Source organism: Pipra filicauda, unplaced genomic scaffold (assembly GCF_003945595.2).
Source record: "Pipra filicauda isolate LSUMZ 115617 unplaced genomic scaffold, ASM394559v2 scaffold19_size4547281_pilon, whole genome shotgun sequence".
In the NCBI taxonomy this organism is placed as follows: domain Eukaryota; kingdom Metazoa; phylum Chordata; class Aves; order Passeriformes; family Pipridae; genus Pipra; species Pipra filicauda.
This window is the reverse complement of record NW_024104309.1, coordinates 900,304-1,042,996: the sequence shown is the minus strand read 5'-3', so window position 1 is coordinate 1,042,996 and position 142,693 is coordinate 900,304. Positions and strand designations below refer to the sequence as shown.

Sequence of the window (142,693 nt, the reverse complement as noted above, 5' to 3'; positions counted from 1 at the left end):
AAAAGTGTCACCATCTGCAAAAAAATGGTGTAATTTTGTCAAAACTGCTCACAGAGATGCTACTATGTTATAAATAGGTGATTGGAGTATGTCTGTTGAGTATGTTCATCTTTGATGGACACTAGGTAATAATAGGGCTATAAATTGTGATTGGATTTTACCACTGGGTTAAAAGCTCTAAACTGTGGTACTCTTCTTGGACTAATTTCTTGCCATTTTTTTATTAACTGCATAAAAGTTGATCACATGGGGACATTTTAAGTTAAATGTTGCTCTATCGCAGTCCCTTATTTAAATTTTTTATCCACACCTCTTCAGTAAGATATTTTCTTAAGTTGCTGTTTTCTTAGAAGTGTAGGTAAAGAGTAAAGCCTAGACATTCACAAGTGCACAAGGAAATATGCATGGGCTCCAGGCTGACATTGCCAATAAATGCACCTTTTTTGGATGCTTCATTGCAGGCAGTTTCTCCAAAGCTGAATGCTCTAAATTAATGGCTTTTAGGAAGCAATTCCTTTTGCAGACTTTCCTTCTGTAGTGCTAGTGGGAAGGGGGGCATCTGGCCATGCCTGTGCTTTAATAATATGTGTACATGCATCAGTAGTTTAGTGAGGGCAGTGAGGTGCACAGGCTCTGACAAAAACTGAGCTTAAGCAACTTCTTCAAAACCATCCGTGTGAAAGTTTAAAAAAAAAAAAAAGTGGGAGTTTTGAATCTGTGTAGCCTTCAGGCACAGATCATGTCTCCCATATGTGCTCTCAGATTTTGCCTCTTGCTGTTCTACTGCATGCTGTATCTGGATTTATTGTCCTGAAATTTAAAGGTCACTATTGCTACTTCCAGCTGCTGTTGGACTGGGAGCAGGATTTTTGGGTTGTCTAGAAGTCAGCTCATCACTGCAGAGTAGCAGTTGGATGTTGTCTCAGTACCAGTCATGCTCCATTTAGAGTGTTTTGAGCTATTCCTTGTTACTTTTCATGAGCTGGTAATCTTGGTTGAGAAGGTTTAAAGAGAAATATTGAAGCAGAATTGTATGTCAGGATTATGAAAAAAAGTGAATTTTCATTGTTCTTTTTCCTTCCTTTTATTGTGATACTGTGCTGGTGTAAACATTATACCTTGTTTTATTTGAAATGCAGAATTATCCTTTGAAGCAGTACTTGGAATGAAAAACAGAAGAAGTAACAGAGCTAAACTGCTGGTGGCCTCAGGTTGCTGGTGGTCTGAATTCTGAGCACAGTTTGAGTCCTAATGTGCAAGATTTTCTGTTTATTTAATAGCAACCATTGCGCTGTGCTTGTGCATAACAACTTCTCTCCACCCTCCTGTCTGAGTTCTGCATTACAGATTCTTTCCACAGACTAGTGAGCAAGGAGTTTCCATGTGTTTCTGTTTTCCTCGTGAGATGGAAGCCCATGATATCTCAGCATATGGTATAAAATATTTATTAATGTTTTTAAAGGTTGACTTCAGGAGACAGTCTGTGATTTGACTGCATTTAGTAACATAAATCAAAGTCCTTTTCTTTTTGCATATATTTAAGAAGCTATGAGGAGTTAGTCATGGTGAGTTCTAAATATCAGGGAGACGACCACTGTGAGAACATTTCAAAGGGAAGTAGCTTGAAGCTGTATAATGGTGTTTAGAAAAGGCCAATTTAAACTAAATAAAAATGTTATCCCTGTTATACATAATAAATGAAGAAGAGATCTCTAAAATTGTGTAAAAGAATTAAAAGAAAAATATGTCTGGGATTCAGATTCCTGAGTAAAATGTGTTCAAATCAGGAAGGAACTTCACAACTGTAGGATGAGTTCTTACCTTTTCATAGCCTAGTAACAATTCTGCATCAGATTCTCCTTCACTTGGATTCTTTTCATTCATCTCCTATGGTATTGGTTTGGAAAAAGTGGTATCTTTTTTTCCAAAGAGTGTAAAGCAGCTGCCACTGGAAGCTGTTGTGTAACGTATGTTCCAGAAGGAGTGCTTGTGTCCCTGTCTGCTCATCAAATATTTTGAGAACTGATGTTTCTGGCTTTCAATACACATTTTCTCTCCTGAGCCAAATGAAAAATTTTCGTAGTTCAAACCCACATATGTGCTGACTTACTTCCTCTGTGTTGTAATTACTTAACCACTTTCCCAAACTTTAGAGATCTTCAGAGTTCCAAACTGGCTGAGAATGGGGAGGTTTGAAAGGGGAGGGAGGAACAGCAGCATGCAGGCCTCGAGTGTGATGATTCAGTGCACAGTGATGGCAGCCATGGGTGACACATGTCAGCACACACAACACATGGATGCACAAATCTGCCTTTTGAAAGACAATTACTACACCTGGAGCTCCAGCATATCATGAACTGTGTAGGTGTTGTCAGCAGAAACCATATTATGAACTGGACGTGGACAACAGAGAGTCTGGACAGACCAAGTCCTGTTGTTCTGATGATTGAAAGTCAGCAAGACCATGTCATGTGCTCTTCTTGAACTGGCTCACAAATTTCCATCTGATTTTCTGTATAACCTGGATTGTTGAGACTGGGCACTATTTCATAAAGGTGCTGGAATGTGGATGCTGGGGTAACTTGTAGGCTGGTCTTAGTCTTTTCTGTGGCCTCACAGTGTTACCTTTATTGAAAAGTCCAATGTAACCTGAAGTTAATACATTTGAATGTTGTTGTGAGCACACTTCTCCAGACACAGTCAATCAGGATGTTGGGGTTATTAAACATTAGGAAAAGAGTATTTTATTTTGATGATTTCACATGACTACTCTTGTTTTGGTTTGTGGTTTTTATTTGGTTTGTGGTTTTTAACCCAGCAGAATGAAGCACTCTGAAAGTATCCAGACATTTGTCATACTTCCAATTGCTTTTTAGGGGGTGTGTAAGAGATTATTTCCTTCACATTCTGAAGGTTATATTGGCTCAGCTCAGCTTTTGTATTAACTCCAGCTTGGGATCATGAAAAATGTGTGTTGCTCCAGGACTGGACTGTAATTGTGACACGGATCAAAATCTCTGCCAGGCTATCCCTTCCCTCTCCTCAAAGCAGATTAGCAGCCTGGCATCTGTTTTCTTTGGGGCAGATGGCACAGATGCCCACGGAGCAGAGGAGCTGACTCACAGAGGCAGAGCTGACCTTTCTGTGAGGCACAGGATGATTAGTGGAAGGTGTGCCTGTGCTTGCCATTCATCCCATATCCCTCATGTCACCAGACAGGGATGGTGGCTTCTTGCTACTCTTGTCTTTGGTGTGAAGCAGGGCTGGGTAGGTGCTTTGAGTCCTAAGGCAAAGCTCCTACAGTCTGCTAGAGCCTTTCCCCTCGAGCTCCTCTTGCGTTCGCTCCTGCAATTGGCAGGTGGAAAAAACCCACATAAAGACAACTCTATCTCATTGTCAGAGAAGGTTTTGGAAAGGTTACACTGCGAGTGCAGTTATTTAAAGTTCTGACATCAGACTCCCTCAAGTCTTAGGTGGCTGCATAGGAAATTATAGCTGACCTGCATAGGAAATGAGGTGTACTTTAAACTTGAGTGTCATAAAAAATCACTTTATCTAGACCAAGTGCAATCTTACCTACTATGCAGGTGACAGGACTTTACTTCTTTTAGTGATGCTGGGTTGGAAAGAAAGTCTTCATTTTCACGGTGGTTTAAAAGGTTAAACGGAGCACAGTACAGAACCTGCTGTAGAAGATCTGCAGGCTAAGCCTGAAGTCCCTGACTGCTACAAGAACACCCAATTCAGCTCTGAGAGCTCTGTGTGCTGATTGTGCTGCTGTTAGTTTTGGACAAAATCAGACAGGCTGATAATAGAACATAATGCATCAAGATGAAAAAATAAATAAATCTGTGTTAACATGTTAGGGAAAACAAGAGTTGTCTCACTTTTCAGTGTTTCTTGATTGAATCATGACCTTGTTAATAAGATACTGTGTGCGTTAATAAGCTACTATGTGTATTTTGTGATATGTGGTTTGACTTAAAGGTTACAAAAATGTAGTTGACAACGTAATTAGAGGCCATGTTAAACAAGTTGAAGAACAGGTGGCTGAGAGGTGGTAAAAGACATGGGCAGCTGCTGTAAAGTGAAAAGGTTGTGAACAATCAACACAGACAAGGGGTTGTGAACAATCTTACAATGCTCACGTGGTTATAGAGTTGAAAAATACACTTTATTAGAAGGATATTTGATTTATTGGAGAGAGGGTTGAGAGTTGCCTTTATCAATTTACACCTGTCTCCTTGGAGAATAGTTTTTATCACACGGTTGTTTCTTTAGCTGAGTCAGTGTGATCCAGTGAACAGAAGCCAAAACTAGATAAGAGAACTAGAGATAAGATACAGCTCTTAACAGTAGTGGCAAATAAACAGGTGAACTTCTTGTCTAGATATCTTTGCCAATTAAAGTCTTTAAATCAAAATAGATACCTGTCTTAGATATGCTATTGTTTAAATGCAGTGTGGATGTAGAAAGACAGCTTTTTGCTGTGCAATAGTTCCTTTAGTGGTCCTGTAGCTTTTAAACATGGGGAGTTCTCTCAGCTGGTGCAAACAGACATGAGTGAAGCTGCACAGTTTATAAGTAAAGTCATTTGCTCAGCTGCTGCAAGTCACAGTAAGCTCTGACACTGGGAGGTTCTCCTTCTTGGGTATCTGGATCACTGGGAAGGAATTTTCAGTACAAAAATAGTATTTCCTGGTTAAGGAAACTCCGTGGGTCAGGGAGTGCCACTCTTCCTCATCCTCCCCAAACATGGATCAGTATTTGAAGATGACAGAATCACAGAATTATTAGGGTTGGATGGGACCTTTGGAGATCATCCAGTCCAACCTGCCAAGGCAGGTGACACAGAACACACTGAGGGTGGCTTTGGAATTTCTCCAGAGGAGGGAGACCCTATGACCTCCCTGGGCAGCCTGTTCCCATGCTCAGCCACCCTCGGTGTAAAGTAGTTCTTCAAAATGTCTCAAAAGACAGTCATAGGTATCACAAACCCTTTTTTTTCTGTTCTGTGATCTTTGGAGATCTGTCTTTCCTTAACAAATGGAAATCAGGAGAAATCTCTGAGAGGTGACATGTCACATGGATGGAAAACATAATTTTGCACAGTGTAGTAGCTCACCACCTGATGGGTGATTGATGGCAGAGTTTTCATGGGGTTAATTATGCTTTACTGAGCAGAAGTTATCTAATATATCTCTATGAACACTATCATATATATTGTCTATATCTTATATATATACTTTTTTCACTCTGATGTGCACAGAACATCCGCAGAGGTAGTGAGACGCTGGGTTTGAGCTGGAGGAAGGTGTTTGCTGCTGGTGGTGTGTTTTGCTGCTGTGACCTGTTTGAAGTGGGTTTGCAGCCTTTCAGGATCGGGCCACTGGGAAGTGACAGCCACAGTTAAATCAGGCTCTGTTGTCTGAGCAAGCTCTGCCTCGTTTGCTGCTGATCAAAAGCACTTGGTGAAAGGTGCAGCTTGGATTCTTAAAAGCATCTCATTATAGGTTATATTTAGAAGTGGGAAGAATATATTATTAATTACAAGGATGCTCCAAAGCGAAGAAACTGTTTAATCTGTGCCCTTGATGAACAGAAAAGTTCCTGTACTGAAGGAAGGTTATGCAATTAGCAGTATGTTCATTAGGAGTTCATCAGATAGCAAACTATGCTTATCTTCAGGATAGTACTGCAATATCTGATGATTTCCTAGTTATTGCCTAAGTGATAAGAGTGAGAGACAGGAACTGTCACAAGAAAACTTGTATAATACAGTTTACATATCTATTATCTGCTAGTTTATATGTGTATAAATAGATATATAAATTTTACATCCCAATTTACAGGCTAAGTACTCTCTTGTTGCCTTACTGTGAACTGGAGTTAGAAGTTGCCCCCACATATTTCTTGGCTTATGTAGTTGCTAAATGAGCACAGTGTGTGGACACTGTGAGGATCATTACAGAAGATCCATCCCAGTATCCTTCTGGATGTTTGCTTCGACCTGTCTGGTACTCTCAAATCCAGTCTGTGTACTGGCCCTGTAAAACAGAGCCACCTTTGCAGAAGCATTTCTCTAACCAAAGTGATTTTTGTAATTACTTTCAGTACTTTCAAAATACTGTGTTCTTTCCAGTCTTCACGTTCAGACTTCTATCTGGTAATTGATTTTTGTTAATGGTGTGATATATTCAGGTGAATTTTTTTTAAACTGTGCTTAAAAACCTAGTTTTGAGTTGAGCATTAATTTACTTCCAAAGAAGTAGAGAAGTCAAGAGCATAAATATGCCAGAATATGTATGAAATAAGCTGCCATCTGGAATTTGTTTCTGGATTTGCTGTAATAGAAATGGAGCACTCTGGTATGCCTATTTTGGGGAATTCTAGAAATTAATATATGGGAAGAAAAATAGATAAATCTGTCCTGGTGCTCTGCTCAGCTGCTTGTATAAGAATTTGACAAGCGACCAAGGTGATTATTTCTGTGAGGCTTGTACTAAGTGAAATACTGCTAGTGAAAAGAATGAATTATTTTTAGAAACTAATGTTTAACAGTTCAGGGTCACAGTGCCACAGATTTGAAGAGACTCTAGAAAACTCCATCATTTTTATCTATAAATCAAAACCACTCAAATAACGTTTGATTCAATAAAAAGTAAATTTGTCTCTTATCTAAAAGTATCTCTGCAGAAATCGTTCCAAGATGCTTTCAAACTGCTGAGTTACGAATCCACACAGGGAGGGATGATTGATTTATTGTGTGCTGCAATCTGGAGTATTTTATCACTGAATCTTTAGTGCAGAAAGTTGATGTTGTTAAAGCTGCAACATATTTAGACCAAGAGCCTGGGAATAAAGAAGGAGGCATTACTGCATCAGTACAGATCAGGAGAATAATGTTATTTACCTGTGTTTCTGTAGAGATCAGCTCTTGCCACAGTCTCTTCTAAGTCAGACCATGAGGGATAGGCTTTGTAAGTCAAGGCTTGAGAGTGTGCTCTGGTGTGCCCATGGGATGCCCAGGTAATGGATTTAGGCTGTGCTTAGGCACGTGGCTGATACCTGAACAGATGACAAAAGGCTTGTAATAGTTCACACTTGGGTAGTGGAGGGCTGGGGCTGTTCCCAGCTGTGCACTTTGGCTCACAAGGCCAGCGTGGGCCCCGAGGCTTCATTCAGAGCTAAACACTTCAATTTGTCAGCTGTGGGGCTGCGTGAGAAAGTTGGAAAGTTGTTCAAAAATCTGTTTGCCCACAAGGCTCGGGAATCACTGATCTGGGGCAGGGAACAAGTTTTCCTTTCATAAGTTGCATTTCCCGGGGTTAATTAGCTGACTTCCATTCATGCCCAGCTTGTACCGCCTTAACCTCCCGACTCTCATTTCTTCCTTGACACTCTTCTTTCTTCCCAGAGCATGTCTGTGTTTGAACTTCGCTGATTCCCAGCTAAACTGTACCAGTCTGTGCTGGGTCAGCTGTTACCCTTCAGTGTTTTATTCTCCTAAGGCTTGCCTGAATCAGAACTGCCTTGAAAGCATCACGCATCACTAATCAGGGGGGAACGCTGTGGGTCAGGGTAGATTTTTAAAGGCTGTCTGTAGCCAGAGTTAGTTTTTCCCAGTAGGCATCCCTAGATTCAAGCAGAGGTGGAAGATCTCTGTTGAGGAACAGAGCTCTGCTCTGAACCATGCCAGAGGTTGAGTTCTGTTTGATTTCTGGGCTATAGGAAAGACAAAACCCTTTTGTTTTGTTTTGTTTTCCTTTTTCATTTTTTCCCCCTGACCTCCCCCATTACTGTTAATGCAGAAGGGAGGGGAGACTGAACTGCATTACAGCTGGCAATGTGTACACAGACTGACAGGGTAATTGCTGTAGACAGTGGTGGGATGGGAGGTTTGACAGGACAACGTTGCACATCACTCACTTTCAAACTAGCTCTAAAAACAATAGAGTTTAAAGAAGATGTGTTCAGGGTAGAAAAAAGGGGAATATTTTATCTGACCTTCTTAAACAAAGCCATGTCATTGCTGGAATTTTTTTAAAGCTTTGCTTTTGATTGAGAATGAAAAATGCCTCTTACAAAAGGGAATAATTAATAGCTTTACTATTAGAAAACTATCTCTAAAGAAAATTTTGAGTCCTGGGTTTTGCTGGCAGGCCTGTGTATTTGCTAACTAGCAAAGTCAACTGTCAGTTTATTATTAAATTGTTTGAGATCAGCAGTGCACATTGCTGCTTTAGTTAAGCCAAGATCAGGATCTTCAGCTGTTCTCATTTCTTACTTTGATATCTAAGTTTTTCCCTGTGTTTATTACCAGTATCTTCTCTCCTTTCCTCTGTGGCAAGCTAAGGGTCTGAGATCGGTGAAGCTCATTGGTGAAGAGAAAATAAAGTTTTAAGTAGTACTTAGAGTAGAACTCTAATGTGGAGACTCAGGTTTTCAGTAGCCAGAATAATGTCTTAAGTGTCACAACTCCTCTTGAAGACAAAGGTCTGCCCTGGCTTAGAGGTGGAGCAGAGAGAGGTTTGGTGATTTCATGAGGAGGGACTATGTTAGGGGTTTGAACACTTCTCCATATTAAGTCCAGGGTAAACAACAGATTTTCCTCTTCTATCGAGGAGTTTCTGTTGTTTGCCTTTTCTGCCTTGTCCTGGGGAGTCTTGCCCTTCAGCTCTGCAACAAGCAGGGTGCTGGTCATAGTTGTTGGGTATGTTAGCATTGTCCAGAATCTCTATAAAATGCTAGTAAAGATTGGAATCCCAGGGTTATGTCTCATTCACGTTTATTAAAGGATTCATTCATCGCTGGCCAAATCAATGCTTAGGGGCATTTAACTGAGATATCCAAGAGATATCAGAGTACTACTGATCACACAAAGGTGGGCTGGGGGGAGTAGAAAGCCAAGACAGTCCAAGGACTGACCTTGTTGAGGAATTGCCAACCCTCTGTGTGGACATGGCAAGTGTCCTCTGGGAAGGAAACTTTGGTCTCAAGGTGTTTGGGCATGTAGGGAATAAACCTTTACAATGTTTTCTTGAATTCTCATGTGTGCAATGGCAGGTATATGAAATGTAGTTTGTTTGGGAGCATAAAACCCTTCTGTATCATGTACATCTTTCTCGTGCCTAATAACCTGTCATGATCTCTTAGAAACTGGTCTCTCTGTGCACAACCAGACGTGACAGTGTGGGAATGTCACCATGTATTCTACAAACACCAGTAAAACACTGTTGTTTTACAAGTGCTAGACAGTTACTAAATTGAAATTTAATGAGGCTCTGCTGACTGCTGTTAAACATCTGGTCTTAGTTTGTAAACTCTGAAACTTCAGAAGTATGACCATGAGGATGGGTTAAAGGCAGTTAAAAAGCTTCCTGATTCCTGCTGAAAGCATCACAATTTTCCTATAGTTTGAGACCAAGGAGAATCATGTAATCATCTAGTTTGACCTCCCATTTACCAAGGACCATTAACACAGACTTGGATTTACCCAAAATGAACCAAGTCACTTGAGTTTAAGGACTTTATTTCACAGCAGCAGGGCCTATTGGGCATATCAGGAAGAGAACAGAAGTGCCATCAAAACTGTATCTCCCAAAGCTCTGAAATGAATTAGGTGAGACGTGCTCAGATGATTGCAGCAAGTGAGCATTTGCTATGTTTACAGGAAGACAAAATCAGCTGAAGTCCTGCCAGTCAGACTGAGGGAAGGAAATGCTTTGCATAGCCAAGTTTGATGGTAGTTTTGATTTTTGAAGTGGATGAGTAAGAGATAGCAGTCAGAAATCTAAGGAAAAGTGATGCACTGAAAGCCCAGGAGTACTAGTCCTTTCTGTCCAGCGTGCTGTCTTGGGCTGTGCCAATATTCAGTATTCTGGGAGAAGTTTACAAATAAACTGTAAGTGTGTCAGGATAGCTTTGAACTTGGGTAAAGAATCGCTTCCTGACCCATGTAGATGATTCAAGTCATGAGATATGAAGCTTAGTTATTCATTAATATAAAACCTGATGCCATTTGTCTTTCCTCTTGCCCTGTACTCAAATAGAGTTTATACTACTTGTTAAACCTATTGGCCTTATACCTGAGAATCATTTTCTTTATTCAGGTTGTTTGTAGTGTCTGTGTTTGAAACACAGCTTTTCCTGTGAAAGCTACCTCACTGTTACTCTGTCAGAAAGTCTATATTTCAGTAATTACAATTAATCCTGGGATTTTGAATTCCTGATGATTTCACTCTGATGTCAGAGGTGATAATCACCAACGTGATAATCTGCTCAAAAGCAGGGTGCATGCTATCTCTTTTAGACATGCTGAATCCTTTGTACACTAAGCTTATTTTCTCCCTCCAGTTTCTAGGTAGAGGAATTGGAGGCTCATCAAAGACTCCCAAGCCATGCTGTTGTAAAGAAGCCTTTCTTAGAAGCACACAAGAACTGAGATAATAAGGGCTGTACTATGCAGTGCAATGGGGTGAAATCTGTGTAAATCCTTTTCTGTTCCCCTGGGAACTTCTGGACATGAGTCACCATCAAACAAATCACACTATAGGAGATAACTATTTATCAGGTTTATCAACTGTTAATACAGTCCTTGACTTTTTACAGTACAGATTCTTAGTAGCCTTTTCTAGTCTGTCTTTTGAGTTGTTTATAGTAATTTTTGCTGAAAGTTTAAAGGTGGTGCCTATAGGTTAATTATCTTTTTGTGCAGTAAGACTAGATTTTCATGATTTCTCTATCTTTACATGCTCCCACAAGGGGTTATGGCAAGTGTGTACTTACACACTCAAAAATGTAGAGTCAGGTAGTAGCAATCCAAGCTCCCATGTCCTGGGAATCAGGGTTGCCAGCATGCCCCAGTTCTGACCAGCACAGACCATCCTGTGCTCAGCAGAAGGTCACTGCCTTTGTCAACAAAGGCACTGTTTGTGGGGGTTTGATCTCATTCCAAGTCCAACTGCTGTAATCTTAATTCACTTAAACCTCTAATCATGACATTTTTTTTGGCCTGGGCTGGCTTCAGCTGGAAATGTAAAGTTGCCTTTACTTTCTCTATGATGTCAAGTGTATGTGTCACGCAGATGTGGTGAGCAAACCAAATGCATGCAGTGGCACTGGCTTTAGTTGAAGCTGCAAGTTCACCGAAGTCTTGCCATCCCAGCAGGCTGATGCTTTAGTGTGTTGGTCCACATGACAGAAGGGAGAGCTCCCTGCAGCTGCAGACCTTTGTGGGAACAATTCTTTGGTTGGCATTCCCCATAACATGTTTGGCCTGTCTGTGTTGCTAGATCTGATGTATCTTGAAGGGCTAAGGGCAGTAAACCAAAGCAACAGCAACCTGTCCTGAGCTGCAGAGTGAACTGGTGGGTGAACAGCGTAGCAGCCAGTGTTCCCAGCACCCACCCTGAGGTGGGAGAGGAGGCAGGGGAAGGAAAATACCAGTGCAGACACACCTTCTGCTGTGATAGCAATTCACATCACAGGATGGATTTTAAAGTGTTTCTTATGCACCTTAAATACTTCAATGGGAAAGTTTGAGATGTAAGTCAGCAGTGAGTGTAGACTGGGATGTACATTCATACACACATACATATATGGAGAACTATATATTCAGACTTGTGACTGAGATGTTTTTCTGAGTCAAAAATCTTCAGTAATTAGGAGCTCTGTGTTCTGAATTCCCCTAAGCAATCTCTGCCTGTCAGCTCCCTCCCTTTTAACAGTTTTGCTTGTTTTGTCTGGAAACATAGAGAGTCTAGTCCTGTACTTGGACAGGTATGAACACTTATTTTGTTCTTGGTACATGTCTGAAATAGGACTGCCAGCTATGACAGGGCAATATTTGAGGAGGGGAGGTCCTTGTTAAAAAACATTCCTTTAAAAGAAGGCCGACTGCTGCAGGAAAGAGGGAGGTAGGAATTTTAAGTTCCATAGTAAAGGTGGAAATTTTGCAGGAACGGTTTATTGGCATGGCAGGAATTAATGAAACCATTTTATTATGGCATTTTCTATGTTGTAGAAAAAAGTTTTGGGTTGGAATTTTTCTTCTGAAGAACCTGGGAAAAACACAAGGGGCAGTCTGGAGAGGATGGGGAGTTATTTCACCAGAGATAGAGAAGCTGTTCAGACCTGTAAGATGATGTATTTCCACAAAGGGCATTCTTTTCAGTCTGCTGATGAAAAGTCTTGTGGGTTTCCCACCAGTAGAAGCTGCTTAATTGCATTTTGTGTATGCTCTTAGAGTACCTGTTTGGTGAGAACCTGACAAATGGTCTTCTGAAAGTAAATCAATTTTGTTTTCTTGGGCTTTCTTGAATATACATGATGTCCGGAGCCTGAAAAGCACAGCAGTGGCACAAGAGGAAGCAAACAGTGGGGCGCCAGTTAGGCTCTATGGTTCTCTGAAAGACTTTGTAGCCTCCTATAAAGAAAAAGAAGAATGTGCTATTGGTGGTAGTGAGTAAATGGAACCTTCTTGTCTTCTTTGCTCTTGTCTCCTTATAAATAAACCATTGTTGTCCATCCTTGGCATTTGCAGTTCATTGTGATAAATTGGTCTTGATGTGTCTGACATTTCAACCAAGTTGTTTAATGGTGCTTTTCTGAAAAGGCAGATCTTGCTATAACATTGGTCCAGAATATATCCAGGGGAAGAGCACTCACCATCACACGTAGCACTAACCCTTTCCTTCCTGGGAGGATGAAGAGGGAAGTAGGAAGTAAACATTTTGGTCACGTCAGCACAAAAGGCCTGGGTTTGTGTAAGCAGAGCACAGAAACAGGAATGTTGAGTCTGGATTGCAGTTGCTAAAAGCCTGTTTCGTAGTGTGGACAGCAGCATTGACTTCACTTGCATTGCTGCAGCATCTCGGGTGAAAGGGGAGGAAAAAACCCCAACTTGCTGAAAAATAGATGTATTTTTACCAAAATTATGTTTTGAGTTTTATGCAAGATGCTTTATCTGTTACCTGCCTGTGCTTACAAGTCATTGACTTCCATGCAACAATTGCTTGGGTACAGAAACCACTGGAATGCAAAGATTTGATGAACTGTGACCAACAGCAGCTTCTGTTGCTGCATCCCTGAAAGTTCAGGCTTTGATTTACAGATCTTAAATGTCTATAATTACTCTGTCAGGGAGATGATTAACAGAGAGATTGCTTTCCATAAAAAAGGAGTCTTGTGCCTATACCTTTCCAACCTTTGAGCTTCCCAAAGTTATTAAGCATCTGCCCAAAGCAACCAAGCAAAAGTAATGCCCATATTTATGTGACCAATAAATAACCTTTTTCCTGGTTAATGATCCCACTGTGTGATAATACCATTTTATAATTATATTTCACCTTCTTCAAAATCAGATGTGTAGAATGTGTTCTCACCTGTCTTGACCCACTTAGTTCTGAATGGAGATTTATTATGAGGATGAAAAAACTGATCCTACTTGGCATCGAAACAAACTTTCCTTTCCTTCACCACAGCCTGAGCAAGAAGAACTAGAACAATTTTTTTGAGATGTGAACCAATAACCTATTTAACAAATGTCTCCGTGACTTTTTTGGTCTCCCAGCTTTCCCGGTATGCCAGTCCAATCCAGACCTTGTCCCTGAATGCAGTCAGGGGACAAACGTTTTGGAGACTTTAGAAATGGTGTCCCTCTGTATGATATTTGTGGCAAAAAGCCCTTTTTTCCACCAATGCTGCCTCAGAAAACCGAGGCAGCCCCTGCTGATGGGGTTGGATTCCCCTCCCCACAGCAAGGCAGTGTGCCTTTCATCTCCCCAGGCCTCCTGTGCTGCCTCATACACATGACAGCACATATATATCCTGGTCCCTTTCCAGACATTGCCCCCTTTCTCCTCAGAGTTGCCCCCTTTCTCCTCAGAGGGGCTGATGGCAGCAAGGTGAGTCCTCCAGCCCCTCCCTCCCTGGCCTCATTCTGCTGGAGTGCCGTCTGTTGTGTGTCTCTCTATGGAGGCTTAGAAGAAATAAAATTATAGTGATTTGGCTGCAGATTTATGTTTTCCAGCACAACATTCTGCAGGCTCACAGCTGTGCGTGTGAGGGCCGGGTAAGGCCGGCAGAAGCGGTATTTTTGGGGTGATCCCATCATGCTGAGGGGCTGTGGGATGCCTAGGCCAAGTGGACCATTTTAGCTCCATTTTTTTCACGTTTAAGGGGGCTACTGGTTGCCAGTCAGCTGCCAGAGAATTTTTTGTTTCTTATCCATGAATTGCTTGGCCCTATTCAAGGATGGCTCACCCTGGCACACAGCTCTGGGGAGAGCTCTGCTGCTGTGAGGCCTCACCGGCCTCCTCGAGGGTGAGGGCAAACACCTCGTTTTACACCATTTGGCACAGCTGGCAGGTGACCTGGTTTTCAGAGGTGCTGTCTGACTTCTGTGGAAGGACACAGAGCTCAGTGTCACCAAGTGTCCCTGCAGCTGTGCACTATAAACCTGCAGCTTAAAGGGACTGGGGCTGAGGGGAAAATGTGGGATGTGGGTCCTGGCCTGTAGCAGGGCAGTGATCTGAGCTGGCAGATACACTGATCCTGGTGAGATGGGTTTTTTTTCTCACCTGCTGGAAAAATAATCAGAAAGCCTAAGCAAGGATCCCTTTTTTTCCTCCCCCCTGTAATCATGCAACATTCATAAATGTTATTTAGGCATGCACCAAGCAAATTTCAACAGAAATGCTGTCATGCCTCAGGATTGTAAAACTTCATTACATCTGTTATTAACTGTCTGTCTATGGCAGGACCTAATTTGTCTTGAAGTACTGGTTGCCCACAGCTTCTCAAAACAGCTTCTTACAGAGAAATCCTGGGATTAAATGGCACTGCTCTCCAAGTGGCTGATTGATGCTTTGGGGCTGTAAGATGCCCTTTCACAACCTTCTTGTGCAGGTGGAAAGGGAGAGGTATAATTTTCCTCCTCTCTCACTCAGCACTTGGGAAGCTGATTCTCTTTGCATAAATACCTTTAGCAGGGTAATGTGAAAATTTTAATTTAGAATTTAGGTTCATCCCCTTTCAGTAGGCCTGCAGCATTATCATAATTAATACCAATGGAAGAACTATTTGAAAACATGTAATTTTTTAAGAGAAAAATTGTTGTTTAATAAGCAAATCCTACCAATCTGGATGATGATTCCAGAATGCTAAGCAATTGTTTAAACTGTGAAATATTTTTCATTTCAGCAGCCTTGTCACAATAAATGTAGATCTGTTGCTCTTTACACTAGTATGAAGGGGGGGAAAAAAGGAATTTTAGCAATGCAAACTAGTTATAAGAGAATGAGCTTCACAGCTTAGTTGGTTCCAGATAAATCTGGCAGATTTTTTTTTTCATAGTTGTGTTCTTACATGTGCTGGGGTTTTTGCTTCTGCAGGTCTTCCCATGTCTCCATGTCTTAGATCAGAGTCGTCTTTAATTTACACACTTTCAGCTAAGTTTGTTTAACATGTGGGTTCATACTTGTGCTTTCCACTTTTTCCTCAGGTTTAGTGACCATAATCTGCCCAGATCATTGAATTTGCATTACCAAACATATAAGTACACCCTTATACTAAAATTAGGCAATTCCTTTTTCCTGTCTTAATTTGAGGTGATATTTTCAGAGTCATTTATCCAATACTGCTGCTGCTGTGTGCAGGGTGCTGGTGTGTTCATACGATGTTAGCAATGTTTAGAATTGTGTTTAACTTGTGGTTTTTTCTTTTTTCCTTTTTTTTCTTAATCCTTCCAGCCAAGCAAGTATGTCCATCTGAAAAAATTAGCTGTGGAGACTTAAGCAACAAATGTATCCCATCGTCCTGGAGATGTGATGGGCAGAAGGATTGTGAAAGTGGTATTGATGAGGCTGGCTGCACTCCTGGTGAGTTAGAGGAATACTTTAATACATATGCAGCTTCTCCATTTAGGACCATAAAAGTTCTATAGTGACTGTTACAAATTGAATGTAAAGGGATGACTTTTCCTGCCAACAGTTTTTTTTCTCTCTACACTTGCAGTGCTAAGTAGTGAATTTTAGAAAAAAAGCAGAAAGAAGGATTCTCCGGTTGGAGTTGGCTGGAGAATGAGTGAACTCTGTGGAGAATAAAGTATTCAGTATATTGAGAATTAAGTATTCTTTCACTACAGTAGCAGAATATGTTTAGTCAGTTTGGAACATGATTATCAGGGTTAATACCCAGAAGATGTGGAAAGGACTTAAATACAGTGTTCAAACCTTCCTCTGGGGTAGCCCAGCAGCTTAACACCGTGTCCTTCTCCCTGCAGAGTGTGGCCCTACAGGCTGAGGCCTCTGCTGGAATAGAATAGACAGGCCTGGACATTCCTTTATTGATGGCTTGTTGGTTCCGCTGGACAGAGAGAATGACACACTATGCACCGTAACTGTTTGAAATTCAGTCCTTAAATGGCCACTGCCTTTTATTAGGCCTTTCTCTGCTGCATGAAAGAGCTCTTTAACAGTGCTTGCACTCTGTGAAAACTCCTACACTGTAATCAAGCCATTTCTCAAACTGTCTTTTTGATAGACTAAACATATTTAGTTCTTTATGCTTCTTGTTGTCAAATATTTTCTTTTGAATGAATGCTTGACTCATTTTTGTGGCTTCCTTTGATATTCCAGTTGATTTTCAAACTTTCTTTTTATACAGACCTCCAGAATTTAGGGAATATCAGTCTTACCAGTCTGTGCAGAAGTAAAATCACCTCTCTAATACTGTTCCTAACTCTGTTCTTACTAAATTCCTTGTATGCAAACGATCCCAGGTTGTTAAGAAGCTCTCTAATTTTCTGTGTATTTATCCATCCATCAATATTTCTGGTGTTCTCCAGATTACTGGAGAAAGGGTTGAATGGTTACATGCAAACACATTCATGTTTCTTCATTTGAAAACTGAATTTTGGGCTCTAATACCTAACCAGTTCATAATCCACATTATATCTTTTTGTTGAAGTTGTATAACAAAATATGTTTTACATGAACATTTTGTGTTCTGAGTAAAATGCTCTGGATAAATTTATTTCTTTGCAGACAGCTTTATCAAAAAAAATCTTACCAAAGCTTTTAATTTTTTACTCTTTTACTTTCTGTTCCACAGTTTAGCACTCATTGTAAAAATATTTTTCTTTGTCCTTGTTTTACTTTTTCCTTTTTACTTGTTTTCTGTGTGAAACTCTTTAAGTGTTCTCTCTATAGCATGTGATTTTTTTTTCTTTGAACGGGAGGCTTGAATTAGAGGCAAGTTCAGAAGATAATTGTAACTGTTATTGAAAAAATTATTTTTTTCCCAATATGAGTTAGTGAAATTAGAACAATTTTTAGACTGGTGGCTGCCTCCTCTAATTTAATGCTGCTGCTGCTCACACCAGTAGGAGTTGTCTTATGGAGTCTTTCATTTATAACAAAAATCTACTAGAAATTCCTTTGAATTTTTTTTCAAGGCTTTAGGTAACTCCCCAAATGAATGTAAATGTGTTCTGAACACCACATAATTTCAGCGTAATGATGCTGTTAATGGATTTGGAAATCCATGAGTGTTTCTGTTCTTGATGTTTCAGCATCTCTGGTCTTATCTTCCACAGTTTTAGTGCCTGTGCAGGTTCTTAAAATGGAAATTTAATCCAAGGACAAATTAGCATCTTCTGATGGTTGTTGGGTAACTCGAGAGAAATGAATTAGTAGCTTTCATTAGTTCCTAATAACTGTTGTACCCTCATAGGGCACCACCGTGGTGGGAGCACACTGGGAATCTGCTGAGTCTCAGTGTGGGATGGGCTGTTCTCTGGCAAGAGGACCAGGCAGAAAGGCGCTGACAGGCAAATGTGGAGCATCCTGGGTGGGTGCAAACATCAAAGCTTTCAGCCCTAAGATCTCGGCTCAGCACCCTCAGGGACATTAAACTCTGAGAAGGAAGCAGGAGGTGCTGCTGAACTGCTGTAGTGGGAGCATTTCAGGGAGGTTGCTTGTCAAATTAAGGTCTTTTCCTCATGGATGAGAACAAATGTGTTAGCAGTTTAAACTCGGAGAGCTTGTGGAGGATTGATAGCTATCCTCTCTTTTATCCAAAGCTGATAAACCTCACTAAGCCTACCCACTGATACTCTGTTAACATTCCCATTTCTTCTCTGTTTAGAATCCTCCTTTCTCTGTTTTCTCTTATCTCAGCAGCACACAGTATCCTGACCAGTTCAGACATCTTCTTTTGCTTTGTTTTGTTGTTTTAATCTCTGCATTCATGTTTTTGTTCTCATTTTAAAAGAAGCCTCAGCCCTGTCACCCACGGCCCCTTGGAGCAGAGCACCCTGTCTTAGCTGAGGCTTCACTCTCACAGAGCTGACCAACTTGTCTATAAATAACACATCTTGCTGGATAAATGTTTGGAAGGGAATTTATTTGTGCTCAGAATAATTTCAGTGGTGAGAGCCTGCATGTGCAATAATCAAGTGGATGATGACTTGAAGATATTGTGAGTGAGGGCACCCAGAAGAAAACCCCTAAGCTCTTTCTAAATCCATGGTAATAAGGCTATTACTTTAACCTTGTGTGACATTTGAAACATACTTTATCTATGGATACTCCTTTTTATTGATAGGAATGACTGACTCTTAGAATTATAACTCTTCAGAAGGACTCAGTACAGAGTTTATGAATCTACTCGAGCCTGCATTTCTGCACTGGTAATTTGTACCACTAAAAATATTATATCCAGATACAGGAGCAAGGCTTGGTTGTGCTGAGGATATGCACTTGCCTGTCCCTGTGTCAGAATGTTCACAGTCCATGTTAAGGGAGGATCTACTTCAGGAGAGGAAAATTATTATTGTAGTAGAATCATCCAAAATATAGAACAGTGCAAGTGCATCATGGTTCTTCCTCCTCCAGCAGTTTGCTTTTCAGATACTGTTCTGGATTTGATAATTTTTGGTGGATTTTTCTTCTCAGAATGATGTAATTGCTTTTTGAATCAGTGTGAAATTTATCCAGTGTAAACACTGGCACAGCCAGCTGGAGGGAGAAGGCAGCTGTTCAGAAATTCGGGGATAGAAGTGTAGAATTTGAATAAGAGAATGCTCTGTTTGGGTTGGGTTCTCCTTTGTGCTTTGTATCAGCCACGTTTTTGGTGCATTGTCTTGCATAAATGGAAACAATGTGGTGCTCTGCATCCCTCTCCTTTGCTTTTAATCACTGTTGAAGACTTGCTGTTTCCATTAGCACCCTGTGATCTGAAAAGGGTTTGTCACAGCAGTGCTCAGAATATCTTTCTTCACAGGAGGAGAGATTTTGCAATCTTTATGCTGTCCTGTAACCCCCTTTAGGCAAAGGGTTCAGCTGCAGTTAGGAAGCTTTGGCCTTACTTGAGCTCAGGTATGCTGGAAAAAAATGCATCATCTCAAACAACAAATGAGTCAAATGTTTCTTTTGAGTTGCTCGTGTCCCCCTGTACAATCCATCCCTATAAAAAGCTGGTTTAGGAGTAAGCCAAGCAGACTGAATTCATCTGAAATAGGAGTCCTGTTTGCCATGAACAACAATTGAATAGATGAAATCTATTAAAATGAAAACCTCCACAGAGGTGTGTAAAACAGCCTTTGATGGCCTCTTAGGCCTGGTCTGGTACCAGGACTAGGAAAGCAACTATTTTCATCAGTAGTCTGGGCTCTGGCCCCATCCTAGTGCTGGGAAGCCACTGCCAATGGACAGTAAGGCACTTTATAGGTGGTGTTCATCCATAACAAGGAGAAAAAATGGTGTGATTTTCCCCCTGTGGGAGAACTTTCCAAGGAAGCAATGGCAACTGCAAGTTCTTGAACCTGCAGTGGATGAAGCAGCAGTGATTAGGGATCCAGATTTGTCTGTGATTGCACTAGGGATTAATTGCAGGTATTAATCCTTGCACGTAGGTAGGTAAGTGCCTGTCTGCCTAAATAATTTCCTGCCAGCAGGTAGGCTTTAAGAGCACTGCTAACTTCCAGTGCACAAACAACTTCTGAAAATGCGAATACCTGCCCTTTTTAAAGTAAGAGTATATAAAAAGAAGAAAAAAACTTAATTTTCAGTTTTTGGAGCAGAAGTAATTTGTGTCTTTACAATACTAAGTGTGTTGTAGTCATAGGTGAGGTTTAGTCCTCTGGCATAGACATCAACAGTTAATAATGTAAGAGCAGTCTTGAATTTGCTGGCTTGGAAGTGCTGGCATCCTCTTTCTTACTTCTCTGGTTAAGGTTTTCTGCTCATAGTGCACCTCACCTTTGTCAGGATTGGACAAGCTTAAGAGCCTAAAAGAGAAATTAAATGTGAGAGACTGTAATTAAAGCATCACAACAGAAAACATCACACAGTCTGGACTTTGCTAAGAGAGATAGTAACCAGTGTTTTGTCAGCTGCTCAGGAATGCAGAGAGCATTTGGGTGTGACTTGAGAACAGAAGAGCTGCCATCCTGTAACAGCTGCAATGGGCACTGAACCTCTTTAATGCACATATTGCTTGTTCCCCCTCACAGGACTCTGGGGTGATCAACAGAGAACACAAGGCTCTGGTCCCATCTCTTCTGATTGTGTTACTGGTTCTCACCCGGGCCACTTCTTGCACCCAATATGGAAATTGTGTCTTGCAGATGAGGAGGTGGAAGTACACCATTTTCCCCTTCCTCAATAGTCAGATACAGGGAAATGATGTATCCATTGATATATTGGTGGCATAATAAGTTATTAACCCACACTGTGGTTTATTCTGTTTAGCAACAGTACAGAGGCAGTGATCCAGGGGAACTTGTGCAGGTGGCCTGGATAGCTGGCCAAGGATGAGAGCCAGGAATTCCTGCAGGGGTCTTGTGACAGTGACAGGCTCATTACTGAGGGCATCTTCTTTTGGGCTCTGGTCTTCTGGCTTTTCATTGCTGACCACATGTCTCAGAATTAGTTCTAGATTTTTAGCCTTTTCATATGATGCCAGAAAAGGGGACAAACTGGATAAAGTTTTTATAAATTAATAAGGGAAACAACAGTAAGCACAGTCATGCTCAGCTGTAAGCTGTTGTGGCAGCTCACAGCCTTCACATGTCCATGTGTGTGTGTGTGTATATATATATATATATATATAATATATATATATATATATATAATATATATATATATATATATAATATATATATATATATATATATATATATATGTCACTTACAAAATCCTCAGGTGATGAGCTTTCCACTTTTTCCTGGTAAAGCTCCAGGCACATCTGTTACTCTCCATATAAAGCAGCAGGACCTCCAAGTGAGGAGTCCTTTTCTTGGAAAGTCCAAGTGCAGAAAACTTTGTTAGCTCTTTGCATGCCCTGCTCAATACCCTCACCTGAGGGTCACCTGAGAGCCATTGGCAGAAGGCAGAGTTTAGAGCAGCTAAAGCTGTTCTGATCCCTCCAGCAGATCCACCTGGTGATGAACTGCTGAAGTGGGGAAATCACAAAGCTGATTTAAAGCCACCTTCCTCTACTCTGCACCTACACTCCCGTGAAGGGACCTTTCTGTTGACCTTTCTGTATTTAAATTGTTTTCTCATGGTCCTGTAACAATAAGGAGTATCACGTCGTCTCAGCATCGTTCTCTTCCTGCAGTAACAGGCAGCTGTGTTTTGCATCTGAGTCAATTCCAGTGCTACCAGTGGGGATCTGACCATGCTGATTCTGTTCATTCCACATCTCCACTGATCCTACTGAAAGCTTTTAACTTGCTGATAATGTAGCACTAATTTTACCTTCCATTGCAGTGTGATGAATATGTGCTTTTGTCAAAGTTAGGAATTCTGTTCATTCCCTTCATTAAGTAGGTGCACAGTCAGATCAGAGGGAAATCAAGCCCAAAGGATCAGATTTTGCCATATATTCTCCCTGAGGAACCCACCAAGTTAAAGGGGTTCAAGCCCATAGTATTGCATTCATGCTTGTAGAGGAAATATTCATCTACTATCACTATTCATGACTATTTTAGTATCTGATGAAAAGAAAGATGGCTAGCCTGAAATTCCTGCCATTTTACAGGAGGTAGCTGTAACTTGAGTGCACTTGCCATGCTAGGGGAATCTACAGTTATTTCCAAGAAGGAAAAAAGAATTACTAGATTTAACAAATGAAAGTCCTTCATAAATAAGGTAGCAGAGCAATGATATCCTCTGGGCTTTACATGATGTTTAATTGCTGGACAGCTGGAGGGATTAATGTTTGTGCATTATGCCCTGGCTCTCAGAAATTAAACATGTACAGCTGCCACTTTATCACTGCTTAAAGTATTAGAGCTCCTTCGAAAGCAGGAGTAATTTGCAGAAAAATCCCCATTGTTATTTAGGAAAAATCTCAGCCTCAATCATATTTGTCCTGAGTTCCTTCAGAACAAAACAGCAAGAAAAATGAGATTGGTAGTGACTTTTAATTGCATGCTGACAGGAAAAGTGAAGGCAGTTGCATTTTTAATATGCTGGATGCTCATTGTAATTAAATGTAAAATAATGCATGAACTTAGGTTAAAGGTAAAATAGTAATTGTGTAAATCAAGAATTAAACCCTAAAGCCACGGCTCTACCTGCAGAAGGTGAAAACAAAATGGCTTTACTTTCCCTGCTGCTGTCTCCTGAGCTGAGGTTTGAAAAAGGCAGACGTGTGGAACGTTCTGCACATGGAGTTACCCAGCACTGCCAGGACCTCGCTCACCCTTGGTGTGACCTCTGTGCTGATCCCTCCCTTACAGATAAATTGTCTGTATCAGAATGTTCCATGAATAATTGATTACTGAAAGCACAGTAGATGAAAACACAGTATGAAAACAAGACACTTCAGGATGAAAACAAGACTCTTCAGAATGTGGTACTTTTGCAGTGTCTCTCTGAAGGAACACTGGGGAAAAAAAGAGTGGATGCAAAGAGCACAGTTCAAGCACACTCACACCCCCCCACACATACAAGTCCTTCACACTCTGTAATAGTTTTTCACAGAGTTGTGGAAAAGTGGTATGAAAAAGCTGGTTTTATACAAAGATTTGTGGATAATTAAAGCAAAAGCTTAATACTGCTGGACTGCATGATGCCTGTGCACACCCACAAAAGCTTTGTCCTGCTGCTCTTTAGCTGCACTTTATCTGGAGACATTGCCTCTGGTTCTTCTTTCCAATCTCGCATCATGGTGTCAGAGGAGCAGAAATTAGCCTGTAATTATGTTTATCTCTTGGGCAGTCTGTCAAACAGAAAAGTTTGAGTTGAAATAGTCCAGAAATTACATCTCTTACTGCCAAATATGATTGTATTTCATGTCCCTGAAGTGTTTCCTTCATCAGAATAGAGCTATAATTTTGAGCCTGTTCATCCAAAAAGCAAGAATCTGTTTAACTTTATTAAGGGAAATCTCCTGTATTGACAGTGCCAGTGATCATGTTCCAATGGCAGATCCGTGGGAAGGAGTCCCATCCTGCAGTGGCCACCAGGACATATGTGTTACACTAATTAACGAGCGCTTGACAGCTCTGCTTCCTGAACATATGATCTGCAGACTAAATCAAACTCACTGAGCTTGAACTTGTACAGTCCCACGCAGGAAGGGACCATGTCATGTTTGATGCAAAAGGAAAAAAAAGTTGGCTTATGAGTCATATTAATGGATAAAACAACATCTTAGTGGCTGAAATACAGTATTTTCCTATAGAGGAAGATAAAATTTTTGGATTAACTTTGCTTATATTTTGCAAGGAAATTTATTTAATTGATAAAATGTAACGGGAAAGGTTTAGCTCGCAATAGAAACCACTTCATTACACCACTTCTATCCAACCAGTTTAAAATAATTGCTGACATTGTACTACTGAGTCTTCATCTCAACCCAAATCCAGGAAAGTGCTGCCTTCTATTTCAAAGCCATAGGAACTGAAAGGCAAATCCTAATGCCATGGAAATCTCACTGCTATTAATCTGAGCGCAGTCAGCACACAACCCTTACAGTTTTAATTGCAGTGAGTGTCACTCAGTGATTAAATTTTCCATTTGAGTAGAAAATCTAATACTTTTTTTCAAAAAATGCTTGCTATTCTTTTCTGAAATTGTGGGTACGTAGGCAGGTATGTTGATTACATCACAAAATAGCTGTGCCCCCTAATATCACAGAACTGAAAATACTTGGGGGCTGGTTGTTTCCAGAAAAGTCTGTCAGGCTCTCCCCCTCCCACAATCACCACAGGGGTCTGTGTTTGTCATTACAGTGTGTGCTTATATTCATAACTTTGAATCTGGCTACACCAGCTTCTGCCAATTGCCTCCTTGTGTCCTCGGTGCTTCTTTTTAAGGTACTTCTTTCAGATCAGTTGCCTTGCAAACTGTTCTATTTTTAAAGCATCTTTTTAATTGTTATTGAACCTCCATTCAAACTCACTTTGGATCACTGTTCCTAGAGAAATGTGAGACGCAGTTGGGTAAAACTGGGGGGGTGAGATGTGACAGCTCTAAATGTTCCCTTGTTTGTCTTTGCTCCAGAACAGTTAATAGTGCCATGTTCTAAATGCAATGAATAATTAAGTCTAAAAGTGAAGCAAACTGCAATAAAAAGAAGTATCTCCTCTTACAGAGAATTCCCATCAAGCAAAGTAACTTAGTGGAAGTGGAAATTTTATGGGGCACTGCTTTGTCCCTCACTGCTCAGCCGAGTCCAGACCTGTGAGCTCGGCTGCTGTAGCTCCCAGATCAGCACGGTAAAGCCGGGCTCTTCTCTCTGTCTTACCTGTCCAGCCCACTGGGACAGAAAGGTTTCCTGAGGGTGGCCCATGTGGCTTTTCTTTGCTCTGTTTTTCACAGATGGGCCTGTGTGGTGATTCCATCAATGACAAGTTCTAGCTGAAGACTAAGATTATTTTGTTTCTGTGGAGGTGCTTTTGAGCTGTGCACAGCTGTCACAATGTGAGAGGGGCTGCACAACCAGTAGCAGTGCTCGTAGCTCTGTAGTGTCAGTCACTGCTCCCTGGCTCAGTAAATATAATATTGTAGATTGGTACAAACCTTCAGGATTCCCGTCTTATGGCAATATGAAAGTGGTTCTGGTGGAATGGCTCAGCTTTCCAACTGGTTCAACTGTATTTAGGAATGTGTGGGTAAGAAGGAAGTGGCAGGCCAGTGACCTGAAGCTGTGAACCAACAGACATGGGCTTGAGTTCCTTGCTTTTCCCACATTCTCTGAGAATAAAACAAGTTTTGCTGTCATTTGCCAACGGGACTGGGGTGTAGCTTTTAGGGGTCTGATGAAGTCTTTCCTGACATGGACATAAGGAACCAGAAAGCAATGGAGGAAACAGGCAGGTCTAAGAAGGCAGGTCGTGTGTCTGTATTAGCAGATGAGCACAGGGTGGGAGTCTGCCCAGTGGATGGGAGTAGGCTTTTCCTGGCAAAGTGTGATTTGAACTCTGAAATGGCTCAACTAGCTCCTGGTCATGCAGAAGATTCATACCCATGGGGAGTCCTGCTGGATGCCAGAGGTCTGTGAAGGCAGTAGTGTGGGGTTTGTGTGCCCTGTCCCAGGATGGAGGCCCTGTTCAGTAATGCCCTGCTCTGCTTGCTGAACGTTTATGTATCCCTCAGAAGTACAGAATTTTGTGTGATAATATTAGAGCAGCTGTTAGTTTAGTGGATATTATCAGATGTTTCTGAGGGATTTGCCAAATTGGTGCAATTTGTAAAATTGCCCTTTTAATAAGCAAGTCATGTCTAAGGGAATAGCAGTGAGCTTGTCCTGTACAGGTTCCAATTTCCAAAGTCAGAAAAGAAACTCACTAAACACATCGCAGCATATTTTTTTTCCATTTAATTTTTGGCTAGTACCAAACATCTCCAATCTGATTCATCTGATTATATTCCAATCAGAATATGGAAGAGTAATAATAATGTCTTTATCCCGTGAGATCCCCATGGGGTGTCTTGGATTTTTGCAAAAACCAGCACACTATTAAACTTAGGTGTTCTGACCATCCTTTTTGTCTTCCAAGCTGCTTTATTTTACCATGAAACCCTCTACACTGGATCACTTGTTCATATTTTGAGGTCATTTTCAGTCATTTAGCCAGAAGAACCTCTGATAAACTTTCTAACCCTTTCCTGGTTTGAAGTAAAATTGAAGAGACCATGAGTTAGCAGTCTTACTGCAGTAAGATTAAAGGCAGGAAAGTGCAGAGTGTGCATACCTTTGTACATAAACTGCTTCTCTCTGTAAATTGTGGGGTCATAATTAATTCTATTTTCAGAAAATTAAACCACTTGGAATGAATATATGATGATTCTGAATCAGTAAATACATTTTTGAACCAACTATTATTTATCAGCAGGGGCTTTGGCATCTGGTTGCTCCATTATAATTAACTAATACTATGCAAATACTGCTGCAGAGAATGGAAAAATAACTGATTTGTGTTGGAGGGGAGCAGTGTGACAAAGGCAGGAGAGCACATGCAAATATTAATTTGTGAGAGCATGTGAGATGGCTCCTGAGCCACATTAGTGATTTGAACAATATCAGGAATTACAATTCCTCCTGCAGTCGTGTCTATATGGGCTTTTCGGTATCAATCACCATGGCAACAACCACTGCTCCGAGTGAGGCTGCAATTCAGCTGCATTATTCCCTCCATGGGAGGCCTGTCATTTTTTCAGAGCAATGTGCTTCAAGGTCATCTTCATTTACCTCCATCTCTTTTGCTGTCCTTCCTGGAGGGCAGCTTTCCACAGGAAACTTGTCCTTCTAGGCAGGAATCCGTGCTTTAAGGCCTGGCATCTGACCGAAGATCTGTACGAAACGCTCAGGTATTTGGTGAGCAATTGTCTGCAGGCAGAGTAAATCATTTAGATACAATTGAGGCTGGAAGTTATTACTAGTTAAGTAAAACTAACGTGATGACGGTGTTGGCCACTGACCTTGGGAGTTCCAACAGTGTTGACCCCACCTTATCCACGTCCAGCTCGGGGGTTAGTTTATGTGGGCTGTGTGTTTGGGTTTGCACTTGGAGCAGCACACCCGGGCAGGGGGGCTCAGCCTTTCCCCTCCTGCAGCACACGGAGCTCACACCCTCAGCCTCAGAGCTCAGCAGAGTTCCTGAAGTCCACCAGCTTCTCCTGCCAGAGCTGGAGCAGCAATGAGTCAAGAGCACGTCCCTCCCTCCCCAGTGCAAATGCTGGAATGTGAAAATCATCCTTTGCCTCCTTTAGAAGATCCATTATCAGATTTCAGCAAACGTACATTTTGAGACACATTTTTAAAGTTACTTTGGGGACAGTGTCAGAAAAATACAGTGTAATAATTCATCTTATTTCCTCGTCTTCAGCATCAGTGGATAATTACTGTTACCCACTTTACCACAAATTTTACCAAATAATTATCTTTCTTTAAGCCATTTATGTAATTTCAAGTGGAAATAACTCTTTTGGAGGAGAGAGATGAAGTAAATACCTGACTCTTACTGAAAACCTATAAAATCTTTAATTAAAGATTAGCAATGAAAGCAGCTATAGTCCATTGTACATAATCCCCAGCTCCTGTTAATGATGGATATACGATGTATTTATTTTTTTTCAATTTTAGCCATTTTTGAGGATCCATACTTGGTCCATTGTAGAAATGTTATGTACAAATATATATTTTTTTTTAATGACAGTTTTCAATGAACACCCTGTACCTTTAGAGAATTCTACATTTTTAGAGCATTCTGCTTTTCTCCTATAAGCACTTAAAAAGCATGTGGTAGAATTATCTTAATTTTTTGGTACCACACCTGAGCTCAGATTGCCCCTGCTGCACCAGATTTCTTGCTAAAGCCTCACTTAGCTCCTGGCTCTGGGCAAAAGAGAACCAACCAGTACTGAAACGTTAACTTCACAACTACAATCTCTCTGGTCATCTTTTATTTTATCATTTTGCACTTCCTCTGTCCAAATCCTGCTTCTGCTCCACTCTCCTCCAGAGGTGTGACGAGACTGCAGCTGTGAGGCAAAAACCGAGACAATTGTGCTCTATATGTTGGCATAAAACAGAAATTAATGCAGAATACCTCTGGTATACATTGTCCATAGGTCAAATCACATCTGCACAATTATTTACATGTGATATTTTGCTTCCTAAAACTGTGAAGAACTTTTAACACATTCCAGTGCTCTACAAAACTGGTTTTGTAGTTCCACTTGTTTACTGCTTTGAAGCCTGTTGGTTAAGCACTTCTTGCAAACATTTCCAAGATTTCTACTGGGATCCCTCATATTTGAAGGAGGTTTTACATCTTGGAGTACATTTATTAATTTCCCTGGTGCTCAAGAAAGCAAACTAATACTTGTTTCCTTTGTTTTGCGGGAATAAGCCTCCAATAGGACAGGGAGCAAATTCAGGGAATGCAAACAAATTGCTCAAGTGAAAGAAAAAAATACCCCAGTGACCATTTAATTACTATTTGCACATTTTCTACTGAAATGCTCTGGAGGCAGTGAAATACTGTAGTGATGGTGCTGTGCAGGTACCCTGGCAGATTTATGAACGGAGATGGGAAGTGAACTGTCCCTGGGACTTGACTTCCCCATCCTCGTCTCTCCAGGTGCTGTTTAAGATAATTTGTAGCACTGCTTTTTATTGGGCTCTTCCAGCCAGCTCCAATCTGGGCAGCAGGAACACGGGAGCATGTGGTGGCTCCTGCCCAGGTGCAGGGGGATCAAAAGCAGCTTTTCTCCTCTTGCCTGTGTGTGCCAGAGAAGTCCCCCAGTGGCTGGGAGCTGCAGACTCGGCTTTATCCTGGCATGCCCTGTGGATTTTAGCTGTCAGAGAGGATAATGGAAGGGTGAGAGGAACTGGGACGTTATCTGCCTTCCTGTGGCAGCAGCAGAGCCAGCTGCACACAGAGATGGAGGGCTCTGCTGGAGCCACGTGTGACCCAGAAGGAACTGTCCCATTTGAGCTGGCAGAGGTTGATCCCCACCTAAGGACTGTGATGGAAAGGGGAGTTATCAACAGCCAAAGTGCTGTGCTTGTTCAGTGGAGAGAGAACTTGTAGTCTCTAGTGCTGTCATCACACTAAATTTAAATTTTAAGAAGAAATAAAATAATCATGACCATGCAATTTTCCTAGCTAGTAATTCTCAAGCTCCACTGAGAAAGTCCTCAGGAGAGGTTACAAAAGCTGAACTGCTTCTATTTTCTGGCTGTGATTATCAGTAATTTTATCTCTGTACTGGGATTTGTAGGTGCAGAGGAGGAGCTTTTGTGCAAACTTCCATTGTTTGTGTCCCAGTGCAGCAGATTCCTGAAGGGAAATGTGTACAGACAGGAGGGGTGGAGGTGGGACCAGGAAAACAACGAGGGGAAAAAGAGGGGCTCATTACAGTTGGTGGAAAGGAAATTTATGCACGTTTGGAGTGTGCAAATCATTACAACCTTGCCCAAACATTAGGGATCAAAGGACTATGCAGGATTTTGCTCTCTGATCTGTTTCTGAGATTCATCAAAGTAATGCCAGAAAAGCAATTTCTTCTTCTCAGCCTTGATCTGTTACAGAAGCTGTACATAGCCTTAGAAATATTCCTGTTTTCCCACTGCCTTTTTAGAAGAGATTGGTAAGATTGTAACTTTTACCTTAGGTTTCCACTTTATGGAGTAAAGTTCCAGATGCAGTTCTATATCGTGCATTACCTGAAGACAGTGTTAGGTTATACAGCTGTGCACCGATCAGTAGGACTGACAGATTATTTCTAGTTATGGCATAAGGATAGAAAAGTTTGTTCAATGAAGGAAAAGAGCAGAATTCGGGTGAAAATCAGAGCATTTTAATGGTCTCAATTCTGCCATGCAAAAGGGGGGGCGGGTTTAGATGCTTCTCCACCAGACTGCGCTTGTATTTCGGGTCCTGATATTAGTTGTCTGATCTCAGTTCTTTCTCTTTAAAGAGAAATACTGCCTTCTCCAAGGGACAAGTGCCTGTTGGGGGCATCTCTATACCCGAAATACCAAGTACAGAAGGAGCCTGAGCATCCCACCTGGAGCAGCTGATGCTGTGGAGTGTAACAGAGTGTTCCTTTGGTGACCTCTCTGCTGCATTTCATTACTGGTGTCAGGTTGGGCAGCTGAGAGTCTCCCTGTTGGGGGGAGCCTGGGTCCTGGCCAGTGCATGGTGGTATTGCACCAAGGAAGGCAATCCTCCTTCTCTTCTAATTAGGCAGATTGTTGTTCTGTAACATCTGGAAAAACTGGGAGTAAATGGGACAGAGCACAGGGCAGGAGGGGAGAGGTGTCTCTATATTGTCATGCTCTGGTGTAAATGACAGGCTGCTTAGGTTAACAGAGCCCAGCACGTTTGCAAGCTACAATGGAAATAAGCATCTGTGCAAGTGAACATGTTCTTAATTATTAGATAAATAGAGCTATAAAACAGAGATAATACTTCAGTTGAATACCACTGGGTTCCTGTCATTGGATATGACAGCTTTACAGGGATTCTGCTGCTTTCCAGGTGCACTTGACATTGCAGTGATTGGTACCATCTAAACTGTGGTTCATTGTAGGGGCTCTGCAGGTACAGCAGTAAATGGTTCTGCTTCTGAAGACAAAAAGATTCCCAGTGTAAAAAAAAAAAGTCCTCAGTGCAATGTAGAAAAAAAGCTTATTGTAATTTATATGTATGTATTTATTGTACTTTAATTTATCAAAACCTTAATTCCTGTAGGTGACTGAAACTGCAAAGGCAGAATTCTTTTGGAAGTAACTACCTCAAAGTACTAATGGAGAATCTCTTCCAGGGTTTTGGTTCCCCCACACTTTGATGAATTCAAGTGACTACAATGCAGGTTGTTGGAGTACCTGAAAGTTTAATTTGCACAGGCTTCTCTGGTTCAGCTGTCCATTAGGCTTGCAGGGGAGAGTTCTCCACTCAGCTTCTATCTGACAAGCGCCTCATTTGTATGTTAATGTTGAGTTGTGATTTCCAGGGAAGGCATTCAGCGTGTTGTAAAGGGCCTTACTGGCAGATTGCAGCTAAATTGATGCTCGACTCACTAAATATTTACCCTACACATCCCACTTAATATGTCCAAAACCAGGCATACTGTGAAATCCTGAAACCTGATTGTGAATGATGAAAGTCAGGAAGCTGGTAATGTCAGCACGGAGCAAAGCACAGCCCAGCCTCTCCCCTGCCATGTCCCACTCTTCCCGTGCTGTTATCCCGTGGAAGGGGCTCACCTGGCTGCTCCTGCCCCAACCCCAGGGCAGTGCTGCCCCCACTTCTCCCACCTGCAGTTCCCACAGCCCCGCTGCCCCTTTTCCTTCAGGGCTGCCCAAGGCCAGTAGAGGATCATCCTGTGGCGCAGCTGGGGAGATGAGTGTTGGCTCTTCACCTGCTCCTTGCCATGTATTTTACCATTGGGAAAAATGCTTTGGATTAGGACAGCCACGGGAATGCCTTCACCCTCCCTCTCTCAGATACTCCTAATGTGCCAAGGCTGGAGCAGTGGTGAGGGGTGTTTGGAAACCTCACATCTCACCCGTTTGTTTTTATTCCCAAGCCTGTTCTCCCAACGAGTTCCAGTGCAGTAACAAGTCGTGCATCTCCATCATCTTCGTGTGTGACGGTGACAACGACTGCGGGGATGGCAGCGACGAAAGGAAATGCTCCCCCCTGACGTGCAACCCCAACGAGTTCCAGTGCAACAACAGCGTGTGCATCCCGGAGCTGTGGGTGTGCGACAACCAGTCCGACTGCGAGGACATGTCGGACGAGTCCGTGGAGAAGTGTGGCCACGACGCCAAGGCCCTCAACACGTGCGCGGCCCACGAGTTCCAGTGCGGCAACGGGGAGTGCATCCACCTCAACTGGAAGTGCGACGGGGACGAGGACTGCAAGGACAAGTCTGACGAGCAGGACTGCCGTGAGTGTCCACAGGCTGGGTGGGGGCTCCCCGGGGGGACAAGGGCCAGGAGCTGCCCTGGGCTGTGTGTTGAGGCAGGTCCTTGATGTCGGGGTGCCTGACAAGGAGCGCTGGTGTCCCAGATGGCGTGGCTGGGTGCCCAGCCCAGCAAGGGCAGGTGTGTTCCAGACTCCTTTATGCTTTTCCCTTGAGGATTCAGAGCGGAGGTGTAGGAGCTGTTGCACGGTACCATGCCTCAGAAGAGATCTTTTTTACTAGAAAGACAAGGAATGAAAAATGGGAAAAATGTTCAAAGCCCTCAGGCTGCACGGTGGGGTCACAGCCTGGAGGTGAGAAGCTGCTATGCTAAAGGGAATATATGATCAGCAGAAAAAAATAATTCATTTTCTGCCTCTGAAGTTGGAGTACACCGAACAAGGCAGTCAAGAGCAATACCTCTGAAGAATCCAGTTTGAAATGCACTTTGAGCTTGGCTTGATAAAGGCACAGAGCTAATAAATAATGGATTTTTTTTCAGCTGGCTCTATGCATTTCACATGCTGGTGTTGGTATGTGCGGTATTTTGAATGTTTCATCCATTTTTAGCCACTAAACTGTTCAAGCTGGTCACTTACCTGAGGAGGGAGAGAGAAAGAGAGAGAAGAAAATAAGAGCAAAATGCTTTCCTAAAATATTTATTACGACAAGATTGAAATAAAACATTTACATAGCTGTATATATTTAGCAGCTCTGACATTGGGCCACCTCTGGGGAGGAAGGCAGGAACCAGCTTGAGAAATCAGGGATTTTTGCAAAGGTATCACTTTTGCCATCACCATCTTTTCATACCCAAGACAACACCGAGTCCAGGCTGGTGGGCTCAGAGCAGCTGTGTGGGAGAGCCCTTCAAGGAGCTGGGGATCAGACTCCCCCCAGCACAGTGAGGCAGATGTAAATTCAGTGCCTTCTTTAAAAAGAGGAGTATGTAGGAAGTCCTGGGCACAACTTATTTACTCTGCAGGAGAGCAAGGGATACGCCACAGGTAACCATGGAGCCGTTATGCCTTTAAAATAGCCAAGGAGAGCAGAATAGGAGAAGCCAAATATGTTTTGTTAGGAAGAGAGCAGCTTTGACTGCTGGGTACAAGGATGTCATCACTGTCAGCCCTTTCCAAGTAGGGATGGATTAGTAGGATGTCTTTTCCTTCATCTCCAAGAAGGTGATACAGGAGATGAGAGAGCTCTTGGGCAGTAGGTGCCCAGGCAGCACTGCCAGGGTCTGCAGGGTCACAGGGACAGGGGAATCAGGAGACAAAGTTGGTTCCTGGCACCCATGTCAGTATGACAGGACTGTAAGAAAGCCATGCAGGAGTAGGTCTGGTGCAGATGTGCACTGCTGGGACAGCCTGGGGTGTTTGGTGCCTGTTTTCATTCTGAGACCTCCTGTGGGCAGTCCTGTACTTGTATCCCCTCCAAATCAGGAGGCAGTGGCGGGGCCACGTTACAAACACAGGGGAAGAACTGGTGTCTGGTGCAGGGGACTCCAGCAGAACTGATCCCTGTCCCACAGGATGCATCCCCTGCAGTGACAGCAGCCTGACAGGATGGCTGAGTTTAGACAGCTCAGGACAGGGAAAGGTGAGTTCCCTCTTATTTCCAAGTGGAGAAAGTGGAGCAGCTTACAGATGGCACTTTCCCATGGAATGCCTCTTAAATTTCAATCCCTGTTGTTCCACTTGAATTAAGGGTGCATTTACTTGGACATTCTGCTGAGTGAGAGTGGGACTGTGCCCACAGACCTTCCTGAGGCAGAGGGAGCTCTCTGTTCCCCAACTCCTTCCCCTAATCTGACAGGCACCAGCAAAGTCCAGCTGAGCTCAAACTGCTGAAGGGAGCACGGCTCTGACACCCTCCTTCAACTGCAGAGCAGCTTCACCAGGCAGCACTTCCAGATACTCCAGAGGCAGCTCCCGTGGGCAGAGGACACAGCTGGACACCGCTGCAGCACAGCACGGTGCTGACAACCAGTGGAGAAAGGGGGAAATGTGGCACAAGTGACTTGAGACAATTCTGTCTCTGAGCAGCAGAGATTTAGCACATGGGGGTTTTTTTCCAGATAGTCCCAGTACAGCACAATGTGCAGCTGATCTACCCAGGAGAAATGAGCATGAGGTGATTCTGCTCCTGTGGACGAGCAAACAGTGGGATTCAAAGCCCCCTGTTGTAGCTGCTGCACAGAGTCCCTGGTTCTGCCCTTTATATCCCAGTGCCACAGAGGTGCTGAGCCTGCTCACCCTGCACGGAGGGGGCTCTCTGAGGTAACAGCCAGGACAGGACTTGAAGCACTGAGTGCTCATGTAGGTGATGGATTGACTGGGTCAGAGCCAAAACTGATGTTGCTTCCCCATCCCAAATGCAGCTGTTGCTGGGGTGCACCTGCCTGCAGTAAGCAAGTGACATCCGAGAGCTCTGGAAACTCAGTGTCACTGCTCCTCTGTTGGACCGAAGAGTTTAGGGACCTTTATGATTCTTTTCCTCTCCAGCAATTCTGTGTTTGAGATCACTATCATGTGGCACACAGGGAGTTAGAGGTGTGTGACACTGCTCCATCCCCTTAGCAACAGGGATGGCACAGGTACCCCTAGGCTGGACTTGACTGAAACTGCAGATCCCATCACTACATCTTCTGCAAAAAAAGTCATGAGGCCATCACCAGTCATTTGTTACAAACATTTTGGGGTGGTAAATGAGTAGAGCAGAAATGAAGGGTGACAATTGGTGAACAGGTTTTGGCAGCGAGACAGCAAATAAATAGGAGGGAATGAGTCATTTCAGGAAGGCTGTGTGAGAACATTGAGTGGCTGGGTTTCTTTCCATAGCATATATATTCAAATATGTATGTATATTTATAAAATGAACATTAAGTTAGATTTATTAGTCTCCAAATCTGGAATAGTTACATTTTAAAATGTCCTTTGCAACTTGCATTAAGGGCATCCGGGAGGGGGAATTAAATAATGCTTACAGCTGACAGAGAGAAAACAGATCCCTTGAGACTGGACCTCACATTTTCCTGCCTCTGTCTCCCCATCCATAAAAGGGGATTGATTTTGCAGATGCTGGGATGTTATTTTTGTTGGGAGAAAACAAAAAACCTGAAAAACAGAAGACACTCAGGCTGAGATCTGGAATCTGGAATATACCTGCTGAATTTGAGTGGTACAGCTTTGTGCCCAGGATTTGTTAATGGGAACTGTGTCTCTTTGAGGGTGTCTGTTAAATTAGCAGGGCTTTGGCAATTTGTTTTGAATTTGATTTGCAGAGGAGATGGCTGTAAAACTACTGAGATTTCACCAGTTTAAACCTTCCAAAATAGCACAGCAATTTTCTAAAGATCTCGTGTAAATAAACAGCACAGCTCTTCCCTATTGCTTTGGGAATGGGCATTTGGGAATGGCCCTGATGGGAACCTGCGGGCAGCTCTGCCAGTGGGGCTGGGATGGATCAGTGTCTCAGCTTCAGGATAACAAAGTTCCTGGCCCTCTCCCTTCAAACCTGTGCTCTCCAGACCAGGTGTAAACATGGCATTCTCTCTCCTCAAAAAGGCACCAAAATGCTATCCCTACATTTTAATATCTTTGTGATCAGTGAGAGTTGTTGCTGTATCTGCTCTTTTCAGAGGTCTGTTAAGAGACTCTGGGGCTGAGCCTCAGAGGTCTGAACTTCCACAGGTCTGGTGGAGTGAGAAGTGAGCCAGGACACCACGCCTGTCTCCAGCCTTTCATCTGTTCTTGAAGCAAAGCTTTGTGCAGTGGTGCTGTACAGCCCCACATCTATGTTCTGCAGTCCCGAAGCAATCAAGTTAAGAGCTGTGCTGTCGTTTTTCTCAGTCTCATGGTGCTTGTGCAACATTGTCTTTGCAATTCCTACAAAATTCTCCTTCATTTTAATTTGTTTTAGGATTAGAAACCTTTCAGTTCTTACTATCTAGCTATAACTGCTTTTTAGAAGAGTTTTGAAGATTACAATTGAGGACAATTATGAGTTTTATAACAGCTGCCTTCCAAATCTGTGGCTGTTGTCATGCAGATTTACTTGACAAACTGGAGACCTGTTCCTGCTCCAGACAAGACAAGACTCCCATTGGCTTTAATTACATGTTACACTTTTGTGGGGAGTTAACATTTATATCCTTTCTTGCCTCCACATATAGAAGTTGCTAGAAAAAGGGTGAAGCAAACTGGTTTGCTGGGGGTGAAGACAAGAAATAATTGTGGTAATGGAATTTTCAGTGAGACAGTAGGAAAAGCCTTGCAGGGGCCAAGGTTTAGCTTGCCAGAAATCAGGGTTTCCTGTCGGGAAAGGCGGTCTCTCCATCACTGGGGCTTCTCCAGGCAGGTGGCTGTACATGGAGGAACAGTTCAAGCAGAAGTGGCTCTGCCTCCCTGCAGGAACTGCTGGTGCCAGTTCCAGACCTGTGGTCGGTGACTCTCCCAGACCACAGCTTTGTTTCCTTGTCTCCTTCATTTTCTCCATTTGGAGCAGCAGATCCCACATGCTTAGTTTGGAGCTGCTGTCCCAGATGTCCCACTGAGGTTTCCCATCTCTGTGCCTGGGTTTATTAGCTGAAAGGTGGTGACACAGCTGGTCCCATAACTGGGCTTACTGCTTGGGATATTTTTCTCATGTTGCAACTTTTTTATGAATATAGTGCATATGGCTTTCCTCTCCAAGGAGCAGTGCTATTTCCAAACTTTCCTCATGGGAATACTGTGTATTTCTAAAGGCAGGATTTCTCCCTTCCCCCACCAGCCTTGAGGTTGTGACTTTTCCTGTCTCTGGTGCCCTTTGCTGGCTGAAGGTGCACTAGAACCAAGTCCAGTGAAGCAGTCATGAACCTGGATCCTGCACCCTGTGAGATGCAATCCCCAATAACGTGGAGTCTTTGTGCAACTAATACTTTGTGGTATCGATGCTGGCTCGCTGCATGTCTTTGCCTCTCCCTGGGTTATCTGAAAGTAGTAATTTTTGTATTAGAACCAGTTTGTCAAATTGTCCAGGGGAGTCCACACAGCTCTCACCTCCCATGTGGTGACACCACTGTGACCTCCCCTCGCTGCTCAGAGGCAGCGATTTTCTGTCAGAGGATACCAGGACACAATCACACGATGGAAGGGCTGGAATCAGGAGCTCTCCAGGGTGCACTGCCTTGATAGGATTTTAAGAACACATCTGTAAGACAGAGGGAAGCTGCATAACATGTCCCAGGAATGAGGAGCCTGTTCTGCCAGGGAGCTACAGGCTGCAGCCCTTTACTAGAGAGCACCTGTGCCCTGTGTGAGCACAGGTCTGGTCCCAGCCAGGGAGGTCTCTCAGTGTAACTTAGGGAGAGAAGTGTCACTGCTTTATATGGTCAGTGCAGCTGTCTAGTTTATATTTTTCCCCAGCTTCACTGTTCATCAGATGTGTTTTGGGTCTGTAATAATCTCACCTGGGCAAATGAACTTCAGGCTTGAAACCTGGCCTGACAGGTGGAGGTGTTTTGGACTGGAAACCCCACGAAACACCACGCCCAGTGAAGTGGAGCTCTTCTGCCTTCCAGTGGTCTGTCGGCTCATGGGCATTCAGTAACCTGATGATCCTGTCTCATTGCTGGCTTCGTCCCCAGTGTGACCACACTGGCTCTGGCAGAGAATCAATATGTGTCTCTTGCCTGGGCCCTCAGCCTGAACATGTTTTGTAATATATCTTAAACATGATGTTTTCTGAAGGAAGGAGAGCTGAGGAGCAGTTGTCTTTCCCTACCCAGTGCCACTGGAAGGCAGCCTGGCCCCCCCACCAACTGCAGACTCCAGAGCTGCTCCAGTGCTGAGAGCTCTGCTTGCTTTCTTCTGTCTCACCTGGGAGGCTTCACTGCCTGCACAGGTTCTGCCTTGACTAGATCAGCTCATACAGCCTTTGGAACTCTTTTCACAAGGATGCAGAGGGGCACAGGAGAACAGTGTCTGAGGCAGCTGCTGCTTCTGTTGCTCTGGTGGAAGCAGCCAGTGTTCTGACATTTGCTGACAGAGGGTGCAAAGCTCCAGCAGTGTCAGAGGTACGTGGCTATACAGGTACCACACAAACGATTCAGTTCTGTGTGGGTAACGCTTGATGTGTTTCTTAAAGCTCTGGTGACGTGCCGGCCCGATGAATTCCAGTGTGGGGACGGGACCTGTATCCACGGAGCGAAGCAGTGTGACAAGGTGCGCGACTGTCTCGACAACAGCGACGAGGCCGGCTGTGTCCAAGGTGGGTGCCCGCGGCTCTGCGCTCCTCATGCTCCATGGTCCGGGCCTGCCAGGGCTGCGTGGCCATGGAAAGGGAAGAGGCCATGGCAGGCTGCTTCCTGTACAGAGTTCTAAGCCGTTCTGGCAGTGGGGTTGCTTGGGAGAGATGACTGTGCTGACCAGGCAGACTGCATGGCTTGAAAAGTTCTTTGCATGATGCTCAGGCTCAATGTTCATTTACTTAATCCCATCCTGTTTCTGCTAATGACCCCCTCTCGAGCTTTGTGTCAGCCTGTTTGTTGTCATGGGCCTCGTCTAACTTAGTTGCTTTCCTCTCTTGCCCAACCTGACAGAGTCAGCATGTGAAAGTCCCAGCAAGTTTCAGTGTAAGAGTGGAGAGTGCATTGACGGAGGCAAAGTGTGCGATTCACATAGAGACTGCAGGGACTGGTCTGACGAGCCTCTGAAAGAATGTGGTACAGTACTTGCCTTCTACGTGTTGCTCCTGTTGTAACTGCTTCCCCTCTTCTCCATCTGGTGCTCACAGCTTTGAGTGTAACCACATGTAGCTGCTAATGCTATTTCTCACTCTGCTCCTCTTTCCTTGCCTTTATTCTTTCATCACCCTTCATGTGAATATAATTAGTAGCCTAGTCTGATCATCTGTAAGTTTGAACTGTGCCCTTCTCCACTCAGTTTTTATTCTTGGAGGGATATATGAACTGAGCACGGGACTAGGAACCAGGAATTCCCCCTTTCCCCAAATACTAGTGTCCCCCACAACACAGACCAGTTCATTTAGACTCATTGCCCATATTGTCTTTGAATTGTAAGATGATAACACCATAAAAACATAGCGTTGGGAACATGCTTTGAAGGTGAAAACACACAGGGTGGCAGCAATCACTGAGAGGTGCCTTCAGCCATTTCTGGGTTGTACATGTTGTTGCTGCTCCCCTCAGCAATGACAGCTGGTTGCTCCTGCAGTGTCCTGCCAGCCCTGGACTGGGGCTGTCAGAGCCAGGGGACAGCAAGCCCAGGCCACAGGGCTGTGCCCCTCTCTAGAGGACAGCCCCTCTCTCCCTTTCTAACCAGGCATTGTTGGCACTCAAACACATTTGGTTTTTTACCCAGTGCAGAGATATCTCTGACAGGCATCCCTTTCCATGACATCATGGAGCTCAGTGCCTGCCGCCTAAATAACTCAGGAAGAAGTGTCAGTCTCTCCCTTGTCCCTTGTATCAGAGAAGGAAGTGTGTGTGCATGCCCAGTGAGGATGCTCTTACCTCCTGCTTTCAGTGTGCCCTTGCTTTCTTCCTCACTAACCCACATCTCCCTGTTTCTCTGAGTGGGTGTTGCACCTTGTCTGTCCGTGGAGGTCTCCCAACAAAGCTGGCAGCCCAGCTTGTCTGAGGAAACTGGGCAGTGGCACAGCTGGGCTCGGTGCTCATGGCTGCCTTGGGGCAGTCCCAGACTGGCTGTGAGCTGTTGAGTCAGGAAGCAGGGAGCCCCCAAAGGAACGTATTCCCTGAAGAGAGCAGAGTGGTGTGGGTTGCTGAGAATGTAACACCCACACACAGCTGATCCACACAGAAGGCAGGAGGTGCAGGACACACTCCCCACCTTAGTGTGTCTGTCTGGCTGTGCTGGACTCTGCAGTGCCCTCCAAGGTTCCCCCAGAAAGCACTGCAGGAGACAGGACAGCACTTATCTTAGGCAGGCAGGGATTGTACTGCTGGAGTTTGGGTCAAGAGCAGCAGCTGCCCAGCAGAAAGAGAACAGGCTCTGCCTGGCTCCTCCTCAGCTCCTCTTGAGAAGTGCAGCACTTGATTTAGAACCTCTAAATCCATTCCACAAAGCACCTCTGAAACCACAGGAATCATCTGAGGGAGGGTTTGCTTGTTAGCCAAAACAGCCTCTGTAGTATTTTGCAGAGAGCAGTTGAGCATGTTTATGACCCAATTTGCTGAAGGCCCGTGCCAGTGTAGGGATAGGTGGTTTCTGTCCATAAATGTCGCTGAAGTGACAACACACAGTGTGGCTGTGGACACCTGCTCGGAGCCTACTGAATTGCTCCATTAATTATGTATTGATATCTATATGTGTGTGCCCGATAGGAAGGTGGAAGAATCCCAGAGCTGAGATGGGCTTCCTTCTGACATAGTATTTTCCTAATCTTACTGACTTAATTGGCTTGTGGTTGTTTCCCTTTTGTTCCAAGAGCAGTGGTTTAATGGCTCTGCTGTGCTGCTCACCTGCAGTGTGCAAGGAAGCAAGAAGTAAAATGAAAAATTTGCCTTTAAATTGCATTATAGATGGGAGCAAATCAGTTTGGCTTGTTTTAGTGAGCTCACTATCCCTGAAATCCCACAGCTCCTGTTCAGCAGTCTTCTGTAGGGACAGGACTTTCTCTTCACCTTGTGTAGGTCAATTATAACAAGAAGAAATGTTATTTCTGACAGAAAACCAGCTTTCCTCAACCTCTCATTCAGTTCTAGTTACAAGGATCCATTTAGCTTGTTTTTCATTTGAGCACTTGAAAGCAGGATCAGAGAGGTGGCCTTAGATTAGACAGGGCCCCAGGAGAGGATGGGGGCTGTTGTTTCATAAATTGCACACTTGGGCTGCCAGCAGAGCCTGTTGTGTGGGACGGGTTTGTGGGAGGACGGTGTCTCGGTGCTAATGGCGTATCTCTGACAGACTGTACTTGGTATTTTCTGGAATTGTTCACACAGATCATTCCTTGGAACTAGAAGGGGAAATAGTACAGTATTTCAAAATAGCTGGCCCCTGGGAGATGAGAGTCCCCCAGCATGAATTATTAAAGCTCAGAGAGACTGTTCAGAAAAGTCAACATGAACCAGCACATGGGAAAGGAGGAGTATCCTGGAGAGAGCCCTTAGGTCCCCTGGAAGTTTCTCACATGTGGCAGAACATGCTCAAAGCAGCAGCTCTCTGATGGGATGAGATGCAGACTCACATATGCTGTATCCCCAGGGCTCCCTGTTCATTCAGCCACTAGCTTTGAGTCCATAGGATCCCACAGCTCTGCTTTGGAATAATAAAGAGCAAGAAAGTGATGCAGTGGAGGCTTCCTATCTGTGAAGTCACTCAAGTGCTCTGTGGGGCCAGCTCCTGGCTACCAGAACTGATAGATGGGGAAAAATTTCTGAGGACGTCTCTTAATTTTATTCACTCTCACAACTCAGAGCCCTCGTTTGTCACAGATAATCTGTGCATCCCTTGCAGGTACTAACGAATGCTCCATGAACAACGGTGGCTGCTCACACATATGCAAGGACTTGAAGATCGGCTACGAGTGCGAGTGCCCGCCCGGATACAAGCTCCTGGATAAGAAAACGTGTGGAGGTAATTTACATGCAAACAGCAGTCCCTTGTGTTTCACCAGAGAGAGACGTGATTATATTCACTTGAGCACTGCTCCATCACAGATGGTTTGATTTCAAGTTATTGATGGGTTTCAAACACTCCTTTCAGACATAGATGAATGTGAGAATCCAGACGCTTGTAGCCAGATCTGCATTAATTACAAGGGAGACTACAAATGTGAGTGCTACGAAGGATACGAGATGGACACCCTGTCCAAGAACTGCAAAGCTGTAGGTAAGACAACGCCACAGGCACTTCAACTCTGCTTGCTCAACAACACAGCTCCGATAAGAAAACACGCTCGCAGGGCTGAGGGGAACAGAAACAAAAGGAAAGAAGCAAAGCAAGCAAAACCATCTCGTTCTGAGCAGCACAGAGCTGCTGCAGCGATGGCAGATGCGTCTCTAGGCAAGAACTACTGATCGTGCAGATCAGAATATTTTAACAGTGTACAGAGCAAGATTGCAGTCGCTGCTTGGCTGTTTGAAGCTGAAACCAGAAAAGAAAGTCTCTTGACAGGTGTTATTGAAAACAGTGCAGCAAAAACATTTAGTGGTAGTGGAAAGACAGAAAACATCCCAGTTACAGCAGGGTAGCTTAGCCACCCCTCCACCCTCCCAGCTGTAAGTCACCAAATCTGGCCCTTGATTTTGTATCTAAAATGTGTAATTGAAAGTGAGGACACTCCCCTGAGTTTTGCAAGAGCCAGGGACCAGAGAGGTCCCACTGCCCTCTGTGTCCACACGACAGCCCTGCCTCTGGCAGCCGTTTGCTTCCTGTGTGGTGTAACCCTTCCATAGAAAGCAGAACTATCACTGACTGACAGTTCCATTGTTGTTTGTGAAAAGAAAGCTGAACCCAGCCCTCGGGACAGCTGCTCAAGTGACAATGTGCTGATTTCCTGTGGTAGGCAAGAGCCCATACCTGATCTTCACCAACCGCCACGAGGTCCGTAAGATAGACCTGGTGAAAAGGGACTATTCCCGCATCATTCCCATGCTGAAGAACGTCGTGGCGCTGGACGTGGAAGTGTCAACAAACAGGATATACTGGTGTGATTTGTTCTACCGAAAAATCTACAGGTAAGGGCAAGAGAGGATGTGTGTGTGTGTGTTGGTCCCTTCCCAAAGCTGCAGTTCAGGCTGTACCCCTGAAATCTGCAGAGAACAATGCAGGGAACAGGAAACTTGAGGGCTTTCCTGCCCTTACAGGATTACCTGTTGTGGCTCAGACTTTGTAAGATTTTTAAGGAATTGATAAAGAAATCAGGGGCTTGTGCAGTTATCTGGTTTGATAATACAGGGTGACTTTTTGTCAATGCAAAATCCTGCTGCGCTTGTGCAATTAAACACAGAGTCTTGTTTCCTGAATATGACACTGCAGAGCAGGGCTGAGCTGGGAGCCTGTTGTACGGGAAGCCTCAAAGGACCTGGCATCTGGAAGCACAAAGGGGGCAAATGGTGGGAGCAAGGAGGCAGCACCACGGACACAAGCTGCTGCCCACGGTAGCCTCTGGTAGCCTGGATTTAAATTCACAGCATTTGACCACAGTACACATTCTGTAATTCTCATTCTCACTTCTCCTTCAGCTGCTTTTGTGGCATCCGTCACAGTATTCTGTGCTGGGGCTTGTGAGTGTGCCTAAGTCACCAATGCATTTCATTGGTGTGCTGAAAATCCCCCAGGTGTGTTCTGATTTGCACAGCCATTGCACCCTGCTGCAGTGATTTGTTCTGGGTTTTAGCTAATGATCAGGCAGAGGCTTCATTCAGCATGCAGAAGGCAGGCCAGGGTTCCTGTAGGCTGTGGCAGCTCCCATGCCACTGGCAGGGGAATTTTTCCAGGCTGTGCTGAGTATGGAGCACTTGGGTAGCTGGGCAGGTACCCTGAGGAGCCTGTGGGGCTCTGAAAGTGGGGAGGCTTCCAGAAGAAAGCTGTCTGCTCTCACTGGGTCTGACTGTTGTCCCATCTTTTTGCAAAGCAAGCTGTGCAATTATAACTTCTTAAAAATCAGCATCCCGTTTTGCTGCTGTCACTAATATCAAACATTTCTAAACTTTCTACTGTTCTATAAGGTTTCTAAGATTACAGAGTTATTCTGAGAGCCAGACTAAGCTTTTACAAACACTGATGCAAACTCAGAATAACTCAATTTCTGTTCACTCAGCACAATTGATACTGAGAGCAGAATCAGCCTTTGTGTTTGTAGGAGCAACATTGAGTTATTCATGAAACATCCATGTGGAGTCTGCTGCCTTTCATTAGTGTTTTGAAAGATTTTGAGGCTGCCACTAATATTTTGTGAACATTTTCTTTGTACCTAATGAAATCACTTGCCAAATTAATACAGCTTCATGAATTCCTTTGATGAATCATAATTAGCTACACAGGTCCTAATTCTGCAGTACATTTAAGCACATTTATTGCATGGTAAGTGTAACTGTATTCAGCAGAGCTCAAGGGGTTACATTTCTAGTGTCCATAAATCCCATGAATCAGAAGTTAATGTGCCTGAAGTCAATGTTTTCCTGAATGGTGCAGTTATAGCAGGAAAATGAAATGACAGTTCCCTGCTATGGAGATGATGGCATACACACAAAGGGAAACAAGCAGCAGCTGTAGGAGAAAGTGGAAGTTTGTAGCCAGAAGAGTTCCTGTGTCAGCTGTGCTGCCTCGTGAGGCCCAGGCACCTGAGCTGTGCCAGCCCCGTGACCCTCCTGTCCTTGCAGTGCCTACATAGACAAAGCGAGCGACACGGCCGAGCAGGTGATCCTGATCGACAGCCAGCTGAACTCCCCCGAGGGACTGGCCATCGACTGGGTCCATAAAAACATCTACTGGACCGATTCCGGAAACAAGACCATCTCAGTGGCCACCGCAGATGGAAGCAGGAGGAGGACACTTTTCAACACTGACCTCAGTGAGCCAAGGGCCATTGCTGTTGATCCCACACAGAGGTAGGTGTACTCACCACAAACACCCCTTTGCCAACAGACACATTCCAGTTGTCTTTCTGCCTCTGACAAACCTGGGGATGGTTCTCATCTCATTAAGACTTCAGGTGCCCTTTAAGATACATCAGTGGGACTGCTGAGACAGTTCAACTCACTCTTGGCAAGGCCTTGGTGTTAAAGAAAGTTCTGAAATTCATGGTCATGTGTTTGATGGGCCTGAGCTGGTCTGGGCACATCAGTTGTGCTGAAAAATGAAGTCTGACCTGTGTTTGGGCTGCTTGGATGAGGGAACACCACGTACCTAACAGGCACATCAAGAGATAGTTTGCAGGGCTTAGTTACTAAGGTGAGATTTTGCATTCTGGTGCAAGTTTTGTGGCAGGATGCCCAGTGGGAGAACAGCATGTGGCTCCACCAGGTGCACGTCAGAATTAACTGAAGTGGCCGAAGGCTTTGCTATAATAAGGAGAGAACTGCGAACTGCAGCTTTCCTAACTAGAGTCCAATTAACTGTTTTCTTACATCTTTCAGGTTCATGTACTGGTCTGACTGGGGAGACAAAGCCAAGATTGAGAAAGCTGGTCTGAATGGTGTGGGGCGGCAGGTGCTGGTGATGGACAACATCGAGTGGCCAAACGGCATCACCCTTGGTAAGTGCCCGGTTAGAGCTGCAGCACCCACTGTGCCTGAAGGAAACTGGTTTTATTGCTAAATAGGAAAACAAAACTGTACATGTGCAAAGGCACCTGCACACACACAAATCCTTAAACACTATCACTACTGCAGGAGTGGAAAGGAGGTTTCATGGAGCAGCAGGAAACGTCCTGCTCTGGAGTTAGAGCCGTGCGTTTAACACCCATCCAGGTGTGAGGTTCTCTGCTCGGTTTTATATTTGAAAATTCTGGCCATGACAAGGATGTAGGAGAAAATGCTGCTGCCATTGCATAGTACTGAAGTGCTACTGCTGTGAACAAATAATGCTATCATTTTAGTAATTAAGAAATTAATTAATGACTTGTTTAATTACATAACTTGTTTTGTGTTGGCTCTCATCCACTTGCATTCTGTTCAGTGAATCTCATCCAAAATGAGTGAATTTGCTCCAGAAAAAGAAATGCAGTGCTTAGCATTCCAAATAACATTGGATCCTTCCCTCTCACTCTTACCCGCACCCTCCCCAAAACCTGGCTGGTTGTGGCAGGAGCAGCATTCCCCACCAGCAGCATTCCCCAGCCTGCAGCACGAGGGTTTCTGGACCCAGGGTGGTTCTTCACAGAAAACACAGGGAATCTCACAGCTCCTTCAGAGAGGCGTTTCCCTGGAATCACGGTAGTTGTTCTCCAGCAAGAGGCCAAGGCCTGAACAGCCTTGGGAGGGATGGAGCTCCTCTCTCAGGCACTGAGGGAGTGAGTCTGGGAAGCCCAAAGTGCTGCTGCCCTGCTGCTCCTGGTAACAAAAGAACCTCATTGTATAAGGCTGTCAGTCAGGCATTCCCCACACACACATACAGCAGAATGTTCCTCCTTTTTAATCTTATTTATAGGGTCTTATCCCAGCATATCTGGGCACTGGTTCAAAATCAGAACTAGTGTTAAAAAAAAAAGAGACCCAATAATAAAGAGATTAGTCATGCTACCAGCAGGAAAAACATGCTGGGCAAGAGAAAAAGAGTTGCAAGAGCTGTGTGTAATTTTGCTTCATTGTGTTTTACTTTTCAGATTTGCTGAATCAGCGTCTCTACTGGGTAGACTCCAAATTGCATTCTCTGTCCTGCATTGATTTCAATGGCAGCAACAGAAAAGTTCTGATCTCATCTGTGGATGATCTGAGCCATCCTTTTGGCTTGGCAGTGTTTGAGGTAAGACTCGACAGCGGATGCAGAACAGCCTGGAGACTGGGAGAGGTCTCAGAGCTGTTCTTGATTAAAGCTCTGCCTATTGCACAGCACAGATAGCTCACAAGGGCGGTCGCTGCTATAGAAACCAATTTATCTGGTGTGGGTTCAGCAGGGAAAACTGGGGTTTAAAGTCCTTAGTCAGGGGCAATGTGTTGTCTCATGCTTTTACCTAATGCAGCACCAGTGCATTAAATGATCAGAGGAACCAAGGCTCCAGCTTTGGCACTCCCTGTAGGTAAGCTATAGCAGAGAAAGGTGTCTGGTTGGCTTTTGACTCAGCAAAACCCTCTTCCTTAAATCCCTAATTCTTCCCATGCACTGTGTGTGAAATCTGGACATCTAACTCTGGGCACAAGTTTCCCCAAGGCATTGCTGGTCTTCAGCAGTGTTTGGAAGGATCTCTTGGGTTATTCCCCTCTTTACACCCTTCCTGGGTAGAGTAACAGACAACCCTCTTGTTTTTGCTAAGTTTTCCTTGTTCTCCAGCAGTGTGTCTTTCCTTATGGAAATACACATGGTTTTTAACAGGCAGCAGCAAACACAGCCAACTGAGTAACTAAATACAGTTTGAGAACTGCAGTTCCTGGCTACCTCCTGGACCAGTAATTTTGCATCTTCAATTGTAGTATGCCAAGATAGTAATAAAAAAGAGAAATAGACACTCAGCTTCCAGCTGTGCTCCAGGCACTGGCCTCTTCATAGATACCTGTTTAATGCAGGTCTTTTCTTTGGAAAGGAGAAAAAAAGTCAGCAGAGATAACAAATGTTTCTAGTATGGAGTATGGCCCTTTGCTCGTGATCCACCCCAACTCCAAAAAAAAACATTTCAGAAGCAGCACGGATGCAACTTGTCTGTACCCACCCAAATTTCTGCTCCCTCCCCTCAGCCTCAGAGCTCCTTAGAATTACTGAGCACTTCATAAACACACCCGAGTGCTGGGCTTTGAGCACTGTCCAAGAATAAAAAGAAAAAAGCTGCAGGTAGCAGTAGCATGAACCAAAGGTGCCCCAAGGTAGGAGCATGGTGCCCTGACTCTGTGCCTGCTGGAGTTTAATACAGCTCGAGATGGATTTGAGCAGGCCAGGTCAGGAATCCTGTGCATTCCCTGCAGGACAGAGTGTTCTGGACTGACCTGGAGAACGAAGCAATCTTCAGTGCAAACAGGCTCAATGGCTTGAACATTTCCATTTTGGCAGAGAATCTCAACAACCCTCATGACATCGTGGTGTTCCATGAATTAAAGCAGCCCAAAGGTAAGATGTGTCCTCGGGGTGTCATGGCCCTGAATCATGCTTATTTGAGCTGGCAAATGAAATGCTTCCTGATGGTTCTTGATGAGAGAGAAAGCATAGGTAATAATGGGAAATCAATGCTTAATGTTTGAAGTTCCTGCATAATTAATTCAGCAGCAGCACTTATTGGAAAGTCTGCAATTTGTTAATAGCTATTTAATTAGCATCTTTGATAACAGCGAGTTACTCTTGTCACTGTGATGCTTCCCATTCATTATGTATTTGGGCAGTTTTTATAGTGCTGTGTAAGGTTCCACTCCACTGTACAAACTGTAAAGGTGCTTAAGCAGCCCAATTAATTGATGTAGGAAGTGGAAGAAGGTCTTTTTAGAGGGCAAGAAATAAATAATTAGAAAAATAACTTGTCTTGTCTTCCATCCTTGAACAGCTCCAGACTCCTGTGAGCTCAGCCCCCAGCCAAACGGAGGCTGTGACTACTTGTGTCTCCCTGCACCTCAGATCTCTCCCCACTCTCCCAAGTACACCTGTGCCTGTCCTGACAACATGTGGCTGGGTCCTGACATGAAGAAATGCTACAAAGGTAAATACAATCACATCTCCTTCACTATTCCTGAGAAATGGAATTGGAATTTGGTTTCTGCTTCTAGTCATTAAACATAACAGTCCTCCTCAGATTTATTCGTTATTTGCTTTGTGTACTTGCTTTAACCAAACTTTATTGTTGCTCTGGATTTTCAGATCTTCCAACAACTTCAGCTCCTGTTCTGGTTTCTACAACCACAGCACCCCATTCTGCTGGTACCACGACCATCACAGCTATACCTGGCAGTGCCAGGAACACCACTGAGGGCATCCCCAAAGCTGTACCAGAGGCTACAATTACCACCCCAAGTCTTCATTTACCTTCCACCACATCCATCCTGATAGATTCCGAGATGACCACTGGAAACAGCAATTTATCCCAGCACTGTAAGAGAAGGAGATTCCTCTTTCCCTTTTCCATACACACCATATCACACCACCCCGTGCACTGGTGGGAGACCCGACCTCACATGCCAGTTCCAGTTGGATCAGGTGCAGACACACCCTGGTGCACAGCAGGACACACCAGGTGCTCTTTCTGCAGACACCTGGGTTACAAGGGCTGATGTGATTCCAGCCACCAAGGAGGTTAAGGAACTTACATCAGGTATCCATCACATGAATGGTGCCCTAAGAGTTCACCCTAGTCCTTGTGCACAATACTGTTTCATCCCAGCACTGTTTGCAGTGCTGCAGACAGTAGAATGGATGATTCTGGAGGCACTTCATCTATTTCAGTTGTTTAATTATTATTGTGATCCAGCACAGGCTGTGGGTGAAAAATGCCCCGTGTGCAGCTTTAGCGCTGCTGGACATGTGGAACCACTGCAGCCCAAGACAAGCTGCCTCTGGTTTGTGTGGCTGTGCTTGGCATGTTAATGTGGCCTCGGCGTGGCACAGCTTTGAAGGTTTGCATTATTTATCAGAAAAGCATCCCAGTGGAGAGCACTAACAGGCTCTCCTCCAGCTCACCCTCCATAATGAGCGAGCAATGGAACACCAGCCTACATCTCGGAGAACAGGTAATCCCTCCAGATCCTGCTGCCAAGGCAAACTGGACAGGCTGAATTGCTTCTCAAAAGTCCATAAAATTCTAGTCAGAGAGAGAAGACTTTGCTCTACAGGACCTCAAACAGACCCACATTGCTTTACAAACAGTAAAATACTTCTTTGCCCCAAATGTTTCACTGTTTCCATTGCACCTGGAAAGCAGCAATAACCATCCCTGTCTGTAGGACAGCAGTGCAGCGTGGGGAAAGCACAGCCCAATGTCTAAAATGCATTCAGTTAAGTTCTCTTCGTGCAAGTTTCTTTCAAATGTAATAATTACCTTTTTAACAAGCCATGGAAACAAGGTGCTTTTATTGTCCACGCTGGAAGCAGTGTGCCACAGGGAAGTATTGAAGAGGAGAAATTACCTTTTAAGTTCCATGAATTGGAAAAGCTACAGTTAGTTTCTCCTCTCTCAGTTCCTGATGTTTTAGCAAAAGTAAATTTTCTATGCTGATCCCCTACATAAGAGCTCAGAACAAACATTTTAACGTATACAGCTCTAAAGGTATATTTCTTTTTTAAAGTATTTTTCTGTAATAGTTTTTTTCTCTTCTAAGTACAGTATTGAGTTTTGGGGCCATTCCTGCATGCTGGGGCAGGCTGCAGCAATGAGGGATGGGTGTACAGACTGACTCCTTAGCTGTAAATAATAAAAGAAGGAAAAAATTAAACAGAGAAGCTGTGCAGATGGCTTTGAACTACACTCTTTTTCTGACAGCTCAATAAATCATTAATTTTGTGTTCTGCTGTGGATTTTTAAGAGCACTATTCACCATCCCCTGATCCGTGCATGGTATTTCTATTACACGTCATGTTTTTAAAACTGGCCTCGTTTTCTGTGCTTGAAAATCAGAGACACAAGCCGTGACAATTTTATTGTGAAACTTTTGGTAAACTCTGTGACAACAAAAGCTTTCTGCCATCAGGACAACATGAGCACTACATAAAACATTCTTTAAAACCAGCAAATGAGTTAAATGATCAGAACAACTTCTGTAATTCCAGATGCAAATGATGACGAAGGCTTCGGTTCAACTGTGACAGCGGCTGTGATTGGAATTGTCATTCCTGTGGGTAAGCTGGTTGGATTTAACCTTCGAGGATCACACCCAAGCACCAGTTTTTAGGAGTGGGGTGGGAAAGAGTACAGGAACTTCTGAAATGGGGATAAGTAGCCCAGCTCTGAGAAAATTCTACAAGGATGGCTCCCAACATGGGAACATCCCAGCAGATCCGTGCCTGGCTAACAGCCCTGTCTCCCCTCTCTCCTCAGTGGTCATTGGCCTGCTGTGCATGGGGGGATACCTCATCTGGAGAAACTGGAAACGGAAGAACACTAAAAGCATGAATTTTGATAATCCAGTCTATAGGAAGACAACAGAAGAGGAAGATGAAGACGAGATCCACATTGGGCGGACGGCCCAAATCGGACACGTGTACCCAGCAGTGAGTGTCTGAGGGACAAGGGGAATTTTGTTGAGAGTTTGGATACAGAATTTCAATTATTGTGGGTTATTTGCCATATAATAACAAAAACAGAACTTCTTTATTATCATTGATCAGGCAGAAGCCTAAACTTCCAGGCAGCTCATGCAGTTGTCTTAGAATACAGTGCTCTGTATAAGATACTCTGCTCAAATGAAGAATAATTGTCCTAATCAAGGTACTAAGCTGACAAGTATAAAGGTACCTCAGTGTGGGACAGTTGATTACTTATCCTCTACTGGATTGTTATATCTGTGCTTAGACTGCTACCAAGTGTCTAAACTATCTTAAGGATAAATTGAGTTTCTCTACAAACCAGGGAGACTGCTTTCTCTGCACTAACAGTGTAAAAAAGAGTCTCATTCCTCCCAAGGAGGAGTGTGGGAGTTCTGTAAGAAGTTAAGGAAAAGGAGGCTCCCTCCCAGTGGCAGCCCTGGGGAGATGAGCACTGGCAGGTATAACTGCACTGTGTGTTCAGAAGAGAGCAGAAAGATCCACAAGTAAGGAGTGAAGGCAGTACAGCTCCTATAGGCAGGCAGGTGTGTAGGTAATGCCCCATATCATCTAAAGGTCCTGCACCAGATCACACTAGAGAAGGTGTCATCTCTTACAGGGAACCTGATCCCTTACACAGGGCAGTAAACTTTCCAACACCTCGTTAGTAACACTGGGGCAAGTGACCCCATTGGGGGGAAAAAATCACTCCCTAAAATAGCTTTGTCACCGATACACTTGGGACAACAATGAGAGATTCAACAAGAAATACAAGTTAGCAACAGTATCACCATTCCCAGACTTTCTCAAGTGTGTTTCTTCTCCTCCCCAGCGTGTAGCACTGAGCTTAGAAGATGATGGGTTGCCATGAGGATGAAGTTGCTGCTCCAAAACCACACCGAACAAACCTGCTTTGGATCACAGAACCTGCTTCTTCTTTTTGATCGTTATTTATGTTGCAGAAGGGTAACCACAAAGTTATAATGAACTGCAAACATCCAAAGGATGTGAGAGTTTTGTATGTATAATCTTTTATACACATTTTAACTTGTTGCACTACCCATTTGTGATAGTGAATAAGCGACAGCTGAGCTACTAACTCAATGTACATAACCAGCCAGGCTGAAGGCTCAGTAGCTATTGCTTTATTTTAAGACTATATTTATAGATATTTTGTAAATATGTTGAATATGCTTTGTGGCTATCCATCAACATAAGTAAAATAAATTCTGTACAGGCAGTTTAGAAATATTTATTAACAAAATCTGGATTATAAGATCTGTTCTGTAAATATAGTAGAGGGGTGAGAGTATTTATTTTTTGTATGTTTGGCTTGCTGTGCATAGATTATCTGTGTATATATCTATCTGGACAAGATAGATATATAGGCATATAAATATATACATATATATAAGAATATATACATATATTTTAAAACTACTAGCCTACCTTTATGAAAATTAGGGATAATTGAATTTTTAAAGGATGTTTGAGAAGTTTGCTTTGAAATCTAAAGACACTAAGTAAGAAAGAGCTGCAGGGTAAGACAGCTGACCAGTGAAGCACTCCATTAGAAACAGCTCCTGATTTCCATCCTGGCTATTAAGGGTTGCTTTTACATTTTCCAGTCTATCCATGAAGAATCCTCTGCAGTGCTTTTAAATATTTCCTACAGCATTCCAGTCAGGAGAAGCTCCTACAGCACCCAGGGGGTTTGTGTTGTATTGTTGCTTTTTAAACAGCTGGGTACAAATCTGATTTAGGTTTTTTATTTATTTCTAAATGTATATCTAAATGCTTTTCCACACTGGGAATCTTGCACCTCTCAAATCAGCTCAGAATTAGCAGAAACCAAGATGTAGCCATATCCTTCCACACAGCTGAAGTGAGCACTCCCCTTGGATCGTCAGGAAAAAACTCAACACAATACCTGAAGTCCCTTCCTTCCCTCCTTGCCCTTGTCCCCTGCTCGTACTGACTGAGTCCAGCTCTAGGAGGTGCTGTGGGCAGATGTGGAATTCCTTCCAGTGCACCAATTACTGCCCATGGAACATCCTGCACACGGCAGGAATCCCAGACTGCAGAGCACTGGGCAAGGAGGCCAGAGCAGGTTAAAAACCCACAGCCTTCCCAGTATCTTTGGCTGGGTCATCCTGCACCTTGTAGAAAAAACACTTGTTTTTTCTCATCTCATTCCATAAGATTCCCAGGGAATTCTGTGGGAAGTGAATACACTTACTATCATTGCATAATGAACTGTAACAAATCCTAGAGCAATCTTCCTCATGTTTTTATGTCAGTCCAAGCTTTCATATTCAAGTGAGTAGAAGAAACTCATCCTGAAGGGGTTTGAGGGGTTTTTTTTCCTTTTTAGAATAAATTCACAGTGTAATTTGAGCTGGAAGCTGATTCTTGACTAAGAACAGGAAGAAAGTGTCTAAAGCCCTTACAAACATAATACATACTCTCAAAATGCTTCATGGCCTGCATAGACAATACAGAAGTAATCAAGCATCCTTCTATTCAAAATTTTAGATTTTAAGGCAGTGAAAAAATGAGTGAGGTATCCCATTATTGTTTTAAGGTATGAAGCTCTCTTTCTACAAATCCATGCACTGTGTGCACGAAGAAAAAAGCTGAGCAAAGGCTGTATGTGATAACACTGTAACTAACAGAAGAATGTAAATATATTTGAAAGTTCTACAGTTTTGATACTTTTTTAAGAACATGTACTCACAAACCTGTACAAACCACGTGCAAAAGGCTGCAGGTTTTTTCAAACCCTTGTAAATGAACTCAAGGTGCAGTGCTGATTTCAACCTTTACAGATTTATAACTACTGAGAAGTCAAACACCAAATTTGTTTTTTAAGAAATTAATTATTTTAAATAATGGTTCAGATTGTTAGGGTGATATTTAACATTGTAATCATTTCTGATCTGTCTTGTCATACTGAAGTTCTGTTAGAGTAAGTTCTTGCTTGGTGCCTTTTGTGTTTCAGTTCTTAAGTTGCAGACAAAAGGCCCAGGAGGGGCGGGGGGGGCTCTGTGTAACACTTGCTGTACTGGAAACCAAATGAACACGTTTGTAAAACAGTGCACTGTTTCTAGAGAAAGATTAAATTTTTTTATCTGGGACTACTGAACTAATTACTTCATGGTGTCTAAAATGGGACCATATCATAGTTTGGTCTGAGTTTTCCTTAACTGTGCAAAGCCAGAGTGGGACTCGGGAGCACTGCTGTGAAACAAGGATATTGTGCACAAGGAGGGACAACTGGAGGCATTTTCTGAAATGGCTGGGTGGTTTGGGTATGACATTCACCTGTGCAGAGAAGCTTGAGCAGGCAGTCAAATGCTCAAAAGACTTTTCCCCTTTCAGGGATTGCTGGATGTCCCCTTTGGTCCGTGTTTGTGGGACATCAGCTGTGTAACTTAAAACTGAAGTTACCAGCCAGGGGAATAAAGGAGCCATAAATACCTGGATCCATTAACATGGACCTCCTGAAAACCAGGACAACCAAACTGTGCATCAAATGACCATTTTCTTCCTCCCCCAGGCAATCTGCAGGATGTACCCAAAGCAGCATTAGATATCAGAGCACTGAACACAGTACAACCTTTCCCCATCACGTGTTGCTACAAAGTCCCTTTCAGTCAATTGTTGGCCCTAAAGGAAGCTGCCAAGCAGATATCCCTTTTCAGACACATGGGATATTACCAAACTAATATGGACTTGTGTACTGGTAAATATTGGTGGTTTAGTTTTCTATTTAACTGAAAACAGGTTTTTCTTAGTTTAAAATATTTCTCAATTCCGGTTAAATATTTTAGCAGAGTAATACGGTAGCAAATAGAAAAACTGAAAACAACAACAAAAGAAACAGCTCCAGGTCTAAACAGAAAGGACAGAACAAATGAAAAGTGAAAGAGCCTCATAAGAGGGTCCCAGGTAGGTTTGGGATTGCCTAAACAACTTTTTTTTTTTTTACTTTATGCTCTATTAGCAATAAAATTCCGGTGGTTTGTTTCACTTTTTTACACACAGTAGCTGTACAGTCTGAGCTAATCCACACCAATCCTGTGCTGCCTACTTCCCTTACGACACTGTACAACTACATGGACTCATACTCACACTGTTTGTTCACCATCCAATCAGCCCTTTAACTTTGAGAACCAGTTTTAAATCTGCCTTCCTAATTTACATCCTTGCCTGGAAGCAGGGGCTGTAGTGTAGCCATGGGCTGTAGCAAACTCTTTCACTGCTCCATTTGGAGAGTTGTGCCAATTCCAGTTGTCTCCTAAATGCAGTGTCAACACTGGAAGGGTTCAAACAGAAAAAAGATATACAGAATGGGATACAGAAGCCACCTTTTGGATTCCAGCCACAGTCCATTTGCACATTAATATGCTGGGTGCTCAGTGGCCAGCTCAAAACCCCAATTAACAAAATAGCCACACACTCCCTCCTCCTTCCTCTGACGGTCCTGGGGCTCTCTACTCCAACAGGAATGCTCTGTAAGGGTTTGCACCGATCAAGGATTCCCTAGAAATGGCACTCTGGATGATGAAGGCATTGGTACAGTCCCAGGTGGGGACAACAGAGTTGTTCCAGTCACTGTTTGAGGGTTGTTATGGATTGTCCTGATGACAAAATGGGGCTGCAGAGACCAAACTGGCTCTTCTCAGCTAGACAAATGTGCCTGGCCAACCTTTGCCAAGCTCATTACAGCTCGACCAGCAGGGAATGAACTGAGCCAGCACAGCTTGTTTTAACTGTACAGCTGCAAGCATGGACTCCCCAGCCAAGACACAAACCTCACAGAATGAAATTTTACACAGGTAAAGATGAACTTGTGGCTTTTGCTATCACAGCAGCAGACACAGTGACACAAACCATCAGCTTCACAGCAGATTACCTCCCCTCAGAGGCACCCCATCTCCCTCAGGGTGCTCAGCGTGGATTTGCCATCCCAGCAGCAGGACCAGAGGAAGCCACCAAGCACCATTAGGGCTGAGCTCTCAGCTCTCACAGGAGGGAAGCAATGCTGACTTGTATCTGTACCTCTGCATCAGCAAGCACAATGTGAATTAACATGCTTTAACAAACAATACTCTTTTTCAGATTATTTGCAGCAATCAAATTTCCCTGTGTACCTCAGTGGGAGAACATTTCCTCGCAGGATTAGCTGCTGCTGCCTGCCACGCTCTCCACACTATTAAGGCAACCACTGTAATCTTGTCAGTCACGATAAGGCAGAGCCTTAGCAGGGAGCTGGAGTTCTGACAGGGAGACGAGCAAATCTCCCTGATAGCCGGATAGGCCCAGCCTGGTTCCATGGATGGTGTACACAGGATTACTGGAGACTGAACTGATAATTTTTTTTTGTCTTCACATCAGTTCTGTTCTTCAGCCCTTGCCTACAGACCACCAAGTCAGGGGAAGAGTAGAGCTTGTATCTGTGGTTCCTGGCCAGGTACAACTGAGGCCAAATAACAGAGACATTCCACATCACCCTATTCAGGATTTCATCTGCTGAGTCTGCCAATCAAGGAATTAATTATTTCCAACTGTAGTAAATTATTTTCATGCATATATTCCCCCACTGGGGCTTAGCTAAAAGCACATACATTAATTTAATTAATTAGCATTATGTGTAAAGGATGATGGAAAGCCTTATGACTAAACATTCAAGAAAAATCCCTGGATCTATATATTTTACCTAAATAAGATTTAAGCAAAGATAACACCTTGAAATGATGCTTAGAAGATAAACAATACTTGGAAAGAAATGTTTAGGTCTGAATTTTATTTACAGGAACCTTCTTACAAAGGCTAAGTTGACTTTTAGACTTCCTGTAAAAAACCAACATGAAATTACTGGAACTTTGCATTAATAGCAGCAATATCTGAAATAAAAAGCCTGACCTCATGACCTGACTTCCTATTACTTTGATGCTCAGGGCATCAGCAGCAATAAAATTCATGAAGAAGCCTGTAATAAAAACTTTTTCAATCACATCAGCAGGTGAGGTGAACATGTAATTTTAATTTTGCATACAACCTCGATCTTCTCATCTTAAAACAGACCTATTGCAGCTGGAGGAGACACTGAGGAGGTCAAAGATAACTGAGGAAGATTTTACATTTTTCAAAGCTGCAACTCAGAAAGACACAACTGAGAGGATGTACAGTACCTGTAAATAAAATCAGCAATGGTGCAGAGAAAGCACTAGGATGCAATTATTTCTCTAAGTATCCATTATAGCTACTAGGAGACAGGAGATGGGGTAAATGGAATGAGCCTGATCCAATATGAGAGAATCCTGATGATCAGATGAGTAATTTCTCTTAATTGCTTTTCCTTCCTTTTCAATCATCAAGTTATTTACTACAGAACATGGAATTTCTTTTAGACAATACAATAACAGTAGCTTATCAGACATATTGTCCATGTGAACAAAGCAGTTCATGGACCTCACACAGTTCCATGCTGGAGCCACATCAGACCCAGATGAATTAATTAAGAAGCCATGACAGAAGCATCTGATGATGATGCATTTGTTTGTAGCTCATTACTCTGGACTTTCAGCCACACTGTGCCAGGAATTAGCTGCAGTTATGGTTTCCCATAGCAACAAGGTATATGGGACTAATTGCTCAGGAAAAAACAGCTGACTGGGAGCTGTACCTCCCACAGGGAGCTGAGCCAGGTGTTCCCTAGGTATTTAGGAAAGTAAAACAAGGCTGCTCCATGTGCATCTGCAATACAGCTTGAACTTGGTCCACTCGTGTTCACAGCAGCAGCTCTTGTACCACACCCACACTGCTTCAGAGAGGCCTGATCACGCCAAGGAAGGAGGGACTAAACCCACTAAACCTCCCCCCAGATTCCCCTGTTCTCATTAATTTAGAAAGAAATGAGCACGGGTAAAGCTAGGTCTCTTCAGTAGGGTAAGATAGGAGATTAACTTTCACAGGCACTTACAGTTTATAATAAAAATGTAACAAGTATACATGTCATCATGTCTTAATATTAACCACTGATTTTTTGAAGTACCAAGCACTGAACAGTATGTAAATGCAGGCTATACACATGGTAAGAGGCACTCCAGATTTGTTAGGAACGAGCACAACTCAGCAAACACATTCTCCTAAATGCTTCGCCCCAGCCCAAAGCAAACAAACAAATCCAGCCTGGATAGACTTCAACATTAAATGCTCAGTAAGCTATCATTCAGAATTTCTGTTTCCCCACCGTGCCTTCAAAGTAGAAAGCAAATGGTTTCATTTGGGATCTACTGCGTGGGTGGGTTCAGTTAATTGAAGGGGGGAAAAAGCTTCAACTGGCAGGAAAGATGAGGTGACAAAACCAAGATTGCAGCGGCTGGCAAATGAAAAAGCCAGAAATACATATCCAAAATAATCATGCACACAACAATATAAACTGTACTTTCATCAGAGTTTAGTAAGTCTTGTGCTTACAAAGTCCCTGTCACTCAGTTCACTGTCCCTCCACAGACCAGCTCTGCATTGACTGTGCCTTAAATGTGACTGCAGAGCCAAGTGCTGCGGGTAACACCAACCACTGCAGGTCTCTAGTCCCTGCCCTGACAACGTGCTGTCACACCAGAGACGGCATCTGTTGTTTTCACCTCACAGGGCAGAGGTGTATTTGGCAAACTCACCACCCAGACACCAGACAGGGCAGGGAATTGGAGCTTTCTGAGGAGCTCAAACAGCAAAGCATCAAACCCCTGCTCGCGTCCTGGCCCAACATCATAACACACATCAGCACGTGTACCTGTGGATTTCTGGGATGCACAGTTACCTCCCTCTTTCCTGAGGAACCCGAGTGCCATTGTGTGACCTACACAGGCAGGCTACAAAAGGCTCCATTTAATGCTAAATACTGCAGCAGTGCCTTCTCATGTGCAGGTACAGAAGCCTTTTAATTTCAGTGAGTGGCTTCAAGGCAAAAACCCTAATGAAGACAACATAATTTGCAGTGTCAGTAGCTATTAATGCTACGAGGGCTACAGAACACACTGAGCTTTGATTTAATATCTCCCTCTTAGAGCATATTCTGCCTTCATAATAAGAACAAGGCCAAGGAGGAATAACCTCCAGCTGCTCCTGCAGATCAGGAGCCTACTGCCATACATTATTTTGATTGACAGTTTCTGCTTTGAGAAAAATCAACACACAGTGCTATCAGAATACTGGTCATCAGATCCAAAGAATATCCAAAAAAATATCAGATTAGACTCATAAAGCATTATTTACTATCATTTTGAGACTTGAGAGAGCATCTCTTGCTCCTTTGGGCTCCAGGGGAGCTCTGATCCCAGTTAGCTATCCTTTCCAAATTAAGCAGAAACTTGGCTGGTTGACTCTGATTTTATGCAATGTCTACTTTTGTCTGCTTACCCCCACCTCTGCAGCAGCCTCTTCTTCTCCACCAACATTTTGGAAGTGTAAATGGTGATAAAAGCATAAATAAAGCTTGCTTCCAGAGAGGGTGAGAGGAACTGATAAGGAAAGTGCACAAAATGTGAGTGACTGAGAGCAATGGCAATAAGAAAGAACCAAAGGGCAGCTGGGCTGGGACTCTGGGAGGGCAATGGCCTCAGCTGACACTTATTCAGATTTGATAATCCGTTAACAAGGAATTTGAACCTCCAAGTGCAGACACACAGGTGTTACTGACAAGAAACTCGAGCAACCAGAAGGAAAAAATACAGAGGGTAACTTTTTAGATGTGAATTCCTGTCAGCCTTTGGCACCTGATCATTAGTGCTGGTACTTAGTATAAAGCAAAAATTTTTGGCAGTTTGAAAATTGTGCCCACATATAATTATTGTGCTGGCAGTCACTATATTCAACAAGATCATGCAAAGAAGTGCATGGTAATTTCTGATAAAAAGAAAGGCAACTCCTCCAGCCACTTCTTTATGCTACTGTGACAACACAGGAACACAAAGGTGATTGCTTTCTTTTCTGCCACTACCCTAAAATTAAGCCTTTCCCCACTGACACTCACTTGGCTTAACACCTCTGAGTTGATGAGCACATGAGGTAAACCTTTTTCAGTTCCTCTTTAATCATCTCAGAGACAGTTGGAGTAAAACTGAAGTCAGGCAAACAGGCCAGTGAGGAGCTGGCTGTAAAGAAATTACTATTTCCTTAGTAGAAGAATCACAATATAAATTTCACATCAGACCTCTATATTTTTAAATATTTTCATTTTTCTTTCTTATTCCATGCAAAAAACCTCAGTCACTGTCTTCTACTGACACTTCATTTTGAGACAGAATGCAATTCACTCCCCTAAGTTACCAGAGAGGGAATCTCTTCAAGCTCTTGAATAGTGAACAAAACATGAGAAAAATCTATACTACACTGCAGGACAAACTACCCAGTTGAGCTGAGTTGTCTTGGGACAGGTGAAGTCAGGGGGAAAAAATAAGAGAGGAAAAAAATGCAAGAAAAGGAAAAGAACTTCAGTTACAGCAGAAATAATGCAGTTTTAATGGACCATGGAATATCAGATACCCAGCAAGAAGATGACCTTTTCTCCAGTGCTGAAATAACAAAGCCACAGAACACAAACGGTGATAAACCAACTTCAACTTTACAAAATCAATTTATGTGAGAATAAAAGAACAAAAGACATGACCTTTTCTTAGCTATTAAATAAACTAAATCCATTCTACTGAAGTCTTCTTTTTGAACAAAAGTTATTGCCTGACCTTTCTTATTCCAGTGCAGGATGCCAAGTGATTGGGCAAAGCATTTTTAGCTCTTTTGTTCTTCCTAAATCAGAGGTTTGTGCCACCAGAGAGGGGAAAACAGTGCAGATCCTTCCTAACCCCAGCACAGGAGCTTCTGTAGGTACCACCAGAGATCTGTAACATGGCCCAAAGACATGGGGCAAAGACCACGCAGGCTGGTGCTGGAATAGGACTGGGTATCCAAACCAGCCCTGTATCTCCACAGGATCCTGCAACACACACAGGTATCAGTTCTTGACCTGCACAATGAAGGCTATTAAAAGTGATCTGTGTTAATGGAACATTATTACATCAACACTGAGATTTCATACCTAACACTGATACAGTTTTGTATGATATTCTCAAAGAATCAGAGGCATAAAATGCATTTCCTGAAATTATCCCTTTCTGTGATATTACCATGAGATGAGTTCTCAGTAATTTATTGGATTCTCTACACTGTTCTATAAACAGTACAAAATAAAAATATAATGTAAATGAATGATAATTACATAATGTAATGTTAGTCTAAACATAATTTTACCTGCAGTTTTTCTCTTGTGGGGTCAGTGTCCAAATAATGTTCAACAGGTGGATGTTGCTGACTGGGATAACTGCAAAATAGGTTTATTCACTGAAAATAGAAACGTGTCATTATTTCCAATCCTTCTAATCCCAAGATCCATCTGTGAGCAAGATATTTCATTTGATGTACAAAAAAATGCATGTGCATTTGCATACGTGGAAATGTGTAAAAATATACACATTAATTCCCGAGGCTGCTCTGTTAAACACTGTCAGTAAGGTGCTGCTCATGCACCATCCTGTGGTTCAACAGGACAGACTCACAGTCACAGGAATCCTGACTGACTGGAAATCAAGAATCATTTTCTGAGACAGACAAATCACTTTATCATAAGAAATAACTCCTGGCTTCTGGAAGGGGATTAGTGTATTACAGGCAGTATCATCATTTTCATCTTCGCTTGGGTTTCCATCCTCCTGTTTTCTCTTTTATCATTGAAAAACTGCCAATGAGATGAACATGGAACAGAACTAATCTGATGGCTCCTGGGGTCAGGAGAGCAGCTGTGCTCAGCAAAACAGAATTTTGAAAAAGTTGACCAAGAAATCTTTGAGATCAGGGAAGAAGGACAGGAGAACATCAGGACTGAGAATTATATCTCCTGGCTGTGAAATATTAGTGCTCAAAACTCAGAATCTGAGATCATATGTCTCCATGTAGTATAGAAAGGACAATCTTTTGCCAAAAACCATAGAGAAGGTGGAGAGAAAAAATGCTGGTATCTTCAGAGCTGAAGAACAAAGAGCATTAGTGACCACGAGGATCTATGACACTGCTAATCCAGGGCCTGCCCATCTATTGCTCCCAAGAGCTCTGAGACCCCTGAATAAAAGCCCCAGGGTCCTGTGAAAAAGTACATTTACTGATACAGCAATCTTCTTCTGGACAAAGGAGAGAAGGGTTGCCATGGCAACCCTGCATGAATTCAGCACATCACCTGCACACAAAGTCTATCTGCAAGGGCTCTCTGGAAAGTTGGGGGTTTGCCTGCTTCTAGTTAGGGGTCCCTGGAAATAGTACCAAGGTCCTCCAAAGAAGGATTGCACAGGAAATGGATGGGACTTCTGCATCCACCAGATCAAAGGCTGCTCAGAGGTACAATTATCTATGTAAAAGGAGAGCACTGTAATTTTCTTGACAAAGATTTTCAAATAGCTGTAAAGAGCTGGAGAGTCTGATGTGTGCAGGGAACAAGCAAGGCCTGGAAGCTTTCTGTGACAAGGCAAACATGCCAGAGTTGTTAATCTTCTTGCTAATGAAGCCTCATGTTTGGATTTCCTGACCTACTACATCACTTTCCTTCTTTCTAGAATAAGGGAAAAGCAAAGAACCAAAAATTGGAATCAAATACATTGGAAGAACAAGTTGTTTAGAAGCAACGACAAGTAGGAGCAAAAATGAACTGCAAAACCAATTAAAACCTATGCAGAAATGCAGGTAGAAACAGTAGAAATAGATAAAATTCAATTCAGCTTCTTGTCAAAGTGTAGCAGAGAACATGAGATAAAATCTAAAAGTTTCTGTTCTATATGCACTGCCCCTCAACTCTGTAAAGTTTGTGAAACTCTGGTGTGCCAAAAGGCCCTGTGAGATGATCAAAACTTCAATTTGGTAAAACATTTCAAATAAAAGAAAAAAATTAGCACAGTGTTTATTGCAGCTAAAGCAAGGCCACATGGGAGCAAAGAGAAGTTTCTTTGCAGCCCTTGTCTGAAGTATCATCTTGAGCAGCTCCCCACCACAAGGATGCCCTTTGAAGTGCCATGGCCCAGGACTGGGGCATTCCAACCAAGGAGGTAAAATGTCCAAGGTTCCTTTGGATATGTCCACAAACATACAGCCCTTTGGTGGACATAACCCACCCCTGAAGGAAGGTCATGGGCTGAAGGTTAAATAAATACCTATGTTTGCTCCCTGCCACCTGGGGAACCTTCAAACAGAGCTTGGCAGTTTTGTTTAAACAAAATCAGCTTTCACAGAAATACATGACCAGAATGCAGCACTTGGCCAATGACTAAACAAAGGGCCTGAAACCTGCAATGACATAAAATATCTCCCTCTTATATAATACCAACATTTTGGGGAACTACCTAGAGGACAATTCACAAAGGCTAATTCCAGTCAAAATGTGCAGATTCTTTCTCAGAAGCAACCACTGGGGACAAGCTTCCCCATGACAGCCCTTGTAACTACGTCTGTAAAATTTTGAAGTGAGAATTAAAGCACTTCTGCAAATACTATTGTGTGAGTTGAAGCCACAGTTCTATAATGAAAAAAACACAACTATTTAAATAATATATATTTTCTTAAATTATTTGTAGAAATAAACTATAAAGAGGGGGATTCATCTGTACTGGACTAGTTACCCTTCCAGGCCAGTTCTCATACACTGCACTGCACCCCATCTTCCAGCCCTGCCAAACCCAACAGATTCACATGGGGCTGACTTTACAAATGAGAAAGTCAATTACACTATAAACTTGCATTTGGCACAAAAACCATCTGCAGAAAAAGCAGAGAATCAAAATCAATCAAACCCAAAAGGCTTCATTAAAATACACTGAAAGATTCACATGAGAGAGCTGCTCTTGTCTGAGGGCAGGGGGATGAACCTGGCAACTGTGACAGACCCTTCCAGGCCTGTTTTCTATTAACTTCCATTTATCTTCCTCCTTTTCAGGCACTCCTTTACACATCCGAGTCTATAGGAGGCTCAGGATTTTTTCTTCTAACACACACGTCAATACACCCCACTTTTGTTTGCTCAGCCACCACCAGGGAGTTTTGTCTTGTGAGCAATGAACATCTCAGTCACTAACCAGCCCCAGCAGCCCAGCACTGCAGGGAAAACCTCACCTCAGAGAGCAACAAGGTCATTTCACTTGGCACCAGAACAGCCAGTGGTCCTTTACAGACCTGTACTTTTAGCCAAGTAGATAAAACTTATCCACGTCACAATTTTAAGATACAAATCAGGCTGTTTTTTCTAAACAGTGTTTTACAATGCACAGCTCAGTGTTAACCCAGAGACCCACAGTCAGTTTGTCTCCAGCAGACACAACAGGCTGCTGACTCAACTGTATTTTGATACTAATTATCTTTCACACAATGCAGAGGCACAGGAATTAACATTCTTCAAAACTAGAATAGGATTCTCTTCCCAGCAGCTAAAGAAGTAACACAGGCATAACAAGGATCTATGTGCAAAGTCAAGGTCCACACCATGAGAACATCAAATGCTACTGAACACATTTTAAAGAAACATTTCATGGATGTATTAACTTTCAAAGATTACTCAGTCAGTGAAAGTAGTTTCTTTGATAAGGGAGTCACTAAGAATTAAAGCCTCTGTAGATACAATGGGAAAGAAGTGCATAAAATTGTGTATGTTTAGAACATGGTCTCAGCAGTTACAGACATGGAAAAATATCAGAAAACAATCTGAATTATTTGGCATCTGTGAAACAATTTCTGTCACCCAGTTCTCCGAAGTGCCCAATGTCTCTAGTGAGGAGATAAAAATAGCAGGAATGCAATTATTTCAACAAACAATCATAAATCTTAGAATGTTAAAACTAAGTTAAATTAGGGATCCAAAGTAGGTTGATTTATTTGAGCTATCTGCTCTTTTACTGACATGAGGAAAGCCCCCAAACAAATAGAAATATTCAGAGCATGTTTATCCAATTTCTCCCATTTCTCCAAGTCCCAGAGATATCTGCTCCCCGCGGGTCAGAAGTGAAAATCATGGAGATTTTGCTCTTCTTAAAAAAGCAACAACACCCCCCCCAACTCAGTGCCCTTATAAACCAGTATCAGTTCAAGATTCCATATGCACACTGTTATATTACAGTGTAAAATAACGCTAAAAATGTGTATTAATAGAGACATTTTCTTCAGAGACAGAACAATCACTGTTTGCTCATGCTTTTAGGCGGAATGAAAGGAACCACAACGTACACATTCCTCTTTCACAAACACATCCTTAAGCCAATGCACTCAAGCGTAGTATGTTTTTGATTGTGAGTGTGTCAAGATAACCCAAACACCCCTGCCAGCAACACTCCATCCACTATATCACCATCAAACACGACATTTATTTTAAGAATACAAAAAACCCTAATAAGCACACAGCAAAAAGCATTTTTATCTCACCCATAATATGTATTTATCATAAAATGTATTAGCATACAGAAGTCAGACAGCTGACACCGCCAGGAGGAATTAAAATGCAGGTTCTCGGGATAACTCATATTCCAGTTTGCTCTTCCTTCCAATGCAGTAATTTAAACAAAAATACATTAAATACCGATATTCCTGAAAAGGCTTATAAACAATTTAGACAATTACAGTAGAGTCATTCTCTCACAAAAAAAAAAAAACAACAAACAAACCTCTGAACCTGAAGACAAACCAGACAGTACTTGGTATTATCTTTAGACTGGACGACCAAGTTCACACAATAAGCAGGATAAACCACCTAAATGAAAAATCACCAGTGTAAAACCCATTTCCAGTTCTACCACAATACAAAATGCCCTCCCACATTCTGTGTCCTCAGTGAAAAGTGTCCCATCTGCTGATCAGCACAAGAGACACCCTATGTCTGAATTTTTCTTTCAGAAGGGAGTATTATACAGAAAGGCCTGTCTCTTGCCCTTTCAGGAATTCCAAAGAGCAAAGGGGCAGGTGTTACCCCCAGTCCTCAAACTTCAGGCCACTGGTGATGAGGGACCTCAACAAACCAGTCCCAGTGAGGCACCAAACTGCCTCGGGAGACAGAAATATGGGCATTGGAGTTATTTTCATTCTGATTAAAGGCATATACACACAGTGGTTGTTCTGTCTCTGAAGAAAATCTCTCCATAAATACAAATTTTAGCTTTATTTTACATAGGATGGAAGGATTGTAACATAACAACCTGGGCATCGAATTCTTGCAGTGACACTGAATGTCAACATCTGGGCTCATAACAAAGGGAGAGCTGCACGTCTTGTCTTTCATTACTATGTATAAATATTATAAGGAAGCCCTTATTAGCAGCAAGTGAATAATTTTCATTTTTTTGCCTAGAAAAGGCCACAGGTTTTAGGGCAGAGGATGCACCTTGTCCTGCACCGACCGAGCCCTGCAACAGGTCAATCCCAGTGTGGATGTGTCCAGTCCTGTCCCAGCGATGGCACCCAGGCCACGGCCACCACCGCTGCAGTATTTTTCTGTCAAGCACCGCAAATACCACAACGATAGAACAGCTCTGCTCCGGCCGCCCGGGCTGGGCGCCCCTCAGGGAGCCCCCCAAGGCGAGGGCCCGAGCCTCCCCTGGGGCCGGCGGGGGTGCGGCGACCCCTCACCTGCACCGTTTCGTGCCTCTGTGGGGTCTGGCGGTGGGGGTCTGGCGGTGGAGTCTGGCTGCTTCCCGGCTGGATCCGGGCTCTGTCCCGGCTGGATTCGGACTGAGGGGGCGGGGCCGCTCCCGCCCCTCACGGCCCCGCCGCCCGCCAGGGGGCGCGCGCGCGCCTCCCAGCCCCGCCGTGACGCGAGCGGCGCGCGCCGCCGCGGTGCATGCCGGGCCGGCGGCGGGAACATGGCGAGCGACTTCTACCTGCGGTACTACGTGGGGCACAAGGGGAAGTTCGGGCACGAGTTCCTCGAGTTCGAGTTCCGCCCCGACGGTGAGAGCGGGCGGGGGCCGGGGGGCACCGGGAGGGACGGCTCTGCGCTCCCCGAGGGCTCGGGGCCGGGCCGCCCCGGCGGGGTTTAACACGCGGCCTCTCCCCGCAGGGAAGCTGCGCTACGCCAACAACAGCAACTACAAGAACGATGTGATGATCCGCAAGGAGGTAAGTGAGGGGGGCGGCGGCGCGGGGCTCCCCTGCTGGAATGGTGTGTGCAGGGGTTGTAGTTCCATGTTGGGATGTTGTGTCCAGGCTTACGTGCACAAGAGCGTGATGGAGGAGCTGAAGAGAATCATCGACGACAGTGAAATCACGAAGGAAGATGATGCTCTGTGGCCGCCTCCGGACAGGGTGGGCCGGCAGGTGGGTGCATCTAATCGATGCTTTAATTTCCGTGGGTAGCTTCTTGGAAGCATAACAGAACTTTTCCCTCAAGGCTGTGTTGATTCCAGCCAAAAGGGAAACAATACTACCTTAAAACCTGAATAGTGACTCAATGGCAGCTTAGCTGGGGGAGTTAATATGATTCACAGACCTGCTGCACTCAATGTCTCTGTAATAGAAATTTGTAAAAAAAAAAAAAAAAAGTTATCACAGTACTTAAGTATTTCGGTAACTTGTACCTCAAAGCAGTAGAGTTCCCATAACCTTTTATTTTCCAGGAGCTTGAGATAGTAATTGGTGACGAGCACATCTCCTTTACCACGTCAAAAATCGGTTCACTCATTGATGTAAATCAGTCCAAGTACGTACCCTGCTTTTTTAAGTTGCTTTTATTGTTGTTTTTATTTAACAGTCTATATTAAACTTGCTGATCACTGGGTACCTGTATTTTACGTTGTTTCAAGGTACAGATCAGTTCCTGGGGACACTGCTCTGTGTTGCAGTGTAATGTACCAGCTGCCTTTAGACTGTGGCATTACACATATTTTCAAATACCTTGCTATAGGAACCCTGTCAGATGTGTTCATAGGCCAAACTGACCTGCCAGTCACCTGTCTGCATCAATGTCTTTGGGAGAACTGAGATTTCTGTATTTCACCAAAGCTGAAAAGATTGGCTGTCATGGTTGATTGGGTTTTTTTTTAATCCTAAGTGCTGTTGCTACTTGGCTTTCATGAAAAAAATGCACATTTTGTCAAGACTTAAAATATGCAAACCTGGAATGCAAAATGTTTTATCCATCAATGTAGAATGAAAAAAAATCTGTTCATGTCTAAAGTGACCTCCAAAAAGTCTCCTTACAGGCTTTGGGGTTTTTTTAATAGGTTAGTTCTATAAACTCTTCTAAAAGAGCATCAGTCTTAAACTTCTTTTGTTTTCTTTCCTTCTGTTGTGCACTGCAGAGATCCAGAAGGTTTGAGAGTATTCTACTACCTGGTCCAGGACCTTAAGTGTCTCGTCTTCAGTCTCATTGGACTGCACTTCAAGATTAAGCCAATTTAAATCAGACAAATTGAAGTTTGTATTACATTCTGTATGGGGGAATGGGTGGTGGGGGGGAGGATGCTGTTCCAGCTCGTCAGGGTTTCTGGCCTGGAGCTTTTATGTATTTCAGATTTTTTTGTTGTTGTTGTTAAAAATTGTCAGTGAGTATCCTTATTAAAAGGATGAGATTTCTTTTTAATTTTTGAGTTGTGAGAGACTGACTTCCTAACACTTCTTTTAGCATGATACACTCAGGGTATGTGACATCACTTGTATCACACACATCCTATATTTCTCTGTCTACACAGCAGTAGAAAATGGAATTAAGCCTGGCTCTGTGAAACGAAACTTCAGCCAGCTGTCAGGATAAACCTTTGTTACTGTCCTGAGCTGGCTATTCTGTTGGCCAGCCCAAAAGTGCAAACCAGCTGACTCTGCATGTGGTACCTGGTGGTAGCAGACACGCATCACCTTCCTCATGTCCTGTGCTCACCTGTTTGCCCCCAGAGCACAGGTGGACAACAGGCCGCCAGGAGCCACCCAGGATCTTCACTGACGCTCCCATCCAGCTTTGGAAAAGCTTGAAAAGCAACGTAGAATGTATTTAGTTAAGTTCTAGTCTAGCAGATCTGTTGTGCAGCATTAATTAAAAGACTTTGAGGGGTCTGAGACTCCCTGTGGGCTCTGAGGTTGTTCCCCACAGCAGCGCTGCCAAACTGTGCCCTTGCTTTCTCTGGCACATCTCTATTTCCTAAGTCAGTAGCCACTGCGATTAAAAAACAATTGTGGTTAAATGGCTTTTTAAAGGTGAAAACCCCCATTGCCGGTGCCAGCCCCTCCCGCTTTCCCGCCCCTCGCCACAGGCACCGCCCGCCCTTCCCGCCCGGCCGGGGCGGTGACGGGCGCCATCTTGGCTGAGGGCAAGCGCGGCTTCGCGTCGGCTTCAGCCCGGCAGGGAGCGCCGGGCGCGGCCGCCATCTTGGCTGAGGGCACGGCCTCGGCGGGGCAGAGGGAGAAGAGAATTCCACAAAAATTCCACGGAGGAGCGGCCGGAGACCCGCGCGGCCATGGGGGTAGGTGGGACCGCGGCCGGGCCGGGCCGGGCCGATGCGACCCGGGCTGACGCCGCTCCCGCCGCCCCTTGCCTTGCAGAGGATCGGGCTGCAGCTCCGCGCCACGCTGGAGAACATCACCCGGCTGCGGGCCGAGGGCGAGGACTTCCGATGGTACCTCAAGGTGCGGCGGGGCCGGGGGGGTCACACATCCCGCGTTAGTGACAGCTCTCAGCTCTCTGACTTCTGTTTTCCAGCTGAAATGTGCGAACTGCGGCGAAGTGTCTGAGAAGTGGCAGTACCTGCGGCTGATGGTGCGTGTCCCTGTAACCTGCCTCAGAACAAAAATGGGAACACGAACCTGCCTCTTACACACGTATTAGCATCAGGAATGGGACCACTTGCACTTTAGACGAGTTTTTCAATTGCTATATGCGTTTCATAGCTTTTCAGTAGCTATATGCAATTAGAAAACGCTGTCATATTCCATACTAAAAAAAATTTGGATCCTGTTAATTAAAACATGCCATTGGAATGGTGACTGTTAGTGAGCAAGTATTTACATCTGCTCTAAAAAAAAAAACTTTCTGTAAAAATAAAATTTGAAAACAAATTTTGAAGTGGTATCAGAATAAGGTTGTGCCTGTAAATATTTCTCTGATGCTGATGGAATATTTCTGGAGAAATTTAGGTAATTCAAGGTGAGTTAAGCATGCTAAATTAGCATTTGGAAACTGAAAAAGCAGGATAAAAGGGATAAGAGAAGGTTCCGTTCTTCAGAATGATGATCCTTTTTTCTTGCATAATACTGCGTGGCAAGAATGTATTTTGAGGAATTAATAGAACATGCTTATGTGGACCAAGACATAACTATCCACTATTCCCTGTTTTAAGTCTAGAACAGAATTATTCTTTGATAATCGCAGCTTCTTGAATTACTAACCTCTTGTTTAAAAAAAAGCCTTCTTGTGGCAATATTTTTAAGAAGTGAAAGACTGTTGTAAAAACTGCTTTACCTTTGCAGAGGTTTCCAGTGGCTCAGCTGAAGTGCAGTCACAAATGTCTCTGCTGTCGTGGTTTTTAGGACAGTGCTCCCCTGAAGGGCGGCCGAGGCAGCGCCACGATGGTGCAGAAGTGCAAGCTGTGCTCCAGGGAGAACTCCATCGGTACGTGCTTACATGTTTAACAGGCACCATCCACTTGTCACTTTTTATCCCAAGTTTATTTTTTAGTCCCCATTTTTGCTTGTAAAGAGCATTCACCGGGGATTTCTTCCCTTGCACACCAGTGCTCGAGTTCACAACAGGTACACACTCGACATCACGCTCATGAAGCAGACAGCAAGGCCTGGTGAGTCCAGGTTTCTGCATGAACAAAACTCATCTGCAATGTCATTTTACAAAGCATGCAAGTTTTTTTTGCATTGGTAAGGTAAGAAAATGGTGCAGTGTAAACTTCTCAGGAGAAGGGAGAAAAAGTGAAGGCCTTCTACCTTCTGAAGGCCAGCTGCAGGAAATGCTTGGTGACTTTGTTTCTTTTACTTTGTATAAGGAAATTTCTTTGAAAGGAGAACCTGGTGCTTGGTTTGTGCTGAATAAAACTAAAGACATAATGCAACTCACTTTTACACTTTTTTTTTTGTTTTAGATATTTTAAGTCAGACAATCAAGCCTTACAATGTAAGTTTGCTTCCTCTTCTATATAACAAGTGAGAGATAAATTAGCATTAATACTATTTTGAGTTTTTGCTTTATCATCCTCTTTCAAGAACACAAAAGAAGCTGGTATTGTTCCCTGACAGAAATTGTCTCTTGTAGACTCCTGCAGAGTCTCAAGTGTAGAATAATCTGATACATTTCATAAGCCAACACAGAACTGTATCACTCAAATTAGAGGTGGTTAGGCCTGTATTAGCAGACTAAGAAATTCTAGTTAATGACCACCTATTAAATGAGCCCTAGGATTCTGCTGTCACTTGGGGCATCAGAGATGACAGTACTGCCCTTAAAGCAGTCCATTCCTAAACTAATGCTTGTCACTGTCTCTATTAGATGGAAACTAATGGAATTCTGGCTCAATTACAGGCTGAAGACAGTGAGAAATTCAAGACAATAGTGGAGTTTGAATGCCGAGGTCTGGAACCGGTTGACTTTCAACCACAGGTGAGATCTTACTTGTGATTTGTTTCTCAGTTTTTAAAAACACTTCTTGTAGACTCCAGAGCGATAAAATACACATTGTTTGAAATGGTTCTGGAACATCCTAGACCTCCCCAAATTCCCATTCTCCCCATGGGATTCCCATCCACTTTTTTTCTATTTCATTTGACTCCAAACAAACCCAAAAACTAACAGATAATATTAACAACTCTGGTATTCTTTGTGCCAGGAAAATCTAGCACTAGGCACACCTTGGAGTCTTACTCCAGCTGCCTTACAGGTGACTAGCACTGCTCACCTGAACTCACCTGAGAGGTCTTCAGTGCTCAGGTTATCGCAGAAGAGTCTTTCCCAAGGGGAATTGTGAGAGTGCAGCGTTGGACAGAGCACCACTGTGCTCCTTGCTGTTACAGAGAGCACATGCAGTTCAGGTTATGAACACGATTCAGTGTATGCCCTCTAAAAAACAAACAAATTTCCTTTGGGATTTGACATCACCAAAGCCACAGGGAGTGATTATTGGCAGTTTTCCACGTGAAACTTGAGCAAAGGCTGAAGATCACCAGCACTTAAAGGCTGTTGGAAAGCACACCTCAAGGTTCAGAGTTAAAGGATTTCTCCAGGGCCACGCCAGTCTGCAGTGACTCATCTGCCTGTGCACGGTCATGCCTCTTAACTCCCTGCTATATTTAACCTATTATTCCAGTCGGATTAGGTGTAAATAGACTGACAGATATAAACCTGTCTTATCCTTCCCTCAGACTGTGATGCTGGGCTAAGAAACAGCCCAAAGAAGCCAATCCTACAACGAATTTGATATAAATAGAATCCCCACTGCAGAGTGCTGCAGGAGGTCTTTATCTGTTTATTTAAGTGAAGCCCATCTTTCTGAGGACCAGAGTGGTTATTAGTTTATCCCTGTTTGAAAGCTATGCAACCAGACCTAGGAACTCACCCCTCAAGAAAAATCTATGGGAAGACTACAAAATATAGGAGATATTTAGAGCTCTGCATCCTAACTGTCAATTTTATTTTTATCTGGAGAAAAAAGCTTCATTAAAGCTTTTAATTTAATCTAAATTTGGTCTCTGCACTTGACTGGAGAGTATACTTGAATTCCTGAAGAGATATTTGAGTGAATTTTCTGGAGCCTAAATCAGTAAATGAGAATTTTCTGATGCCTGTATGACTTCTGCAGTTCCAAACAATTCTGTGAACTGCTTTATATTTGACATGATCCAAGCCAGCCTGGCTTCTCCACAGCCTTACATCTGGCTTTTGATTAGCACCATGGCCATAGTATTACAGTATTTTCTCCCTATTCTTGGTAGACATAATACAAACACACCTGAAGTCAATTTAAAGTGGCTTAACGCTTGCATGTCTTATTTAAATTGTAGTTATCTAAAAAAAGAAAGCAGAGAAAGTATCCTTTGGTTCTCCAGATATACACCCTCCTTTTAGACCTAGTACAGAAGCATGTAATTCCAGTCACGTGGCTCTTTGTTCCCTGGAGGGCTGGTGAGTGGCTCCAGGTGGCAAAAGCAGGGCTTCTTCTATTTTTCTAGTGTTTGTTCTGTACTGCAGCTCTGCAGTTTTGTCCCATGATGCTGATCTGCCTCTCCACCCCAGCAGTGCCCTTGAGATGGGCTTCCAACAGTTCTAGAAGGGCCACTGTGCCCTGCAGATCACTCTCCTTGTGTTAGACCTCACCCACTCTCTGTGGTTTATTTAACTCCCAAGTGCTTAACCTTCCTTCAGATCCTGAAATATTTTAAAATCATGTGGCTTACTTTGCACATTCTTACACAGCTAAATGTCTGACTGGCATTAGTGGGATTTCTCTATCAAAAATGCAAGTGTAGATCCCTTACAGAAAACCAGGAAGAAACATGGATTTTTAGCCAATTGTTAATAAAATTCTGTAGTTAGAAATGGCAATGTAAGAAACCTTCCTGTATGCTACAGAAGTGGCTGGGATTTTTAAATATACAATGAAATTTTGTGCTGAGTTACTTTCTTTAAATATGTTTCAATGATCATATTTATTATTTTCTTGGTACAACTTACTTTTAAAAACTTTCTGCAAATGTGTTTGCAGGCAGGGTTTGCTGCTGAAGGTGCAGAATCTGGCACACCTTTCAATGACATAAACCTGTTGGAAAAGGTATGTTGTCTTAGTTTCATTAGTAAATCTCATTATTTAGCTTGCTTTCCCCAAGTCACTAGTGCAAAATACACACCCTGCTCTTTCCTGTAGCCACAGGAAGGTCATAGCTGGAGAGAGGAACTGCATCAACTATAACAACCAGCATTACTAAGTGTCACTTTAGAAGTAGGTATTTGATAACTTAGCAGCTGGCAAAGGTAGAAATGCTACTTTTATTTAAGTCACTCAAGAATTCCAAAGAGCAGGAACCTGGAATATTAAATGGCTGGGGTCATGAGAGCGGTGAATTGATTTTTCTGGGAAGATCCCTGCACATTTTCCTGTGCACAAAGGTATTAAAAAGTAATACAGACACTGTCCTTCAAAGCTCAGGATAATGACACCAGCATTGCAAATCTTCCTTGGCTGTGAGCAGGAATCTCAAGGTCAAATCTGTTCCCTGGTATCCTACTTGGCAGGGATCTGCATATCTGCTTACCCACCTGACTAAGGTATTGTAAATGATAGATAATCCTTTCACCTGCCATGGCTGCTGTCTTGTCCACTACAGGCTGTGGACTACATATGAAAAAACCTACAACATTATATAAATAAAAACACTGAGACTGAAGGTCATTTTGCTTCTCTCACCTGTCAAAACTTAACTTGGTGACTGCACAGTGCTTTCCACAGAAGTCTAAGACCCAAATTTTGAGTGACATTTGGTTTCAGTTTGAATTCCAGTCTGTGTGCATTCTGTCCTCTGTGACTAACTCTGTGAAATCTTATTTCCTGCAGGATTGGAATGACTATGATGAAAAAACAAAGGAATCTGTTGGGATCTATGAAGTTACCCACAAATTTGTAAAATGCTGAAGTTCACAGCCCTAATAAATCTTGACATGCTTATTGATGGAGGAGCTGTATCCATCAGATACAAAGTTTCCTTGGAGTTCCTTTTTTTATCTGGCTGCACTTCAGAAATGGAAACCTAAGTTCACAGAATCATTAAGGTTGGAAAAGGCCTCCCAGATCACCGAGTCTGACCTTTGGCCAACATCACTAAGTTGTACTTACTGTCCCCAGCATTCTCTAATAAAATATTTTCCACAGAGCACTTGGAGATGGCCTCAGTACAAACTGAAAATAGTACATACACCTGACTGAACTGTGCCATTTTCTTAATGCTTTTTTTTGAAATATATACGGTTGTGGTGGACTGTAGCTTAACTACTGCACACAGTGACTGCTCAGACAACTTACAGCCCTAAAGTCTATCATGAAGAAATGGCTATGAGGATTAGTAAGGTTTGTGTTAACTGTTCCAGGGAACAGCTACACCTTTAGTAGCTTTCTGCCACTTCAAGTAAAGACACTGAGCTGAGTGTACTGAGAACACTTACCAAGCTTGACTGCTGTTGACATTTACACAGTTACAATCTTCTGAAAATCAAGTTATCTTTCCAAGTGTGTCATTAAATAAACATCACTTTTAGTTGAAGACAGACATTGTGCTCCTTGGTGGATGCACTCACAATCTTGCCAGCTGTTCTCATGTTTAAAAACAAACAAAAAAACCAACCCACCAAAAAAAACCCACAAAGGAAAAAAAAAAAACAAAACCCACTTTTTAAGTGAACTTTATTCAGACTTTCGGTCTGATTATTGTTTCCTGATACATTATTTCCTTCATCTTCCCAAATGATCACCTTTCCTTTCTTTGTTTAAATGAGCAAGAACAATCATGCTAAGTTTTAAAAGGAGTTTTAAAATAAGGCTTTTCAGGTGAAAACTAGAACAGCGAATTACAAGGTGCAAACAGCCCTGACTAGGAAAAGTTCATAAGCCTTCAGGCTTACCCATTAAAAGCATGCCTCTCCCCTTCCAGCACTTGCAGTTCATACTTCCAAGATATGGTATCGCTTACATTCACTGTGATAAAGAAAAAAGACACTGGGAGAGCCTGGAAGCTGAGAAATCCAAAGGAAGAGAAAAGGCAAGTAGGTTTCTGAGCCTCTGAACCTGATCTGTCACATCAGATGTGCTCAGACTTCTCTGTTCTGCTAAAAGATTTGGTTGTCCAGGACAGGGGGCTGTGCTGAAAGACAGGAGCTGCATTAGCTTGACATAGATCACAAAAGCAAGTTCTACTCAGCTCTAGAGAAAGATTCATCCTTCCAGAAGAAAAAGAGTGGAAGTCAAGAGGGTTTAAAAGGCGGGAGTTCAAGTTACACATACCATGTAAGTGCAGAATGCTTTCAGCAGTATTCTTTCCAACTTTTATAAGAATCATGAGCTATGGATAAAGGGACTACCCATACTGTATGAATTAGATCTGGCAATAAAAGAACTCTGTGGTTAATAGTAGACAGCTTTATTAAAATACAGTCTTTTCCAATCAGTTTAACAATCCACTTGATGATTGCATATCACTTAAGGCCTCCCACTTCTTTTTGTTTCTCTGGAAGTTAAGAGTGGAAAGACTTCAAGCAGTTGAGGCACCATCAGTTCTGATATAAATTCAAGTTTAAAGAGAAAAGTAAGTGTGAGCAGTTAGTAAGAAAGCTTACTGCAAGTGCAAATGGAACTACTCTTTCATGTCTAAAATTATTGCATGTATTTTTTTTTTTTAAATCTTTGCAGTTTAAGAGTAGTATCACAGTATTGATTTGAGTGTCTGAACACTCATGGAACACAGTTCCAAGTTCATAAACTTTTTATTTTAGAAGATGTGTTTTAAGAACACATGGATCAGTTGGAACAGATGGATGTGTTACTTAATTTTACACTGTGAGTAATGTAAGTTACTCACAATTAAGTGAGTTACTTAATTTTACATTGTGAGGATGCTTCCTGAAGCATCCACTCAAGGTCTGTAATTGATTTCTTTAAAATAAATACAAATTTCATAGTGAATCTAACAGTATTCAAGTTCAGTGAAGATACATGAAGCCAATTAAGTTGGGCAGTCTCAGCCATGCTGAACACTGATTAGTATGTCAATTAGACATAGTCTGCATTTTGTACTGCAATTGTAAAGTCTTCTAATGTCTTTATGTCTAAGTACCAATCTTCTTGCCCGTTAAAACATTAAAGATATCTTCTAGTGACTTGTATATACACCGAAGGAATTCTTCACCATTCCTAGTTGGGTAAGAGGAAACATTACAACCTATCCAGTCGTCATGGACCTGATACCCTAATCCAAAGCCATCGGACACCACGGGGCCAAACCCTCCCAGCTGCACAGCTGGGCTGACCAACGTGCTTGTGGAAATGATGTTGTGATTGAGCCGAGCATAGGCCGGGTCTTGATAGAAATCAGGCAGAGCAAGCCCTTTGGATAAGGCCAAATAGCGCAGGCCGAAGAGATGGCGGTCAAATCCCTGCCCTGTTCAAATCAAATAACATGTATTAGAGAGATGGCTCATTTTTGTGGGAAGTAAACTCATTTATTTTGACATCACATTGTTTTTCAGCCACAAAAGAGGTCTGTGAAGTGAGGTTCATTTTTGTATTAGCGGGAATTATTTTTCAGAAGCCAGACATTCTGCCCTTCTCATGCACACATCCCAAGGGAAGAGGGGCTGTTTTACTGCAAGAATCAACCAGGATTATGAGAGTACACTAAAGTGCAATGTTAACAGACAATTTTAATAATACATCACATTCTTTGATTAACTATTTATCCGAACATACCAAGTTGTTTAAAGCAGAAAAAAAGCTTTCCTAAAACTTATTAATCTAAAGAGGAAGAGGATCTTGCATCAACAGAAAGAGGCCAATTTTAGACTCTATGGGGTAATGTTCTACAGTCTATTTTACTGAAATAATGCTAGGAATAGACTAGCCAAAAATATCAGTTTGATTTGGAAGTTGTTACAGCCTTTATCCCCTGCACACATACAGACTTAAAGCCAAAGTTCTTGGTTGCCCTGGGGAGTACAACATGCACTAAGTATTTATCAAATCTTCCAATACCCCAGCTGCCCTGGGGACAAAAAAAAGTATAAAAAATTCTCAACACATTAACAGTGATGTGGAAATCACAGAGGCATTCCTCTCCATCAAGAAATGAGTGTTACAGAAGGCATTTTAAACTGCAGCCTTTGGCTACTGTTTTTGTCAAGTTTACATTAGCATCAGACCGCCAGCAAAATTAAATTATTTGGTTGTAAATTAAATATTTACAGACCTTTTCATGCAAAAGCAGAAGTGTATGATCTGTTCCTACTCACCCATAGCAGCTTCTCTTGTCAAGCGGCCGTGGTACTTGGAGCACTCCACTATCAACTTCTGCAGCTCTTCTGTGCTGTGTTTGGACAGTTCCTTGACAAAAGCTTCTGAGCATTTCTTGGTGTGGACAGAGGCAGGACGGATCGTTTCTGTACGGCCGTGTTTGAAAGCTGCAGTGCTGCAAGACTCGTACGTAGCGACGGTCTGGTTGTACTGGCGAAGGAAAGCCATCTGGAAGGCCAGCTGAGCCACACCATCTGGGCTCACCTTCTTCTGCTTTAGAAGCTCCTTGCCCCCTTTTTGGAACTGAATCATGTTAATAGACAGTGATTCTACAGTGGCATCGAATTTCTGTTTGGCTTTGGTAATCCCTGCTTTTAAGGCATCATTCAGCTTAAAGTCAAGTTTTTGCACTGCTTTAGAGGAGTCTACTGAAGCAGGCTGGGACTGGGGGCTGATGGCTGGTGAGTTGGTGCTGTCTTTAAAAACCTCATTCTGGAACCTGAGCACAGCCACACCATCTCCCCAAGAATGTTCAAAATTGATTCCTGCAGTGCCATCCTTGGTTATGATGAGGTTAAAGGATTTGTCATACCAGCGGTTAGCACCATCCCCATGCAACATAGTGTGGGACAAGTGCACAAAGTCTTTAATGGGAAAATCATCTAAACTTAAACAAAACACAGCAGAGTCTACTTTCTGAAGAGCTTCCTCATTGCCATTTTCCAGTAGGTTCTTTCTCAGCAATGCCCACGTGTCTCGGTTTTCACTGGAGAGGTAGCCAAGAGGGAAGGCTGGGGCTGGACTGTTGTCACTAAGGATGTATTTCAAGTGTGCTTGTATCTCTGAGGGTTTCAGCATGTTTCCATCTCTATCGATAACGTCAAACACATAAAAATTTCCATTTCTCAGTACTAGTAAATGCTTTGCCTTTTCGTCTGTATAAAGCTCATCTTTCTCGAGCTTAGGCACCCGTGTGGAATTGAAAAGCCTGAAGTACTGAGACATATCCAGGGGGTAAGCATTGACCATGTAGGCACCAAACCAGGACACCGAAGAAGGCACAAATCGGATAATTTTTTTAAAGAGCTCAGTGTCACTTTTTTCTGGATTGAGGTGAAAAACCTCTGGTTCCAGATAACCAGCCCTGAAGGTCTTCATAAAACGTATGGCAGAAACAGTCATGTTCGTAGCTCGTGTGAGCTGATCGTTGTATTCCGGTTTGGGATCAGGATTAAAAGACATAAATGCATTAAAATTCAAAACAACAGGCTCACGTGCTTTTAGGTACATGTCAAACCAGGGACCTGAAAATTGAGAGTTGAGAAATAGGTCAGAACATAAAAACAGCTCACTGAGTCAGACCAGAGGTTTGTGTAGTCCAACAGTGATCATGAATAAACACACACTGAAGTGCCTACAAACACAACAAACGTGCAGTAATTCACCCAACACCTCACATTTGGAGTGGTACATCCCTTTACCTACTCTTAAACTATTAATTTCTGCAACTCTCTGTCACTGAGGTTGAACCTTCTAGTTGGGCTGTAAGAAGGGCAACGGGTAGCTCAAGGACCTAAGTTACAATTTTAATTACAGTTTCTCACAGGTGAGTAACCAGAATTCATCTACAGTTTGAAAACCACATCTGTCATCATCACGCAGCCTTTTAACCCTGGACTTGAAAGTCTAAGGTGGAGGCAAATATACATACTTTCAGAAACCAATTTGAAGTAGAACAGGTCTTTTATGAGGCCTAAAGAAGAATAATAACTAAACAAAAAGTAATACAGACACCCCACAACTCACAGACAAAAAGCACTGATGAACAACATAAAGCCACCAGTTAAACCCTTAGATGCTGTTCAAAGTGAATGGAAAGTTAAATACAACAAACCAAACAGCAGTATTTTTTTGTAAAATAATCTGGTATTCTCCACAGAATTTATCGTAGCTAACACCCTCAAAAGAGAGCAAGGACAGAAGTGCATTCACTGGGCAACATGGCAACTTCTACTTCCATAGGTATTTGAATATTTCCACCTCTGCTGTTATCTATCCAGTACTTCCATAAGCAGACACTTCTACGTGGAAGTCAGTGGAAACAGTATAATCAAAAATCTATACACATCCTCTCCCTCTCCTAATGTGTTTTTCCTTTATTCTCATTTTCCTCTTTCTGTTGCTTCTTTTGTTTGTGTCTTGAGAAGATTATGGTTTGTAGTTTTAGGGGTTTTTAAGTCCAGAGCACTGACCACTTCTGCCTCTCAAACTTAGTTATACTCTCTGACCCCTTCCCTCCCTTAGAGTTTAGTTTTCTTACTAAATAACATGGAATTATTTGGAAATGATTGTTTTAGTTTCCTTAAGGGAGCTACTAGATAAGCTGCTCTTTAACCTCAACCTAAACAGACAGCCACAGTGTTCACAGCATGTTATTCCAAGTTTATGGATTACTTAAGCTTCAGCCTATTATATTTGTACCACAATGAGATGTTACCAAGCATGATGACCAACAGACTCCTCCAAAACCCAGCAGGCCAGCGTACCTGTGATGTAACTAGTATGCTTGTTCTGATTGTCTTGAGCAACCAGTTGCTCATGTAGCTCTCTTCCAATTCCCTTTTCAAAGGCATGAGCGAGTTCTTCAGTTTTCCTGCAGCAATCAAGAGAATAGTCAAAATGCTGTCACAGTCCTATTTTTTATCTGTATCACTTGGCTCTGAAGCAGCACATGACAGTGCAATACGTGTTTGTCTATACCTGAATTGGTCATCATTTAAAAGCGGTTTCTGGGCATTCAGGTATCTCACAACTGTATCTTCCAGTTTGGGAACAGGTAGTCTGAAGGAAGTGGAACACAGACACAATGCACTTTATGAGCAAGGGTACAAATGAAGCTTGAGTTTCTTACAGAGTAGCCTCCCTTCTTCCCTATCCTTCCTAATACTATTATATATACTGCACTATATATATATGGATAATATAATACATATTCTCCAAATGCCTCATAAGTTTCTTGTGGAATAAGAGAACTAGGGGAATAGACAGATACGGGTCAGCACAGCCTACGATACTTGGGAAACAAGGCAGAGAAGGAACCTGACCGGTGTTACAAAGGTACTGCGGTGATGGGTGTTAACCCCTCACAGAGAACACAGTGACAGGAACCACTGCCCGGAGAAGCAGCTCCGCAGAAGGTTACCAGCCCTGCTTCAGCCCTTCCCCTCACTGCGGGGTGCCGGACATCTACTTTCTTACAAATTTCCTATCGAGTATATCTTTGCCAACTTCCTCTCAGAACAAAAAAAAAAACATTTTCCTTACTATAAAACAATCCCGATACACTCCCGGGGTTCCTCTGCGACCCAAAGGGATGTTTCAGAAGCAGGCTTACAACCATATTTACACTTCATCCCTCCGCAGGGAGAGCGGGAAGCGCACAGCTCGGAGCCGAGGGAGGACATTCCCTCAGCCCCCGCCTCAGCGCGGACACCCCACACGGCCCCCGCCCCGCGCCCTCGGAGCGCAGCCCGGGGCACTCCCCGCGGGTGTCCCGGGACCCGCCGTACCTGGGCAGGCTCCTCTGGTAGTGCATGGTGGGCACGATGCTGCGGTGCAGGAACTCGGCAGCGCCCGCGCTGCTGTACCCGCGCCGCCCGCGGCCCGGGGCCGCCCTCAGCAGCTGCCGCGCCGCCATGATAGCAGCGCGTCAGCGCCGCCCGCCACGCTCGGCACCGCCCGCCCCCGCCGGCACCGCCCGCCACGCTCGGCACCGCCCGCCATTCCTGGCACCGCCCGCCACGCTCGGCACCGCCCGCCACGCTCGGCACCGCCCGCCATTCCTGGCACCGCCCGCCACGCTCGGCACCGCCCGCCCCCGCCGGCACCACCCACCATCCCCGGCACCGCCCGCCATTCCTGGCACCGCCCGCCGTTCTCGGCACCGCCCGCCATTCCTGGCACCGCCCGCCATTCTCGGCACCGCCCGCCATTCCTGGCACCGCCCGCCATTCTCGGCACCGCCCGCCATTCCTGGCACCGCCCGCCATTCCTGGCACCGCCCGCCCCTGCCGGCACCGCCCACCATCCCCGGCACCGCCCGCCCCTGCCCCCCGGCAAGGAGGGAGGAAAACGAAGCCTTTTCCCTGTTATTATTCCATTAAGAAAGTAGATTCGTTGCGCGCCGTCAAGGCAGCAAGGTTATCAGGGTATTGGAAAATGTCTGGAGTGGCGCGGTAACGCCATAGCATTAATAAAGTTTGCAGTAATAAAATTTGCATTGAGAAGTTAAATCAGAAACACGATATTAAATAATAAAACTATTAATGCATTAATAAAGTTTCCTGCTATCCTCTTGTTTTGACAGCACTCTTGTTCAACATACAGACTCCACTTATTTTTCCTCTCTCTTTTTTTTTTGTGTGTGTGTATCCATATGTCCTGTCTTTATACAGGATTCAGATCCTGCCTCCAAGAGAGCAGTTTAATCCCTCTTGAGCTTTTTTACTCACATGTGAGCGTGTAACAACAGTTCTGTATCACAGTATAAAGTGTAAAATTGTAAACGCACATTGTATTTTTGTTGTATTGTGTCCAATATTTTCCATAAAAACATTGAATAATATTAGAATATCCCAGAAGCTCCGGAAATGCTCTCGTAAGAAAGCGTGGCACAGCAAATGGTGATGAGGAGTGTATTTTTATCAGATACTCACCAGCATAAAAATCAGCGTTGGGATTGAATGCGGACACAGCAAAGGAAAGGAAAGCAATCCCTGTGGCTTAGTCTCATAATCCTCTGAAAGTAAATTGGCCCTACCCTAATCAACATAGTGGTTGGAAGAAAAGTGAAATCATTTCACTTCCCAGACAATAAATGCCAAATGCCAGAAGATGTCCTTGCATGTTCCAGTCTGTGGCTGTTTCCTGTTCAATGTGTGTCTCTTACGCTGCTCATTCAGCCTTTTTTTGGCCATGATAACGAAAAACCCCAGCCTGCTTTAATTAATGAAGTCCAGTTTCACCTAGCTTGCCCTGTTGTGATAGTCCTGTTCCAAATGTTACCTGCCCTACCCTTTAGGAGAACGGCAGTAATGTTCCTGTTCCCTGTGTGAGTGCTGACTTGTAGAGTTCCCTTTCCAGGTTTGGGTGTCCAGACCCCAAATTCAGAGACTGAGGAATGCACCGTCTTTCTCCCAGGAGTGTCACTTTGTTTTGAACTAGTCTTGTTTTAGAAATACTACTGCATTCTGTTCTAATTTTCCAGAGCCCCCTAATCTTCTTCCAGGCTCTTAATGATGTAGTTGATAATAGGATTGTTGGTATTAATTTGGAACAATAACGCCAGCTGCTTGCTTGGTGGCTATTGGCAGAGGGGTGACCTTGCAGGTCAGCTAAGCAGAACTGGAAGTGCTTTGATCTGATCTATACAGAGCCAGATCTGTCCACTCGAACAAGAGGAGTGAGGGAATTCTCTCCTCATGGGATGCTGATTCTTCCCCGCAGAGCACGGAGCACAGCATGGCGGTGGCTTTGGATGCAATCCTCGCTCGGATCAAGGATGTTTGTAAAAGGAATGGTTTGCTCATCCTCTCCGTGTTGTCCGTCACCATCGGCTGTCTCCTTGGATTCTTCCTGAGGACGAGACGACTCTCCCAGCAGGTAAGAGTGGGCACGGCAGCAACACTGCAGAGAAAATACCACACTTACGTAACAGAAGACATATGGAACTTGTGCAACTTCAGCACGGGCTTTGGAACACAAAAATTGTGTATATATATTTGTTAAATTAGTTTAATTCCATCTGTTTGTTAATCTAAGTTGATCTTTGGGTCCTTTCACACGTTCTCAAACAATACATCAGCAAAGGGTTCTGGTCTCTAAGACACCTGGTAAGTGTAGCATAAACACAGAATGTTGCAAGTATGGATAATAATAGTGGACATTTAAGCTAGAAGAGATGTAGCATCTAATGTAGACCTGGAAAAACTGGTACTGCAATATATTGGATTTTACATTATTTTGGAATATGTATGTGTAAAGAAAACACTGGGAATATTTTTCAGCATCAGATGCACGGAGGTGCAGATGTTTATATCACAGCAATGGCATTCCATGTTAACGAATTTAAGATTTCCCATCATTAGCAGACCATGTTACTGAAGTCACTTGGGGCTTTCTCCCACAGCACACTTCAACCAAGCCCTTGGGGGTGCTGATTTCTGCTGCATTAGTCAGACAGACCAGACGACAACATGCATTGCTGAATGTGTTGTTTGAGCACAAAATATAAATCTCGGTTAAAAAATATGGCATTTAGTAAATGCAACCAAACTATACCAATTCTGTTTTCTGCTATGGCAAACCACTGTCTGAGCATCGTTTGTGACCAAGCAGTAGCTTCACACATACTTAGGAAAACACACAAAATACAGAATGAAGAGATTGTTCAGAGCAACCTATTAACAACAGTCCTCAAGTGATGACATATTTTATTTCTGTCTTCCTTTGTAAAGGAACAAGCCATGTAGAGTGTTTATTGAATAGCAACATATTATGTAATCTAATTAATTTTAAAATGATCTTTTGAAGCCTGCTATCTTTGCCACCTTTCATGCCAAAGCTGCAGATTTTACCCGTGTTATCTGATCCCCAGCTCTGGCAGCACTTGTGAAGGCAGACAGTCTTTAGCTCAAAACAATAAACATCTCTTCATGTATTTCTAGGAAATTAGTTACTTCCAGTTTCCTGGTGAGTTACTGATGAGGATGCTGAAAATGCTGATTCTCCCACTGGTTGTCTCAAGGTAAGTGAGGACAACAATAGTTCCAATAAGTTTTCACGTTTCCTAAATGAGACTTGTCATGGCCACTGTTTTACTTGTGACTGAATTAAGTGACAGTGCCAGAGGCATCACTGACTGCTGTGCATTTGTATTTATAGTGGAGCCATGAACATGTTTTTTAATCAATAGGATCATTTCTGCAATATCTCGTACAGCTATTATTGGCTTTAAAATTAACGTGCAGGGGGTTTTATTGTTTTCTTTTCCCCTTGTAATGGGAGGACTTTTTCTTTCAAGCTAACTAGAAGTTAAATATATGGAATAAATAACCCACCTTATCAAAAAACCCACCTTAAGTCTAAATTATTGAAACAATACACTGTTCAAATAAGATGAAAAAGCCCAGTTATTTATCTTGTCCCGCAGTATTTTGAGAGATGTGCTGTAATATGATGAATATTGAAAAAACCCTGTGTCTCCAGTGAACTAATAGTATATACCTGGCTTCAGCTGGAAGTGAAAGTGATTTCTCAGTACATTAAAGGCAGAACCTTTAATGGTGCCACTTTATTGGTAGCAGAATTAATGATCTAGATCCTGTTCTGATGGACAGTGCATGGGAGCTGCCTTTGCAGTGGGAGGGCATGACTTAGGAGAGGTTTTTCTCTCCTCTGAGCTTGACTGTCTTCCAACTGACTACAGTCCCAACCACACACCAGTTACAAATGGCCAATGCTAAACTGTGTGCCCAGTGCTTAGGGAAGATATAAGAAGAGTAACAAAGCTAACTTTACCAGACCTGAGAAAAAATTATTGCAATATTTGGTGCCTTTCCTTGAAGCCTCAGTTTCTGAAACCTAATACATACACCAAGACCTCATCTTCCACTTTAAGAAAGAATAAGTTTGTAGTCTTCAGACTGAAGAGAGTTGCTGCAAATTAACACAACTGAGCACTAATTTTAGTTTTAAATTATCTGCCTTTAGATCTGCCTTCTCATGGTCTTTCACAGAACGAAGCTGAGTCATGGTGCTCTGTGCATGAAACTGTTCACGTGGCCACAGACTCACTCCGGTTCTGTCCCGGGCAGCAAGACAACATCAAGACAAAACATGTCAAGAGATTATTTTTTTTGAGAGGTAGAAGGAGAGTTTTCCAGTGAAAACAAGAGTCTCACAGGAGGAAGTGATGGAGTAAGGAGGACAGAAAAGGGTTGGAGCAGATTCACATGCCCTTCCCTAAAATGTGTAGTTCTTTAGATCCTCTTGTATTTTTTTAGAGATGTCAGGAAGAGCAACAGCACACAGGGGAGAGCTGCTCTGACACAACCTGTGATGGCTCAGGTTACCTACAGGTGTGTCAGGAGTGAACCTCTGAGCCTGACAAGAAACTTTGCAGAACTTCAAATGGATTAACTCCCCTTGCACGACAGTATGAGTCCATCTCTGTGTGTAACAAACTATCACTTCCTATTGCAAACTGAAATGTCAGGGGTTTGCAAGTAAAAACTACTCGATGCAATTAAATTTTCCACACATCCATTTCATAAAATCAGTAAACCTATGCTCTGTACTTTTACCAATCTGCATGCACATTTAAACTACATTTCTTTGTGGATCTGGAATATTCTCAGCCTGTCCTGCCAGAGCAAAGGCATTTAAATTATCTTTTAAATTACTCTCTATTATTGTTTACAAAAGCCAGAGGTACAGCACCATGAAAAGAGCTCTAAATATTGCTCTCCTAGTTGAAATTAATGCAAGTTTTTCCTTATATACACAAAGAAAAAAATTACTTGTAAAGAAATAGAAATAGCTTTCTAATCTAAGAAAGGAAGATTAAAAGGACTGAGTGCAAAATACTCCATCTCCAAGTCTAGAGTTTATTTTGAAGGGTTGTAGCAGAAGTAAAATATGGTAACTGTGTCAGAAGACTGACAATAGACTAGAAAATATTGTACTTACAGGCCATTAGCACAGATCCAGCCTTTTACAGAAATGCCTGAAAATGTGTACTTTCCCTCTTGACCTGATAGTTAGAGAGTAAAATAGGAACTCTGCAGATTGTATCCATTAGGAATGAGGAAATTATGATATAGTCAGGTATCTCTGAATGGTGTTTATTTTAAAAGTTCCCTGGAAGCAGAAGAAATCAGTTGAACAACTTGAGACTGTTTCTTCAATGGACAGTTTCTTGTTTTACCCAACTCTGTCCCAGCACCTGGAAGTGCTCTATCCCACAGCTCCCATACCTGTTCTGATGTCTCCTGTCACCCATGGTCTTCTTCTTTTCTCACAGACAGAAAAATCTTGGAAAAGCAATCACCACCCACTAGCCTGCCAATTTGAGCTTTTGGTTTTTTTATGGCCTGGACCTTCATTAAGGATGGAGGTTGATATTATTTCAATTACCTGGTTACATAAAAAAGCTTCACAGCATCAGAGAACAACTCTGGAATAACTATATATTTATTGCCCCCATCCTCTGCCTGAGCTCTAGCCCTGCTCATACCTATTAGTATCCTCTGTGTCTCATTTATAGAGTTTGCTTTTCTCGGTGATGATGACAAGTACCCACACAACAGAGGATGCCACTTCTGTTAGCAATGGAAATTTAAAAATCAGACAAACAGTCCGACAGATTGTGTCTGCCCTGGGGACACTCAGTGGTGGCTGTTACAAAATTTTAGACCCTGTAGTTACCAGATGTACAATGCTTACCATATGTATAAACATAGGATACTATTCTTAAGCCTGGGAATGGGAATATTAAGAGAGATGAGAGAGAAGAGGAGCCGGATCTGAATTCATAGTTACACATTTAGGCACTGCCTGAGCTCCTGCTGCAGTTGGACAGAGAGGTGTCCTCAACAAGCCTGAAATATCAGCTGCAGGGGATCTGAAGTTCCCTGATTCTCTCTGAGACAGTGTCTTCAATCCTCATCTGACAGCTGAAGTGCAAATAGGATATTTTCTTCCTTACATGCAAAAGGTTTCAACACGTATCTCAGGTTTTTATCAAGTGTGGCAGAGGTGTCTCCCTGTGCATCCTGCCCCGAGAATTCGGAGATGTTAAAAAAACCGCGGGGCCGAGTCTGCAGACAGTTACCGCTGCTCAGGTTTGTTAAACCTTTCCCGGCACCTCCTGCACTTCCCGGCGCGGGCAGAGGCCCGGGCTGCGATACCGCCCGCGGCCACCAGGCGGCTCCGCTGGGACACCGAGGGACCGCATCCCGGGGATCGCCGGGACCACTGATGGGATCCTGCATCCCGGGGACTGCCGGGACCACTGATGGGATCCTGCATCCCGGGGATTGCCGGGACCACTGATGGGATCCTGCATCCCGGGGATCGCCGGGACCACTGATGGGATCCTGCATCCCGGGGACTGCCGGGACCACTGATGGGATCCTGCATCCCGGGGATCGCCGGGACCACTGATGGGATCCTGCATCCCGGGGATTGCCGGGACCACTGATGGGATCCTGCATCCCGGGGACTGCCGGGACCACTGATGGGATCCTGCATCCCGGGGATTGCCGGGACCACTGATGGGATCCTGCATCCCGGGGATTGCCGGGACCACTGATGGGATCCTGCATCCCAGGGATTGCTGGTACCACGGCCTGGGGTCCTGCATCCCAGGGATTGCCGGTACCCTCCACTCTCTTTCACTATGGTTAATTATAAACTTACACAGACACACACACACATGTGATGCCTTCACCTGCTTCCAGGACAAGTTGATTGCCATGGATACCTATTCATCACTTTACTTTCTCAACTTCTTAAATGCTTGAAGTAATCCAATCTGATCTTCAGGCGTCTGCATGATGCAAAAAACTTGGAGAGGAACAAGCACTCAACTTTGCCACTAATACCTTCTCACTCTTGCTAAAGATGGTACAAACCCTCTGCCCCCCTCCTGTCTGTGCCAGCAGTGCCAGGCACAGCACTGGCTCGGGTACAGGCCAACCATGTACTGTGACACAACTCATGGGCTGTCACCTCCCTTCAGAGCATCTTCATCCTTGTGCCCATTCCCTGCCCCACCGTCCTCATCTCACTTTACCAGCTTTGTATTGAGCAGTGTCCACCAGGCTGGACACTTGATTTTCAGTAAGCTGAAAAACTGCATTGACTTCAGTACTTTGGGGAAGCAGGTACTGAAACCTGGTCTGCTACAACTTTGTATCTTGTTTTGAGTGATGTTTTGAAGAAGTTGCAAACTTTGACTGAAAAATTTAGCATTGCTGAGGCATTTATAATGCTGCTGTTTGGCATGGATTCCTTGTGGCAGGCAGAGAGGCCACACTGTGGCACTTACCCCAAAAAGAAATTCCCCTCTCCCTTTCTGTTTGGAGGTGCCGGTGAGCCCACAGGGCAGGCCAGGTCTGGCTCCCAGCACGGCAGAGCTCAGGGCAGGCAGAACCACCACGGGCACCAGACCCCAGGCAGAACCACCACGGGCACCAGACCCAAGTGCAAACCGTGTGTGCTGCAGAGCTGGGAGGAAGGTTGGAGAAGAGGCAGGGCTTGCAGCCCCTGGTTCTTTTGCAAGCTAACACCAGAAGCCCACACATGATTTCTCTCCTGCATTCAACATACACTTTCACAGACCTTACAGGAACTTAACTCTCTCTTTTGGAGCCTTCCATCCCCTCTGCATAATTTCAGAGAAAAATTAATTACAATGTTATCAGTAAGGGCTCTCACAGACACAGTGTTTGACTGAACAAGTCTTGCTTCTCCAGAAAAGCAGGCTGAAGCCAGACTTACACAGGTTTACACTAGCTGAACCTACTGACTTCTCTTTGTCCTGTATGAAGTTATATCCTTTATATCCTTTTATTTCAGCACCCTCCTTGTTTATATGATTAAGTTTTTATCTGGTAATAGATACAGGGCTGAGTTTTCTATAGCTATGATTAGCAGTAAGCAGTGAGAGTGCTTGTGGGAAAGAATTGTCAGGGCAGACTTGCACTGTTCAGCTGGTTACCCCAGGGAATATTTGCTTGTTTTCCTAAGATTATGATGATTATTAAATTTCGTATTTATTTACCACCAACCATTTTCTAGATATTTAAGAAGTAATCAGAAGCAAAGACTTGATCCTTTTCCATGTGCAGACCTTGTTAAGGAACTATTGTTCCCTTTAAAGCTAAACAACTGACTTGACCTGTATTTTTTAAATCATAAAGCTTGTTCCTCTGAGTATGTTGTGCCTGATACAAGCAAGTGTATACTAATAAAATATTATATTTATTCAAAGGCTCACTTGGGGGGTAGTAATAAACATTGGTTACTATTGTAGTTTTGTTGATGAATTAAATACGATATGCTAAATATAGAACTGTGTTTCTTTAAGGGGATTCCTGTCCATAATGCCATCAGTTCTGGTAATCCTTCGTCCTTCTGCTCAGATTCCCAAGTTGGCAATTCTTATTCATGCTGTTAAAGCCTGGTATTTAATTAGAAACTACTCTGTTATAGTACTCTTTTCCCCATATATTTTTTTCCACAGCTCTCTGCTTTGGGGAACACAGTAGCATTTTTACATCCCACTAATGACAAATATTGCTCATTGTGTTCTGATGGAATTCTGCCACTGTTCGGCCTCACTGGGCCATCCCAAACTTTGCCTCTCAGAACTCATCTGAAGTTCATCTGGAGAGTTGATAATTCTGTGAACTGTGCAAGAGGACGTGAAGATGTGGGTGCAGGCTGGGGATGCTGTGGGTGCAGGCTGGGGATGCTGTGGGTGCAGGCTGCAGGTGCTGTGGGTGCAGGCTGGGGATGCTGTGGGTGCAGGCTGGGGATGCTGTGGGTGCAGGCTGCAGGTGCTGTGGGTGCAGGCTGGGGATGCTGTGGGTGCAGGCAGCTGTGAAGCCCCTCATCCTGGGAGCCAAGCTGGTGATGCTGGTGCCGATCCGTGCCAGAATTGGTGCTGCCACATAAGCAGGGCTTTGTGTCCAGGCTCTCCTGCCAAGGACTAATGTGGCCACACAGCTCCCAGACCTGCCTTGGAGCTCAGAGCAAAAGCACAGCGAGTTCATGCAGCTGTCTGTGCAGACATACCCTAAATAACTTCACAGCAGCTGTATATTCTTTGGGAGTCCAGGGTTGGGTTAAAATAACACTGTGAAATAGACTTGGTTAGATTGTGGTTTGTGTTGTTTTGTTTGTTGTCAGCTGTAGGTGAAACTGGTAATACACCACAGACTGGAGATTGTCTGTCTGTTTTATTACTTAAGCTTATTGTTTGTTAGGGATGAAAAGGTTGACCCAAACCCTCAGAGACCAGTACTGAAATTTGCAATCTGAAACTTCTGTCATGATTATAAAACAGTGCCTGGTATGGTCAGTATAATATCCATTCAGAAGGAAAACAGAGATATCCAAAGGGCTATGAAATCTCTCTTTTTTCCTGATTTATCATTACATTTAAATGAAGATGACATCCAAAATTAATTCATTCAATAATACTGGTTTTACAAGAATGACAATATGTGCAGTACTATTTCTTCTTATACGTCCTTGGTACTAAAAGGTACTTTCTGTGTTGTCTTGACAAATTCACATAATTTACCTGGAGGCTGAATGGGAAAGGATAGATGATAGAAGCTTCTGGTTAGGTTTGGCTTGGTTTTTTCTGCTATGTGTAAGTTAAACTATTCCCTCTGGTCATTATTTCCTAAATACTAGTCACTCTTTTCTTATCCTTGTGCAGCTGCCAAACTGGGGCCTATTTAAAAGACAAGTAGATGTGGCACTTGGGGACATGGTTTAGTGAGACTTGGCAGCGCTGGCGGAACAGTTGGGCTTGATGATCTTAGAGGTCTTTTTAAATCTAAACACTTCTAAGATTCTATAATCAAGGGCAACCAAATTTATGCACTGTATTATCTAGTGAGGTGTTGAGGAGCAGCTGCAAAATGCTGCCTCTGAGTCTCTGAAGGGCCTGCTCAGGACAGTGTTTTATAATGTACTAAAGCAGATGCATTTCTCATAGAATTAAATTGCTTTGGGAACACAGGGCTTTTTTCTTCACATTATTGGAGATAATGTGACCTTTCCCTCTATTTCACCTGTGATAGAAAAATATTGGAAGTTGGAAACAGGCCTTTCTCTCAACAGAGGAAATATGCTGGGTTAGTACAGGAAAATATGGAAAACCCGTGGAATACCTGAATGATAACATTAAGTGTGTTTACTATTCCATTTCTGAACTACCTGCAATGTCTATCTCTGTAATACAGACAATAATAAAAATACATTTCACCTCAGTGAGAACAAGCTGTTAAGCCCTTTTCTAGGATATATAATCTGCAGTCTTTATTGTGGAGAAAGTCATTCTAGAGATGTGAGAGGGGATAAATATATTTACTTTCAGAGTGAAAAGCAAAACTGTACTTGGATGAAACTGGAAGAGAAGGATTACTGAAAGGGAAGAGGAACTGGACAGAAAGCAATCTCACTTGACACCATTATACTACTTTAAATTCTCCATATTGCTATTGTATTGCAGAACTGATGTCAGATTACCCCAAAAGTCCTCTTTTCAGATTGCTTCAGCTTCTTATTTAAACCTTATTAAGAATCCCTCCTCCATGCCTCAGACATCTTCAGAAGTTTCTCCACATTATCATCTGGAACATTATCAATGTTCTTAGCTGTGTTTAGGAATATTGAGTCTAATGGTCAGGTCAGATACTGTTTTCGGGTGTTTTCTTTTGCTTGAGCAACCCAGAGGTCCAAACCGCTCCAGTGAAAAATGACATGTTGCAGTTGTGCACGTTGTAATGACAAAAGTGGGCCAGCTCAGCACAAATTATTTAGGGAGTGTCAGTAGGGATGTAGTGATGTGCAACAGAAATCTATGGTCACAGAGTGAACGGGTGTGGAAAGCACTGAAGTGATTACTAATGGGTATGAACTGTTTGTGACTTGACAGAATTTTTCTGTAGTCCTCTGAGAGCTCTAAAATACTTAGTGTCTCACAAAGGAATGGGAATGACATGTGGAGCTTGAGGGGCTGGCTGGATTCCCTCTGTTTCCTTAGGAGAAAACCAGTTGAATAACTCTGACATTTGTTTATAATCCAAATTTGTGTTTCAAATCCCTTTGCTCCTTTCTTAATCTAGAAACACTTCAAAGAACTGACAAAAGAGAAAATCAAGTATTATTAAGATTCTTGGCTCTTTCCACCATGTGAAGCTGCACATGCATATTTAATAGATAATTTAGTTTTGTTTGCATCCTGACCTTTGAATTTAGGAAATACCTTCTTCTTTTTTTTTTATCAGAACAGCCAAAGTCAACAAGCCAGGAAATACCTTCTTCTTTTTTTTTTATCAGAACAGCCAAAGTCAACAAGCCAGCCTGGGTTTTGCACGAACTATACCACCATTCCTTTATCAGTCAGTGCTCAAAGGTCACTGTTCATCCCTTCCAGCACTCAGAGATATATCACAGCATCCTCACATGCAGGTGACAGAACAGCCAGTGGACATCAGCCCTCACTGTGTGCTGTACAAAGTCCTGCCTTGTTTACATTAGTCCATAAAACCAGATTTCCTATTGTACCTGAAAAATCCTGGCAGGATTTTTCCTATATATGTCAGTTTGTCATTAATAGTTACAAGTGTTAGATGAGAAGGAAAATATCTCAATGTTTTGGGTGAAAAATAAAACTCTTGTTATTTTATACAGCAATTTAAAAAACAAATCTCAAAATGTTGCATTTTATGATGTATTAGAAATGTAGTTTGGTTTCTTTCCTTAAACACAGTCACTGCAAGAAGTGTATTGCAGACAGTGAGATCTTAATATATTTTTGTTGCTTGAAGATCAAGATCCAGATTTTCCATCACACCTGACACCTTTGAGCTTCCACTGTGCTCAGTAAAATAGCTTTATACTGAGGCCTTAAAAGTTAATTCACATTTCCAGTGCTGTTTATGACTGATAATCTAAGCACACAGAAACAGCTGCAACAGTCCTGTATGATTTTGTATTTAGGGATTTTTAGATCTTAGACACCATTTCATTCATATCAAGATAACTAAACTTTAAAAAAGCTGTTTGCTATTACTTGATTTGCAAAGGAGATGAGCCTTAGCAGCCCCTTGGATCTTCAGGAGGATTCTAGACCTCTCAACTCCTTTGAAAACAATGCTGTAATACTATGAAACTTTTAATAATACATGACATTGGTGATCACTCCACTGACTACAAGGGACCATGACAGTTCCTTAGCTGTGTTCAGATCAGCAGCAGCCTGTTGGTACATCAGGAGTCTGCTAAAGTATTGGAGTCTGAGTAAAATCCACAGAGAGCCCCAGGTGTCATTTTATTGCCTGTCTGGACTGCACACAAATATACTTGGGAAGGGGGTTCATCTCTCTAAATGGGATGCCCCATGTGTATCTCACACACCCAATCCAGCTTAGTTCAGGGTGTGAGCATGAAAACCAGAGCTGTAACATATCCCTGTAAGTCAGGGCAGACCATGTCATAGGGTGAAGCAGAGACAGGGATGGGTCTGGTCTTGCCACCACCACCACCATCACTTCTCTACTGCAGCCACGGCAGGGGGGCTTGCTCTGCAGGTGTTTTGCATGTTAGAAGAAAGCAAAAGGATATTGTGGTAAGAAAAAGTCATTCAGATCCCTCTTTCTCACTGGTGAAATAATTTTAGTTACACTAGAGACTAAGAGGAAAATCAAGCATGAAGCTACAGAAAGAGCCAGAGAAAGTTTCTTATCTCTTTATTACTGTAGAGAGTGTTATTTTCTCTGTTGCAAACTGTAACTCCATAAATGGTGGCTCCATGGAAGTGAAGCAGCCCATTTTGAAAGCAGATAGCACAGATAAGGAAAAGTGAGATAGTCCACTGCAATACAGAGATCACCTCAGGCATATTTTTCTTCACTGTAAATGGTTTGTCCTTAAAGAAAATGCCTTAATTTCTCTGCTTCCTTATCTGTAAAATGGAGATACTGCCTTCCTGCGTGAGAGGAGGTTGCATTAGTCAAGCATTTTAAGATGATTAAATGGCTTGTGCTGTGGAAATGCACATTATTATCATATTGAGACTTGCAGGCACTGACCTTGACAGAAAGGTGAGCCCCAGCCTGCCTGCCTGATCAACAGCATTAGGGAAGCAGCACTTCACTTTCATGATGCTCAACTGTCATATAATCATCTCTAATGTGGCTGTTGGAGGCACTTCCCAGCCTCACTGGGAGAACTTGCTTAGGAAGGTCTTTTCCACGGATGCAATTACCAAATGAGAATGGGAGGGAGGGGACGGGATGAATGAAAACAAACATCATTCTAGGAACAACTGTTGGTGGTTAATACTTGACCATTACTTCTTGACAGGATTAATGTCTTTCTAATCACACTAATCCCTTCTGATAACTTTATCCATAATCCATCTATTTCAAAGCAACATCCAGATGGCTTCTGGTGGAGAGGAAGACAAAATAAACATGCAGAAGGGGGTCTTAACAGCAGCTTCTTGTATTTTCTCTTTTTGGGGATATAGGTTTTGATCTTGAGACAGGCCAAAACCTGTGCTTTTAGCAGAGAGTAAGAGAAAAAGCTAGAGAATTGCAGAGAAGATAGACAGTTCTAATTTTATTTGTAAATAAAGTACCTCATTGGTACTCTGATGTTTAACTGTGACAGCCAGAACAAGCCTAGAGGTGCTCAACAGGGTTTAGCTACTTGTTTGCCTGGGACTAATTAGATTTCCAAGATATTGGAAAGAATTCCATTCCTCTTTATGTCAAAAATTACCAATGTTTTAAATAATGTAGTAACTAAATTACATTTTTAATTAGTCCTGGAATTGATCAGGTCTTCCCCTTTCCTTTAGACTTGACAGTTTCTTTTCTATATAAGCTAAGAAATGGTCTCTGAACATGAAATTCCAATTTTGGGGACTTTTTTTTTTTTGCTAGACTAATTAAATGAGTGAGATATACTGTAATTATTCAGAAAAGCTGCAGATTGGTTTTTATTGTCCTAATCCTGTTTTGTCCATTTGGCAATCATTAAAACATGTTATGGAAGCTACACATGAATCATATGTGTGGAAGCTACTTAGCTACATAGTAGGTCAAATGATTTTACTCTATGAATCAAATATCTGTCCTGTTATTTCAAGCCTAACCAAATTCTGAGGCTTGACAAGAATTAAAGGTAGGCTGGTTTTCATTCCAGTGTGTTTCATGAGAGTCTAGTAGTGGAATCCATAGGAATATCTTTTTTCTGTCTTAGAAGAAGCTTGGGAAATTTTTGGGAAGCTTTTATGTAGCCAAGAGTGTTTGATGAAAATTAAAGGGAAAACCTGAACAGGATACAGTGATCTTGATTTAAACCATCTGGAAGCTTATTCCTCCTGACTTCCCTATTCCCTAGGAAAAAAGAAAAGTAATTTTTCTTGTCATTCTTTGGCTCCATTGTGTGAATGTTAGAGCTCAGGATCAACAGTGAGAAATTCCTGGGATGTAATTGTGTATCACTTGCCTCATACAATAACTGTGATAATCAATATGCTTCCTAATCTTTATGTCTGTTGCCCTGTTCCTTCGAATATCAAATATATGAAGTCAAATGAAGAAGAGTTAAGGAGTGATTATTGTCTCATTCTGGTTACAGGCATTTCTTTCTGAAATGATTCTGAGCAGTTGCCTGAAATGACCCGACCAGTGTTACTGCCCAGCCTTTGGAGAACTGGTTCCAGTGGTCCCTTCCTAAACCTGAGCATTGCAGGCCTTGGAAAACCCAGGCCTTTGTCTGACCCCAGCCCTTTTCTCATGCTTCTGTCACACCAGTTACCCCACTGCACCTCCATAGTTAATTACTTTTGAGGACTTTCTCATCACAGCATGGACTGAGCATGACTTTATCTGGTGACAGGATAATCTCATTACAGATGATGATCTTGTTAATGAATATCCCCAAGACAGAGCAATCTCATTATTAGCTCCCTCAGGATTTGTCACCTAAGAGCCAAGGTGTGATTAAATTTTAGCTGCACAGCATCCTCCCAAATCTTGTGGCTGAGGTAGCAACCCTAAAGGCACATGAACCACTGGGCATATTTAATTAAGTGGCTTCAGGGCAGTACCAAAAAGGGAAGTGAGCTGTCTGTCCCCTCAGCAGTACCCTCTCCAAGGGATCACTCTGCTTGGTGTCCTGTCCACAAGTCACAGATCTGCTGGTCAACACTGAGGCCTTTGTACCGCCGGCGTCACTGCCCTGAATAATGGATCTATAAAGAACACTGAAAATTATTACCATGAAAAACAGCCAACTAGTTGAAAATCAACCTGATTTTAATTTATTTTTTTTTTTTCTCCTGGGAAGGTTAGGGTGGAGGTAGAACAGTGCTAAAATCCAGTACAATATAGGTATCTAGTCTGGGCAGCAACGAATTGGCTCAATGGCCTGTAAAACCTCAGCCTGCAAGAACAGATCAGTCCTAGAAATCTAATAACAACACAGAGGCTTTTTAACAGGGAACTGATACATTATTTTGAGATAAATGTATTTCACTCAACTTTTTTATCAAAAGAAAGTGTTTTAGAATATTTACTCTTCTGTATGGACTGATCAGGGGAAATTCCAAGGAACTAAGTAGCGTTCCTACTACTGTATTTTTAGTACATAGTCCTGTGTTTGTACACAGTGCTTTACAGACACACAGAAATGCACGATTTTTATCAAATACAATGACAAATGAGAGCAAAACAACAAGGTCACAAGAGTGAGAGTTATTGAGATGCTCACTTTCTCAATGATCCATTTTCTGAATGATCCAAACTACAGTGCACCCCTGTTCCTACAGCGTTAACAAAACCCATGCTGGATGAGAGATTGGCAGTGCAGAAAAGCAATACATTTTCTTAATTAATCTAGTGGATAGCAGGAACCTGAACACTAAATCCACCCATTTGATTTCATTAAATCTACTATAAAGGTTAAGCTGCACTTTAGCATTGGCTCCAGACAACCTCCCTCAGCAGAGTGAGGTCAAGGAGATCTCATTCAAGGAGGTGCAGCTTAGTAAATGTTTATGAGAAAAGGCCTGATAAATGGGTCTGTTTTGATGAGAAAACTGGACAGTGGGGCACACCAAATAGTAAATGCAGGATTTTACTTCACCTGCACTTTTCCTGAGATGCATGCTTTGGAGAGTTCACAGAGAATTGTTCCAAGTTAAATCTCAATTTAAAGCCCCCTGGTAAAGCAAAAATAAATTGTGCTTTGAATTGATTTAGAAAGAAAAAAAAAAGTATTCTTTTAGGTAAAGAAAGGACTATGTGACAAAACTGCTCCTTGGTGTTTTTAATTTCGAAGTTGCGGTCCTACCTCACTCACACACGAAGGAGTGAGGAGGTTGATCAGATTTCCCTCGGACGTCCCTTCAAACCTGAATTATTGTATGATTCTATAAAATTATATGTAGAGTTTCATACCTAGGTTTTCCTGACTGACTGTTGCCACTGCTCCTGTGAACTGAGCCGTTACATACGTAGCTCATATAAAACTGTTCCTTGAATTTCAGGGAACAACCAACAGGATTTAATCCCCACATGTGCAGCCTGAGCTTGCAACTGCCTTCAAGTAACCCGGAATTCACATATGGCAACTGGGAAACGCTCCTTTAGATGCAGAGGATAGAGTTCAGTGTTCCTGGCAAGCTTCTAAAAGCACTGATGTGTAGGCAATCCTAAGAGAAGCAGGTAGACTGGAATAATTAGGAAATTAGGCTTTCAGCTGCACTAATGTGATGCACAAGATACAATTTGTGTTGTGTTCCCTTTCCACAGCTTGATGTCTGGGCTGGCAGCCCTGGATGCCAAGACTTCCAGTCGATTAGGGATCATAACCGTCACTTACTACCTGTGGACAACGTTTGTGGCTGTGATTGTGGGAATAATTATGGTGTCCATTATCCATCCTGGTGGAGCAGCACAGAAGGAGAGCACTGAGGAGGGCGGGAAGCCCATCATGAGCTCTGCAGATGCTCTGCTGGACTTAATCCGGTAACGACACTCGTTCTTTCCGCTTTCTGAACAGCACATTTTGTACATAACTGCATGAGGATGGCCTGAGAATAAGATCTGAATTTAAGGATGAACATTTTGCTTAAATTTAGAAAATTCAGTAAATTTAGTAAATTTCAGAAGATGATTTTCAGGTTATCAGATATTTATACTGGCTGTTTCTAGTAAAATTTAAATAAACGGCCACCAACTAACAACACTGGAGCAGGTCTTTTATACTCCACAGAATTCCATGTAGCCTGTGGACCTCCCCATCAAATCTATTATTAACATCAGAAGAATGGTTAATTTAAATAAGGCCAGAAGGTTATAATAGACAAAACCTTAAATATAAGGGCTGAAATCCATATTTTTCAGAAAATAATTCTTAAAAGTGCTTTTACAACTGCTCGTAGCAACTCCCAGATAAAGGACATGATTAGAAAGACCCTGCTTGTTTTGCTTTGTGGCTTTTTCTTATTTGTTTTACTTTGGCAAAAGGGATGGTTGTTCTTTTAGAGTGGCATGAGGGCACTGCTGGATTTTGGCAGAATATCCCTCTTTGTCCCAACATTCCAGGTGCTAGTGTGATTAATTTCCTGACTGAACACAGTATGTGCCTCAGATTTATTTTGCTCGTGCAGAAAGACCAAGTTTGCCTTTGTTTGGTAGTTCCTCAAGTCAGTGATCTCATACTACAGTGGGCAAGGGCTTCTAGGCCAAGGGTGTGTCTGAACCACAAAGAATTCTCTTTGGAGCTCAACTTACTGAAATTAAAAATATTGCACAGTTTGTCTTTCAAAAGCCCAAATTCCTGGCCCTGATGGCATGTCAGCACACAAATACTTTAATTCGATTTACTAGGACTTCAAATTAGAAGGAACTGTGAGAAAACACTTATAACAATGGGGTTTTTTTCTCCTCCAAGTTGCATTTAGCCAGGCCACCTGTATTTTATCAATGTCTAACTGTGAATGGGCCAAATGATTTTGACCATGAAGCAGCAGCTGAGAGCACCCTCTTTTGTAGCTTTCCAAAAAACCACCATTTTCATCTGCAATGGGAAGTTGCCCCTTCATGGCATCTGTGTCTCCCCAGTGACTTTGCCATGATGGAAATGTGCAGTGGAAGTCACACATGTCTGTCTGTGACATCATGTTAAGTCACATTATTCTGTTTCTGCTCCATACGGGACTGTAATTCCTGCACCAAGAGGAAGGCCCTGAGCAAGTTACTGGAGCTTTGAATCCCTTAGTATGACAGAGTAGCATAAGTAAAAGAGAATCTAAGAAAAATGTAACCTTAATGATTGTCTTCATAGTGGCAGTGTTTGGAGACCATTTCTGGTGTGCTGAGCTAAGTCCTTGGTCCTGGACAAGTAAAGGCACAGTGGGACATATGTTGCAATGTCACATCCAAACTGACCTTACAGCTCTGTCTGGGAAGGGTCTCCCTCACCACAGGTTCCCATTCCCTTTCTCACACCAGCCCAGTTGCCTTTGGAGAGTCAGAGTAAGCTTGTCATGGAGATGAGTCAGACAGAAAGTAATTTGGGTTTTTAAAATCTAAATTAAATTCTATAGTATTGTATTTGTGTAAAACAACCAAATCTGTGACTGGAACCCAGGATCTGAGTTATAATCTCATCTCTCACATCTGTCTGGCTCCTCCCTGTACATCAGGGGTGTGGTGGTGAGATCTGGGAACACTTTATTCCACTGAGCCTCACTGCAGGTAACACACCATGTCCTGATCTAAACATTTCCAATCATCATCTATAATTTCACTTCCTACAACATTTACTCGAGCAAATGATAACAGCTTGCATACACATTTCAGGTATTCAAGTGTCCAACCAGGCATGTGCTTTTTAGCCTGCAAAACCTTAAATTCTTCCCTGGTTTGGGCAGGTGTCAACAGTGACAGGTCAACAAGCCCCTGTCATCAGCAAAGGTTTTTAAAAAGACAGAATAAAGCTCACTCTCCTTTTGCCGTGCTCAGCAGCTGTCACAGCTGCAATCCTTCCACCCCCAGTGCACAAACGGATGGTTTTCATTCCTCCACGACAGAAATAACCACATTTACTAAATAAAAAAATAATAACAACACAAATGTGGGGAATGGGCTTTCAGCCTAGGCAAACACTAGGGGTGAAATTCTGGCTCTGCTGAAGTCAGTTGCAAAACTCCTAAATATCTCTGTGGAAGTCTGGATTAAATGTAGTGATGTATCTGCTGGTTTGAGCTGGAAAAGCTGATCCTTTAGCTCAATGGTAAATCACTTCCATTCACAGCTGGAGACCATCTCATTCGGCCCAGATTGGCTTATCTTCTCAATTCAGTAATTTCCTCTCGATTTATCAATTGCACATGTGCCCAGAAGTTTACACAGGAAACATCTGCTATTCTGCAAATTAAGAACGCTAAGTGTACAAGTGGAGAGATGATATATGTGACATAATTGTGAGGTTTACTTCAAAAGCAGGGATCTTGGCACAGGGATACATTTATTCATCCTCATTGATTTCAGGTTTTAAGCCACTTTGAAATGATGAAATACATTATTATTTCCTGTGATGTTATATATGACATTGTCAGGTCTGGAACTTTTGGCAGGAATGATGTTGCTAGAAATTGAATTTCTTGAATTTTTGAGTGAGGATTTTGCTTTTAGACATGGTTTTAATCAGAAATTAAAGAATCTACTAACTCAGCAATAAATACGACAACAACAACAACAGCAAACTAAGGCAGACCCTCATGGTTATCCTCAGCACCTGTAACACTAATCAAGAACCACATTATTACTATTATGCATTACTTTGCAGATGGTGCTTCCCCTGTATATTTGTCCATTATGTTAAAAAAACCACAAACCATCAATAAACCCTGAAGTGTATATAACTTGAGGAGGAGATCACAGTGACACTGTGCTGCATAACTCTGAAATGGCTCTAAACCTCACACCAACCAGGAAATACAGAATCTCATCAGCATTCTGAATTTCATGCCTCAAAAATTGTATCCACAGGTCAACCATTTTTTTTCCACTCTGAACAGCAGCACTTGAAAAACTTCCTGTCTAAAGGGAACCCCCGGAGACTGGGGACAAGACCTACGGATGTGCCCCTGCCCCTACTGATTTCCCTCTTGATTCATCCTGGACACAGAGGCCACTGACTGCAGCACAAGTGTTCTCAACATTCAATTAGTATTGATACCTAAAATCTTTACCACTGCTTTGGCCTTAAATGTCTGAATTCTTGCTCTAATTCGACCCACCTTTAAGCCAAACACACGTTCTGCTGGCTGTGGAAGATGGTTCACCCTTGTACCTGTGCTCTGAGGATGCTTCTCTTTAGCTGCCACTTTATTCCTACGCTGAGCCAGATGTCAAAAACTTCCCTAATTTTATTCAAGGCTCCAGGTGCGAGCACTGCAAGGCCTATGAAAGTATATTTTCGTCCATATTTAAAGCTATAAGTCCTCAGGCTAAGGATCATCTTGTTCTCTTTAGGCACCTGGTGCTTTATGAATTTTTATGGATTTATTCTCCTGATGTGCAATACTTCTGTGAGGTAGGCAAGGGCCATTTTCCTTTCCTAGCTAGAGAAAAAAAAACATATGGAAAAGAAATTACCTCACTGAGGATTGTTCAGAGAAACCTGTGAAGCCAGAGGAAATATTCCCAGCTCATTCAGGATCTAGTTAGGGGTCTTGTTCTAGGACTGTGGCTTTTGGGGCACCTCCACAGCAATAGCAATGAATCAACACACATCTTTACCTTCTTTCTCATGGGTGAATTATTGACATTAACTCTGTACTATGTCCCCCAAAATAGAAGAGTGAAATTTTAGTAGCCACTTGTAAGTTAAGAAATTAAGAAAGGCAAGATACCTTTTTTTTTTTTAGTAATTCAAACTTTGAGTGTTTTATTGAATAGGACAAAAAGGGATATACTAACAGGAATAGCATTCAATTTAAAGGTTTGTCTGGTTCTGTAGCATATAGTCACCTGACTAGGAGAATAGAAAATGCCTATCATTTGGGGACAAACATTTGTAAAACTAGATCTATGAGTCAGGGCCACACTGTTTACATTAGCAGTTAATACTTCCATAACATCTGTTACCTTTGATTTAGAAGGGCAAGTCCTGCTGCAACTGAAATCAGGCCACCTGCATTTGTCACCAAGGGAAGCAAAATTGGGCTCATGAGATAAAACAAGCAAGCAAACACCATAAACACTCACGTGAGGAAAGAGATCCCAGGAAAACTGGGGTTCCCAGCCCTGCTGTTTTATATAGGGCTGGCTGCAAATCTGGGCACCAACAGGTGCAAGGTTAACACACATCTTTAGTTTTTATTCCAGTCTAACAGCATGACCTCACAAGCTTATTCAGTTCAAAAGCTCCAAATAGAACAATTCAGTGAATTCAGTCAGGATCAAATCCCACCTTAACCCACGACAAATATATTTGTACATTGCTGAAATTCACTGGAAGGAGAAGTCAGAGCCTTTTATCACTGAATATTCAGGATTGCATCCAATTTAATAGCAGGTACCCAGAAACTCAATCTGGCTTAACCAAGAGAGGTTTTATTTTTATACCATTAAGAGTAAGAAGAGGATATAAACACTGTAGAGGATTTATGCTTTCATGGGAATCCTGAGCACTCTTTAAAATCACTTCCTTTCCCTTTTTTCAAGCTAGGGGCTATATTCTATTTTATTGAAATTGTGTTTCTTGAAAACGGGGCAGGAGAAAACCAATATCTGCTGTAGTTTGGAAAAAGTCCAGGCTGTGCAGTACAAAAAAATCACATTTTTAAATGTTTACAACTGAAGACTGCATTGTATGTACACATAATAAGATATTTAAAAGTGCATTAAATGACCTATACTTTTTGAAATAACTATGCTGTACATCAATGTGTCTTTTGCCAAAAGCCACTGTGTGCTATGACAGAAATATTTATCTGTCCCTTATGGCAAATTACCATTTTTTACTCATTTCAGATTGCCAGTTTTCTCTTGTCTCCCCAAACCAGGCTGGTGCCAGCACTGCTCTGCACTGTGACCAGGTGTTCACTTCTGGTTAATTTTTTAAGAGTTCAATTTGCACAAGAGCCTGAACCTCAAGTATTTACAAAACGACTCTGAAGCCTCTAAATGTGTGGTTCCTATTTGGCACAAAAGGAAACCAACGTGGAAAAAAGATCATTTCATGATAAAAACAATACTGGGAGATGGACTACAAAGCAGATTCTGCTCTCTGGTCAGGAGGTCTGACCCAGAGGGGGATTGCACAGGGCCAGGAGTTAAAACTCCATTAGGAAAGCTTCAGCCTTGAAGGGGAATAAATCATCCATCCTCCTGACAATTGGTCTGGACATCTTCCAGTGTTAAACATACACTTTTTATGAGATAACTTTGCCTTGCTGAAACCATGGTGGAAACGCGTGGGCCTGTCATGTTACCTTTGATGTGACTCAGCCTTTTCAACATTCCTGAAGATGTGAGGTATTTGTGCTTCCAGTCCAAAGAATGATTTTCTTAGAAAGCCATAGCCCTGCTGGGGCTGTGTCAGGACCTTTTCTTCCAGAGGAAGCAGGGTAAGGAGGTTCACTCTCTCTTACTGGACTACAATGCCATGCAGCCCTCAGGACAGATAAAAATTTCATGTGTTTGGCAAATTATTCCCCAATTTGAGTTCTGCTCTGATCTTCAAAAAAGACGAGCAAGACAAAATGGCTTAGACCTGATTAGTGATTTTTTTGCATTCTATTAATACTTTTTATCACCATAATGAGGATTTAAATGCCTCATTGATTCTGCAAAAGCCTTCTTTAGTTCTTTTAGCAGGAGGTAGCGTGATTGATACTGTGAAATGAGTTGAGGCACTGGAGGTGACTTCTGATGTGCAAGATGCTTTCTCCCATGGCCCTGTGACAGGTCATTTGTTCAGTCCTGCTGCATTAAATGTTACCCTCTCTTTCAGGAGTGCAAACCCTGCTAGAGCCCCCTGACAGCAGCAGGAAGGTATTTCAGATGTATATCTGTATGACTAAGGACAGGATTTGGGGCTCCTGTGTAACAGTAGTCAGGGTTCTACACAGTTGATCATGAAATCATGTAGAGGACATCAAAAGTAAATGAATTTTTGAGATGAGGATACTGCCACTGAGGAGGACCTCAGCCTATAGTAAATAGGAACCACAGTGCTGTTCATTTGTGGAAAAACCTCAAAACTTTACAGTTGTCATGTCACTCTTCAGACTCCATTTTTACTCTCCCTGTACCCTTGCTGTACAGAGTGATGGGGTAAGGTCTCAAAAGCTTAGATATTAGGATACTGTCAAATTCTCAACCTTAAAACAATGTTCCTGCAAGCTCAGCTACGCTCGTTCAAATTTGAGAGCAGTGTCCAAAGCTGCTTTATGCCCAGTGCAAATATAGGCCAATAAATATTATGAGGACACGTATGTAGCAAAGAGCCAGTCTGGTGGCTTTAATTCCACAGCGTGAGAGACTGCAGCCAGACTGTCTGGTGTGCCAGGGATTAGGTGCTGATAACATCAGAGTCTGAGAGCAAAACCAGATTGCTCTGCAGAGCACAGAGTATGCCAGAGGAAAGGGGTGTTTTGAGGCAAGGAAACAACATCTGCTGTACCTGGGGCTGCTCTTAGAGCCACTGGCCTAATTTCTCACTGAAAAGATCTGCTAAAGCTGAATGCTCTGAGATAACAGATGTTGTAGTCAGGACTCAATGAATGTTTCAGATACTCAGTAGTATTACTGCAACCAGAATTCGGTCTGTTATTTCTAACAGAAGTTATCCAGGAGATGTCAAACAGACACCACTGTAGTACCAGTAGCTGCAGGCTAATGTTCTGTGGACAATTCAGTCAACAGTGTCCCAGGAACACAGGTTAACAGTGCTGGTGTTTCTATCTCTACTGTAGTTCTCAGAGCCAGCCACCTTGTGAAGAGAGCAAGAGGGCTCCCACATCCTGGGGGCAGTACCAAGGCACGGCCTGAGCTGAGAAGTGACTTCCTAGCACCATTCAGCTTCCTAAAGCAGCTGAACTTTAGAGGAGTAAAAATGGTCGATTGTGTTAATTCATAGGTTAGTTGTGGCAGACCATGGGAAAGAGGACCTCCTGTTTTTGGCAGTGTGAGGTACTAGGTAGTCCTGTGTCTAATGGGAAGCTGCACCCTCAGACCTGCTGCTCAGACCAGGTGCTGTCTGTACTTGATACGAGTCTTCAGGATTTTCTCAAAATCCACGGCTCCAAACTGCAGAACGCACATTGCCATAGCAGTTCCATATTCCATACACATACACGTTTCTGACTGGATACATCTCCATCTGAATCCTCTTATCCCATACTAGGGAAGGCCTCCAAGATTTGCTGGTGGAAGGAGGAGGCTGTGCCCACTGGCAGGCTGTGCTCAAAGACAGTGATTAGTAGGTCACTGCCCGCGTGTGCTGCTGCCACAGCAGATGCAGGGCAGGCACCCACCCCGTGCCAGCTGGGGCTCAGCAGCTCAGCTCTGGAGAAGGTTCACTGACCTGATACTGAAGTTTCGTGCACATTCACCCTTCAGCCTGCGTTGAATGCTTCTGCTCTGCCTGGCAGAGCTCCTGAAGCAGAAGATGCTCTGGGAAATGTTATTCCTCAGGGCAGGCACTATTTAGCTGTTAATTTTTTATATAACCAGAAAGCTTATGTCTCAGTTTCTGTTTTACAACCATATCCTTGTCTCAGACCTAAATTTATCTATGTTTTAAATCATCTTCACTCACTGTTATGCACTAGATTTAATTCCCTACTATTATGTGAAATTATTTCTGCTAGGAATGCTGAACTGTGCCACTGAGGTTAGAGACAATGTTGCCTGTAGTAGAGAAATGAATCCCAGATCACTCTAAGTATCCTGCACTATTACTTTGTGTTCTGTGTAAGCAATCTGAAAGTAATGCTGGAACTTTAGAAGTGTTTTATCTGCTTGGCTTTCCTAATTGAATAAACACAACAGCATTTATAGGTGATGACAGCAGTGATTAGCTCAGCTTGAATTATTGCTTTATAAGTGCTGGCAATGTCTTTAATTCAGTGCAGGTCAGTGATAAACACAGGGCCTGTTCTGAGTACAGACACGGTCTCACTTCATGATCCTGGTACCAGACCCATGTGGGTAGATCTTTACCTTATCCAGAGTAGCAGCAAAACTGCCAATCTTGGCCCAAATGGGCCAAATCATCCCCCAGCTCTAGGTGACAGTTTGATACTTTCTTCTCATTATTGTAGTCCATTAAAGTTCTCATCTACCAATTGCTCTCTTAAATGTTTTTAATTAACAAAACTTAATTTTGGCTAATACTAGATTTTCTCAATCCAAGTAAACCAGCTTAAAATAAAAAATAAGCCGAGGCTCTGGCAAAAACATTCAGGTCAGCCTTTCACTGGATAAATTGTGTAATTTTGGTAAGGCTGGAATCAAAGACTGGATCACAGTGCATAATATATTAAAAAATATTGGGAGAATTCCAGTATCTAGTATTAAGTGGGTAGTTGTAATTCCTGCAGGATAAAGAATGATAAAGAAACAAAATGCTTTAATCCTCTACAAATTTGTCTAACATTTAATCTAGCTACTAACCATATGATATTTCCTTTCTTGAGCAGTCTTAATTGTTCTTAATTCTACTAATTAGGACTGTGAGGGAGAAAGTGGAAATCATCAGCAATTAAATTCATGTTTCTGTGTAAAGCCAGGGCTCCTACGTGAGGTGCATGTTCAGAGTTGTGCAGGACTCCTCAGGGTGGATCTGTTCTTTCAGAATATTTCACATTCACAAGCAGCTCAGGGCACAACCACCACACTGTGCACTCCTGTAGCACCTTTCCACCCATCATCTCAAATCACAAAACAAAGATGATCTAATATTAATGAAGCCTTTAACAGTCTGGAAGCAGAATTCCCTTATGCAGCATACTAAAGCAGTATGCATCTTTTCTCTCCAGTGCTTCCCCTGCCTACAAACATCCCCTCCATCCTCCCGGTCCAGCTCCATCCAGCTGTTCCTCACTCAGCCCCCTGTGTCAGCCAAGCCCCCAGGGCTCAGGCAGAAGGTTCTGCCCTGATAGGAAAGTGAAGCACAGCTGATTGTTGTCTGTGTCCTGCTTTGGCTGCAGATTCAACATCTGAACCAGAGAATCACCAGCTTTTTGGAGGGTTTGCAGAGCCAACCTCACGCTTTGTGCGGTTGTTTCCAGGGTGGAAGCTGTGAATATTATCCCCCAGGAATGCCAGGTCTGCCTGCCAGGGGCTGCTAATCTGACTTGCCTCACCTGCCTCAGGTGAGGAAAGGTCAGGACAGTTAAAGAAGATTTACTAAAATGCTGCTCATCAACCTCCTCTCTTGCCTGTCAGTAACTCGTCTGTGTAACACCAGTGCACCCAAAGCACCGGCCTTACCAAAATGACACACGATGCCTTTTTGTGGCTCATCTACTCTCACACAACAGGCCAACAAAACCACCTCATTTCAGTCTTCTGTTTCAATCATTAGACAGTACTACTACTCTTCAATTAAAATTCTTCTCCCTCTAATTTAACCTAAAAAGGATAATTAATTATCTCTTTGTAGCAATTGCTCTCAGTGCCTGATGCTACTGATGCAGCATCTACCTCATACTTTTAAGTGCGACCATAATGTCATATGATGATCACTTAAAATAGCAAAAAAATTTGTTTTTTCTAAGCCGGGGTTGCACAGTGACTCCATTAACACAAAGTATTAGTATGGAAAGAGGAAAGCAGCTCTGGGAAATGTCTCCATCCAGCCTGCATTTAGCTGGATATGTACATAGCAACTCTCTTTGGAATAAGAATAGGCTTTTCACATATATTTAAGTGTTACCCTGTTTTGAGGCTTGAGCAGGACTTTGAATTAAAAGTAATTTTGTTGGAGAATTCAGGAGTTTCTCCTGTCATATATATATGAAAGCAGATAATTAGGTCATAGGCTGTCACTGTCTTCTGCCCCCAGGCTCAGAAGCTTAGGGTTGGATATAAATCAGTCCTGAAAATGATCCTATTAGAATCATCACACAAATCTTGATTCCCAAATGCTGTATGGAAATATATGACTTTTTACATTTTTTGCCCAATTATATTTTGATTCCTCTTTGAAGCCTGTAGAGGGTGTGCTCTCCATTTCAAATTAGGATCAAATGTCTTTCTGCAAAGTAGTAATCTGGATCACACTGAAGTTATAAACTAGCTCCAGATATTATTGGGTGAAATGTTACAGACTAAGATACAGTCAGAAAAGGTGACAAAAAGAGTCCCTTTTGGAATTAAAAGTCCATCAGTCTCTCTGCAGATCTCACAGCATTTGCTCATTGTCTTCCTCTGTAGCTCAGCAGAAATGAGCTGTTGGCCTCATTCAGGCTCTTGTTCTGAAGCCTCAGAACCATATTAAAGTAAAATGTAGCAGAGACTGTGCAGCTCTAATCTCAACTCTTTCAATAAGGAATGAGATCCTCTTTTTGAAAAGCAAACTGTTCTTGACCAAACCACTGCAAAGTTTACAGAACTTACAATTCCAGTGATGAAAATGTATCAGGGGTACTACACTTTATGAATTAACTCACAGGAGTGCTCAGAAGTCCTAAAGTAGATTATAGCACCCAGGGGTCTCAGGAATACATCCCTGAACACTGACTGTGTCTTGAACAGCTCATTATGTAACTAGGGAAGACAAACTATGGAATAAAGAAATATTCCATGCCCCACTTAGTAGAGGGAGGAGGGAATGATAGCGATTATGTTGCCCCGATTACAAAATGGAGATTATGGCAGAGTCAGAAACTGAAGCTGGAGCTCCTGGGTCTCTGTGCAGGTATTCAGAAGCAAGTCCCAAAACTTCAGTTCTGAGGAACTGCCTCTGTTGAGCCTCGCTCAGTCAGGCACAGCTGGATGGCACTCTGAGGGGAAGAGAGGGGCAGGGCTCTCCACCCTGGCTCTCTGGGAGGGTAAAGAACTGATCTATTGTGGGACACCCAAGACACAGGAAACAGAAGTTGGTTTCAGTTCTATAGAAATTATTCTTCTATTTGTTCATTTTTAGGAACATGTTTCCAGCCAATCTGGTTGAGGCCACATTCAAGCAGGTAAGTAGTTATATTCCTTTTCCTGATGAACGATGAGCCATCATCATATGGAACATGTATCTTTGTGAACACGATCCAGATACAGACATGGCACATTGCTTCAGACACTGTTAGCACTTTCAGCAGTTAATGGGTCCCTTTCCATAGCCTCAGCAGCCATGGTGTCCCAAGGCAAAACAAAGAAGCATCAAACTGTCCCTAGTGTGACCAGAGAGGCGACATGCACAGCTGTGTCATCTCCACCTCTGCCTGAGGAGAGCTGGAGCCTCTTTAAGAGCCCCCAGTAACACCACACAAAGGAAGAACGGGATACCATGTTCAATTAAAGCAACAAAATAATGTGTTTGTGCATAATCTAATTACTCACTGGAATTTGGCCAGAGAACCTCATCTAAAAGTTCTGAGTGAGCAAGAGGCATGGCTGTAGTTATTTCACGGGGGGAATATTTCATGGGAACCTTACCTCTGGGGAGACAGAGAGGGGGGCACTCTAGGGAGTCATTCCCAATTCTGTCTTATAGGAATGTAGCTCTGTCAGGAGGCAATGTGTTTGCTGCACAAGGGTCTGATTAGAGGAAACTATGATTTTGTTATGCTTTTCCAAAAAAAGCATAACTTTTACAGATTTTAGCAGCACAGGGACAGGAGCTGTCATTCTTTTCATGCTCGTCCCTCTAACATGCAGCCTTGTTGAATCAGAGCACTTAGGAGATCTCACTAAACTATTAATTCCTGCTGGGATATTAGAGTAAAAACGCCTTTGTTTTGTTTCAGTATCGCACCAGGAGTATTCCCATCGTTAAATCCAACAAAGCCTCATCTGAAAGCACCACTCGTCGCATTATAATATATGGAGTCCAGGACGAGAATGGATCCAACATCCAGAACTTTGCCTTGGATATCACTCCCCCTCCTGAAGTGATTTACAAATCAGAGCCAGGCACGAGTGACGGCATGAATGTGCTGGGCATTGTGATATTCTCTGCCACCATGGGTAGGTTTGAGATACGTTTGGTTTGTAATAATCCAAGTATCCATTTAAGAGAAAAGCATTGGGGTTGGGTTGCTTGGTTTATTGATTCAGCTTTTTAACTGTTTCTAGCTAAACTTTGTGAGGGAAAAGGGCAAGACTGTTACAGAGCTGTTTCCCCAACCTTTCCAAGATAAATTTTCAAAATCCATGCAGTTCTGTTTTCTGTGCATACACTTCCATTCTTTTTGGTTTATTTTTTTCTCCATTATTTTGAGCTTTTATTTATGAACCATTTTTTGCTGACTGTAAGAAGCACTAATACAGGAGGCAGGACTACACCGGGTCAGAGCCATGGCCCCTTTGCCAGCATTCTGTTCCACTCTCTGGACAGTAGAAAAATCCCAGAGTTTCAAGAAATTCTGCACTAAACAAGTCTACAGCAGACTTTCTTTCCAAAGCCTGAGAAGTTCTAAAGCCCAGAGTGTTGTTTTACAAGAATAAAGAACTTCCCACACTGCTGTTGGTTAGGGGGGGCATCAGGCTGAGACACCCCTGGCTCCCCTCTCCTGGCTGGATATTTTATGAGTTTTAAATCTGTGGATCTTCTTTTTTTTTTTTTGATTAAAACTTCATTTTATTTTTGCTCTCCTGCAATGTTGAGGGTTATATACCATCTAGTAGCTTGTCACAGTGGACTGTAAGAGCTTCTGTGTGGCTTATTTATTCAGTTCAACTTTCTGGAGGAACTCATTGGTGCCATATGTGTTATATTATGTTTGTGGATTTGGAAGAAGAAATTTAAACAAACATGTCCTAGTTAATCATAAAGTTCTGATGATTTTTATAAGAAAATGCTGATCAGATTTTCCTTACATAAATTTATTCTTGGAAGTTAATCTGGTCAGCAGAGGTAGTTCCATAAAACATCTTTGCCTGGATTTATTATATTATGGCTCAGACCAGCACAAGGGGTCAAGATTCAAGCCTCTGATTAGCAGATTTGTCTCTGTTTTTACAGTTTCCCCCGTGGGTGGTATTCCATACACAACCCTGCTGGAAACTGGCTGTCTCCCAGTTTGCAGTATTTTTTAGTGAATTCCCAAAGTGCAATGGCACCACAAACACTATTCCAGTCCGAATGTGTTGGATATGAATGAATTAATTACATGTACTTATTAGGATCAAGGGCAATTTTATACTTCTGAGCACAGAAGATCATTCATTGTCTTCCCAGAACTGAATGTGTGACTTTTACCATGTCCCCCAGTCTTGCTGGCCTGGGGCACCAGAGATGGAAGCTGAGATCTGGTTTCTTCCTGGCTGATGTTCAAAAACTATAGTACCACTTCTGTCACCTACATCATGGTCCTGCTGGGTCACTTGGGACTGTGACAGCCACCAACAAACCTGAGACACCAAACCCTCAAACCCTGGGACTATTTCAGTCTGTCATCTTGAACAAAGGACGCAGCCAAGCATTTATCACTGTCCTCAGCTTTCTGGACCCCTCCCCAAAATGGAAGCAATAAGACAGAAGACATGTGGCTTCAATCTCTATGAAAGAAGAGCATCCTTCCAAAGCTTTTAGTTATTGCAAAAAAATTATACAGGCCTTGGTGCTTTGCAGCAGTTTTGCCCATTTTGGCTGAGTCTTATTTGCACAAAGGGTTTTTTATACCAGAGAAAAACAGCACTAGGCTGGGTATGAGTTCTTATTACAGCTTCCTTTATGCTGTTCAAGGACAGCATAAAGAGACAAGAATTTAGACTTGAGCTAACTGTCTTTTCCTGAAACAGGAGGTGAATTGCTTAGTAATCTCAGTCCAGGAGTAAATCTTGTGTGTGAATGACTGGACTTCTTTGCTGGGCATGCATTAAAATGGGCAATATTTGACAGGCAGAGTGTAAAGCCCTGCTGCTGACTCAGCTGTGATTAGCTACACTACCTCTCCTCACACAGTGTGCAGGGATTGCTGTCAGAGATGATGACAGTAGCCAAGCACTGAGACATCTGATCTTTTTTTTCTTGGTGGAGCACATATTATTAATTCATGACAAGGAAAATGTTTGCACTGAAAAGTACCCTGGGACATCAGTGATGCAGACAGGAGGCCTCAGTCCTTCCAACTTCTCTGTCCCCCCATACCCACATGCCTAGGTAGGATAGTGTTTTAAAGAGCAAATCACAGTCATTCCTGTAAAATTAAAAAGAAGACATTTCTTTTTTTTTTGGCATTATAGCGATTGAGAAGATAAGACTCCTGTAAAACTGCCACCAACTAGAAGAGCTGAATTATATTTAATGTCCTATTACAATAGGAGCAACATGCTTAATGAAAGAGTGTCGTTTTCTGACCTAAACTTTAGAGCTTAGATGAATATTAATGGGCTTACAAACATCTTGAATGCACTGTTATTGTGAAATCCCTGGATAAGCCAGCTGACAGCCTCCCTCCCTGCCCCAGCAGGGAATTGCCCTGGATGTGAGACGTGGCTCCCAAGTGCAGCTGTGGGCTCCACGGGCCAGAGCCCAGGCTCCTGTTCAAAGCAGGGACATGGCACATCCAGAGCAAGTGGCAGCAACACCCCCCTCCCAGCCCCGTGTCCCCACACAGCTCCTTCAAAGGCTGCCTCGCCGGGTGCAGCTTGGTTTTGAAGTGCTTCCTTGAGCAATTAACTCCATCACTTATAATCCTTTCAGGGAGGGATGGCAGATAATTAACTGTAGGAAAATGTCATCTATTTATATGCATTAATGGAAACTACCACTGTCTGGAGAATACATGGTTAGATGACACATCCCAGAGCTCTGTTCATTTCCTTTCTGGGCCCTGGGCACACATAAAGGAGTTTTACTTGCTTTCTTCTTTACTGGTTAGTCTTTATAGCAACTTGGCTTTTCTTCCCATAAATTTGCATTTCCTTACCTCCCCTAAATTTGCAAAGCCTGACTGATTATGAGGGTTGGTTGTAATTATGTAGACAGACAACTACTAAAAATAAGATGGAGACTTCATCATTAACTCCATTACCAGAGCAAACCTCAAAGCCTGGCTTTGCCTCCCAGGTGTCCCATGGGTGCTGTCAGGTTGTACACAGCACACAGGGGTGAGGCAGAGACAGATCCTTCCCTAGAAAATGTTTTTCAGAGGGAAAGCACTGGGGCTTTGTGTGAAGGCACCTGAGAAACTGAACCTTGATGCCTTTGACTGCAGGTATAATGCTGGGGAGAATGGGGAACAGTGGAGTTCCTTTGGTCAGCTTTTGCCAGTGCTTGAACGAATCTGTCATGAAGATTGTGGCAGTTGCTGTTTGGTAAGTAACTGTTTTTGTAAGAAAATCAGCATTTTTTTTAAAGAGTAAGAAAATGTCAACAGAAGAGAATGTACAGAAATTTCACAAACTTATTTCCAGGGAAATAAATGAGGGTGAATGATCCTTAGTTTTGCAGGGCCTCAGCATCTGAAGATGCACACACATCCTGTGCCTGGCTTGTGCTGTCACTTTGACAGGGGCACCCTCTATGTTACTCCCAAACAATGAAATATGGCATGGCTGGGTGGGGGTGTGCTGTATGCCCTAAGGGCACTGCCAATCCTTGGGCATGCCAAGAGGGATTATAGTACACCCAGCCCACACAAGGGAGAAGCAGGAGGGGATGCTCCAGCTGGTACTTCCATCCCTTACAGCACTGCTGTAGACCCAGCCAGACCTGCCAACCCACCTGTCCCAAAGATCAGAGGAACAGCAGGTGACTGCCAACAACACAAACTATCAGCTCAGCACCTTCCCCACCCTTCAGAAGGTTCCCCAGTGTGGCCTAACCTGACATGGGGGGGGAACCACTGCCAGCACTCAGCCTTTGTTTCCAGCTACCTTTTAATCTCAAGCTCTTTTGGCACCCACGGCTTTGTATGTAGCTGTGCACAGAAACATAAGTTTTCACAGAACATCTGTCCAGAGAGGGTTCAGAAACTATTCTTCTGCCTATTTATCTGCCCCAAATCAAACTCCCAGGCAGTCCAAGAGCATGTCTAATGTATGTTGGTGTTTCTCCTCTGTCTTCCAAAGGTAACATAAACATTTACTTAACAGCTTCCAACAACCATGAACGGAGCTTAGGATTCATCCCCCTCCTTCCCAGTAGCTTACATGCCTTAAGCTAAGAAGTTAGAGCTGCCTTCTGAACCAAAACATTTCCAAGTGGTTCCTGACCAGCACCACAACCTCAGCTGTGCTTTGGTCACACTCCTCACGTGTGAAAGAGGGGCTTAGTCTGACAAAACAACAGAACCCAGACAGGCTGCTGTGAGCTCTGCTCCAGGAGGGATTTCCCAGCTCATATTGTTTGATAGGAAGAAGCTGCCTCCTAATAATGACTTTCTTTTTGCTCAGGTATTTTCCCTTTGGAATTGTGTTCCTAATTGCTGGCAAAATCCTAGAAATGGATGACCCCTCAGCCATTGGGAAGAAGCTGGGTTTCTATGCCATCACAGTGGTGTGTGGCCTGGTGGTGCACGGGCTCTTTATTCTGCCAATGATGTACTTCTTCATCACCAAGAAGAATCCCATTGTCTTCATCAGAGGGATTCTTCAAGCCTTGCTCATCGCTCTGGCCACATCCTCCAGGTATTACAGAGTTTCTAGACAGATGAAATGAAATATTTGCTATTGGGAACAGCATCCCTGTAGTGGAGCAGATACACCTGTATGTGAGCAACGGTCCGATTCACTGCTATAATTTTTAAAGGCATGTCTCTCAACATTTGGAAGTTCTGTGGGAGCCATTTGACAATAGTGTTTGTCGCAGTTTTCCCTTGGTTTAAAAAATATTGGACAAAAATGTGTTTTCTTAGAGGACTTAAAAGGAAATAAGATTTTTTCCATTAAAAAAAAAATATTGTGCTTCTACAAAGTTAATATATATGAGGGACACACAGTTTGTCCAGACTGCATTTTTGGTATTAGCTGGGAATCTCCTCTTTCAGTCATGTGGAAACATTTTACCCTTTCTACTCATCTTAGTCTTTGTTTCTTGGTACATTAAGAAAAGACTGTGGTTGCAAGCTATTGTCCAGCACTGGAAAAGTATTCAGCTGTTCTGCTCAAGGAATAGTATTTTTTGCATCCCTTTTAGGGAGGATGTACAATGAGTTTTAACTGTAGCTGAACAAAGGTACAATGAAAATGGGAAACAGCTTTTGAAAAATGACTCCCAACAGGGATTAACTGGTGCATGAGATGTGGTTGAAAGGGCTGGAATTGCCTTGCATGGAGTGGAGACAGGAATAACAAAATAGCATTTCTGTGTAGCTGATAGGACAACACGGTTTCAGGGCATCTGTGCCAGGAGGAATATATAAGATTAAAAGAAAGGAGAGGGAGGAGTTACTATTTCACTACAGAAGGTATTGAATGTGTTACATTTTACAAGGTGTTTGCATATATAACAGCTTGCTCCAAGATGACCTATAAAGAGCAACATACTGTGAAATACAAAATCAAGAAAAATTACATGCTGGGTGATGTTTAAACTCCAATTAGGCCTAAATAATTAAACGAAGCTTTTTTATTAGAACATAAAAAGTTTGCAGCTTGGGATATTGTCACATCCCCAGATTCAAGTAGGATGCTAATTCTGCACTCCAAGATGTTAGTGTTGGAAAAGGCTCATCAGGCTCACATTTGACACACTTGACTATCTGCCCTGCTCCTCTAGGAATTCTGTTTCTGAAGAACTCTATTGCTGACAACTCAGCTTTTTTAAGCTGTGTTATTCCATTCACTCTCTCTCTCTTTTTTTTTTTTTTTAGTCTAGAAAGAGATAATTTTTCCTAAAAATCTAACCTGAATATTTCTCTTTTTAGGAAAAAAAGAAAAGAGGAAATATTTTTGTTCTTGTTTTATCTTTAGCATCCATAGAAAAATTTGTCCTTTCCTTCTCCTTTTCTGTTAAAAAGCAACAAAAATATCCAACTTTTTCATGAGTATGGGTACCTTTAACAAGGAGGGTTTAATAAGACTTATAAAATGTGAGCAAGCTCTTTTCACAGACCTGCACATCACAGGGACTGTCACTGCACAGTTTAACTTGCAGCCAACTTCCAACCATGTAGGATGCCTGTGGTTCATCTTGGAACTCAGCTCCTCCTTGGGAGAGCTGAACTCCTAGGAAGGAGCCCCAAAAGCCATCATGGGAAGGAGAGGCAGACAGGCTGATCAGGCACAGCTATAAAGCCAAAATCTCAACCTACAGAAGTGATGAGAGAGAGGGGTCTGTCTCTGCTGAGCCACCTTAAGATGAACCAATACTTACTTGAAGGTTTTTTCAGCCCCATTTCGTTATCCCAAGCTGACATGAGAGTGTCCACTGACAGCAGGGAAGTCCAGATTTCTCATAAACTTCTGCTGGCTTTGACTCCCCCTGAGCTCCAACAGGTCCAGGGACTTCAAGGGCTTGGAGACAGCAGTGCAAGGAATAATGACATATTTATAGGCCCAGAGAGGGAGTAATTTGGGAACAGAGCTCTGGCACCAGCTGGCAGCTCAGCCTGTCAAGAACCACCAGCAGGACTTGCTACGAGATTTAGTATCTTTACTGACAGAAGTTAATGTACTACTAAAGTTAAGGTGAATCCTGAGGAAAGGCTCTGAGCATACGGATTTGAGGCTTGGACATGTTTGATGGATTTAGCTCTGTCTGTCCCTTCTTAAGAGTGTGTATATTTTGCAAATCCAACAAGGCCCAACATGGTTTCTAATGTTTTCCTGCTCAAATAGCAGTGCCTTGTCTAGAGAGAGCTGAACTTTTCACCTTGGTTGCTCTGAAAGGAATGGATACTGCACATAACTGAGCTGCTGCCAAAAGAACATGCACAAATAATTGGGGCTGGACAGGAGAGCTGCTTCTCCTGACAGTCAGCACATGTGTGTTTGGTTAAATCAGACTTGCCACAGGGGCATTATATAACACTCATCATGTGGGTATTGGATTTTCAAATCATCTTGGAGGAGAACAAAGAGCTGGTTTTGAGAATACTGATGTGTTTCTTGGAGATAATTCTGTGTCAGTTGATGCCTACATCTAAAGATAGAAAACCCCAGATCAGTGGGCTGATACTCATTTCACCTGTGGAAAGCTTATTTTCAAAGCTAAAAATCAAACTACAAGCAGCAAAAACAATCCCATTTACAAAACCCAAGAATGTAACCCAGGGGAAGCTGAAAGCCTGTAGGCAGCCACCTCATGGCAATGATTTTACTGAATCTGAACAACATTTCAGCTCACGTCCCTTAGTGAAAGGTTCTGTAGCCCATTCTCGGTCTCCTTGTATTTCTCCCGATTTTCCTGGTTTGTCCTCACTGCCTCAGTGAGGGGAGTGCAGCACCTGCTGCCACTGCCCACCCTGCCCTGCCCCGGGGGGTTCAGGCTGCACAGTTGCACATCTCTCACTGGCTGCTTTTGTCCCCCCACATCCCCCCTGATCTTGTCACCTCTTACCACTCTCAAAAAGCAATATCTGGCCTACAGGCAAAATTCATCTTGATTTTAGCTTTCCTCGTTCCAACGGCAAGAGGGAATTTTGTTTTTCTAGGTCATCTCTCCATACCATTAATGAATTAAAGCAGCATCTTTTCAGTGGTACATCCCATCAAAAGAAGCAATTTTCATCTTCTCTGAAGACAAGTTATAAACCACAACTTTTTCAAGGTTTTGCTGCTTATGAAACACTGAGATCTTGGCTATTGCAGAGTGTAAATTGAAGGCAGATTTGGAAACGGGAGATGAGATCAGTTTGTTGATTTTTTGGAGCAAATACCAAAATGCATTTGAATGATAAGATAAACAGAGCAGCTGAACAGCTGCTCTTCCACAGTGACTAGCTGTCTTTGTGGCTCACACTAGTAAGAGCTGGGCCTGATCCAGCATTAGCTTATGCTCAGTCTCTGCAGCTGCAGCATTTTATCCCAAAATTGAGATAAGACTCTGAAAATGTATTTTTAATTGTTGGAGTTAGTGCTGGGAAAAGATACCTCTCAGCTGAAAGCTTTAGGACAGTTTTTAAAAGACTTAAGAGATTAAGATCAGCACTTCAGAGTATTTTTTCCTCCTAATAAATGTTAAATGTCAGGCTTTCATGTTACTGCTCCACTGCTTAACACTAAATAAATATCAATAAATAAAATAGCTTTCAAGAAAACAAACTTCACCTAATTTAACTGGAGAGGCAAATTAAAGTATTAATTTGGTAACTTTTTTATAATATTGAAATTATATATTCATATAACTCAAAAATTGCAGTAGGAACTCTTTTTTTTTTTCACTGCCACCTGTAAGTCACCAACAGCCAAAGTCTTGAATAAGACATATGTTTTTCTGGTATGTGGCAGATGATACATTATAAATAAAAATGAACCATCATTGAACAAGACAATCTCTCCTGGGATGCTCTGAATCATTTTTGTCACCTGTATTCAGGGAAAGTTCACTGAGATGAAACAGGTGCTAAAAGGGTAACCAGGGATGTAAAGCAGCAATCTGGTAAGAGAAGACTTGGAAATCTGATTGGGTCAATCCAGGCTGAGAGAGGACAAAGTTGATTTCTAACATTATGTGTTGTAACACATTTGATTATGCAAGGAGAAATACATAAAGCACATGAAAGCAAAGTTAGTGTAAATTGAGAAGAGTACAACTAGATTGTAAATTAAATTTCTAATCTGAGCAGTGAGTTCTGGAAAGCCTTTCAGTAGGAGTAGTCAGGACAGACAGTTTACTGGCTCTAAGGATGCAGTGTCATAAATTTGAGTGAAATTCTGTAGTAGCTGCCTGTGCTAGGAAGGTACAAGAGTCCTTGACCCAGGAATTTGTTTCCTTTCAATATCTTGCACAGTGTTTCTCATCATCACTGCACTTATATTCTGTCCATTTTCTTCTTTATTATAATATACTTAACAAACAACAAACCCATTGCCTTGTCATGTGCCCTAGAAATTTGACTTCATCCAGCACAAAATTCAAAGGGATGACACACCTGACTCTGAGATAGAGCACAAGTTTACAAGTTGAATTCTTGTACAAACAGTGTCACACATTTGGTTTAACAGCACTGGAAACAGATACAGATTTTGCTGTCTGTGCCATTGGTATTATGGGATTGTTTTGCACAATCTTTGTCACACCTCAACCAAACTGGAACATGTCAATCAGCTAAAATTTGCACATCTCACAGCTCAGCTCTCAGAACAGGCAGACACTGAGGTTTAATATTCTGGTATGTCGGAGTGTGGGCAAGGTGGAGAGGCCCTGTAAGATTACCTTTTCCTCTTCTTTGTCCCACAAAGAAATCAGACAGGGTTTTCTTATAAAAAAGCCAAATGGCAGAGGAAAGACTGTCTTTAAAAACAAGAAACCCTCCACAACTGAAGTAGCTGCAGGGAAGGAAGACAATGAATAGTAAATTAAGTAATTATTTCTTGGTCATGCCTATGGTTAGAACACCTAGAAGTGCTCCTGGTCTGCTCCCAGTTGCAGCTCCACCAGGGTGTTCAGTTCTACATTATCTGTGAGCTCCACCTTCATCCTCTTATTTTATGGTAAACAAGACACAGAGAATTTCAGTCATTCACAAAAGACTGTGTGTAAAATCATAGGCATGCCCAGAGAGAAAGGACATCTCATGTGCAGTTAGGGGGGTTATGGGGTTAAGCTTTGCTGGGTTTGTTTTTCAAACTAGATATTGATTAAATATTAGGACTGCCTGAATGGAAAAGTTTAATACACCCCAGTTATTCGAGGCAATCAGATTTCCATTGCTTCCTCACCCTTTCAGTTTATTTCCATACTTAGAGAAAGACTTTTGTCCAGATTTTCAGGCAATGGCTGCCAGTTTGTAGTAAATCATTCACCAGTCAGGCTTTATAAAAGTTATAGAAAACAGAGGTATCATAATGAAAATATCTTTTTTCTTTTGTGTTTCTATTGCAGGAAGTTTCTTTTCCTTTCCAAGCACTGTTACTTTCCTCAAACAACAGCTTGCACAAATACCAAATGACAACTCCTACTCACGGAAACATTTTTCTTACACATTCCTGCAAACTTGGAGTTAGGATTTCGGAGTTTTTGGAATCCTCTGTAGGTCATTTGTAATGACTGAGAAACACTTTGTAGATCAAATGTGTTATCTTCAATTCAGAACAGCCTGGCCATTGTAAGATTAGGTATCAGAGCTCCATTGCTGATGTGAAGGTCCCAACCCACGGTGACATATCCACCTGAAGTGCCCAAAACAATGGAAAGACACCTCCATTTCATGGCTCAGGGCACGAAAATCACATGAGAACAGGACATTAAAGACCCTTAGTATCATGACACCAACATTTCCCCTATAACTATCTTTTTAAAGAGGTAACTTTGGAATAGTATTGAAGGAGTTTGCTGTATTACATGTATTTAAACAGTCTCAGATACTGAGCAGTATATTAAAATTGGTATCACAACAAGGAAAATATCTTGCCATTTGTATATTTTCTTTAGTGGTGTTACTTACTTTCCATACAAACTGATGTGCCATAAAAATTACTCACTTACTTGAATGCAGTTTAATTACTCATTGTATAGTGAATGTGACAGCACATGGTAAAATGTAGAATGTTACAAAAAGACCTATAAAATATACAAATAAACATGTATCAAAGTGTTACAATTTAAAAATGTGTGCATCCTATTGAAAATGAGAAAATTTATGACCATGTAATATTTTATTAATTGTCTCAGTTTACGAAAACAAAAATCAGATTTCAGGGTATGAAATTCAGGGTTAAAGTTTTGAAGGGATCAAGCTGGTTGTAAAATAAATACCTGTCAAACAGTCTTATACCATTCCATTCTATTCCACACACATACATCTAATTTACATATGCACACATCATTATGGAACCTGCAATTATGTGGTTGTTATATGATCACACAAGGGACGTGGGCAGACCTGTCCCAGAGAGGAAATGGGATTTTACATTCCCGAGTACTGAAGTTTGGTCTGTAACTTTTATTTTCAGGCATGCTGTTGATCAGATCTTTGCCTAACCCTTTGCAGAAATAAGAAATTGTTTGCATATGAGGCAGGCCTGGAAGGAAACACTTTTAGAATCCATGAGTGCACAACAGTTTTCAGAGATTCTACTATCAAGCTGCACAGTGTGTTCGTCTTTCTTTCATTTGAGTGTACAACATTGCCTCTGTGGGGTTTCTGTCCTTTTTTTTCCAAAAGAGGGAAAGACAGAACAATATTTTTAACTTTGGGGAAGCAAATTTTACACTATTATACATTCGTTTATGCCTTTTTTAGATGTAACTGTCTTTATCCTCCCTCAAGCAGAGGAGCAAGTTACCTGGCAAGTGAGCACAAGTGCAGAGCAGTGCCCGGACAGTGTAAAATCCCCCCTGCCTGGAGAAGGTTTGCTACAACTCATCCATTCCCCAGAAATAAAAATAAATCAGCGTGTGTTTCTCTGGTGTTCTGCAGCTCAGCCACCCTGCCTATCACATTCAAGTGCTTGCTGGAGAACAACCACGTGGACAGGAGGATCGCGCGGTTCGTGCTGCCCGTGGGGGCCACCATCAACATGGACGGCACGGCGCTGTACGAGGCCGTGGCCGCCATCTTCATCGCACAGGTCAACAACTACGAGCTGGACTTCGGGCAGATCATCACCATAAGGTAATCCAAAGATGCATTCCTCACAGAACGGTTGTCTTTAACTAATGCAGAGCTCAGGGACTGCACGAAGAGAAATTGCACTGCTCCTGTTCAATACATGCACGTGGACACCAGGAAATCATAGAATCATAGAATCATAGAATCAGCTGGGTTGGAACGGACCTCCGAGATCATCAAGTCCAACCCTTGATCCACTACCACTGTGGTTAATAAGCCATGGCACTAAGTGCCACATCCAGTCTCTTTTTAAAAATCTCCAGGGACGGAGAATCCACCACTTCCCTGGGCAGCCCGTTCCAATGTCTGATCACCCTCTCTGTAAAGAAATTCTTTCTAATATCTAACCTAGACCTCCCCTGGCACAACTTGAGACCATGCCCTCTTGTCTTGCTGATAGTTGCCTGGGAAAAGAGACCAACCCCCACCTGGCTACAACCTCTTTTCAGGGAGCTGTAGAGAGTGATGAGGTCACCTCTGAGCCTCCTCTTCTCCAGGCTGAACAGCCCCAGCTCCCTCAGCCTCTCCTCATAGGATTTGTGCTTGAGTCCCTTCACCAGCTTTATTGCCCTCCTCTGGACCTGCTCCAGGACCTCAAATGTGCTCCTGTTGGAGGATAACTGTCTCATTTTTACACTGATCACTTTAGGACTGGGACATTTTACTGTTATTGCTGTTTCAAACACTATTTTAAACTTCAGGGAAGTTTTCAACTTCAAGCATGATTTGCATCTTTACACGAGAGGAGAAGGTTAAAAAATGCAAAACTAGAAGTCGTATTTCAGATAATGGGGAACAGTCTGTTAGGAAGCTCTTGGAGAATCAGGGGGAAGAGGGAAGGAGGACAGATGCTACTATCAGGGCAGGTTTTCATGAATATGTCATATCCCTCAGATATTTTTAAAATGTCTTCTCTGCTGCTTGTTAAAGCAGAAAATTTCATAAACAACCATGCTCTCAGTGGGCAGAGAGTGCTATGGCTGTGTACTCCATCCTTGAAAAGCCTGTAATGGATCCAAAAGACTAGAAGATCCAGCTGAACAATTACTGCCAGAATAACTCCAGTGACTGCCAAAGAATCCCTCAGGGACTGAAACCTGCAGGTTTCCAGCAGGGAACAAATGATTATAAAAACATTCCTCATAGTCAGAGCCTTGTGCAACATATTTGAGATGTGCTTATCTACCCACTCACTGACCTCACCGCTGCCCCGTTCACACTGCTGGGCCTTGTCTGTCTTCTGCTGGACCTGAAAACCTTCATGACAAGAAGAGGAGAGTCCTGAAACAAACCCCACATGACAGCTGAGGTTTGCTAATGGGCTCCTGGCAAGATCTGGGTAGACCAGATGAAAAAGAAACAAATTGTGCCCATATGAGCTCTTGCTTCAGGCTCGCGTTCTCTTTGAAAACTGTTGGAACGACCCTGTGCTAAAATTTAGTCTTTTCTGATTTGGAATTTGGAGATTTTTTTTAGCATGTAATCCCAAAATACGGCCCAGAGCATGAGCAGACACTACATACACTTTGAAGTAAAGAATGGTAATTTTAAAAATTAAGGAGAAGGAGGAGGATGGTAAATGGAAAGAAGGTAAATTCTAGTTTTCTCTAAGCAGAACTCTATTTTATCTCTTATTTTCACCCCCCACATCAAGTGCTGGTACACAAGGACCAGACAGAAGTAAAACAGTGGAATGAAAATACAAATAAAGATTGGAAAAATCTAGGAAAGGAAAAGAAATAAAAAGACTCACAAAAGAAGAAGGCAAACAGGAAATCACAGTGGACCCAGTACCTTCAATATCTTAATCCAAATTCTGCCCTAGATCTTGGGACTTTGGGACCTCGAGATTTAAAATTCAAATATTCTGAGTTCTAGGGTATTTTTTCCAGAGGGGAAAAATGTTAGAAAAAAAAAATCAGTCTACTTTGCTCATAGTTTGTAAAATCCAGGCTAACAGTTTCTATCAATGTGATTTTGCAAACAAAGATGTAGCAGAGAAAGAGAGTAAAGATTCTGTTTTCATCAATTGAGCATATTATAGAAAGAAACATCTACATGAAGGTAAAAATGGAATGGAACAATCCTAGACAAACATTCCTGGGTTTGCTCCCAATTAAGTCATGAGACTTTCTGGCCTGAACTGCCCTAAGAGGCAGCAGCAGTTCTGATCAGCCAGTCAGTTCATATCACAAACAAGAGCCTTTTAAGGTTTATTAGAGTTATCTCTTACTCAGCTATTGAGCTGTCCCTTCCTTTCCACCTACATTCTGTTACAATGCTATCAGGATGCTAAGCAAGTTAACTTTTTCAAAATGTAGTTTTAAGTCTTTCTTGTTCCCCATCACACCCACATGCAAATGTTTGGGGCTTTTCATTGCAGAAAAGGGCTCTAGTTAGAAATCCTGCTGCTGCTGTACTGGTCCATTGTACAGCTGTAAGCAAGACTGGATCTCTCTGTGTTTCAGTTTCCATGTGGGTAATTACTGTTACCCTCATTTTCCACAGGAGGGTGATGACACTTAACTGATTGCCAAAAGCTCTGACATTCTGGACCGATGAATGCAGTGGATTTGCAGTGTATACACTTTCTGTCATCCTTTTACAACTGTCAGCCTCTGGGTTTTGTCTTTCTGCTGAATGGCCTAGCTCTTGGAAGTGGCTGGATTGGTGGAAATTAGTACATCCAGTCACTTTTGCTCCTGGAAAAAGGAATGAAATCCCTCCCCTAAAAGTAACATTATGAAAAAAACATTAAGCCTGCCCGGTCCGCTCTTGCCCTGGTCTCCCATTCAGTTCTGCTTGCCTGGTTGAAAAAATGGTGTGAAGGTCAAGTAAAAATACTTTCCAGAAGCTGGTGATGTACAGTCACATTCATGCTTGCTGAATATTAAGATCCAAGTATGCAAAGCCATGTGCTGTGCAAGGTCTTCACCTTGACCCAGCCTCTTTTCCCTTGGCCTCACCTCTCTGGGAGGGACTGACATCAAAGGCCCAGGCTCAGCCAGGCACGGATTTGCCTGGCACAGGGACTGCCCATGGTGACTCAGAGGTGTCTGCTGGGATTTGCCTGGCACAGGGACTGGCCATGGTGACTCAGGAATGTCTGCTGGGAGCTCTGCTGCCAAGGGGGAAGCAGAGATGAGCAGTGCTGGCAGATTCATGGCACGCAGTGCTCTGTGGTGCCATGGCCCACAAGGAGCTGACACAACCCACAGCCTGGCTGGGCCCTTTGCTCTGCACCTCTGGCATTAACAGGTAACAGAACTGCCCCACCAGTGCCAAGGCTGCGAAGGTTGAGAGGGAGAATTTAGCCCTGGGCAGACAGTTTGGCCTGTTCTTGCTCTCACCTGGTTTGTGTCCATAAAACACTGGCACTTCCTTGCAGTGGCCTGTGTGAGAAGGAGTATGGTTTAGGAAAGCTCCTGTAGGAACATGATGTGGCATCTTGCAGAGCAACCCATCACTGGTAAAGCTTCTTCCTTTCTTTCTTTGTTGAAGTATCACAGCAACAGCTGCCAGCATAGGTGCTGCAGGCATCCCCCAGGCTGGGCTGGTGACAATGGTCATTGTTCTCACCTCGGTCGGGCTCCCAACAGACGACATCACGTTGATAATTGCTGTGGACTGGGCACTGTAAGTAACATTCAGCTTTTGAGGTTTCCATTGTGGCAACTTGGCTAAAAAGGCAGATGGTCTCCAGGGTGTATATATTTATATATACAGATATATATAAAAGGCATAGCAAGTGATTATGTTGTTTGAAATGGTGTTAATGCGGCCTCATTATTTACTCTGTTGATGTGGACATTATATGGAAAAAGACACAGACAAATGAGAGAGAGTCTCGATGAGACTTGGAAACATGACCTGCATGGAAAGGCTGAAGAAGTGGAGTTTATTCGGTCTAAAAGCAGAGCAGGCTGAAGAGGTCACCACAGCAGCTTCTTACATAGATGAGATTGTCCTGAAGAGGACAGTGATCAACTTTCACATTTACAGGGAGGGAGGATGAAGTAGAATGAAGTACCTATCTTAAGTCAGATCCAGGAAAACTTAATTTTTATCTAGAAGGACAGTCAGGCAATGGAACTATGACAGACTCAGCCTGAATGTAATACTTACCACGTACTGCAAGAGGACTAATAATGTCCTCCTTTTATCACAGATCCCGATACAATTCTGTTCTTTCTGATTTCAAATTATTTTTTTATTTAGTCCATATAAAATATATCTCCTTTAATACAGTGGACTTTGATCACATGAAGGTTTGGGTAAAAATGCGTTACAAGTCCATTCTGTTATATATCCCATTTTATTAAACTTCTAGCCACCAATTTTTTGTACAAAGAACTGTGAGAAGAACTATTTCCTGTTCAATGTAATAGAATATTACTATTATTATCATTAATAGGAGTCATGAGTCTTGTGTTTTATGAATATTTTAAGACTGTATTACAATAGCCTTTTCCCTCTATATTGCTCAGTTTTTGCCCAGCTCTTGCAACATCGACATTTCATTGTTTTTCCAGTAGGTCTTCCAGCATATATGGGAATTATGCTTCTTTTTGTCTTACACAACTTTTCAAAACAACAGAGAAAAAACTTTTCAGGCTATAGTTCCAGACGGTATTAAAAAGTGAGCAAGGAACAGACCCAATTTTCTGTCTTTTGCAGATGACCTTTCAAACAAAAAGTATTTTTCTGTATTTCGGCACTTGGTGGTTTCAAGAGCCTGCAGATGCAAAGTGTCAACATGGTTGATATGATGAATATTTTCAGTATTAGTTTTGGACGTACTGGAGTATGAAGAATGCTTAAAGAAGGCTGGTTAGATGATCTCACGAGACTGAAATACCCATTACAATGCACTGCAGATATTACAACTCCTTTAGGTAGCCATAACATGTATGTGACCTTCATACCTCTAGGTAGTGCTTAGAGACATAAAGAAAAGAATCAAAATGTTTCTCAGCTAAGGCATTAAACATGATGTAAAAGCTTTGCACCTTTAATAAATCATCTAAAGCCAAAGTACCACCGCAAACATGTTTGCACTGAAAGAAATGCCCCAGCAGCAGGTTGAGCTCTTAGCAGAGAAATGCCAGTGTGTGCAGTGGGGTTCTACTCAGAGGTAGTGCAGACTGCCCCACACACACAGGAACAGGGAATACAACTGGTCATCAATGCGCCAGGCAATTCATTTTCTTAAGAGTTTCAGTGTGGTGCACTGTTTCCTCAGAAAAATCCTGTCTTCAGAAAAGATGCTCATCAGAGCTCAAGAGGGAGTGCAAACTCTCGAGCTCTCTCACACAGCTTCTCCTCCACCACGGCTGACTCTCTGCACAATCCAACATTCACAACGCGGAGTATCTTTCCAAGAATCACAATTTGATGATTAACCAAGGGGAAAAAAAGTCAATGTTTAACAGGAATATTTATCAATATGTGCTGTAACAGTGTTTTTCCCTGCTTAACATATTCTTATGGGAATTTTCTTTACGGCAAAACCCAAAATCGGAACAGCAGGAATTAGAAAAATGGATTGAGCAAACAAGTGTAGGGCTGGGTCCTGGAGTCAACAACCACGTCCTGGTGGAGGCTGTGGAATATTATTGCTGAAGTTACTTGCAGTTGCACGTACAGCTTGGGTAACTGCACACACAAATAAGCTTTCATGCAGGAACTTTCCTGATAATTAAGCAGGCAACTAGATAAACATTTATATTCACCAAGTACCTGCCTGAAACAGCTGAAAAAAAATCAGTACAGAGTTTCAATTCTTTTCTATATTAATATACAGGATCAGAAATCTAGGTAGTGTTGATATTGGACCGTCACTGACTTCAATAAGCCAAACATCTGGAGATTTCTGAACCTCCATTTTATAACCTACATTTATAAATTAAGTTACTAATATGACACAGTCTTCAAATGTATATATTTTTCTTGGAAAAGACGTGATATATTTCAGACTTAAAAGCTGTATCGTCTATTTGAAATCTCATCAGTTTTAACTAATAGATTCCAGGATGACTCAAGTGTAACACTTGTCTATGACAGCCACTTACTTTTGTGGATTTACAGTCTGTATTTTAATAAATTTATCTTTTAGACAGTGGGCAGAAGGTAAAGAAAGAAAGGAAGAAACTCCATACATGAATAAATGAAAAGTAGTTAAACTGTATATATACAAAGTACTGTCAAGCAGACAAATTTAAATTGGAAAAGGTAACTGTAAATGAAGAATCTTTAGGAGCCATTGCACAGCCACCATAAGAGCCAAAGCCACCATAGCTTTTTCAGGAATGAACATGATTTAAATATGGTCAGTGCCTGTTTGGTTTGTGGGTATAACCTTCAATAACCTTAAGTAGCATTTTGGTTGCTGAGATTGAGACCTTGATCACTGGTTGTACTGACTGACCTCTACTTTTATTGAATTAAGACATTTGCAGCACCAGTCTCCAAATCAGGCATGTTACTGGACCTTATCATGTACACTCAGACAAAAAAGCAGTCGTGGTCTGCTGTGTTACACCTTTTTAGTGCCAATCAGCTGGCCTGTGTAGGGAGGCATCACTGTTCCAGTTAACTCAGTTACAAAATAAAGTGTGTGGCAGCACAGCACACTGAGCTCAGAAAAGGCTGGAAAACCCAGCTGAGCTGCATCATAGCTGGAGGCTGCCCCGTGCCAAACTCATCACTACCATCTCTAAACCTTTTAGCTCATAAAAGCAGCAAAACTGGGCTTTAGCTACAATTACTGCAGTGATGAAGGCACAGGAATGTACCCAAAGAGCCAACGACTTACTATGACTATTCCATTTTCCAGAGACAGGTTCAGAACAATGATCAACGTCCTGGGAGATGCGCTGGCTGCCGGGATCATGGCCCACATCTGCCGGAAGGAGTTTGTCAAGGATGGTGACGAGGTAACTCTGCCATAAGCCAGGGCGTGCCAGCAAGTGCCACGCTGTGGCAAAGAACCTGCCAGCGCCCACATTTGGGTCATCTAGTTTAGAAAGGGTGTGTCAGAGACAGGACAGAATTGGGCACGTGCTGCTTAGCAGGTGGGGTGGAGGGATGCTTTTCCATGAGGTCATGTGAAAAGCCACTGGAGTTCCAGGCTGGCCAGCCAGCTGTGCCTGGCACACCGGGGCTGGGAGCAGGGAAGCAGCTGCATTGCCCTGCCATTGCACAAGGTGCTGGAGCTGCCAGTCTCCCACTCAGGACCCCAGTCCTGACTGGACAGTAATTGTCCTTCTCCTAAAACTGTGACCAGTAACAGAGCAGGGTGACAAATGTTCTTGACTGCTTGTGTGTAGGGGGAGGTGAAGGTACCTATGAGTGTGTATATCCATAATCAATAAGCTCACATCAAAAGCAACTCCCCTGGGTGTTTCCAACATTCTGTGTCAGCATCACCTGAAGCCACCACTGCAATCATTTTCTTTCCAGTCTAGCACAAGCACATTACTCCATTCTAGACTTCATTCTCAGGCATCTTCATGCCTTCTACACTTAATACAAGTCCCTCACTACGTCTTTTTGTTCTTCCTTCTCTGTACCTTATTTCATACACCACACATACCTGTGCATTCTGAAGCCCCCACCTCCTTCCACTCCTATGCATTTTCCCCTTCCTTTGGAACTCCTTCTCATGGCCCTCCAAATCCTTGACAGAGGAAACTCCTAATTCCATGAGCCCATGATGTTTGGAGGTGCTAATCTCCAACCATTTCAGCTCATGGCAGACTCTCACTACCTTTCTTCCATAAAGACAGAATAGTTCATGCAGGAAAGTTTCTTTATCAGGACTAATTTTCACAAGGTGTGTTTAATTTCTGTGCATCATTTGTAGTATTCCAGACAAATAACAAAGTTTTATTTCTATCATTGTCTCTCCCATTCTACAATCATTCTACTCAATCCCATTCTCATGCCTTCCAGCAATGTTCATTTAAAATTCCTGCTCTTTCAAGTTGTGTATAGAAAGACAGGCTGTGTCCTCCTGAAGTAATTACTGATGACAGGATTAGGCCTGAATATATGGGCTACACATACAGCTAGCTGCAAAAAAACCTAAACATACAGCCTAATGTTAAGGCATGTCACCCCTTACAAAGCCAGGAGTGTAGCCTGAGCTCCTGCACAACACAGGCCTCTGACATTTCATTGCTGTACTTGGAACTCAGGCAGAACTTAAGAAGAGATGTTTCAATAATATGAAATCCCTCCTAAGGGATTATTTAGTCATCTGTGATGAGATTTTTTCTTTGAATCATGCTCTATAACTGTACTAAAATATACTGCTGGTCTGCCATACATTTTGGCTGCATAATTTGTGCAGTTAGTAATGAATACCCAAAGGCCATATTTTCTCAGCTGCAAGCCCACCTCTCTTCTCTGCCAGTATTTACGTCTTACTTTCCCCATCAGAATCTGGTTTGATTTAAAGAACACTTCAATATTTAACTTATGAATCAGTTAATAAAATCCTTTTTATTTCTTTTGAAACAGTGCAGAGACAGGTGCTAGTTTATTGGGTTAGAAAAAAGGCAGAAGGCAACAACAAATGACTTACTGATCTAAGTAACTGCACTTAAGAGCAAGCACTGCCCAAAGCTCAGCACTGAGAGTCTGTACCTTTAGAACTCAGCCCTGAAATTCTAGTCTGTATTTGCCCTGCTTCTGTTGCTTTACCAATGGCGAGCAGTTATTACCATAATTTGTAATGACAGAATTTGTGCTTTTACACAGAGACACCTTCATTTTGTGCAGATGTTGCAAAGATGCCTTAGTGTATATGAGAAACAGGTCCTGGAAGTCTATGGAGGCTCTAGATAATTCTGGTGAATGTAAAGCAGCCCACAGGATTTCCAGTAAAAATTGTATCCTGTTGTATACAGCAATCAGTGGCAGTATTCCAGATCTTAATGCTTTTCACATAGGTGCCACTGATCTGCGAAACTAAGCCTGTTAACATCCATCAGATTGTGGCTTACCAGAGAAATGGCTGTGTGAAGACCATGAATGAATCTCGTGGACCAGAAACAGTGAAAGGGTTTCAGCACCATACACCCGTACAAGTGGAGCAAGAAGAAACTCCAGTGGAGAATCACACTAAGAAATCCAACAGTAAAGACCACTGCACTATTGAAATAAATGAACTAGAAACAAATGTGTAACTGCTGCACTCAGTGGTATCTCATGCCCCAGTGACTTGATACCCAATCTCTACTTCACAGCTGGAAGAGGGACTCTTTGCCTTGAACAGGAATACGTGGAATTATCGCCACCCTGCTTGTACTGGAGCTAAGAGACCAGCTGTGAACGTCAGGAAAGGCACACAGCTTGCAAGAGACATGGGCTTCTCTAGGTGGAAGATTTTAATACTGAAAAATTAACTCATGGATGACTGCTGTTTTATTCTGCACTCATTTGACTTCATTAGAGTATTTGACTCCTTTGGCTCCTTTTTTTAAAAAAGCTTTTTCTATTTGACCCTTCTGGATTTTCTAACCAAAGCCTTTTTTTTTTTTTTTTTTGTGAATCTCAGTAATTATGAACACTGTATTTATGTAGAATTTTTGCTATGTGAAAATGTTTCACCAAAATTACTAAAGATACCAATTTTGTCTAACATTCACTAAATATAGAGTTTGTGCTTAGCTTTAGAACAGCAGTAAGAAAATCACACTGATTTCCTTGTCGCAAGGGGTTACATCTATTACTAAATAACAGTCCAAGCAGAGGGGAAGCCAAGTGTGCATTTGTGCAAGAAAGGGCATTAAGGTAATTCTGATGGGCAGCCTCCAGAGCCAGGCATTCAAGTGTGATACACAAAGAATTCCTAGGTCACTGCAGAGCACAGTTTGCCTTCCAAGTGCCAGATTTATGAACCTTTTTTTAACCTAACTCTTCAGTAAAGTCAGTCCCATGCACATGCAGTGGCAGAGGCGAGGTGAGCCCTAATCCATAAGCACTGGTGCTAACGTGTCCTCTCCTGGAACCTGTAGGCTGTTCTACTGTAAATATGTACAAACTCAAAGCTCAACTCATGAACCGTGTGCTGCATCCTAAGGGCAACTGAACTCAAACTGGAACCCCAGGATGCTGAGTGACGATGGGCTTTGGCGAGGAGTTTGCTGTGGAAAATGCCTCATTATTTCTCATAATCCAGTGGTTGATTTACACTGACAGTTACTCCCTTTCCACGATCTACTGGATCTTTCAGTTACAGTAAAATCTGCCGAGTATGTTTCCAATGTTTGTGATATAGGACATTTTTAATAAACCTGCCATTTAAAAACAGGCTGTCTGTGCACTTGCACTATTAGTGTCTTCTTATTTCTCTGCCAAAATGGAGAGTGGAAGTGAGGACACCTTCTGAAAAGTTGGGATTTGATCCAGAGATGACATACCAGTTCATACCAATACACGTGACATATTATATTTAGTTACTTGTGGCACGGCAGTTTCAGATAACGTGTCTGGTATTCTCATATGCTCCTCTCATATGAAGAGAAAAAATAACCCAGTCCAAAAGGACAATTTCTGCATTCACAAGAAGCAGAAGTGCTTCATGCATATGATTAGTGCTTTTCCTGGGATGTGCATAGTCACCTCTTCTCTGAGGGCTCCTGTTCAGACTATTTCTTATGTCATGCACTAATTACTTGCCTGAGAGCACTGTAGTATAGGTAGTTTAATTATCAAATAGTAAAGCCTGAAAGAACACACACAGTCAGTCTCCTTTGTCTATAATTCCTCAGAAATTATGTCTTAATTTGAAAACAGGTACAGTTGGTAACTATTTTCCTGATTTGACCCTAGAGTAAAAACAACAAACAGAGAACACGAAGAATAGGGAAGAACTGAAATGATTCAGAGGAATTTGCTCCAGAACAAGTCCTGTAATGGACCTGCGCTATGGAGTGTCATTAAAATGAGTGATTTGGGAGAGCAGAGGCTGCTCTGGGCCTCTCTGAACAGGCAGAAACACTGACTGACAAACACAACATCTGACACTTCTCACCTCAGCAGCACTGGCAGCTCCAGGAGGTCCCCTTCATCCTTCCCCAGCTGTCCATTCCAACCTGCACTGCCTCCCCTCCTCTCCCAGCTGTTCAGACCCCATTATTTATGAAGCCAGACAAAGAATCAGATGAGAAGTATTTTTAATTCAAACCAGTTCACATATGTTTTTTAGCACAGTCCAAACAGACAGTTGTGTCAACACAAGTGAAAGGGTGATGCAGGGACAAGATCAAGCAGCCAGGGATGAAGCAGGGGAAGGGCACGTGGAGAGGGCAGAATCTCTGCCTGCCAACTGTGCCCACAAGGAAAACACAAAGTTTCAACTTCACACAGTCAATTACAGCTACATGAAGTGATAGTATAATCCTGCCAGTCATCCATCAGTTTACAGTCACTTTGCATAGATAAAATGATGAAGAAAGGCTAAGGAGATCCAAGATTTGAAGTAAGTAGTTCCAAGCTAAGTGTTTTTGGAGAGTATGGCCACTCACCATGCCAACAGGCCGTGGTCTGCCAGGCAAAAAGTGCTGCTGGCCTTACCACCACACTCTGCCCCAGCCACCTACAGCCTTTGGCTGACTGCAAAGTGCAATCCTTCTGCCTGCTTGCCTGAGGCAGCTCACTTGGTCTGCCACTCTTCAGCACAGTCATGTCTCAAGAGGTCTAAGTCAACTCCAGAGCTTAAGAAGCTGTGACTTCTACAAGGAGAACTCTGGGTGAGATAAAGCATCAGAGACCAGAAGACTCAGTCAGTTGTGCTGCACAAGTCCTACACAGCAAAAGAAACCACAATTTTGCCCATTACTCTCTGGCAAGCAGGCAATGTGGAAGTCTAATGTGTGAGAGCATATTTGTATGGCATCAACAGGCTGTTTAATAGCTTTCTGCATTCAAATGCTATTCAAGGAGTGTCCAGTTCTGCTTTGCAAATTTGAAATGCATTGTGGTTTTTACATTACAGTGTTTGGATCTTTAAAACTCGGGGGTTACACCAATATGTGCCTCCCATTCCATTGGGAGGAAGGCAGTGGTCCAGTTTCTCCCCTGATCTTTATAATTTGTGGTATGAAATACTGCTAAGTGGAGGCCTAAGACACTTGGGTTCTTTGTTCTGGTGTATGTTGGTCAGTGTATTGTGACCTTGACCAGAGCATCTGACTGCTCCTGCAGTCACTGCACTGAACACAAGGCACCACTGTGAGCTGGGGAGAGGCAAACACTGAAGTTATGAGAATTTTTATGGTAAGTTTTCCTCCATTTAGCTATTTTCTGTGCCTCCTGGTGTGTGTTGTCAAGCAGCTTGACAACAGTGCAATTAGGAGAGCAGTAGGTTCCACAGCATATTTGTATGCATGGATCTGTTCACATTTTCCTGCTATAATGGCATTTCCTTTCAACAAAAATAACAAAGCTGTTGATTATCGAGTTAGAGTGCAAGCTTTCTGTTGGTAAATATGTTTCTCCTACTTTCTTCAGAGCACAAAAACAAACGTGACCTTTATAGTCTCAAAACTTTTATATTAAAAAAATCAATCAACCAACCAATCAATCACTAATTACAAGAGTTTGCATGGAATACTTTCAAGCATATGTGGGAAGAACATATTTCTTAACTGGCAACATTCAATCTTAGTTTGAAGTTGCCTCCTCCTGCTAAAAAGAAAGGGAACTGAGCCAATTAAATTATACACAAGGGAAGAGTCTCGAGGAGGGAGAGAAGATAATTAAGAAGAGTGGTGCATTGTATACAGCTATGGAAGAAATAATTTGGGAAGCAACCCAAATTAACACATACTTATCAGAGGCAGTTGTTTTATGCTTGTTAATTTGCAGCTGCATTGCTCTGATGATACTACTGAGAGGAAAGAAGCCACTCCAGATTGCTGTGGCATGAAACATCATTAAACACATATTTAAACAGGTTTCTGAGGATTTTGCCAATGCCAAGGAAGTTTTGAAGTGTCGAATTGCTGTAATAAATACTTGTGCAAGAATTAGAACTGGGAGAAAGAGACACAACCAGAGCATTTACATATCCCACTAACCCCCAAGAGTTTTTGGCTGTCTACCCAAACAGGGAAGTTTATGGAACTAATAGTTACTCATTTTCTCAGCTAGTCTTAATTGATTCCACTTAAATGACTTAATTGCAGCTAAGCTTATTTGTGCCACCTGAATGTGCATCCCAACACACAAATCAGATGATCTAAATAATTAGCCAAAACATTAAATTGTAGATGCCCTCCTTGCTCTACCAGGAATTCTAAATCACTTAGAAAACACAGTAACTGTGTAACGTCCCCACCTGATGAGCTCTTGCTTTTCAATTCACAACACACATTAATTTTAGTCCCTTTGTAACAACAGAGAACTGATTTGTAATACTTTCAAAGCAGATGGAAAGCTTCATCTTCCAGCCAGATGGACAGTCTTGGAAATGATCTCAGTCCTTTCTGTGCTTTCCATAAAAAAGAGGTAACTACCAGCAGAAGGTGGTTGATGCGTGCAAGCAAAATGTGTCACCTGGGAATTGAATTTGGAAAACTCCAGATGCCTTTGATCTTGCCCAACACTAAGTACTCCCATATCTGTGGCTCTGCTGAAGGCCCAGGTGTGTTTTTACAGCAAGGCAGCTCTTTCATTACAGACACGGGGGCACGGAGGAATTGCTGCTGCTCCCCTCCAGGCACTGAGCTGGCCCCAGTACAGCCCTCCAGCTGAGGACTGAGTACTCAGTGAGGAGACAAAGCAATGAAGGTTTTACTACAGGGGTGCTACTGTTGTTTATCTTGCAGGGGGAGAGCATATCCTCTTGCAATAATAATGGCTGGAAAATATCTGACTTTGCTGCATTTGGAAAAGACAAATTTAATGCATCCATTCACTAAGGGCTGAGCTGCAAATGAAATTCTCACTTTAGCCTGTGATTTCACCTAAAACTAAGGAGGTGATAGATGCTCAAAATTTCATTCCTCACTAAGTGCTTTGGAGCATACTGATTGATACTTCTGGAATTTATAAGAGGGTTTGTCCCACAAAACCCCAAATGGATGAGATCAATAGAACAGGAAGGGTGGTCACTGCTTAAGGTCAGTCCGTTATTCACTCAGACTTCTCATGTGATCTCATGGTCAAGTGACCACAGGAATGCAGGGTTTGCTGCCCATCTATAAACAGAGAAAAAGTCCTTTTCTGCTTCAACAGGGTGATGCATGGCAAGGATAAATGAGCTGAAGACTGAGACAGTTATGTAACACATTAAAGAGGACTCATATGATTACCTTGGATCAGCCACTTCTATCTCTCTGGAAGCACAGGATCAGTACTCACAGTATTCACGGAATTGCCAGGCTTCTGTTTTAAGTGACAAAACCTCAGATTCCATCATTTATAAAGTAGCAACAGTTGCATCCCCGTTGCCTGGAAGATGATATACAGGAATGGATTTGGCACAGCTGAGATTTCTGGCAGATTTGTATCACAGGATATTTTAGAGATTTTACAGGCTGTCAGCATAAAATCACAGCAGTCTGTTACTGAGACAGTGGTATTTTGGGGAACGAGCACAGAAGGCTTCAGAAAGACAAGATGGGGAGTATTGCTAGGGGAAGATGGAGAATGTCCAACCTCTTCTCCTGCAATAGAATCAAACCTCCTTTCCTTGCTGGCTCCAAAATGAGAAGGTACCAACAGCTGGAGATGTAGGGGGGAGCAGGGCATCCCTCTCCTCCCAAAGCTCCTGCCTCTGGACAGCCACTAAAGGCAAGTCTGCAGGTATCCACAGGTATCCCTTCCCAGCTTCCTTCCTTCCAAACCAGCACAGAACATTCAGTCCAGGGGGAGAACAAGCAAACGTTGCTCCTGAAGTAATTACAAAACTCTGGACTTCCCATTCCACTGGGAATTACAGATGTGCTCAGGTAGGTCACAGCTGTGCTTTCCAGGCTCCATCATAGGAGTTTTTGTTCTGCAAGGCACAGAGTTCTGCATCTGTTGCTCTGAAAGCAGTCACCTTTCAGCACAAAGAGGTCTCTGCATTTCATTTGGGAAGCAAATGCCTGCTGCTGTGTTTCTGCACACAGCAACAGCTGAAAGCCAGGATTCGACCCACCACATGAAACTCACTGTAATTAACTGTTGCTTTTGAACTTTCCTAATAAGGATTTAACATCTCCAGCTCCCACCTCCCCCCCAAAAAAAACAACCCAGGTATTTTAATAAGATGGAAAAAGAAGGGGAAGCAAAACAAGAAGTGTTTTATGTTCACAGATATCTCACATTACATCTGCAACAAATACTGTATGGGCTAAATGGCAAAACCAAAAGAAAAATGAGACTGACCTTGAGATGTTTCATTATGATTTCATTGCTTCTAGTGGTTTTATTGGGTTTTACCACTAGGCTATTAAAAACATGTGGAAAGTATACAGAACTAAGTCAAACTGAGCATTTTTAATCATAATCTTCCATCTTTTTTTCCATTGAAATACTTTAAATATTTCTTTAATATTTAATGAGATTTCTTGAAAACAAACTTAAAGCACAGAGATTTGGGTAGTCTACACTGCTAGTTTAATCAGCAAATACATTATCTTTGCTTTAGAATAAATCATCCAGTCTTCCTGATTTTTTTTTTTAATAGAAGAAAGCATTTCTCTGACATGAAATCCTTCCTAACCAAATATCTGGGGAAGGAGGAATCAGGATGGACAGGAGGGTGTCAGTCCACCACTGTGGTTGGATCAAGCTCTAGCAGGAAGGGCTTTGAGTTTCATCCCACTGCTGCATTGGAATTAAACAGCCCCAAGTCTGCCACAAAGAAGAGGAGAGATGTAGAGTGCTCCGTAAGTTATCAAAGTTAATTTTAATCCTGTATAAAAGATATATCTTAGCATTTTTTTAAAGCTAACTTCTGTGATGACTGTCGACAAATACACAATTATATCCCAAGTAATAAAAGCATAAGTATCATTAATTTCTTGTATGCAACTAGAAATGAGAATACTGAAAATCAACATGAATTTTTATCAGAAGCAACATTCTCAGCAGTATCATAATCATATGCTAAAAACAGATTCTGGAACTTTCATGGGGAAAACTTGAGATAGCCTGTACAACTGTGCATTAAAACAGTCTTTGCCTGATTCAAAACCATTTGAAGAGGGACTTTACTGATGGACTGTTTAATGTCCTTGGATACTACTGAAGAATTTTTATGGAAATACTTTGTATACTGGATTATTAGAACACATTTATCATCCATTGCCTACACATATATCTCACAGCTGGCTGACTTCACAATAGCAGCATGAATCAGAGCTACAGGGCACACCAATATTTTCCTTACTTAAGGAAATGGAGTTCTTCAGGGAATTTACTCACTGTTCTTGTATTAGCAACATAATAAACCAATTACAATGACCTCCATAAATTAATCCCATCAGAAAAAGAAATATCTTGAAAAAACAAGGCTAAATTCATATTATATAAAACTCTATATATGTTTAAGTTTTGGGGACATCTATTCCCAAACCTGGGAAGCAAAACTCACCAATATTAGAGTAAAATGAAATCAATTACAGGATATTGGACTATAGCATAGAAGCTTTCCAAGAGATGGCTTCCCATCAAAAAAGACTATTTGTAAAGTATTTTATTATTAAATAAGAATAAATTTGCTTAGTTTTTTTGTAAGCAGAATCTGTAAAAAAGTTAGTGTGCTCAGTCAACATGGTGACAAGCAGCCTAACAAGCTAAACTCTTACTGATCATTAGGAAACACAGTCAAGCGAGAACAATCAAAAAGTTTTGGTCGGCCCCCTCCTGCCTCCCAGCTCTGTGTGGATCACTGGGAAGCAGAAAAAATGGCAGTGGGGTCTCTGGAAGGAGGATACTTCCCATTCTCATCCACGTTGTTAATGCAGGTCCATAGCCTTCCTCCTGGATGTACCTAACACCTGCTACTCAGGTCCTCAGCCTGCTCAGGAAAAGTCCCCTCTATCCATCTAGCACAGCAGCAGAACAGGGGGTTTGTAGCACAGAGGTCTCAGGAGCAACCCTGCCAGCCCAGCTCCTCAGCACCTGCAGGAATTGGAGGATCCTTTCCCCACCTGCCCTTTTAATGTACAATCCTGCAGGATTTATGAGCCAAGAGCTCTGATGGCCAAGAGCCCCTAGTGAGGGATGCAGCTGCCAGCCCCGGGGAGCAGACCCACAGGGACACTGTCCCACTGCAGGGACACTATCCCACTGGCAGGGACTCTGTCCTGCTGCCAGAGACACTGTCCCACTTCAGGACACTGTCCCACTGCCAGGGACTCTGTCCTGCTGCCAGGGCTGCAGTCAGTTCCTCAGGAGCTGCTGCCACTCCCACAAGGGAGGCCTTTGTAGCCTTGCTCTGCCCCACCACATCCCCATTCATATTTCATCCAAGGTTTTCCTTTGGAGGTTTCTTTAATTTTTATTTTTTTTTTCACAGAATCACAGATTCATGGAATGGTTTGGGTTGGAAGGGGAACTTGAAGATCATCCAGTTCCAACCTACCTGCCATGGGCAGAGACACCTTCCACTAGACCAAGTTGTTCCAAGCCCCATTGTTCCCTTGAACACTTCCAGGGACGGGGCATCCACAACTTCTCTGGGCAACCTGGGCCAGTGCCTCACAGTAAAGAATTACTTCCTAATACCTAATCTAAACCTACTCTCTTTCAATATGAACCCACCCCACCTTGTCCTGTCATTATACACTCTTTTAGTCTTGCCCCATCTTCCCTAATTAAAAAAAAAAAAAAAATTAACTAATTTTCTCCTCAGAAAAATATATACATACTGCATAAAGCACTTCTTTTTCATTAAATATAACACTTAGACCCCAACCACCACAGCACGGTGTGTGAGGCCCTCGAGGCAGAGCAGGACCCCCCCTTACCACACCACAGAGTCGCTTGAGCCCCCGCCCCTCACCTGCCTCCCGCCCTGCCCACATGGCCGCTGGTGTCCCCACAACTCACCCCTCCTGCCAGCCGAGGCTGGAGACAAGCGGGATCAGGGTGTTCCTTCCAGAGGGGCTCACAGGGACGCCACCCTGGCATCGGGAGAGCCGCGGCCTTGTGCCACCTCCCTCCCCAGAGAGGAACGGCCGTGGCCGGGGCCGCTCCTCCCTCACAGCCGGCGGGATGGCGCCCGCTCCTCTAGGGGACTTTTTTGCCCCTTTGGGACAGCAGGAGGAGCCCTCCAGTAGTGTGAACGTGGAAAGCAGAGGAAAATGGGCTCCCAGGATCCAGTCTGACCCCCAGCCCCTCACAGCACCCAGGGGAGGCAAAGGGCATAACGCTGTATGGGGAGATAATACCTCTGGGGAAGAAACAGCTCTCCTGGGCCTTTCTTCCCAGAAACACCCAAATAACAAGCCATGGGGTTCCCCGAGGGGAGCCGTGTGGGGCAGGAGTGAGGAGAGGGCAGGAGTGGGCAGGGAGCAGGTGCTGGGTGCCCCATTCCTCGTGAGGGAATGGCCATGGGGCAAGGACCCCCAAGGAAGGGGATGAGGGGGAGGATGGCTGGCCATGGGGTGAGGATCCCAAAGCAAGGGATGAGGGGGAGGATGGCTGGCCATGGGGTGAGGATCCCAAAGCAAGGGATGAGGGGGAGGATGGCTGGCCATGGGGTGAGGATCCCAAAGCAAGGGATGAGGGGCAGGATGGCTGGCCATGGGGTGAGGATCCCAGAGGAACAGGGATGAGGGGCAGGATGGCTGCAGAATGGCCCATCCACATGGAGACACAGATGGGCTACGTGCCCACCGTCTGAAATAAAAGCTCATTATCCAGGGGCTATTTTTGGCACCCGATTAGTTCTTTCTAGCTCACATGCTGCATTTGTACTCCTGTTGCTGTGAAAAATTGTAGCTTGAAAAAATCCCATTTCCCCCTGTTTTGTGCAGTATCCTCTGTAATGAGGAAACATGGCTTTTAAAAGCAAAAAAGCAAATAAACTCCTCCATACAGACCATGTGGCCTGTGCAAATGCATACTTAGGGATAAAGTTGCCAACTGAATGTTTTAGACTTCAAGTTTTCACTATTTATACATCTATCTCAGCTTTAAAATCTTTCTATTTTTCTTTTCCCAAATCCAAGCAATTCACAGGAAGAAAGTTACATGAGAACAACATTTGTGTTACCTCTTTGTGGCCTAAGAAAATTCCAGTTTCCCAACTCTCATTTTCACTAAAGAAAATAATAAAATTAGAGCCTGTTCATGGGTCCTGCTCTACCCAAGGCTGGATCTTTGGATTAAGGCTACCACCCACAGCCAAAAAATTATGTGGGCTTAGTCCCACGGAGTTCTGACTATTTCTCAACATCTCTCATCAAGCTTCTTACTCCTTTAAAAGACATAAACTACCATTTTGGTTTGACAGTATTATGTCCAATGTCATAGGTGCTGATGATACCAGGTAAGTGAGGAATCAGGCCTGTGGTTCTCCCTCATCAATCTCTTACAAAGCAATCAAAATACATTCCTCTTGTGGGGTTTTAGGCTTTTACTGGGAAAGAAGGGTGTCTTTTTTTTTTTTTTCTGCTGGAAAACATTGTCCTATTTAAAGGACAGCATGCATTTTTTTTTTTGAAATAAACTTGGATAAGGGTTTCCTGCCTCTGCCTGGTCTACATGATACATTCCTTCAGCTGTAGGTGGGTCTCCTTTGGCAAAGGCTGCTGCTTGCTAAAGAAGCTTAACAGTGTATGTATCATTCTGACATTTTGGGCCTGACCTACAGGTGCTAAAATGCACCTTCACCCTGCATTCAGTGCATCAGACTCTCAAGGGATTCAAAGGAAGTCCGAGGCAACTGACTCTTCACAGGAGCACAGTGTAAGGGACAGAAGTTTAAAGATAATAGAACAGTTCTCCATAAAACTGTATAAATCTGCATATTCTCAGCTTGTTCAGGAGTTTAATCAATTGCTCTGTTTCACCAAAGACTAACAAAACCTCCACTGGTGTTTGCTGGAGATAGCTAGTTGACTTGAGCTACTTCTGTAAACATTTTATGTAGAAATCTATCCCAGCAGTCAAGAAGGC

The 142,693-nt window shown here is 42.8% G+C and overlaps 6 protein-coding genes and 1 long non-coding RNA gene across 11 annotated transcripts in view; 4 read left to right on the top strand and 3 right to left on the bottom strand.

Moving 5' to 3' along the window:
- Positions 1–53,927, top strand: part of LRP8 (LDL receptor related protein 8) — a 171,147-nt gene extending 117,220 nt beyond the window's left edge. For 2 of the 3 annotated variants that reach the window (XM_027748653.2, XM_039380566.1), the window contains 16 exons: positions 15,753–15,881; positions 31,563–31,925; positions 38,073–38,195; positions 38,527–38,649; positions 41,423–41,542; positions 41,672–41,797; positions 42,474–42,645; positions 44,293–44,520; positions 45,049–45,167; positions 46,236–46,375; positions 47,527–47,668; positions 48,096–48,248; positions 48,407–48,637; positions 50,309–50,377; positions 50,577–50,749; positions 51,615–53,927. In XM_027748653.2, coding sequence (XP_027604454.1) covers positions 15,753–15,881; positions 31,563–31,925; positions 38,073–38,195; positions 38,527–38,649; positions 41,423–41,542; positions 41,672–41,797; positions 42,474–42,645; positions 44,293–44,520; positions 45,049–45,167; positions 46,236–46,375; positions 47,527–47,668; positions 48,096–48,248; positions 48,407–48,637; positions 50,309–50,377; positions 50,577–50,749; positions 51,615–51,653 — 2,450 coding nt within the window. In that variant the 3' untranslated portion in view covers positions 51,654–53,927. The remainder of the gene's footprint in view (positions 1–15,752; positions 15,882–31,562; positions 31,926–38,072; positions 38,196–38,526; positions 38,650–41,422; positions 41,543–41,671; positions 41,798–42,473; positions 42,646–44,292; positions 44,521–45,048; positions 45,168–46,235; positions 46,376–47,526; positions 47,669–48,095; positions 48,249–48,406; positions 48,638–50,308; positions 50,378–50,576; positions 50,750–51,614) is intronic. The other variant, XM_027748654.2, reaches the window with a different exon arrangement.
- Positions 53,928–60,148: 6,221 nt separating this feature from the next.
- On the bottom strand, positions 60,149–66,615 carry LOC120323116. Its single transcript, XR_005563281.1, has 3 exons — positions 66,494–66,615; positions 61,100–61,189; positions 60,149–60,785 (listed from the first exon to the last, which is right to left on the bottom strand). It is a non-coding gene; the product is annotated as an uncharacterized LOC120323116 (long non-coding RNA).
- A 73-nt stretch (positions 66,616–66,688) lies between these two features.
- MAGOH (mago homolog, exon junction complex subunit) lies at positions 66,689–68,444 on the top strand. The gene is made up of 5 exons (XM_027748669.2): positions 66,689–66,814; positions 66,924–66,982; positions 67,070–67,180; positions 67,480–67,562; positions 68,164–68,444. Exons 1-5 carry the CDS (start codon positions 66,727–66,729, stop codon positions 68,261–68,263), a joined length of 441 nt encoding a protein of 146 aa, XP_027604470.1. The 5' UTR covers positions 66,689–66,726; the 3' UTR covers positions 68,264–68,444.
- A 701-nt stretch (positions 68,445–69,145) lies between these two features.
- CZIB (CXXC motif containing zinc binding protein) lies at positions 69,146–75,059 on the top strand. Of its 3 annotated transcripts, none has more exons than XM_027748668.2 (8): positions 69,146–69,318; positions 69,398–69,471; positions 69,555–69,611; positions 70,382–70,463; positions 70,945–70,976; positions 71,382–71,459; positions 73,558–73,623; positions 74,404–75,059. In XM_027748668.2, exons 2-8 carry the CDS (start codon positions 69,469–69,471, stop codon positions 74,479–74,481), a joined length of 396 nt encoding a protein of 131 aa, XP_027604469.1. In that variant the 5' UTR covers positions 69,146–69,318; positions 69,398–69,468; the 3' UTR covers positions 74,482–75,059. The 3 variants fall into 3 exon arrangements, with proteins under 3 accessions (XP_027604469.1, XP_039236501.1, XP_027604467.1); XM_027748666.2 differs by having other exon boundaries at positions 69,157–69,318; positions 69,398–69,481; positions 74,404–74,807; XM_039380567.1 differs by lacking the exon at positions 73,558–73,623 and having other exon boundaries at positions 69,155–69,318; positions 69,398–69,481.
- A 171-nt stretch (positions 75,060–75,230) lies between these two features.
- On the bottom strand, positions 75,231–81,566 carry CPT2 (carnitine palmitoyltransferase 2). Its single transcript, XM_027748659.2, has 5 exons — positions 81,414–81,566; positions 80,605–80,685; positions 80,391–80,497; positions 77,844–79,148; positions 75,231–76,996 (listed from the first exon to the last, which is right to left on the bottom strand). The coding sequence occupies exons 1-5, from the start codon at positions 81,539–81,541 to the stop codon at positions 76,665–76,667; spliced, it is 1,953 nt and encodes a 650-aa protein (XP_027604460.2). The 5' UTR covers positions 81,542–81,566; the 3' UTR covers positions 75,231–76,664.
- A 1,798-nt stretch (positions 81,567–83,364) lies between these two features.
- SLC1A7 (solute carrier family 1 member 7) lies at positions 83,365–132,093 on the top strand. The gene is made up of 11 exons (XM_027748703.2): positions 83,365–83,505; positions 84,570–84,649; positions 98,475–98,690; positions 109,834–109,876; positions 110,651–110,870; positions 114,065–114,164; positions 115,245–115,478; positions 122,375–122,569; positions 126,068–126,202; positions 129,402–129,501; positions 131,521–132,093. The coding sequence occupies exons 1-11, from the start codon at positions 83,365–83,367 to the stop codon at positions 131,755–131,757; spliced, it is 1,701 nt and encodes a 566-aa protein (XP_027604504.1). The 3' UTR covers positions 131,758–132,093.
- Positions 132,094–142,545: 10,452 nt separating this feature from the next.
- Positions 142,546–142,693, bottom strand: part of PODN (podocan) — a 23,132-nt gene continuing 22,984 nt past the window's right edge. Inside the window, exon 10 of the mRNA XM_027748702.2 lies at positions 142,546–142,693. This exon is cut by the window's right edge and continues 1,407 nt beyond it. The gene's annotated coding sequence lies outside the window, so the exon portion shown is untranslated.

Bases quoted from the DNA above. Each gene is read 5' to 3' on its own strand.
- CZIB (XM_027748666.2), top strand. The intron at 69,482-69,554 runs GTGCGGCGGGGC...TCTGTTTTCCAG, and splicing joins ACTTCCGATGGTACCTCAAG to CTGAAATGTGCGAACTGCGG. The intron at 73,624-74,403 runs GTATGTTGTCTT...TATTTCCTGCAG, and splicing joins ACATAAACCTGTTGGAAAAG to GATTGGAATGACTATGATGA.
- CPT2 (XM_027748659.2), bottom strand. From the start codon at position 81,541: ATGGCGGCGCGGCAGCTGCTGAGGGCGGCCCCGGGCCGCGGGCGGCGC. The intron at 80,686-81,413 runs GTACGGCGGGTC...CACTTCCTTCAG, and splicing joins TACCAGAGGAGCCTGCCCAG to ACTACCTGTTCCCAAACTGG. The intron at 76,997-77,843 runs GTGAGTAGGAAC...TGATTTGAACAG, and splicing joins GACAAGAGAAGCTGCTATGG to GGCAGGGATTTGACCGCCAT.
- SLC1A7 (XM_027748703.2), top strand. From the start codon at position 83,365: ATGGCGGTGGCTTTGGATGCAATCCTCGCTCGGATCAAGGATGTTTGT. The intron at 83,506-84,569 runs GTAAGAGTGGGC...ATGTATTTCTAG, and splicing joins CGAGACGACTCTCCCAGCAG to GAAATTAGTTACTTCCAGTT. The intron at 126,203-129,401 runs GTAAGTAACATT...TCCATTTTCCAG, and splicing joins ATTGCTGTGGACTGGGCACT to AGACAGGTTCAGAACAATGA.
- MAGOH (XM_027748669.2), top strand. From the start codon at position 66,727: ATGGCGAGCGACTTCTACCTGCGGTACTACGTGGGGCACAAGGGGAAG. The intron at 66,983-67,069 runs GTAAGTGAGGGG...TGTTGTGTCCAG, and splicing joins ATGTGATGATCCGCAAGGAG to GCTTACGTGCACAAGAGCGT. The intron at 67,181-67,479 runs GTGGGTGCATCT...TTTATTTTCCAG, and splicing joins CGGACAGGGTGGGCCGGCAG to GAGCTTGAGATAGTAATTGG.